Source organism: Cinclus cinclus, chromosome 24, assembly GCF_963662255.1.
Source record: "Cinclus cinclus chromosome 24, bCinCin1.1, whole genome shotgun sequence".
NCBI classification, from domain to species: Eukaryota; Metazoa; Chordata; class Aves; order Passeriformes; family Cinclidae; genus Cinclus; species Cinclus cinclus.
Genome location: NC_085069.1, coordinates 1,827,997 through 1,970,822, shown reverse-complemented (window position 1 = coordinate 1,970,822; position 142,826 = coordinate 1,827,997). Strand labels below are relative to the sequence as shown.

Below are 142,826 nucleotides of genomic sequence, written 5' to 3'. Positions count from 1 at the left end.
GCCTACCTCATTTACCCCCCTGCCATGGGCAGCGACACCTTCCACTGCCCCAGGCTGCTCCAAACCCTGTCCAACCTGGCCTTGGACAGCTCCAGGGATGAAACATCCACATTTTCCAGTAAATTGTGTAGGAATGACTGGGAGAGGGGGTTACTTTTGATAACCCTCTCATTTTTTCACTCACTTCTTGCTACCACAACATTATGCAGAGGATACAAGCCTGGGCATCAAGGAATTCTGGACATCAGCATTTTCTGAGAGCACCTCAGGGAATGCATTTGTACATCTGTGAATATGTTTCAGCCACAGTGCCAAGATGTCCCCAGCCAGATTCTGGGGGCAGCTCAGGAGGAGGGCAGCCCCCTGAGAGTGGAACCACGGGGAGAGCACCATGGTCCCCAGTGTCACATCCTGGCCTTGATGTCTTTGGCAAGGAAGGTCACAGCACAGCCTCTGCAGGTCTGCTGGGACTTGCTCTCCAGATCTGTGTGCTCTGGTGCACCACAGTCCCAATCCTTTGGGTCTAGAGATGCCCAGGCCCCTTTTCTCAGATTCTGGGAGAAGCTGTAACACTCTTAAGCCCCTCCTGGGTGCTCAGCACCTCAGTGTGTCAGGGACCTGCCTGGATGTGTTCAACTGTCCTCCCTGGGGAAGGGAGAACTGCTGGGCAGGGCAGAGCAGAGCCCCCACAACACCTCTTCCAGAGGGAATGGGAGGGGTGGTGGCTCTGGGCAAAGCTGTGGAAAGTGAGGAACTTTCTGTAGTCCTGGAAAATCTTGGAAGTCAAATACTGCTCTGCCCAACACATGTGGATGGATTCCCAGGAGGGCCATGAAGCCTTGTAGAGGAAAGAAAGAGTCCTGGACCCTACAGGACTGTGCAGCTGCACCCAGACCTGCTGAGGATGGGTGGAGGGCCAGGATCCAGGTGATGAAGTACCCACAGAGGACAATCCTGTGCTGATGTTTGAACCCTGCCATCCCAGACAGGGAATTCCAAGGACAGAGCAGCTCACGGGAGGCTGCCAAGGGAGGCAGTTCAGCAGTGCTGGGACAGAGGGTCCAGACACCTCTCTGGTGCCTCCTGGGAAGTCTCTGATGTGAGCAAGGTGCCTTCCCATACAGTTTGGAGGACACATTTTCATGCCTCTGGCAGTTTCTGTTTTTATTGTAGAGTTAGGCTGGCAGGACACATTTTCCCTTCTGGATGGGGTGAGGGAGGGAATTCCAAAGGGTGTGGAAGTGTCTGGGGATAGGTGGGGGCTACAGGGCAGATGGAGGAGCAGCCACTCTCCCTGGTGCCACAGCTGGGGCTGAAGCCATGCCTGCACTGAGGAGCTGCCAGCAGAAAAGGCTGAGCTGCTGAGGCCATGGAGGGGGTCTGGACCTGCCCTTCTTGGTGCTGGTTCCTTCTGCCAGCAAAGGGGAGCCTGGGAGAGCTGTTGGGCCAAGGAAGGACAGCCCTGGCTGTGCCTTCTGCTCTCCACATGGCAGGGCAGCTGGAGACGAGTCTTCAGCAGGAGATGGCCAAGTGACAACGTGTGGGACAATGTGAGTGCTCTTCTTGTGCCTCCTCTTGTCTCTTCCTTCTTGGATTATTGGGCAGCTGCTGTAGCAGGGCCTGTCCCCATAATTCCTGCCTGGAAGGAGCTGAGAGAGAGCCCATTGTGGGAGAGGGGTGTCCAAGCCAGGAGGAAGGAGCACAGTCCTGGAGTTGTTCTTGGGGAAAATCCTATGAACCTCAGGAGTCTGACTGGCCAGGGAAGAGCTGGGTCAGAAGGAGGATGAAGAGGAGTTGGTGTCTGGAGGAAAGAAGATGTCAGGAGAGACAGCAGACAGACCTGGAGGAGGACAAGGTGGTGGAGCTGGGCATGAAGCAAGTCCAAGAGCAGGAATGTGGTGGCTCTGTGTTGCCTCAGGACTTGGTTCCAACAGCAGAAGGGAAAAGGCTTTGCCAGAGGCAGGGCTGAGCTCAGGTGTGCTGAGGGCACTGGAGAACAAAGCGGTAATTCATAAGGGGAGAGGGAAATTGGTGAAAATAGGAAGGCAGCAGGAGTATCTGAGGAGGTCCCCCCACAGGGGTGAGGATGCTCTCACTGTGCTGCACAGTGCAAGGCCAGGACTCAGGTTTTGACAGTAAAACCTATGAAAGCCTGGAGAAATGACAGTTGTCTTCTGTATGGGCAAGTTCCTATATCCCAGTTCCTGGGGTCATGCTCCAGGGTTTGGCATTGCAGATGCCTCTCCAGCTCAGTTGTTTTATTTTGGAGCTGATTTGATCTCTCCTGGTTTGACAGCAGGTTTAGGGGCATTTCCCAAGGCACAATGACCATGTTTTCTCTAAAGCAGACAATTTCTGAGCCAGCTGCTTGTTGCTCTGTTTACTGTGCCGTGGCCATCTGGGCAGGTACCTGTATCAGCAGTGATTTCACACCTACAGGTTACACAGGGGTTTTATCTACGGTGCTTCCAAGGACACTTTAATCCAATTTCAGTTGCCAGCTGACTTCATTTGATTCACCACAAAGAGCCAAATATTGGAGATTTTGGAGAAAGGCATTTTGAAGGATTCATGCAAATCCAAAAAAAAATTCCCACTCAATGTTTCTTTGATGCTGGATTTGACTTCACAGGAATTTCTTATACTCAGGTATTGATTAAATGTATTGGGCATAATACTCACCTTTTCCCAGCCAGGGCTTTGCAAAAGCCACCCCTCTCCTCATCTGAGTGTAAATTGGTCCATACAGCCCTGTCCTGCTCAGAGAGCCTGGCTGCAGGTCCCACACTCCAGAGAGGGTGTCCAGGACCCCATGGAATCACCAGGGTTTGTACAGACCACAAAAACAAAAGCCCCTTCCCTTCTCAGGAGAAGAAGCCTTTGGGATGGGCAGCAAAAAGGTCTCAAACCCCTTTCTCAGGGGCTGAATGAGACCCAGAGAGGGTGACAGGGAGGTGACACCACCATCCAGACCTCCCCTCTAGTTCAGTTTCCTTTTGGCTTCAGTGGAGCACAGAGCTGAAGGGTCCCACCCCCAAGAACTACACAATATTTCACATTTCTGTCATGCTCATAGAAGTTTGTCCATCCCAAGACACAGGTCGTATCTTTTGCAGTAATTTGTAATCTCCTTCCTACACTACAGCTGATGCCAACAGCATTGCCCAGACTTCACACAAAACCTTCAGGGCAACAAAAAGCAAAAATCAGGAGCAAGGCCTGAGGGATTCCCTGATATCCCAACACCCTCAGAGTCCGGGGTGTCACATGGCATTGCCTGCCCCCAAAGATTTCTCCTGAGGCACCTTTGGTCAGCACATGGTCCTCTTGCTTCTGCGGAGTTCACTCCCTCTCCCAGCAGTGGGAGAGACACCTGGGCTGCCCCAGGCTGGGAGAGATCTTTCCCATAGCTGCCAGGAATTACCACCAGCCCAAGGAAGAATTGCATTCATCCTTTTAGAGACCCCAGCCCCTCTTCAGCCATCCCATCACACAGGACCTTTGGTTCCCTTCACTACAGCTCCCAGCACCTGCCCTGGTTCTCCTGGGTCTTCACTGGCAATGAGGAGAACACAGTGGCAGAAATTCCCTCTGTTTTTCCTGTTTTGGTCTTCTGATGTCCTGTTCTGTCTGATGACCACCCAGGAGGTTTGAGATGATGTGTTTATAGAAGTTCTTAACTAAGCACTTGTTGTATATTAGAAACTCATTGTCCATAAGGAGATGAGGAATTAGGTGAGATGTCAACATTCCCATTCCAGACACAAGACAGATCCCTCCTCCCCTGCCCACTGTGCTGCATTATCCTGTGACAGTGGTGCTGAGGAGGGAATCAACCCTCAGCTCATTGCAGGGAAAGTTCTGGATCACTGCTGCTTCTCCACCCAAGCCTTGCTCTGCAGCTTCACCAGCACTCAGTGACCCTGCACCTGGATGCTTTGGGGTTTTCCTCAGCTCATCCCTGGGGGAATGGCAAGGAGCAGCAGCTGTTGCCTATGAGCAGCCTGATTTCATGGTGCTTTAATGGACATCCAAGCACAGGTCCCTTTCCCAGCTCCCACCTCAGCCAGGGGTGCCATGGAACAGGGAAAAGTGTGGGGACCCACGGCAACAGGATCAGAGATCTGGAGAAGGAGCTGTGGGGTTGGGATCCCTCCGTTTGGATGAGAGACAACAGATGCAGGAACAGCAGAGTTTGTCCAGACCTCTCTGATAGAGAATGCACAGGAACTAACAATTATTGTGACTGCAAATTGAGCTGTTAAATGGCATTTTAAATAAGCCCCTCCCACTGGATTCTGTCCGTCACATAGCCAGGACATTGTCACCAGCAGCTCTGGGACTGCTGGTGACACCAAGTCAAATGTTCACATGCAATTTAAGGAGAAACCACATAGATTTATGGAAGGAAAAACCCCCCACTCTTACTAAAGCCATCAACACTACCTTGGGCTGGGGAAGTCCCTAAGCTGCAAATTCTTGCTGTCTGGGAAATTTTTCAGGAGAAATCTTGTTACATGCACATTCTGTTCCTGTGATTTTCCTGAGGAATCTGCTTTTGCACAGTGTTGCTGCTGGGGAGGAGCCGAATTTCAAAATCTAAACAGAAAATTGGGGAAATTGTGAAACAGATCAAAAGAAAAATCAAATTACAAAGGTGGTGAAAATGAAAGCAGGGGACATGTCATAGATCAGAAACATGCAAGCCTCAGGAAGATGAAAGGCAGAAGGGAACATGATGAGATTGCTCGGGAAAAGCCCTGACAGCATCCAAGTACCTGGTGGGGATTTCCTGGTGCAGCTTTGTCTGGAGACACAGCAGGTCAGGGCTGGAGCCACAGTCCCCAGTGGGGGTGGGAAGTGCCCCATGTTCCTGTTTGTGCCAAGGAGAGCAGCTCAGCCAGGGCAGGGGTGTCCCAGGGCCCTCAGGTGAGGTGATGATGACAGAGGTGGAAGGAGAAGCATCAGGAGTGTGCAGGGGAGCTGAAGTCCCAGACTCAGAGCGTACACGTGTTCTCCAGGGTCTGCCTCTCCCCACAGTCAGGCTGAGTGAGGGGTGCCATGACCTGCACTGTGAACACACAACACACCCACGGGGGGTTCCAACCTAAACCTGACAGAAATTGAAATCCTGGGTTTCCAACTTGCTCTGGCAGAGAAATGTCCCTGTGCAGCAAGGCAGGACAGGGAGAATGAGGGATCAGATGTTCCTCGGGATATTTGAAGTGAGCCATGGTGGTGTCACCTGCCCTGATTCAAATGCCTGTGCATTCATTCAATGCCTGTGTAGGGCCAGGAAGGAAGGAAGGCTGGGGATGCTGCAGTCTGACAGTGAGGCCCCTGCCCACAGCACGGGGCTGGAACTTGATCATCCTCAAGGCCCCCTTCAACCCAAACCATTCGCTGGTCCTGTGATGAAGACCCAAAATGAGGAGGAAGCAGAGCTGCATCTCTCAGTAGGACCTTCTGTGATCAGACAAGGGGTGATGGGTTTAAACTACATGAGGGTACATTCAAATTAGATATAAAGAAAAAAATAAGGGTGAGGAGGCCCTGACACAGGGTGCCCAGAGAAGCTGTGGCTGCCCCATCTCTGGAAGTGTCCAGGCCAGGTCAGACAAAGGTTGGAGCCACCTGGTTTTGTTGAAGATGACCCTGCCCATTGCAGGAGGTTGAAAATAAATGGTCTTTAAAGGTTCCTGCCTACCCAAACCACCCTGTGATTGCTCAGGACAGGATTGAGGAGCAGGGCCAGGATAGTCTTTGCATCCTGGAGAAAACAGGAGAACAGAGAGGAGCTCTTCCATCCTGGCCGGTCCTGCTGAGGTCCTAGGAAGAGTCCAACAGCTCAGAGAGGCCTTCATGGAGGTGTCTTGGCTGGATGGAGAAGGATTGTTGATCCCAATTACTGACCAATCAGTCCACGTGGAGCTGCTGGGCTGCTAGAAGGGAATCAATGACAAACCGAGCCAGACTAAGAGCTCTCTGTTGCCTAAAGAGGAATCACTCTCCCCCTCCTTTCTTCACCCCCTCTGCTCCCAGCTGCAGTCCTGAACACTGTTTGACACCATATTCAGCATAATTCTGTATAATCTGTGATCAGAACCAGTCCATGGAGGGCTCTGTGGGCCCCCAGCTGGCTCCAAGGGGGATGCTGGGTGGCTGCCCAGCCCTTGGCAGAGGGGCAGAGGAGAAGTGGGGAGCAGCTGAGCTCCCACCAGCCCAGGAGCTTCCCCTGAGCACACCCTGTCTCACACGTGTCCTGGTGGCCAAGCCCTGAGCCAGAGCAAGGACTGGGCAGGAGAACCCCCTCAGCCTGAGCCCTGCACTGCCAGCCAGGCCCTCAGCTGAGCTGGGCTGAGCTGGGCTTGCCCAAAGTGCCTCCAGTTCAACCCCCATCTCCAGATGGGTCCTTTCCCCAGTGAACCCAGCTCCAGGTGCTGCCCTGGGATGAGCTGGTCGCTTTGCAGGAAGGAACAATTTGTAATTTCCAAAGCAGTGAACACAAATCTCATCAATCAGGTGCATTTTGGTAGATGAGTCAGGCTCAGCAGAACACAATCCAGGGAGTGCAGCCAAGTAGGGTCTGTCTTGCCCCTTACCCATCCTCAACCAGTGGGACCACATTCCAAGAGTGGGACCCAGTCCTGCATCATTTCTGAACCAATGTCACTTAACAAATGCTTTTGGGAGCTGTGTTTTGAATCCTCTGGGTTTGCTGTCTACCACAGTTTCCTGGCCACAGCGTGTGGGGCAGTGGCTACGTGCTCTGAGCTTCCTTTTCAATGAGCTGCACCCTCCAGACACAGCTCTGTGGAACGGCCACGGAGAGGACAAACAGCCACGCACAGGAGCAGGGAAGTGATTAAGAGGAAACAAAGTGGATGTGGATGCCAGACTGGAGGGTTCTGAGAGCAGGAATGAACTACAAACAGCCTCAAATCGATCATCTGCTATTGCTTCAGCAAATAAATGGAAGTGGGGTAGAGCCTGGGAGACTCAGAGGCGAAGCACGATGCTGGGAGGAATAGAAAAGCACAGAACAGGAATTAATTGGGGCTGAGAGGGAAGGCAGGGAGTGCTGATGTAATGCACACACAGCAAAGAAAAGGTGAAGGGCTGAAGAAATTAATACTTAAGCTACAGATTAGTAAGAAACCGAGGGAAAAAATATTATAAACCTTCCACATGAATTTGGTAAAGTGGGCTCTGTCTGGGGATTTTCTTTCCTTCCTTCTGCAGACAGAAAAACATCACAGCCTGAATTTACCACTCCAACTGTCCGAGGGGGACATCGCCACCTCCCAGGGATGCATCGAATTTAAAGTCTAAATTTGCAGCCGAAACGTGTTAAATTGGAGTGAATTAGCAGCAAACTGGAGTCCTGCTGTGATTCTCGGTGAAGCTGAGCTTTACTGCCCTGGGCATCCCCGGCTCCGCTGGCGCTGCGCTGCCAGCAGATGGTACTGTGCCCCAGCAGATAGGGATGGTTCTGTGCCCCAGGAAATAGAGATGGTTCTGTGCCCCAGCAGATAGGGATGGTTCTGTGCCCCAGGAAATAGAGATTGTTCTGTGCCCCAGCAGAGAGGGATGGTTCTGTGCCCCAGGAAATAGAGATGGTTCTGTGCCCCAGCAGATAGGGATGGTTCTGTGCCCCAGGAAATAGAGATGGTTCTGTGCCCCAGCAGATAGGGATGGTTCTGTGCCCCAGGAAATAGAGATGGTTCTGTGCCCCAGCAGATAGGGATGGTTCTGTGCCCCAGGAAATAGAGATGGTTCTGTGCCCCAGCAGAGAGGGATGGTTCTGTGCCCCAGGAAATAGAGATTGTTCTGTGCCCCAGCAGATAGGGATGGTTCTGTGCCCCAGGAAATAGAGATTATTCTGTGCCCCAGCAGAGAGGGATGGTTCTGTGCCCCAGGAAATAGAGATGGTTCTGTGCCCCAGCAGATAGGGATGGTTCTGTGCCCCAGGAAATAGAGATTGTTCTGTGCCCCAGCAGATAGGGATGGTTCTGTGCCCCAGGAAATAGAGATTGTTCTGTGCCCCAGCAGATAGGGATGGTTCTGTGCCCCAGGAAATAGAGATGGTTCTGTGCCCCAGGAAATAGAGATGGTTCTGTGCCCCAGCAGATAGGGATGGTTCTGTGCCCCAGGAAATAGAGATGGTTCTGTGCCCATTCAAGCATCGCCAGCTCCTCCACAGAAATCCTTCCAAACGCTGGGAAAGGTGTTTGCTGCTCTTCCCGGGCTCCCCAGCTCACCCCACACCCCTTTTCTGCCCGAGGTGAGGGGGGCCTGCTCTTGGGGAACCCCTCACTCCGCAGTGCACTGCACTCACACCTGACAGGTGAATCAGATTCTGCTTCTCCCCATCACCTGGAGCACTCCCATCCCTCGCAGCTGGGGGAGGTGGGGTGCAAGGGGCTTGTCCTTCGGGTGTGGTTCTTCCAGACCTATTGTCCTCCTGCACCCTCAGAGCTTGGACACCCCAGTGATGGGCACTGCCAGGAACCCACGGCCTTGGGGAAAGTGATTTTGGGGATAGAATCTGTGCCTGTGCTTTGCTGGACAGCCCAGGCTTGTCTGTGGTGGGGCCAGGGGACAATCAGTGACCCAGGGCTTCAAGCCACACCACAAATGGACACAGAGAAGCTGTGGCTGCCCCTGGATCCCTGGCAGCGTCCAGGGCCAGGTTGGATGGGGCCACCTGGGATAGTGGGAGGTGTCCCTGCCCACGGCATGGGAGGGTCTACAGGGTCCCTTCCCACCCACACCCCTGTGACTCGGTGGTGCCCGGTCAGCTGTCACAGCCCACTGGGTGGCACTTGTGTCCCACTGTCCCGAGCTCTCCTGGAAAGGCCGCGTCCAGTCAGGCTTTGTCCCCAGGACAGGGAGCTCAGGTGGGAGACATCTGCTCTGCAGCTCAGCAGGAGGGACTGCACCGCCCTCAGTGCATTTTAGGAGAGTCTTCCCATCAAATGAAGATGGTCTTCCAGGACCTCAAGGGACTGAGAGTCAGCCACTGGTTGCAAAAGTGTGAACAGGACACGAGATGCTCCCCGTGCCATTTCTGAATCCCAAACACACACTCTCATGATCACAGAGACTGGGATCCTGCTCCAACGCATGAACTCTCCCACTTGAAGACATTTTCCACCAAAAATGTGATAATAAAACAAACGGAGCTGTAGATAAAGGTGGTACGGAGGTAAATAGAGATTTACCCCCAATAAAGGTTATTTTTACAGCTGTGATTCACCACTTAGCCCCATAAACAGGACACCAGGGTAGCTGAGGGGGTAACCCCGGGGGGGAATGTGGCTGTGATGACACAGACAGAAAAATGTAAGCCAGAGCAGTAACCAAGGAGAGTCTGAGGAGTCCCCACCTGAGGAACCCCCAGCTGAGGAGACCTCACCTGAGGAGACCTCACCTGAGGAACCCCCACCACTCTCTCTGCATTGGGAACACTGTGGGATGGGCACAGAGAGGACCACACTGGTGGGCGATGCTCCAGTTGGCTTTTTTGCCTTGTTATGGAACAGAAGTGGATTTACAGGGGTCAGAAGTGAAGCTCTGGTATCTTTTTAGCTCCATGAAGTTCCAACTTCCCCTGCAGTGGGTCCTCCAAGGGTGACACACTTGTCAAGCTCCATGACAGGAAGGATGATGCTCAGACACTCTGAAGAGCGCAAGTTCCTTTTACTTTTGTCTGAAAGCAGCAGGCAAAGCCCTGCAGAAGTGGCAAGCACAGAGCCTGGAAAATAACAGCTGCTCTTCAAAGCAGGGCCATGGCAGGAGCTGGGGAATAAGGGGCAGTTTGGGTGGGAGGAGGGTGGGATGCAGGGTTGTGTGCCCAAGGAGCACAGGGAGATGGAGCTGTCCAGAACACCGAAATCTGTCAAAGGCAGCAAAAACCTGTCTGCAAACATTTGTCCAACTGAGTGTCAATTGATGCAGCTGCTCTTCATTTAAAGATATTAACCTGCCTTCATTAAAGGTCAGTTCTTCCTGAGGAGAGAGGTTTTCCCCTGGGAGAAGAGTGGCTGATGGGCATCGTTCAGCTCCTGCTGAGCTGGCAGGGTCCATGTCTGAACTCCTGCTGGGATCCCACTCCCAGGACAGCTTTTCAGAGGGTGTAATTCTGCTTGCCCATGTACAGTGTGTCACTGCCTTACCCGCTGCATGGAGCCTGGGAGGAGAAGGGAGCAGGATCCTGGCTTTGAATCCTCACTGGGAGGATTCCTGTGAAGGTGTTCTGGACTGTTTCAGTGGTTTGTGTTATTATTACACATGAAAACTGGACTAAACTATTTATAAAGCAATACAGCATCTTCTCTTACAAGTGCTGGTGGGAAGGAGCCTTTGGAGATCTCTAATCCAAGACTATTGCTGGAAGGTTCCCATGGTTTTGTCTGCCCAAGTCTCCAGAACCTCCCAGAATGGAGATCCCACAGACTCTCTGGGTAATTAGATCCCTTCAAACACGGTTTTGATTTTAAAAGAAACTCAAGAAGCTGATGGCAACAAACTGAGATCTGCACAGTCATCCCTACATTGGCACTTGGACCCTCCAGCCCCGATCAGTGCCTGGCTCTGCTCTCAGCAGCTGCAGGGTGAGAGCCAGAACAGGGTCCTGGCCTGGTCTCTGTCCCTCTGTCACATGCAGCTCACAGCATCCAACACAGCTCAGCACCAGAGAGGGAAAGGGGCTCTGGAGCAAAGTCCCAGGAGGAGGGGGAACAGGTCCCAGCCTCGGTCACCACCCGTGACCCAGCTGTGCTCTCTCACAGCTCACCACAACCCTCCCAGCACCAAAGCTCCAGGAAGATCTGAATACCCCCAACAATCCATGAAAAAGCAGAATTGCTGACCCAGCTGAGCCCAGCTGGCCAGGGCTGGGGCGAGCTGTGCTGTGCAGTGCTCCCAGTGCTGTCCTACCCTGCAGGACACTCCTTGCCCTTGCTGGCACCTTGTCCTGCCCTCTGCCTCTTTGTCCCTCTGCCTGTTTGTCCTTGTGTGACACCCACCTGAGCAGGACTTTGTGCAGCACATCCCCTGTGGGCTGGGAGTGCAAGCAAAACTCAGCCCTAACCCCAAGTGAGACCCAAGGGCACAATCTGAGCTCTACAACACAACTTTGGGGCTCGAGTTATGCAACTGTCACTGGAGAAATCAGGGGAGGCAGCACAGAGCTGGATTTATCCCTTTCACTTCAAGTCCTGGCACTTGGTCAGCCAGTTCCCTCTCAAAAACCCAAGAGCTGTGACAAGCAAGAAAACTCCGTCCAGCTTCCCTGGAAGAGGCCTTCAGTCCCCTCCTCATGGAGGCTGTCTGGGAGCTGGGGCTGGTGTGAGGACAGACAGAGTGGGCTGCTGGTCAGCTCTGAGCACAGAAACATTCCCCAAGTGCAGAGGAAGCAGGGGAGGAGGGTTGTGTTGAGGGAATAATGGGCTGGAAGAGGCAGTGATCTGCCCTGTGGGGATGGGTCCCCAGGGCAAAGGATGCACTACTTGTCCTAGATTTCCCCCCCCCCCCCCCCCTTTATTTTTTCCCCTGAGATCCGAAAGTATAATTGCAAGAGGGGACAAGAGATAAAATGAGCTGAAGGCTCGTAACTGCAGAGGCCGGTCCCTGTGAGCAAAGGGCCACATGTCCCCTTTTATCGCCAGCCATAATTCCCTCCTTGGCTCAAAGGCGGCTGTGAAAAGAGCAGGACTGGTTCAAACTTCCTTGGGGTCTCCGTGGAAACCAGCCCTGCAGGAGCCTTTTCTTCTTTTCCCCTCTTTCCTCTTTTGTTGTTGTTGTTGTTGTGTCATTAAAACTTCCCGGATCGAATCCCCACCAGGCTGCTCCGCAGGCACAGCTCCAGACCTCCTGCCTGCCTCCAGCCAGCTGCCCTCGCCTCTTCTCATCCACTGCACCAGCAAAGTTCAGCCCCAGCCTAGCAAAGCCCAGTCCAAACTCAGCCCCAGCTCAGTAAAGCCCAGCCCAGCTTCACATCAGCATATTTCTCCTGTCCCACTTTGTTCCAGCCTGGTATTTTGGGTTCTTCCAGTTCAGCCCAGCATCCTCAGAGTGCTCAGACAAAAATGGGGATTCTCAGGTCCCTGCAGGTGGGGCTGTCTCAGGAGGGGTGTGGGGCAGTCCAGCCCTGGCACCCCAGTTCTGCTGGCCCTAGGCTGAGCAGAGCCCCTCTTGTACCAAGTGCTGGGGCACAGAAGGGCTGCTGGGGACCTGCAGAGCCCCTGCCCTGGCACAGCCAGTCCTTGCCAAGCACAGCAATGCCAGATCCAGCACCTCACACCCTCTGTGAGAGCAGGGGACAACCCAGGATGAAAGATCTGTGATCTGCCACCCATCCCTCCTTGGCAGCACCAATGGCATAAAGAGTGCAGTGACTTGGAGCCAGGGAAAAAAAGCAAACCCCCTGGATTAGAGCTTCTCCTGCTCTGTGCTGCCCGTGCTGGGCTGTGACACCTCCCCAGTGTCATGGCCAGGGCTGGGGTGGGAGCAGATCTGGGCTCTGGGGAGTGAGGCTCCATCTCTGCTCTCTGGGACCAGTGACAGGACCCAGGAAACAGCTGGAGCTGTGCAGGGGAGGTTTAGGATGGGTGTCAGGGAAAGGTTCTTCCCCCAGAGGGTGCTGGGCACTGCCCAGGCTCCCCAGGGAATGGTCCCAGCCCCGAGGCTGCCAGAGCTCCAGGAGTGTTTGGACAGCCCTGCCAGGGATGGACAGGGTGGGATTGTTGGGGTGTCTGTGCAGGGCTGGGGGTGGGACTGGATGATCCTTGGGGGTCCCTTCCAGTTCAGGACATTCTTTGAGTCTCATCCCGTGATTCCAGCTGGAAACATTTTCTGTGGGCACAGCAGCTCAGCGAGGAGGTCTCCAATCCTCACAGTGCTCCAGGACACTCAGCCAGCCACAGCCCAGGGAAAGCACAGCCCTGATGGAAATGCATGAATCTCCTTTTCCTCCAGCAGCACAGGCATTCACCCACATCACAGGGCCCCAGCTACAACATCGTGGAAAATCACAGCCTGAGGCAAGAAATAGCTGGTCTCATTCTTTTACCAATCTCCAGGATACTGCTGGGCTGGAGTCCTGGGGAAGGAGAGAAGCAAGGGCAGGAATGACTGCTCCCTCTGCTCTCCATCCCTCCTCCATCCCTCCCCCATCCCTGGGATGCATTCCTGCAGATGTCAGGGTAGACAGAGCTGCCTTAAACAAGCCCAGGACCTGGGGCATAGTTCCTTCATTGCTCAGCTCGTGCAATTAGTCAGATTTACTGCAGCCCTGAGAGGCAGCTCAGCCTCTCCCGTGGATCCAGGCTGCCCCAAAGATGAGGTGAGAACTTCCCTTCACTTCCAGCTTCAGAGGGACACCACCAACTGGCTTTACAGTGCTTTGTGTAGTGGAGCTGCTCCCAGGAGACCCCTGAGGCTGCTCCCCCACCAGCCAGACCTGTCCCACCTCTGGCCCATCCTCACCCAGCCCTGCTCCCTCCCATTCACCCACAGACCCCTCTCACACACGTTGACAGCAGGGGCTCTGCACAGACTCACCCATCCCACCCATGCCCCTCCTGTATCCCCAGCTACTGCTTCAAACTGGTGAAACAATCCCATCATTGTGCAAGAAAACTTTCTGAGACCTTTCCCCAGGCCTCAGACTGCCCTAAGTGGCTCAGGTGAAGACTGAGCAGAGCCCTAAATGGCATCTGAAAATAATTTTCCCACTAAGAGCTGATGGCTGATGGGAAGTGTCCTACTGGACCAGACTTAGATTTCCCTTTACTTCAGAAGAGAGTAGATGTGACTCAGAGCAGGGATGACACAGACAGAAGAGCAGAAGGTGAACAGAGAACACTTTAAAGCTTCATCCCAAGCTCTGTAAGCCCAGAGCAAAGACCTCACTTGATGCCAACACTATTTCAGGCCAATCTGTGCCAGTCAAACATAATAAATTCCTCATATTTACTGAAGTTTGAGATGGGTTCCATTGCTCACTCTCTGTGCTCCACGTTGCCATAGCCACTAAAACCCATGTGTTCATTCAAAACCCTTCATTAGGGTTTGGGTTTTTTTTTTCTGAACACCTCCTTGGCAAAATAGAAGAAAGATCTGGAAATCTAATGGAGTTTGAAGGGTGAGGTGCAGAAGGAATTGAAGTAGATAATGGTGAAAGAAAGGTGTTTTTTCTCTTTTATTGGCAGCTTGTAACTGCTCCAGTCCATGGGCACCCAGGCACTGTGGTGAAGTGTCCCCAGAGGATTTCTCAGCACTCAGCACTTCCACTTCAGTCCTTCCCTGAGATCCCCCAGCCACAGAGGATATTTGTGACTAGAAGGGAGGAGAACAACTGAACCTGGGGCAGCACCATTTCCCCTTTTTCTGCCCTTCAGATATGAAATCTGGGATTCCAGTTCTGCTCCTCTGCTCAGTGTTTGTCACACCTCTGATTTTCAGCTGTCCCTTGATGTTCCAGCTCAGGGCTGCACAGAGGGGGAGGCAGCTCCTCCCAGGAGCAGCTAATGGGATACACACAGAAAACGTGATTTTCCCAGGTTTACAAGAAAGCCAGGGACAGATGAAGAACCTGGGCCAGCAAAATCGTGTGAAGAGCTCTTGGGAAAGTTGAGAAAACAAGTTTCTTGATTTGGATCTGAGAACAGGTACTACAGTAGGTTACACTGCTGATGTTTGAAAATGCAACCTTTCAGGTTTAATAAAAATACATCTTTGGTTTGTTTTTCTTAATCTATGTTTAAACAAAAATATATGTTTTGTTTTTCCTTTTTTAAAGCAAAACAAAACCAAAACAAAACAAAACCAAAACAAACAAAACAAAACAAAAAATATATCCCACAAGCTTGGGATATTGCAGGAAATTGGCTGAAAAGAGTTTCTACCATCACGGGTAGAAAAAAAAAACAGTCCCAAGTGGAGGAATTCTACATCATCAGCTTAGAATAGTTTGCAAATAAATGCAGTGAGGTAAAAGCTGTTTGCAGGGAAAAAAAAAAAGAAAAAGAGTAATGAAGTTATTGCTAAAAGTAAAAGCAGTGGTGGAGGGTTTTGCTGATCTCAGAGGTGTTATCACAGGATGGCTCTGTCCAGGTAAAACCACCTGGGTGAGCCCAGGTAACATGAATTCACAGCATTCCCACCACAGGTGAAGAGCCAGGAACAGCAGAGGAGCAGAGCCTGCAAGAGCCAGAGGGAACACAAAGATCCAGGAGAGAGGTTTGGCCAAGAAAAAAGAGCAACAAGGAAGTTTGGAGGGAATGCTAATGTTACCTGTCACAGGTTGGCAGCAAACAGAGCCCTCAGAAATATTCAGGATTTCAGTAGTTTAAAATGGAAGGAGTCAGACAGTTCATCAGGCTTTAAGGAAGGATTTCCTCAGCTCTTTACAGATTTTCTGTAATTATTTACTGTAGGACTGATGAGCCATCAGAGTAGTAATGTCCTATTTCACCTCCACTTCAGATTCTAACAACAAAATTTAGGTCTTCAAACCAACAAATCCAGCTTGCTAACCCTTAAAAGACCAGTTGTCCAAGAGATCCACCTCCAGTTCCTGCTCCTGGCCATGCCCAGAAGTGAAATTCAACCTTAGCACCCACTTATGGCACCCTTCCTTCACCTGTGACTGGGGTGGACCTGCAGGTCTGAGCCCTCTCATTGCTTAGGGCTGCACCACAGGCCTTGTACATCCCCAAAACTCTGAGCCAGGGGGTCTAAACCCCCTCTGAGAGCTCATCCCAGTCCTCCATCTCTTGCCCTTGGCTGGGAGGTGTGGGTTGTCCTTGACACATCACCCTGACCCTGGGGTGGCTTCACCAGGAGGGCTCTGAGCTCCTGCAGCCTCACACGTTGAAATCCACGCTGAGCACAAATCCAGGAGACTCCACGCTCCCATCACCTTCCCTTGGTTTCTTCCTGCTGGTAGATTCAGATGGAGGAAGGAAGAGAAGCTAAAAGAAGGCAAAGTTGCACAGTTAGAGCCCAAGGGGAAGGAGAGGCACCTTTCCCATGTGGTCACAACACTCCTTTGCTGGAGTGGTGTTGGAATAAAGCAAAGGATCCCCTCAGCACCTCCAGCAGCCGAGTTTGCAGTGCCACAATGTCCATGACACACAAGCACCTCTGTACTGACATTGTGAAGGCAGCAGGACTTTTCTTGAGCAGCCAAACCTCTGACTTCCTCAATTCCTTTCATTGCTGGGCATATTGAAACTGAGCTATGAGAGTCAATATTGCCAAACTAGACAGAGTGATGTGATTGAAAAGACCCTCAGTTAATAAAACTGTCACTCAGCAGCACAAGGAGGTATCTATGAGTGAAATTTTGAAATTGTACTCTTTTGGGCAACTGTCATTTGCTCTTAGAAATTACATTTATAATTAATGTTTGCTGTAGAACTTATAAATATTTGTTCAGGCTAGCATGAAATATGCTCAGGATAATTTTAGCATGTACGCATCAGATTTTCATTTCACAGCAGAGAAGACTCAAAGTGAGCCTGTTCCCTTCACAGACAATGGAGTTTTCATCCCTGGGAGACAGGTCCTCCTCCCTGGGGAGCCGTGCCTGCTGTCTCAGGGCTTTGGGGACCAAGGCTGACACAGCCAAAGACACAGCTGAGGACTGCCATTGTTTTTCTGCTCATTTCCCTGGGAGAAACTCAGAGCCAAGAGTCTCCTGTAGTCAGGTTAGGGACAGGCAGGACCTCCTGCTGCCAGGATCTCCAGTCCAAAGCAATGACAGACAAACTCCAAACACAGCCTCTTCACAAAAGGAGGGACAACACAAATTTCTTATGATGCTGGGACAAACAGATGTTCAGAGCAGTGGAATTGAGAAGTTAAAGGATTTGGGGGGATGAGCATCTCCAGAAACTTCCTCAGACACCTGTTGGAGCCATGGAGAGCATTCCCATGAATTCAGTGTGCTTTGGATCAGCCCTTTACTGTGCATCTCTGAGAACCTGCCCATGGGCACGCCAGTTTGGTGTGTGGGAGCTTTGTATTTCTGCTCTTGCTGTAACACAGACCTTCCCAAGGCACACTGAGATCTCTGCCTGATCACAGCAGAAAGCCTCTGAAAATGGGTCTGGGGTCACTTTCCCTCCTAATTCCAACAGAGGAAGCACTTTGTAGCTCATTATTGCCTTGGTTTATAAGTACTAGCACCCAGAAATGGATAAGGAGCATTTTGTATTCCCCAATGTTCTGATGGACAGGAAAATTTCAGCCACCACAGAATCACTGAAGTTGGAAAAAACCTAAAAGATTATCAAGCTCAACCATTAACCCAGCACTGTCAGGTCCACCAAGACCTTGATGATGGTCTCCAACCTACCACAACACAATTCACATTTCAAAAGCTTTCCCCAGCTGGATTTCTGCAGTGTCTGAGGCTTTTGTCCTCTCCCATGGGCTCAGCCATACCTGCAGTATCACCTGAACATCTCACTCCAGTCTCTCCATTTGCTGCCTCTCTAGCAGTGACACTTTAATGACAGCAATTCTGTCCCTCAGTACTTTTAATCCTTATTCTGCTTGTGCAGCTTCAAAGCATTCACCAATACAAATCTGGGCAGCACTCGCAGTTCTGCTTTTGCCAGAGCAGCTCACAGGCACTTCAGTGCATTTCACACAGCCCAGGGCTTGCTTTAGGCAGTGAGGGAAGAGTGCCTGGGAACCATTCCCTGGGCCTGGAATGGGACAGACAGGGGCACCTTCATCCATCCTGAAAAACTCCCCTAAGCTCCAGAACAGGTGGGTCACATCTTAAGAGTCTATTTGGAATAGTTCCTGTCCCACACTAACCCTGAGCTGTGACTAAAATCTCTTCAGGGCTGGGTAAGTTGGCCTGGCCAGCTCCACACCAGGGTCCATCTTCATGGTGAAAAACATATAGGCAGTAAATTTCAAGATCTGGAGAAGATTTCCAGGTAGTGTTTAATTTACTGAAGCAGATTAAATCCACGTGTCCCCAAATGTCATTTGGCAATTGCTGCTTTCTTAGACCCAGGCAACTGAGTTCGATAAAACCCATCTGGGCTCCAGGAAGATTTGCCAGGACAGACTACAGCCATCATCCCCTCTGGGATTTGAAGTCCCACAAGAGAACAAGAATATTTAATATCTATTGTGGGTCATAGTCAGATGGAAAACCCATTGGAGTAAGCCTGGACAAATTTGGCCTCCCAGTCCCTGCAGCAGATGCAGGGAGTGATGGAGAAGGGAAGTGTGAGCAGCTGCTGAGTGTCCTCCCTTGGGTGTGCAATGGCCAGGACAGCAACCCCCCCCCCCTTCTGAGAGCAGCACTGCCCCAGCTCAGCATCCAGACACAGCCCAGTCAGGGAGAACTGGCCATCAACAACAGCAGAAGCAAGAGGCAGGTGCATCACATGGAATGTGATCATGGAATGGTTTGGGTTAAAAGGAACCTTAAAGATCATCTCATTCCACCCCCTGCCATGGGCAGGGACACCTTCCACTGTCCCAGGTTGCTCCAAGCCCTGTCCAGCCTGGCCTTGGGCACTTCCAGGGATCCAGAGGCTGCCACAGCTTCCCTGTGCCAGTGTGCAATTAAATGATAACAAGGAATTTGTTAGTGCCCAGAGCCTTAAGATCAGGAGAAGGTCTAGAGCTTTCAAAACCATGAGATGCATTGAGCCACCCAAGACAGGGCTTTGAATGTCCATTACTGCCATGGCTCTGAAATAAACGGATTTGTTGCTCCTAAAGCTCCTGATCTCAGGTAGTTCCACCCCAGGCAGCCCCAGGGCAGCAACAGAGCTGTGGCTGCTGAGATGCTTTAGGAAAAAAAGCAACTTGTTTGGCTTCTCCCATTTCTTTGTCCCATTCTGTTGAGTCATCCCCTCTGACTGCACAATAGCTCCTGTTAAAACAGGCTCTCTATCCAAAACAAGGATTTTTAAGGAAAATCTTTGTTGAGTCTATTTGCAAACGATGAAGCTGATTAGGGTTTGGTTTTCTGGAGGTGTTTTGTTTGTTTTATGTGTGGGGTTTTGATAATATTTCCATCTTCCTGCATCCAGAGATGCACTTCACAAGCAATCCATTCGTGGGACACGTTCCCACCTGCCCGCTCCCCTCTCATCATGACATGGCATTTTTTTCTCAATATAAAGCCAGGCTGCCACTGCTCCCCCTCCATCCATCACCCCTGCACACTGAAAACCTGGGCACTGAAGGTTTCATTCCAACTTTATCACCAGTTTTGTCCACACCATCACATCCAGAGGGTTTTCTGCCCCTCGGTGCCCCCATCCCTAAGAAGTTCTGTCTCATTCCCACTGTGAGATTAAGCTCGATCACAGCCACCCCTCACCACAGCCATCCTTCATCCTTACCTTGCCGAGTCCTGGCATTCAGGGGCCGCACATCCTGGGCTCCAAGTGAAATTGGGGGGGGGGGGGGAAATATAATTTAAAAAAATAATAAAATTCAAAATCCTCCCCCCAAATCGCAGTTCCCCAGTGAAGTGTGGTGCACAGAGGGTTCGTCCGTGGCAGCGAGGGCTCGGAACAAAGTTGTGGGGTGGAGGGGGAGGAGAGGGTGATTGACAGCCCTGGGCTGAGCCTCATCCCTCACCTTGGGCCATGCGGTCTGATTGGCCGCCTGCTGACATCCCCGAGCCCTGCACTTTTTAATAGACGCTTTTGGATGATCTACGGGGGAAAGGCTTGGAGAGGTGTGTTTCTGACAAGCCAGAAAGTCATCCGAGCCACGAGGGACTTGGCTTCACTCTTTTTACCCCCCCTCCCCCCCTTTTTTTTTTCTTTTTTTTTTTTTTTTCCTGGGAGGAGGGGGATTCTTCATTTTGGCACTTCATGTTTTTCTGAAAACTTCGCGGCGATTTTCCCCTTGCACCAGCCTGGACTAATGGATTACCACCTGCTTGGACTAATTCTGTCTTTTCTCTTCAATGGCACAAAGGTCTTAGCCGGTTACCCAATTTGGTGGTAAGATTCCTTCCTCCCCTCGCCCTTCCTCTCCCTATGATTGATTAATGAATTCATTAATTATTAGCCACGGGAGCTGTGTGTTCCTTCCTTTTCACCCCTCGCCCTGCGGAGCTGCCCATGGCTGCATGGTGGAGTCGTAATTTCTTCCTGCATTTGACCTGTAATTAATGAAATCAGTGAAAAGTTTGGGGGTGATTTTGAAAGGGCCATGCCTGGGTTTCCCTTTGCGCAAATGGAGGCTTCCCCACCACTCTTAATTTCTCCATTTGCGGCACTGTAGCGATGGGCTCTTGGTTCAGATGTGAAAGGATGCGGTTTTATTTCCTTGTGCAATGGGAATTTTGTCTCTCGCATGACTCTGCCACAGGGATTTTCTTCCTTTCCACGAAACTGCAATTGACCCTTTAAAAAAAATTAATTCTATTTTCTGTTTGGTTGCTGCGTTTTTTTGGACTTCTTTCCCTTCTTTTGTTGTATTCTGTCATGTGAATTTAGTCCGGCAAATAACGCAAATGGCACCTGTGAAAACATGCATTAGTAAAATTGCTCAAAGGTGGATTTTGTTCGTTTTAATTATGGAAATGTCGCTAATTTCCTCGCACCAATGAGAAAAATAAATTTTAAAATAATTGGTTGTATCTTGTAATGAGGCTGATAAGTAACCTGAGTTACTTATTTTAAAATAAATCTAACACTCTATAAATGAATACAGTAACAAAATGCAATTGGAGGCCCTTTAGAACAAGAAATATAGAATTAGATATTTCAGGTCATTTAAATCCAGCAGACAGCGAGTTGCATAACAGAATATTTCAGTTTATTTCTCTCTTTATGTCGGATTTCTTGCTGGAATATCTCTTGTTAAGTTTCTGTATGTACCAGGTAGGGGCTGTGAGCCTGATGATCCATAGGGAAAAGAGGGAGATGGTGGAATTTGGTGCTACTGAGATTCTTGGGTTATTTTCGCCTTTCCAGAAAAGTCTCTTTTTTATTCCTGAATTAGATCCTTTCAGTGCCAGCATGGAGATGGCCAGAAGTAGGTGGGAGTGAACTTGGGTATGGACTGCCATGTCTGGGAATATTTAGAATTCGGAAGGGCAAAGATTATTTTTTTTTTTTTTTAATAATCCATTTATTACTGTGGACTTTGGGAAGGAGAATGTGCCATTCCAGAGGAGAAAGACTGAGAATACAATGAGAAGTCCCTGCACAGGAAGCATTTCAAAGCTCCGCAGGTTCATGAAATGGCTAAATCACAGCAGGTTTTCCTGGAGAATTAAATTATTTCCTCGCCCTGAGCGTGGCTGCCGAACTTCAGGCCCTCAGCCCGGGGCAGGGGAGGCTCCTGAAATGCAGACAGCAGCACTTTGATTCCTTCCATCCCTTTTCTCCCCCATCTGGGCACCGCTGTGTGGGCACGGGGCACGCGGCAGGCGCTGGAACAGGTCAGGATGCCAGGGCTGGATCTAAGGCAGGAGCTGTGTGGTGCAGGGACACCTTGCCATCAGCTCTCAGCATCCCACCAGCCCCTGACCTGCCTCAGGCTTTGATATAAGTCAGGATTTAATGCCCAAATCAAGGAGGGTTTCAACTCTCAGAGCGAGGAGCTGAAACCTTCTTGACAAAAAGGTCTTGTTTTCCCTGTGAGCAAAAATGTCCCCGTGACCAAAATGTCTCCTGTGCCTGTTTTCAGACAGGTGTCTGTCCCGTTCCCTTCTCCTGAACCCCTCTGAGTTCACCCCAAAGGAACAATACAGAGGATGTAGGACACAGAGACCGGGGGCACGGCAAGCAGCATCCCTGGGAAAGGAGGGATTCAAACACAATCTCCACAGAATTTCATCCACAGATCCAGGTTTTGCATATTTTTGTGGATTCTGGCAACACCAAAGTGCCAGAGAGTCTCTGCTGTTCTGTAGGGACATGAGGAGGTGCCCCATGTAGGGCTGAGGTTGCAAATGCCATGGGGTTTTAGAGCTTTCCTGAAGGCTGAGGGAGCAGGAGGGCAGAAATATCTGGGCCAGGGCTCCCTGGCTGCTCAGGCACAGACAATGCTCCCAGAGCACACACATTAAAGGTCTCCTTTGGTCCCAGTGAAGGCTTTCAGTGTCTGCTCTGCTGAGATGAGGTTTATGTAGTGGGCTCTGGCATGGTGTGATGCATGCTCTTAAAAAACCATCATTTTCCAATTGTCTTCCTGATCCTCTGATCTTTAGGCAGGCACAGAGCAGCCTTTGGGGGATGAGCCCCACTTGCAGGGTTCAGCACACCCCAAAACAGGGCAAGGGAAGCAAAGGTGGGGCTCAGCATCAGCCTGGTCCCCTGTGCTGGTGTCCTGCACCCCTCCAGGCCAGGCTGGGCTGGGGCTCACCTGGGCTTCCCTACCCTCAGCTAAACCCATCTCTGCTAAACTTGAGACCTTCAGGGGGACTGTTCATGTGGCAGGGCCCCAAGGATGCTGACAGCAGTGCCAGGTCCTGCTGCCACAACCTTCCTGGGGATTTTCCTGCTGGACAGGGACATCAAAACAGATCCTTTCTGCTGTGGGACAGAAACAAGAAAAATGTTTATTCCTGTGGTGGGGAGGAAGTGTCTGGGTGTGCCCAAGGAAAAGAAGTGTGGCAAGAATGGGGTCTGATTAGCTTGTAAATGGGTTTGGGGGTGGCTGGAGTAATCCTGCTGCTCCATGGAGCAGCCAGACAATGCCAGCACCCCGGCAGTAGTGACCCTGCAGGGGATAAAGGCAAAGGGATGGAGCTGCTGAGGGTTTGTGTGCTGTGTTTTATTGAGGGGCCAGGGAAGGACGTGGTTCTTCACACTGTCCAGGGAGAGAAGAGCCCAAGTGCAGCCCTGGAGCTCTGCAGGGGGGTCCTGCCCCAGCTCTGGGCACAGGCACAGAGTGCACAGCAAAGGGAAGGTCCCTGTGCTGCAAACCCAGAGCTCGGGGTCCAGGATGGAGAAGCTGAGGGGAGCCCAGCCCAGCTGGGTTGTTGGAAACTCCCCGACATCGCCCTGTCCCTGGCCAGGCAGCTCTGAGTGAGGTCCAAGGGTGGCTCAGACTGTGGATGTAACCTCCAGTGAGCAGGGGAGGTATTTTGACACAGGTCCAACCCTTCTCCACATGCTCCCATCCCATTAGAGCCATGCAAGGGAACAAATGGGGCACAGATGGGAAAAGGTCAGTGAAATGCTGCCTGTGAGTGCTGACAGGAGGAGCTGAGGCCAACAAAGCTCCCTCAGAGACATGTCCAACACTTTGGCTGTCTGGTTACTGCTGAAAGAGAAGGAGGAGATGGGAGCTGTGCCGGGGCCGTGGAGACCAAGCTGCTGCTCCTGACCCATCAGGAGTGGTGTGGGTGGGAGCAGAGTAGGCAGCAAGGCTGTTCCCAGCCCCCTGGCACATGCCAAGGCCTTTTAGGGTCAAGCACAAGAGGTGGTGGTGACACCAAAAACACCTCCATTTGTTTTTCTAATCCCAAATGCCCCGATGGCATGGATAATACCATGGATAGCAGAACATGTCCAAGCCTTTGGGGCTGGGGCATCGCGGGTGACACACAGGTCCATGCAGTGTGCAGAGACTGATGGGTGTGCCCAGAGCTTTGGGGTAACTGTTCTGGGAAAATATAGCTGGAAATCCAGCCCATGGCCAGAGCTGTGTCAGTGCAGGCCAACAGAGATATTGTGTTCTAGGAAACAATTAGAAATCACTCCCAGGATGTAACACATGTCCAGGGGCTGAAGAACTCAATCACGAAGGCATTTCCACCCGTGAACTGTGAGGAAACACTCAAAGCTCTCCTCTTCCATGGGCAGCATTCCCCAAGAAGTCTTGAAAACCTGTGGTGTGTCACCAGCCTGAATAAAGCAGTCTGGTTTGGAGTCATTGGTATAAACAGGCAGCAAAAATATCAGCCTCACTCCTCTCATCATCCCCCAAGAGCTGATAATGAGGGACTAATGAGATTAATGAGCCTATCTATAACTGTGACTGTCATCTATATCTATAACTATCTATATATCTATATCTATATATCTATATCTATAACTATATCTATCACTGTGACTGTCACCAGGTGCCTCTCCCCATTCAGCATTCCCTTGTCTCTAGGCAGATGATTTGGCAACTGCATGAATGGCTTTGTTCATCCTAAGTTATTAATTTTATCTCTATCCCTCAGAAATGTTTTGGGGGAAAACAGGAGATGCTGGCAGCTGGCTGAGGATTCCAGTGGCCTTGGGCCCTTAGGAAGAGACAGGGAGAAACTTCAAAACATGTTCTCACTCATCCACAGCAGCTTCCTCCCAAGGAAAAACCTGTGAGAACCTTTTTATGTAGATGCAGCCAGAGGTGACATTTACCTGCTCCCCTTCAGCTCAGTGCCTCACCTTACTGGGATGAATGGGAGCTTCATTTTCTTGGCAATCAGGAGTTTCTCCTTCTTTGAAGATTCAAAATATTTTCATCCCATTGCCTATGTCCTGTTAGAGGCACGTGGCCCTTGCAGTTTTATTGTAAAGGAGAGAATTGAATGCAGCATCACTCAGTGATCCTTGAGAAGTCCCTGCAGCACAGGATGCTCCAGGCAGTGGCTGAGGGAATGATGGAGGTGCTCAGGGACGGAGCCAGGGGCGCAGCTCTGGCACCCCAAACCTGAGCAGCCCCACAGGGCCCGTCCTGCTGCTGCTTCTGGAAGGATGTGACCACAACTGGGGACACCACTGCCCTCGGTGTCACTGCCCTCGGTGTCACTGTCCTCGGTGTCACTCTCCCTCCTTGTCACTGCTCTCAGTGTCACTGCCCCTCGGTGTCACTGCCCTCAGTGTCACTGTCCTCGGTGGCACTGCCTTCACTGTCACTGCTCTCAGTGTCACTGCCTTCACTGTCACTGCCCTCAGTGTCACTGTCCTCGGTGTCACTGTCCTCGGTGTCACTGCTCTCAGTGTCACTGCCTTCACTGTCACTGCCCCTCGGTGTCACTGCCCCTCGGTGTCACTGCCCCTCGGTGTCACTGTCCTCGATGTCACTGCTCTCAGTGTCACTGCCCCTCGGTGTCACTGCCCCTCGGTGTCACTGCCTTCACTGTCACTGCCCTTCAGTGTCCAGGGATGCAGGAGCAGCTGCTGGCGAGGGCAGGGAAAGCTGGGGTGGTGCTGGGCAGGAATGAAGCTGGGGCAGGGAGGGGCAAAGCTGAGCTGACCTGTGGCTGTTAAGGCCTCAGTACCTGACTGGCCACAAGCGATCAGCATCTTGTGGTTCTAAAGGCTTTTATGGGCTTAAAGGTTTTCTTCAGCATTTTCCCCAGCTAGGGGTAGCCAGAGGGAATCCCTACCCCCACCCTTCCGAGTGGGATGGTCAATCCATGCCATGAAAACCAGAGTTTTGGAACTGGAATTCAGGTCCATCCTGAGTCCTGACCAGCAGGACAGCAGCAGCCCCAGCCATTGCCAGAGCAGGTCTCCAAGGATGCACAGCCCCGTGAGCCTCAGCACTCCCAGGCCTTGGCAGAGCGCTCCAGGTGGCATCTCTTGGTGGTTTTGTCCATCCCCTATGCAGAATCCCAGCGTGGTTTGGGTTGGAAGCAGCCCTGGAGGTCGTTTTGTTCCACCCCTGCCATGGCACAGGACAGTGGAGTCCTGAGCTCAGCAACAGCTTCAAGATGTTCTCGGATCGTGACAGCTCAGAGCAATCAGCAGTGTCACATTCCTGAATATCAGAAAGTCTCATTCCCTCCGAAATTAATCCCTCGTGTTTGCTGCGGTGCCCCAGCCCCAGCCCCAGCCTGTCCTGCAGGGCCAGCACAAGCCTGGAGCCGGAGGAGCCCAGGGAGCAGGGCTCCGACTCACTCAGGAGTCTTTCTGCCCTTAAGACACAAATCTCTGTTACCAGCCTTGTAACTGAATTCAGACGCTAATTTACCTAGTTAGTTAAATTTAAGTGGCCACCAAGAGCTTTGAAGAGGCAGTTTAATTGCAACCAGTTGTTCCTCATTTGACTCCTTCACTAAAAGCAGCATTTGCCAAAGTGAAGGACTTGCTAAAGGGACCCCAAGGAAGAGCACTGGGTATTCAGGGGGCATTTCTGGGCACCTGGCCCTCTTAGCTGGAGGTGCTGGGATGGAGGATGCCGCATAGCAGTGATTCCCGTGCCAGCTGTCCTCCCTGCTGACCCCCTGCCCCAGCTCCCACCCTGAGGGGGGCAGGAGGGAATTCACACCCAGTGACAGCAGCAGGCAGGGGACAGTGCTGGGGTGACAGAACAGGAGCTCCCAGCTGGGCTCACCTCAGTCACAGTGAGCTGAGTGGCACTTGGGGCTCTGGTGCACCAGTGGCACTTCGTGGTGCGGGTGGAAGCACAGCTCAGGAGGGATGGAGAGAAACTGGAGTGTGGCCAGTGGGGGCTGGAGAGGTGGAGAGGGGAGTCCTGGGCTGGTGCAGGTGGCCAGGGGGAGGTGAGGGCTCAGGGCAGGCTGTGCCTGCTTGGAGGGCTCTCACAAACAGGACAGGGCTGACCTTTCCTCTCCAGTGCTAAGCAGTCCAACAAAGGGCAATTGCCAAATAAAGGTTCATTCCTGAGGGGACCCTCCTGGCTGCAGGCAGGTGAGGAGGGACTGTCCTGGGACATTTGCAGGATTAGGCTGCACTGCCCTGGCTGGTGCTGGGAGTGTCCCACTCTGAGCAGGAGCTTGGACCAGAGACCTCCAGGGATCCTGTCAGGCTCCTCTCCCGTGGCTGGGGCACCCTTTGCTGAGGCCAGTGCCACCAAAGGTGAGCTCTGAGAGAGATCACCTCCAGAAAGACAGGTCCTGGGTCACCCCGTTCCCAGGGTACATTTAATGGGGTTGTGCCTTCACCAGGATCCCCAGCAGCTCCAGCCCTCATTCCAGTGGGACCCAGGGCCCCACATCCCCAGGACAAACCTGGAGGTCCCTCTTGTCCCCCCTGCTCTGCACAACATTCCTGTGCCCAGGTAAGGAGCACTGCCACCCAGCTGGCTCAGGACAGGTCTTTAGCTCATGTTCTCACTCGTGTCTCTCAGAGGGTGTGTGAGCCCAGGGGAGGCATCTCCAGCCCTTCCTCCCTCCCTGAGGGCAGCCTGAGCCCCAGGGACAGGGCTCTGAGTCACTAAATCACTCCTGACTTTTGAATTTCACTTTCATCCTTTAGCTGACACTCAGAGGGCATTTGATTTCTGCAGCAGTCCTGGAGGACAAATGGAATTGTCTGCATGAGTACCAGGGCTGTGAGCAGCAGTAGAAGGCTCTCTTCCCCTGACATAGGTGATCTGAGTCTCAGTGATGCTCATCAGACCCTTCCACTGCCAGGTCAAACAGTTCAATGTGGCTGGATTTTACATGGAAAAGCAGGAAAATGTCCAAGCAGCCAGTTCTAAAGAAAAAAGCCCCACACATTACCCAGGAAATAATAAAGACTAAAGAATTGACCTGTCTATTGAAACATGCAGGTGTAATGCACAGCACTTTCCATTATCTCTGTCATGTTTTAACTGAGTTTTAACATTTTCATCTGACCTGTGCTTCTGATCTCAGTGTCCAAGGCTCAGCATCAGCTGGGGCAGCCTCTGTAAATCCCCCTGGTGTGCTGGCCAGGCCCAGGGGCTGCTGGGGACAGAGCCCTGGTGTGAGTAGAGTTCAGCATCCCCAGCACATCTGGCAGTGCTGCTGAGCTGGGCCAGGGCTGTTTGCAGCTGTGCCTCACTGCTGACCAAAGCTGTGTCTGTGGAACCTGGCTCAGCCTGAGCCTGTCCTCTAGTTCGTGCCAGGCCTGAGTGAAGCATCCTTGGCTTGTCTAGATGGAGTTTTAAGCAGCTGCCTAAACAAACTGTTCTCGCTGACTGGTGTCTGGCTTGTTCAACATGTTTTATATCAAATATGGAACATCTTTGAGCATTAAGACAGAAAGAACTCTGGATTCAGAGTCCAACTATTCACCAATGTGGACACATCACAGTCCTTGATTAAAGTCAATGCTCGTTCCATAAATACTGAGTAGCCATTGTCATTTTTACAACATTATGAAGCTCACACCTAAGTCCTCTTGAAGAGGGATTAATGGATTTTCTTTGTGTCCACATGGTTATGATCCTGTCCTAGCACACAGAACCTGCAAACTGAACTCCAGTGGTCTGAATTCTCTGTTTCAACCCACTCTTCCTCTCAGTTTACCAAGGGCAGCAGCTCTAAAAGGAGCTTGGGATGGAATTGGAATCTCAAGAGCTCTGAGCTGCACTTTGAGGTGTTGATTTACAGCACGGGGGTTGTGATGGGATGTCTGAGCCAGGGTTCTGCTCTGTGAAGTCACCAGGCACACTCTGCTGCTGCTGCCCTCTGTAAGGCCCAGAAATTCTGTCTCAGCCCTGATCTTGGAAGGGCTGGAGCCTCCTGGTCTCTCCTTTGTTGGTAGATGGAGCAGCCCAGTGGGACAAGACAAGTTTGATGTTCACCTGCTCCTGCTCATGCCACAGCCTCATTCAGTTCCCAACCCCACTCAGAGGATCTGTCAGGGGTTTTCCTAGAGGACTGGAAATGGAGAGGATTTGTCAGGAGTACAGACAGCCACAGCTCATGTTCCTTCCCTTACCTGAAGCTGAATTTCAGCTTTCTGTTGGCTTTGAAATCTTATTTTTTTGCTGACCTGGCCTGAGGTCCCTTTTGTGTGAATCACACATGGAAGTGGTTTCCTGAAGTTTGTAGTAAAGTGACAGCAATGCTGGATGTGGTGAGAGGTTTTCAGTAGCAGGCTGTATTATTTAAGGTTGTTTGGGTGAAGTTTTCAGGATAAAGGCAATGTCTGGGTGGGACATAGGCTGATATTTTTGTGTTTGTTGTGCTGTGATTAACACTTGGAGCCCTTTAACACCCCCTGTGCCCAGTGTTGATTTGCAGCTTTTCCTGAGATAAGCTTTTCCTTGGGACAGAGGGATCTTGAGAACCCCCAGCTCTCCCACTCCAGGAGCCCTCTCTTTCCTTGACTGGGACCATATCCAGGACTCCTCAGAAACCCCAAACTGACCCCAAAAACAGGTGCTTGCAAATCATGGGGTCCTTTACAAACATTCCTCATCTGCCCTGTCTGACCCTGCCCTGGTTGGGGATTCCTCTCTCCAGACACACCTCCAGCACCAAAAGGCAACAAAACACCCAACAACAAAACCTCCTGAGCAAGGAGCTGGGAGCCTTGGCTGGAAAGGTTCCTGTGCCCAGCCTGGAAAATGCCTCTTGATCACCTGGGCTGCCACTGGAGGTACTTTTCCAGCCCTGGAACATGAAAGAACCACACTTTGGAAATTAAATTTTCCCTGATAAAGGAGCCAAAGTCTCTAATTCCTTTTGTGAAGATAGGTTTCCTGATTTTGCTAATTTGCTAATTTGTCTTTTTCACAATTCACTGAACCTGTCTGCTTTTAATTAATCTTACAAATCAAATCAAGTCTAACTGGCACCTTTCCCAGTCCCTGCACTTTTGAATGAGAAACATTTTCCCTGCTGCCCTCCAGCACCACCCTGCCTCAGGCTCCAGATCTTCCACCACCTTTTCAACAAAGAGTCCCTCACTGGGGCAGGAAGGGTTAGTGCTGGGTGATAAAATCTCCAGGGTTTTTTTATTCCAATCCCATTTCTATGACACAGAGTCACCCAAGTTTCCTGCAGTTACTTTCTAGAAATTGTGGACATTTATAATTAAGAAATTTGCAGTGGTCCTTGAAAAATGTCACAGGAGCTTTTCACAGTCCTAACAAGTGTCACTCAGCTCTTTACTCCTCACTCCTTCCTCCCATGGACTTTGGGAATTTCTTGCTGCCAGGGGCCCATTTGCAAGGCAGGTTTTACCTTCAGAGGTCTCTTAGATGTTTTAAGGGGTGGTTCTTTTTGGGTTTTTTTGGGTTTTTTAATTACTTTGAAATATTTCAATTGCCTTTTTAAATTCTGATTATTGCATGTTATCTGCTCCAGCCTGATTAGGTTTGGTAACAACCAACTCCCCTTTAAGAAGTTTTTAATGAAATCCACCTGTTGTCTGTTTGACAGGGAATTTATGCAGAACACTGAGCCATGGTTGTCTCTATATTTTTGCTTTTCCTTTCAATTTGCTCATTTCCCCCCTATAAATCTAAAAAATAAGATTTCCAGAAACAAAGTCCTTGTTTGTGGGTTCAGTGGGGCATAGGCTGCTCCTTCTGTTGGTTAAGTGAGAACTCAAAAAGACTTGGGAGTTGATAAAAAAGAGACTCTTTGCCTCAAGCAGTGCTGCAATGCTCAGGATCACAGTTTTGAAGGCAAAACCCCCAAAGGAGTTCCTTCCCTCATGTGCTGGGGCTGGGGCTGTGATTTTCACATCCTTTTGGGAACAGTGACACCTTTGTGACATCCCTGACCCCAGCTGAGGAGGACTGGGAAGAGACAAGAGGGACACGCTGGTGAAGCACCACCAGGGACGTGCTCAGAGGCTTTGAAAGTGTTGAAAATCAGCCTCTGATGGCCAGGGGACAGAGAGGAGCCCTCCCAGCTGCTCAGAAATGCTGTGCAGGTGTTCCCAGGCTGAAGTGCCTCCCAGCACACCCTGCCCTGCAGGAGCTGCCTTTGTGCAGCCCAGCCCAAGCGTCCTGGCTCAAGGGGTTGCAGTTTCAGTCCCGACAGTGTCCACGGTCCTCGTGGGACAGGATTTGGTCTGTGGTGTCCAGCCCAGGCTGAGGTTTAGTTGTGCTTCCCCCTCGATCCCCCGAGCCTTGCAGCCCCGTGATCCAGCCCCCAGACCCTGCTCCGAGGATCGGGGTTTGGAGGAGGAAACTCTTGGGTTCCACCTCCAACCTTGAGACCTCGGCTCAAGGTGTGCATTGACTTCTCTCCTTGGGTGGAAACCACACATAAACTGGAAAATCAGATCTCTGCTGTGGTTCTGAAGGCTGTGAATTCAAGGCTTGCTGGTAGCACATGAGGAAATGAACCACTGAGTGCTGGAATTAATTACATTAAAGTGTCCTGTGGGAAAGGATGGAGATGCTCAAAGAACATTTGCCTTGAGGTTGGACTTTCAGTTCCTTGAGTCAGATCAGGCACCAGTAACTCTCCAGTCCCCTTGGCTTTAAATAAAATATCACCTAAGGAGGCTCCCCACCCCTTCACTCACCTCCCCAGCTTTAAACTTTACTGTAGCTGGTATGGGGCTGGAAAAAAACAAACAATGATTGAAAAGAAGAAATTTCTCAGCAATAATAAACCTGTAAGAAAAGACTGAATTTTTCAGATTGATTCATCTCTGGTCCTGACCAAAAACTCTGGGAGTAAAGAATATTTCCCATAACTCCAGATCAGATTATTTGTTACAAAATATGGAAAAGGTGATTTTTTTTTTTACACTGATGAGGAATCAACATCAGAATTTTGCAAGGACAGAGTGTGCAGCACTGAGAAGGGTTGGGGTGGGGGAACAGAGCTCAGAGATGTGAACAAAGCTGGGCTGGGGGAAGCTGTCCCTGCCCATGGCAGGGGGTTGGAATGAGATCGTTAAGGTCCCTTCAACCCAAATCATTCCATGATTTTGTGAGGATTCTGTGATGAATTTTGGTCATGATCACACTGCTCAGGGTGGTAAAGCACAAAGGAAACCTCAGAAGGCAGGAGTGGATGGCACTCAGTGGATAATAAAATTAATTGCAAATGGCCATGAAATAATGCAAACTGGGGAAAGGGTCCCAAATTTGCACAACATATAGGTCAGATTTTCTGTTAGGGTCTCTTTGACAGATTATTATGGGATGGTCTCTCCAGCTGGTGCTTCAGTGCTCACTAACCAAGAAGTGAAGCTGCGCAAAATTTATGAGAATTCACTTTGGCCCCAGATTTTTGGGGCCAGGTTGGTTGATAAGAGATAGGAAAGGTCTCCTTGGAGCTGTTGTTGGATTCACTCTCAGGACAGAAAATAGCAGCACGGTGTTCTTTCAGCCATTATTTATCTTGTTGTTGCACCCCAAGGTCTGTTTGCAGATCTTTGCATTTCCTATAGAATGAGGAAAGCACACCAAAAACCCAGCATGGGACTGGAAGGGCTGAATTTCTTCAGGTGAGGAGACAACATTTAGATTTGCTGCTTGGACAGAGACAATTCCAAGTGAATAACAAAAAAAGACCCTGCAGATCACAAACGTTGTCAGGAGTGTGGTGAGGAGCAGAAGTTTCTTGTTTATTGTTGTGGGTTGGGTCAGGTGGGCAGCCAAGCCCCCACACTGCTGCTTTTCCAGTGGGATGGGGAAAAGAATCAGCAGGGTAGAAGTATAAAGGGCTCATGGCTTGAACTGGAGGCATTTTAATGGGGAAAGAAAAGCTGCTGTACACACAAGCAAGGCCAAGTGAGGAGTTCTTTCAATGCTGCCCATCCCAGGCAGGTTTCAGCCTCCTGCAGGGCTCCGTCACCCTGGTGGTGACCTGGAGAGGCAAATGCCATAATTCCAAACATCTCCCCCTCCTCCTTCTTCTCCAGATTTTTGGTTAATTGGAAATTTTTCATCTGGGGGCCTTTTCAGCACAGGTCACCTCTCATGGTAATGCTCCCAAATACTTCCCTTTCTTCCAACAGCCAGCCCAGCACATCAGTCGAGGTACCCAGAGGAGCTGTGCTCCAAGGACCAACCTCTTCTGAAGTGCCTCACACCCAGGGATGCTGCTGGTATCCCTTTTCCATTTGGAGGGTGTAAAAGCACATTTCTCACATCTTGTCCTGTCTGGAGTGGCCCAAAAGTCACCATTTCATCTATTCAAAGGCTTAGTGTTGCTTCCTGGCAAAATTATCGGACTTCTGGGATTCAAATTAACTGAGACGTGTGGGGCTGAGGGCTGAGAAAAGTCCTGAGCATCAATTCATTCACAACCCTCAGCTCAGCCACCCCACATCCCATCCCTGCTGGGACCTGAAGGAACTGGGCTGAGCCCTCTCGTAGCCCTGCCTTGCTCCTCATGCTGCTTCCCAACAGAGCTGAGGTTCCCTGGGAAGGAGGCAGAGCACCCGCAGTGTGGCACATGGTTCAGTCTCCCCTGCAATATTCAGAGCAGTTTGTGTCTCACACCTTTCCAGAGCCCAGAGCCCTCCACTCCGAGTGCATTGCTCTCCATGGAAAGAGAACAGCAGCACCCAGTAGTAAGGCAGCCTGATTTTTCACCACAAGAAACCACCAGGACTGATTCCAAATCTGGTTTCCACAAGATTCCATTTGATTTTTCCATTCTGGAGCTGACACAAAACACTTTAAGATCCAGTTCCTCCAGCTGAGAGAGAACCAGTGCCTCAGGCTCAGGCACCGTGCTCAGGATGGGCAGCCCAGCTGACCACTGCCCCTACTGCCCCTACTGCCCCTACTGCCCCTACTGACCACTGCCCCTACTGCCCCTACTGCCCCTACTGACCACTGCCCCTACTGACCACTGCCCCTACTGCCCCTACTGCCCCTACTGCCCCTACTGCCCCTACTGACCACTGAGCACTGCCCCACTGCCCCTACTGCCCCTACTGACCACTGAGCACTGCCCCACTGCCCCTACTGCCCCTACTGCCCCTACTGACCACTGAGCACTGCCCCACTGCCCCTACTGCCCCTACTGCCCCTACTGACCACTGAGCACTGCCCCACTGCCCCTACTGCCCCTACTGACCACTGAGCACTGCCCCACTGCCCCTACTGCCCCTACTGCCCCACTGCCCCACTGCCCCTACTGACCACTGAGCACTGCCCCACTGCCCCCACTGCCCCTACTGCCCCACTGCCCCTACTGCCCCACTGCCCCTACTGCCCCTACTGCCCCACTGCCCCACTGCCCCTACTGCCCCACTGCCCCACTGCCCCTACTGCCCCTACTGCCCCACTGCCCCACTGCCCCTACTGCCCCTACTGACCACTGCCCCTACTGCCCCTACTGCCCCTACTGCCCCACTGCCCCTACTGCCCCTACTGACCACTGCCCCTACTGCCCCTACTGACCCCACTGCCCCTACTGCCCCTACTGACCACTGAGCACTGCCCCACTGCCCCTACTGCCCCTACTGCCCCACTGCCCCACTGCCCCTACTGACCACTGAGCACTGCCCCACTGCCCCCACTGCCCCTACTGCCCCTACTGCCCCTACTGCCCCTACTGCCCCACTGCCCCTACTGACCACTGAGCACTGCCCCTACTGCCCCTACTGCCCCTACTGCCCCTACTGCCCCACTGCCCCTACTGACCACTGAGCACTGCCCCACTGCCCCTACTGCCCCTACTGACCACTGCCCCTACTGCCCCCACTGCCCCATTGACCAATGACCACTGCCCCCATTGCCCACTGCTCCCACTGCCCCCTCCTTTCCCTGGGCTCCTCCTCTCTGGGGTAACCCCAGGTTGTTCATAGCAGCAGAACCAGCCTGGGGACTTCAGTCCTTTTCTCAAGGCTGGGAAGGACTCTCCAAAGAGAGGCAGCCCCAAAAAGAGAGATCACACCCCAAACTGTGGGATTTGGAGTGGATCTGGTAATTCCCATCCACGGGGTGTCTAAGCATTGGGAAGTCGCTTTCCGGTGCCAAAGTCTGTGATTCACCCTGGGGGATTTTGGGGCAGTTGGCACCAACCACTTCTTGAGGCCACTCACTCCCACAGCCTCCCCAAAGGGACCCCCAAACTGGAGAGGGCTTGGCTGACCAGTGGGAGCTGACAGCACCCTCACCTGAGTGGAAAGGTGTCTCTTCCCTCCCGGGATTTCTGAGAAGCTCCTTCTGGCCCGAGTGTGCTGTCCCCCCGTCCCTGACAGGACACATTTCCCTGTCCCTGCCAGCTTTGGGAAGGAGGCAGGGAAGGAAGGTGAATGCAGGGTGCAGAGCTGGCAGGGGCCGGCGAGGGGACAGCAGCCCTGGGAGGTGGCGTGGCCTCGGTCACAGCCGTGCCAGGACCGAACAAACCCCAGCGTCTCTCTTTGGAGGAAAGGTTTTACCGTGCTGAAAATCTCGCTGTGTTTATTGCGGTCACAGGCTGGAAGCCTGTATTTGCATATGCAAATCATATGCATTTATGTAAATTCAGGGTCCAATAATATTATCACAGTCCCCGCAGAACAGATCCTCTCCCATGGCAAATCAGTTGATTGTGTTTTCCAAACCGAGAGTGGCACCGCTTTGAGCAGGCATTGCTGAACATAAATAACATTTCTATCTGGTGAGGGAACAATGCAGGACCAGTTCTGGGCACACCCAGCCCCTGGTCAGCAACTTCATTCAGGCTGCGCTGCTTCCTGCAGAGGAGAAGCGCCCCAGCTCATCCCCATCCCTATCCCCATTCCCATCTCCAATCCCACCCCATCCCCAACCCCAACCTCTCCCCAGCCCTATTCCATCCCCATCCCCAGCTCATCCCCAGCCCCATCCCTATCTCCATCCCCAGCCCTGCCCCATCCCCAGCCCTGCCTCCCCCTTTGCTCTCAGCCAAGCCCAGTGCTGTGCCAAGACAAAGCGCTGGCAGCAGATCCCAAATCCCTTCCAAGCCCGTGACAGAGCCCTGAGTCACCCCAAGTGCAGCAGCTCCCCCAGAGCGGGCTCATCTCACAAACGCTGTTGCTGCAGCAACACTAATCCCCAGCCGCTGGGCAGAGGGATGCTGTGAGGGATGCAGCCCTCACCCTGCTCAGACAGGGTGCTGTTCTCCCTGCAGGGATCTGCGCGCTCCTCAGGCAAAGGGATTCGCTGTTAGAACCTGGGATGGGTCTGACTGACCCCAAACTTCACCGCAAACCCAGCAGGAGGAGGATTTGACAGAGCTCCTGTTGCTGTCTGAGCCAACTTCTGACTTCTCCACGAGGCTACTTGAGGCCTCAAAATCTCAGCTGGGCTGTTCTTCACACCTAGTCTCATCTGAGGAGCATTTGGGCCCCAGTTCCTCCCCAACAATCACCCAGGTCACCCCCAGGCTCCAATGGCATCAGCACTGCAGCAGTGACCCCTCTCTGTGCATCTCCTGTCCTGCCCCACTCCAGGGCATCACAGAATGTCCTGAGCTAGAAGGGACCCCAAGGATCATCCAGTCCAACTCCTGGCCCTGCACAGACACCCCAACAATCCCTGGGCATCCCTCCTGGTGCTCTGTCTCTCCTGGGCTGGTTGGTAACAGAAGAGCAGAGGTGGGGGTGACACAAGGAGGAGAGGTTGAGATTACAGCATGAGGCACGAGGGTTGCAACGAGCAACAGAACAAAGTGGAGCAGAAAAATCCAGGGGTGGGAGATTTACGGAGAAAGAAATTTGTGACTGAGCAAAGGGACTGTGAATGGGTGACATTTTTGGGATGAGACTTTCTCCCATCAGAAAGATGATGGCTTTTAGGGTGGGATTTTTCACAAGAGATGTTTGGTGTTCCAGTTTCCCAAACTGGAAACAAGAGGCTTTCAGCGTCAGGTGTTAAAAAAGCAGGAGGTTGGGAAGTTTGAGATTTGGGATCATTCCCATCTCAGTATTGACCAAGGAGGACACAGGAGGGAAAGAGGAGAAAGGAGGGACAGGGAGGTGAGGAGGAGGAGCTGCCTGAGCAGTGGCACTGGCTCTGGACAGAGTCATGGCAATTCCAGCCCCCAGCTGTCCCAGAAAGCTCAGCCAGGCAGACAAGTTGGAGTGTTTTCAACAATCATCGTCTTTGTGACAATGGCACTGAACTCACCTACAACATCCTTTTTCTCTTTCCACTCTTCCCCATCACCATCCTGCCACGTGTCTCCCCATCCTGCCCTCATAATGTGATGATGAATGGTGTCAGGCAGATCTGTCCTAAATGCTCCACAGAAATGCTTTGGGTCCTTCAGCATCAAATCCACGGAGTGTTGCCAGAGAACTGAATTTTAATCACAGAATCAAGGGATAGTTGGGGTAGGAAGTGACCCCTGGAGATCACAGAGCTCAACCCTGCTTAAAGCAGGGACAGAGAGAGCAGGGTGGCCCCAGCTGTTGGGTTGTATTTCCAAGGATGAAATCTCTACAGGCTCTCCAGGTCACCTGTTCTGTCACACTTACTGTGAACAAGAGTTTTCCCATGCTCAGAGAGAATTCCATGGGTTTTTAGTTTTTGCTCATTGTCCCTTGTCCTGTCAGAGGAGTTTCTCCACCCTCCCCACCCCAGTTATTTTCACACACTGACAAGGTCTCTCCACAGGCTTTTCTCCTGGCTGCACAGTCCCAGCTCTCCCAGCCTCTTGTACATCAGATGCTCCAACCCAAATCCACCTTTGCTGCTCCAGCAGCTGTTCCAAGGTTCCACAGAGGTTTCACAGCCCCACAGCCATTGCAGAGATCATTTTGGTGCTTTTAGTGCTCTTACCTGCCCCCACAATACCCAGGACTGCAAGGCAGAGTGAATTGCTCACCTGATGCTCTCCTTCAGCTCTATTCTTTCCATTCTCATCCTTTGAATCTGCTCCTGTCCAAGCAGAAAAACCCCCAGAAAGACAAACCCCACCTCATTTACCTGCACAGTTCCCCTGCACAAGGGTTGGAGTGTGCAGAGAAGGAGGTGCTGGGGGTACTGAGGGTGCTACCACCAGCCCAGCCCACGCCGGGGACTGTTCCCTGAGCATCCTCACTCCTGTTGGAGTCACACCCAGCTGAGCACAAGTCACAACACCCAAGGCCTCCAAAACAGCTCCTCTGAAATGTTCTGGGAATGCCAGGCTGGTTCCAGGCTCTCATAGGCACTGCTGTGTTCCTGTGCTAGCTTTTGGGAGAAAAATCCCCTTGGCTTTTCCAACAGCCTGGTGACTTTGCTGCTCACCTGTTGTGAAGGTTTCCTGTTCTATAGAGGATACACCTGCGTTGTTGGTGCTTGCAGCCTCATCCTGCTCCGGTGGGGATGGAAAGTCAGAAGTGCCATTTGGGATAAGTAAACACCCAGTGCCCAACCCAGGTGTCCAGAGTGCAGTGCAAGAACCTCATCAGAGGGGAACAGGTGAACCAGAACACTGGATCATTCCTAAAAGTGCAAATTTTCTCCATTTGTTACAAGGGCAGCCTGAGAGAGGAGCCAGGGGGAGCTGACCTGAACCAGGACACCCAAAGGGGAATTCCCTGAGCCACCTTTCAAGTCAGTGGATGGATGAGGCACTGAGGTGGGAGGGTTTCTCTGGGTTCAAGTACTTCCCATGGAAAAATAGGCAGTGACCTCCCAAATGTACCCGTTCTGTGCTGGAGGAGGAGCCAGCACAACCAGAATTTGCAGTGAAGACCCCATCTCTAAACACAGCCACACTCTGGGCCACTGCTCACTGAGCTATGGGGTCATAGTACAATCATTTAGGTTCATCTGATCTCCAGGATCATCTGCTGGTGTGTCACCATGAGGGCAGCCCCCTGACCACTGTGCTGGTCTCCACTGGGCTCCCACCTCCGTGCCCATGGTTTGTCCATCCCAGGGTACCCCAGACTGGACAAGGGAATCTACCTGTGGTCTCACAAGAGCTGAGTAGAGGGGGAAGATCACATTCCTCGATTTTCCAGTCCTGCTAATGCAGCTGACCTTTTTTTCCTGCATGGACACAACAGATTCCTGTTCCAGGTGTTGCCCACCATCAAGTCCTTTTCTGCAAACTGAGTCAGCCCCCAGCCTGTCCCGCTGCATGGGGCTGTCCCAGCCCTGGCTCAAGGCCTTGCATTTGCTTTTCTGGAGGTTATGAGGTTCATGGAGGTGTGTGAGGCCAGGTTGGATGTGGCTTGGAGCCCCCTGGTCTAGTGGAAGGTGTCCCTGCCCATGTCAGGGGATGGAACAAGATGATCTTGAGAGTCCTTCCCAACCCAAACCAGTCTGTGGTTCCACGATCCTCACTGTGCCTCCAAAGAGAACTGCTGGCAGGGAGGGGAGGGGATTATCTCCTAATTATGCTGTGATTGAAATTCCTGTGCTCAACTCATTTAACAGCCAGCCAATATCTTGATCTTCCTTCTGTGCTCGACACAAGCCTCTGAATTTCATTATTTCTTTAACTGTCAGGACTTTGAGACCCAACTTAGTTTTCCAGCCACAATCAGACCTCTTGTGCTTCTTGGTGTCAGATCCTTGCAAGAGCAAGCACATTTCTGAAGAGCTGCTGTTGGCCACTGAGTCACACTGTGTGACTAGAGAGTTTTATTTGTGCAACAAGGAACATTCCTGAGGATCAGGCATTTATTTTCTTTTAGTTAGGACCCTCCTCACTCCAAAAAAAAAAAAAAAAGCCACAGGGATTTAGCTCAGGTTGCCCCCATTCCCTGCCAAGGGTGTAATTTTGCCACAGTCCTTTGTCAATTGTTGTGCCCAGGGATCTCCATCTGCCTGTTAAAAATGAATGTGAGCTTCTCTGAAAAAAATACAGGAAAAAAAATACAAAAAGTCCATGGATCTTTCTCAGATCTACAGCACAGCTGGGCTGTGCTGAGTTCCAGCACAGACAGATGCCTGGACAGCTCTTAGAGGAGCCAAGGCCCTTCTCAGGCAGCACTCCTGGCTCCTCACAGGCTGTGTGAAACCAGAGGAGACAACCAAGGTCCTGATCTGAGACACTGAATCTCCTCAAAGTGCTTTGCCCAGCTGGGAAAAATCTGAAAGCAGGAGGGTGAGCAGAGTGTGCAGGGCAAGCTCCAGCTGGTACGGAGTGACAGGACATGGGGAATGGCTCAACTGGATATTAGGAAGGAATTTCCCCCTGTGAGGATGGGCAGGCCCTGGCACAGGTTGCCCAGAGAAGCTGTGGCTGCCCCTGGATCCCTGGAAGTGCCCAAGGCCAGGTTGGACACTGGGGTTGGAGCCACCTGGGACAGTGGAAGGTGTCCTGCCTGTGACAGGGGATGGAATGAAATGGGCTTTAGGGTCCCTTCCCATCCAAACCATCCTGTGATTCTATGATTCTCCAATGCAGCTCTGAAAATGCCAAACCAGGGCTGTGTCTGCACAGCAAATCACCTTTGGTAGGGATGGGGAACCAAGGGAGGCAAAGGGTAGGCAGGAAGCTATGAAAGATCAATAAAATGACCCAGGTTTGGCCCGGGGATACTGAACTTGGAATTCTGAGGATGCCACTGGCTCAGCCTGAGGTACACGAGGGCTCTGGGCCCTGGAGCAGAATTTGTTTCTGTTCTGTCTCAAAACCCAGGAGAGACTGTGAAAACGGTGCCAAGAAGATGGACATGGCAGAGCCTGGGAGGGGAGCAGCTCCCAGGGTTCTGGTCTTTACAGACTGTGGAAGTTTCTGCAATGTGAGCAGACAGAGCACTTGCGAAAGGTTTAAAGCCGTTTTCATTACAAAACCTGTTTGGGTCACAAAGGAATAAAGCAGTAGGGGACAGAGGAATTTTCCTCAGTGCCTGTGGGTTCAAGGAATATTGCAGCACTGGGAGCCACTGCACTGGAGGGGTCAGCACAGCCCATCTAGGGAACCTCTGTCCTTCCTCCATCACTGCACAAGGGACCCTGGGATCCATGTGGGCTTTGCAGTTACCACAATTTTATTTGAAATTACTGACTTGCCTGAGACTCACGGTGTGCAGAACTCCTGTTCCTGCCATGTGCCCCTCCTGAAGACCTCAAGTGTTTTACCAAAGGCTGCTGGAGGACTTTAGCTTTAGTTAGAGAATATTGATATATTCAGGAATGTTGATAATATTGATCCTCACCCTACACAACAGCTGGATTCCAGCTCCTGTGCCATCCTCCTCTGCTGCCTCTGCCAGTGCAGCACAACACCCACTGAGTGGGCTCTCGCTCCTTGTGGGCACGAGGGACAGGAAAAAATCCTCCTTGCAAAGCCAGGCAGGGCTGTGTGGCCACTGAGTGTGATGCCTTCACCCCAAGGGCGAGCAATTCATCTGTCCTGGCTCCAGCAGCTCTTTTCAGAAAAGCACAGGCTGGATTTGAAGACACTCAGTGTAAGAGAATCCGCAACAAGTGTTGGGCATTGGTCTTTTGCTTTGAGATTTGTGCTTTTGCACTCCCCTGGTCTGAATTCCCACTCACCAGCTATTGTCCTGCCCTCTTCTGCTGGACAGAAAGTCTTAATCTTCCCCTTCTTCTCACTGTAACTAAATAATCTCTCAGAAGCCTTTCCAATAGACTGATCAAACTGTCAGCATAAGCCACTGCCTCAGCTCACTGCTATTGCTCCTTTGTCCCCTTCCCATGTTTAACATCCCATTTACAACAAGGAGGAGGCTTAAACCACTCCAGTTCCTGCAGCAGTGGCTGCAGCATCTGAGCTCCTGCCTGGCTGAGACAGCACAGCCCAGCCAGAGCTCCACGAAGGAAAGAGAAGGACAAAACCATCCTGAGCATGTCCAGGAGGGAAGCTGTAGGCAAATCCCAGCACTGAGGAATCCAATTTCATAAACATCAAATTTCATAAACACATCCTGTCCTCCTGCCCCCTGGGTGTCTCATTTACCTTTGCTGAATGTGGAGGGTGGCTGCATTCTCCTGGAGATGCCATTGCAGGTGGCAGAGCCTGAGCCTGCACCAGCTCCAGGGCTGGGACATGTCCTGCCTGCTCTCAGAGAGGTGGCATCTGTGCCCAGGCTGTGGCTCACACCCCCAGACCCCTCCCCAGGGCCCTCTGTCAGCATTTCCTGGGCTTTGCTCAGTGCCAGGGGTCACAATGGCTTTTTCTGGCTGGCAGCTCAACTTGGAGCTGGTCACTTCTCCCTCAGCTCATCCTGCCCTGGTGCTGGGGGAGAAGAGAGGTTCCTGCTTCCCCCAGAGCACACGCACACCACCAGGAGAGCACTCCTGAACGACTTGATCCTTTGGCATCCTCCATTCCCCCTGCCCTTTCTAAAGGAATTTCTGAGCTTCCCATGTCCCAAAAACAATTCCATACCAAGAGATGGACTCTGCAGTCCAGGTGTTCTCTGGGGGTTTTACATTTCTTCAGCCAAGCTCAGCTGATTTCCACCCAGAGGAGATTTGATGCAGCAAGGTCGGGGTGACAATTCACCCTCTCAGAAGGACTCAGACCTGCAGCTCCATCTCTCCTCCCTTTGGACCCTCCTGCCAAGCATTCCCCACCCAACCAATGGGGTCAGGAATGGCACCTGGGCGCTCCATCCCTGGCAGTGTTCAAGGACAGCCTGGATGGGGCCCTGAGTGACCACGTCTTGTGGGTGACATCGTTTCCCATGGCACAGGGGTGGAATGAGATGATCTTTAAGGTACCTTCCAAGCCAAACCATCCTGTGGTTCTGTGATCTCCTTGGATCAAAGCAAAAACCCCTTTGACTTCCCAAATCATCAGAACTCTGACTCAACAACCCCAAACCCCAGAGTCAGTGTCAGGGGAGCACCTGGGTCCTGTGAAACACCCTCTTTTCATTTATTGCAGCCCAGCTGCCACCTGCACCTTCATTATTTTGTAAAACTACAAAATAATGGCAGCACAGGTGTGGGTGATGGTTGGTGGTTGCTGGGTGCTGGGTGCACACACAGGAGAACAGCTCATGCCACGTCTACAGGGAAAAAGGAGGCAAGGGGAAAAATGGAATAAAACAAGATTTGTTTCAGTTCATGGGGCAAAAATCTCACCACAAACCTTCTGGGGGTCAGTCTTTGGTCATCCTTCACCCAGTTAAAGCCCACATGCACTGCACTGTCCAAGACCCAGGGGCAGGTTCAGCTGACCTAATCTGAGAAGTCCTTCCCTAATTCTCTGTGGGGTCAGAGGAGCTTTCCTGGAGTGTGTCATCTCCTCTCTGCAATAACTCCACATGGAGCAGAGCACCTGAGCCTCCTCGGTGCCTCCTTCTCTCCGCCAGCTCCTTGGGAACTTTCTCTGGGTTGCAGCACCTGGAATTTAAAGGGGAGAAGTGAACCCTGCCCAGTGACAGAGGGGACAGGAGGTGCCTTCAGCTCAGGGTTAGCTTAGGAGGAAAGCTACAGAAATCTGTGTTCTCTGAAACCCTGATGCACCCAACACATCCTAGCACCCATTTCATCCCCTCAACAAACTTCACCTCACTGAGACTCTTCTGTCCTTGGTCTGCACCTGTTTGCATTGGCAATATCTGCATTTCTCTAAAATCTTCCACATCGAAGAACTTCGACTTCTCTGGTAGCACTGATCCCTCCCAGGGCCCACAGACCTCACAGTCCCTGCCAGGCAGGAGCAGCACTCAAATGGTGTCACTGGCATTCAGCCACACTTAACTCAAGCGTTTGGCCATTTCAGAGCTGCATGTGGATTTTCCATGGTCCTGTCTGAAGGAAGATGCTTCTCTCAGGTGTCAGGAGCCAACTACAGCCTCTCAGAGCACACAAGATGTGCGGGACTGTTTTTTCCCTCCTGAAATGCAGTTCTTGGCAGAGAACACGGGGCACAGGCAGGTGTGACCCACAGGAGGATTGTGCTGGGATTATTTCTGAGTTACCCATCAGCTCCTGTCTGTGTCTGCTGAGGGACAGGGGCTGCAGCCTCCACTCTTCTCCCAGGAGCTGTGTCCCCCATCCTGCTCCTCCTCAGTGCCAGGCTGCCTGAGGTGATGCTCCTGCTACCAAGGGCCGGCTGCTGCCCCTTCTTCCCCAAAATCCCTTTACACCAGGTCACAGCAGTGCTGCTGGAAAAGGACCCTTAGGGTCTGTAGTCCAACCTCCCCTGAGGCAGAGACATCCCCAGCACCACCCCAGGGCAGCAGGGGCTGTGTCCAACCCAAACCCCCATGGATGAGATCCCCCTTCTTTGCTGAGCATCTGGAAAGGGAATTTTTCTGAATGCCCAACCTAAATTTCCAGGCTGCTGTTCCAGTTGTTTCCCATCATCTGGGAGCCCCAGAAAGAGTTTGGCTCTGCAACATCAGGAACTGTCCCACAGGTGGTTATGGGCTGTTGTTGGACCCCTTCAGCCTCCTTTCCTGCCCACTGACCCTGCCCAGCTCTTCCTCCTCTCCTTGGACCCCTCAGCCACTCAACCCTGAGCACATGGTCACATCTCCTGGACTATGTCCCTTTACTAGACAACCTTCTGGATGCAGCATTCCCAGAATGGTGCCACCAACACCAGTGACTTCCCTGCATGTGCTGAGCCCACACTGACCCAGCCTGGAGTTGATGATGAGAGAGTTCAAATTGATTTGGGCTCAAACTCAGCCCATTCACTCATAGAGCTCTGAGTGAAGATTGTGAGAGGAAACAAATGTCCCCCCAAAAATTTACATAATTTAATCAAAGCTTTAGAAAACCTGTGAGTGGGGCAAGGCTGGGGCTGTGTGGTGCAGGGTAGGTCTGCCTGGGGAAGCTGCAGTGGGCCTTGCTCAGCACAGCCACATGGAGGGGACACTTCTTGGGCATGGAGAGCTGGTGGGTTTGGATTTTTGTGGATCAGAAATGGCTGTGGGACCAGAAACAGCAGCAAATTTGAGGGGGTTTAACCCTGGGAGAGATGAATCACATTCACCATAGTGATGAACACACCCCTTGCAGCTCCACACCTTCACATCCTTTTCTGCATTTGCTCTTCTTCTAAACCCCAAAACTCCCCAAGCCTTTGAGAGAGAGCTCAGCCTCCCTCTGTCCTGATGGATTTTAGGCACTGCCTGCTCCAGGACCTGGCAGAGTGGGATTCCAGGGTGCTGAGCTCCAAGAATTCCAGGGTCTCCCTTCCTGCCTCTTTCAGAGCACAGGGATTCCCAGAGCACTTTTTGCTTTGCCCAGACCCCGGGAATGGTTCACCTAGTCCAGGAGCCACACAACCCAGTGCTTGCCAAGGGCCAGTCCCAAATTTGGGGGTGATCTCGATGGAGATTTTGGAGGAGCAGAAAATCAGTTCTCCTTACAGAAGATGGGTCCTGAACCCAAGAGAGAGAACATGAGTATGAACAAGAACCCTCACCCCACAGGCAGAGCAGAGCAGCCTTCAGTGGGGAGAACCCGTGGTTCCCAAAGGCTCCGTGCTTGGCAGCAGCTTTAGGAGATAGCCCTGCCCCAGAATTACTGTCCCACCCCTGGGCATCTCCTTTCTTTGCATGTCCTTGGCACAGGTGGGATTCAGCCAGGCTGAATTCATCTCATCGTGCCCTGTGTTCATCCCCACCCAAATGTGCTCAGTGCAGGAGGATCCTGGGGCTGCTCAACATGTGAGACTCAGCCCAGCAGTTGGATTTTGGGGTTTTTTGCACCTTCCTGCTACGTGAGCAGCAGTGATTGTCAGCAGCACTCAGTACTTGGAGATGGCAAAAGTGACACCAATTATTGGGTGGGTCACTGGGAGATTGAAGAAAACACATTTGGGGTTTAGATGCAAAAATCTATCCCAGCCACATGTGAACTCCTACTTTCAATTGAGAAACCACCTGATGATACAAGCCCTGAACAAATGCTTGGGGTTTGAGTGGTGTTCTCCCCGTGTCCCTCTTTGCCACTAAGTTCCATTAAATCTGAAGGATCTGAGTGCATTTTTAAAGGGAAACAGGGAAACCCCATCCCACAGACAACAGTGACTTTTTTTAGAGTGCAGGAAGAAGATAAAGCACAACCAGATGCTCCTCTTTGGGAGGATGATCTGTCATTACTCAGTGTCCTTTGGCAATTTTTTAAAATGATTGATAGAGCAGAATAAGAAATACATGAAATGCTGGTTATTATTCCTTGAGTGCAAACACTCACATTGAGCAGGGCAGCCTCCTCCTAACACCCTCCTTGATGATTCCATGAGCCTCACCCTGGAACTTCTTTTTCTGCTCTCTGGCTTTCCCTTTCTGCTGCATCACTGCACCCCTGAACCTCCTTCCCATTCAGTCTCCTTGGGATTCAACACTCAGGGTGAAAATAATCCATCCTCTGCCAGTCTGTCCAGTGTGTCCACAGGGAGAGCTTCTTCCTGCCTCCCTCCATCCCTCCATCCCTCCATCCCTCCATCCCTCCATTCCTCCATCTCTCCATCTCTCCATCCCTCCATCCCTCCATTCCTCCATCTCTCCATCTCTCCATCTCTCCATCTCTCCATCCCTCCATCCCTCCATTCCTCCATCTCTCCATCTCTCCATCTCTCCATCCCTCCATCCCTCCATCCCTCCATTCCTCCATCCCCCCACCCCTCCATCTCTCCCCTCGTTGTCCCTTCAGCTCCCTGGGGCAGTGTCTCTGCAGGACTCAGTATCCTGTGCCAGTGGGCAGCAGGGCTCGTTGATCCCCCAGGGGACAGGAGGGGGATCCTCACCCAGGGGACATCAGGGGAGGTTGGTCTCTGCTCCCCGAGGTTGGCCTGGACATTCCTGGCCTCAGCCCCAGGGATGGACCTCTGGGGCCATCATCACTGCTCAGCTCAGGGCCTCTGGGCTGGCCTCACTCCTTGATTTTTCCAGCAGATCTGAGCAGACAGTTTAGTGGGAGCTTTCCAGAAAGCCCCAAACCACCTCTGGCAGCTGCAAATGCCCAGCTGAGGGTGGCAGAGCAAGCTGCCTGCCCCGACTCTGCAGTGAGCCTGGCACCCAGCCCTGCAGCCAGGCACACCCAGGAGCTGATCCCACAGATCCCACACTCCAGCTCCCCTTGCTGCTTGCCCACTCCTGATCTCTTCTTATCTGCTTGCCCTGCCAGTCTCAGGCAACCTTGAGGCAATTTTTGTGACACCAGCGTTGCTCACAAACCCCTTTTCCTCCCCGAGGTGCAGTGGTCACTCCCAGCACCCAGACCTGACTGCACAGTGAGCTTGTCCTGCTCTGTCCCTACCAGCAGGTCCCAGGGCTGGGCTGGTTCCTGCAGCCCAGGCTCTCCCAGCTCCAGTTTCCCACTGAACATCAGAAGGTGACAAGTCACTCTCTGGGACCTGACAGTTCTTCAACCCCTCCACTTCTTGCAGAAGATATTTCATTATTTGCCACCATTCCCAGGGCACACAGGGGATGGAGAGGATGGGAAGCACTCACAGCAAGCCCAGGAGAGCCCAGAGTGAATCATCTGCAGCATCAACTCCTGCAGGACACACAGAGAGCTCCTAAAAATTCCTTCCTGAGTGACACAGTGCTGCACTGCCCCACCTGGAGAGCCCCTGAACTAGGGCACCTCACCAGGGGCTCCCTCGGTCATGCTCTATCCCCTGTAAACCTGGCTTTGCTGAGCTTTGCTGCCCCTGTACCTGCAGTGCTGGGGGGACAGGTCACAGGGACAGAGATGCTCCCTGCAGAGCAGGCAGACAACAAGAAAAGAATCTTTTTCTTAACAACAAGAAAAGAATCTTTTTCTTAACAACAAGAAAACAATCTCGTTTTTACTAAACAATTTTCTCTGTGCAGATTTAGCCTGGGATATGTTTCAGCAGCTGCTTCAACATTGGTGTTGATTAGAGGCTAAAACAAAACAGCAGCAGCCTCTTCCTCTACTTCCTCTTCCTGGAGCTGCCTCTCTGCTGCATTTCTTTGTAACATTCATTTTTTAGCCACACCTGGGCCATCATCCCTCTTCTCCCTCACAACAAAACCACGGGAGGTGCATCAGTAGCTCCTGTCCCTCACCCTGGGACCACAGCTGGGCACAGTGTCCAACCCTTGTGTTGTGAACAGGATCACCTCACCGTGTGCTTCCTCCTGCTCTCCTGTTGCAAACAACCAATAATTCTCTGCAAATGAAGCAGGTTGCCAAATTTCTGACCAGGTGGTGCTGTGTGCCCCTGAACAACATGGGGCAACCATCCCTGGTCTTGGCAGCATCCCGGGAATGTCTCCCTGCAGCACTGGAGAGCATTGTGTGCACGGACAATAAAAAAAAATCATCCAGGACCCGGAGGAATTTAAATACCCTGAGCTGAGGAGAGCTCTCAGAGTGATGATTAAATTGTTTCCAAGCAGCCACAGGTCAAGGAGTGATTTCTAGATGGACTTTTTCCTTTTCAAAGGATTATGGCCCTTAGTGACTACATTATGGGAGAAGTTTCATGGGACAGAATCTGGCGCTGTGGGTGCTGAATGCTCAGATCATACAATTCCTGCACACTCTTTAATGAGGTTATTTTCAAACACACCAACTGGAAAAAGAGCTCCCTGGTTCAAGGGGTCACACTGGGATGTAAAATCTATGGAGACTTCCCAGGACAATTAAACATTAAAACCCCACCTCCGATTCCTGCCCTGGCACTCACCCTTGGCTGGGCCATCAGCCTCTAATGCTCAGGCAGCTGAACATCCTTTTGAAAAATGAAATTTTGATCTGTTTTATTGACCCCAAGGACTGCAGAGTTGGGTGGGAAGTCTGTGGTGACACAAGTGCCCCCTCTGTGGAAAAGCTCAAACCTCCAGACCTGCTCAGAGGGCAATTCCTAAGTGAAAAACTGATATCCAGTCCCTCTCCTCATTGGAATTCTGTCGGTTTTTGTCTGTTCTCCACATTCTGTCAAGACCTGACATTTCCATGCTCAGATGTGAACATCCATTTCATGCTTTGACTTGCAAAACTTTTCCTGCTGCTGCTCTTGATCTTCAGGCAAACCCAAGGTTTTATGTGTTCCCCTGCTCACAAAGGGCTGCAGTCAGCACAGTACCAGAATTAAAGTAGGTGAATGTTACAGCAGGTGTGAGACAGAGAAAGAGCCAGGATGGAAACTGCTGCTCCCAACACTCTGTCTGTCCCCAGGCCAGCACTGCCAGGATGCATCACTGCCACTGCTTGAAGCAGAAACATGGACCAGAATGGGAAAAATACAAAAAAAAAAAACAACAAAAAAACAACATCTCAAAACTGTACAATAAATCCCCCTCCAGGCAGAGGCAAGCTTTCCCAAAGGCAGCAGGTGGCAAAAAAAGTCCCAGCTGTGAGCTGGTTTTTCCTGCTGGTTCCCAGCTTTCCCAGTGCTTTGTAAGAACCTCAGGGATCAATCTGAAGAACTGATGGATGTCAGAGAGCCAAGCAGGACAATGTTTGCCTTGTAACTCTGTGCTGCAGGGACCTGAGCTGCTGTGGGAGGAAACAGCTCCTGTCCAGGGAAGCTGTGGCTGCCCCTGGATCCCTGGAAGTGTCCCAGGCCAGGCTGGACAGGGCTTGGAGCAACCTGGGACAGTGGAAGGTGTCCCTGCCCATGGCAGGGGGTGGGACTGGATGGGCTTTAAGGTTCATTTCAACCCAAACCACTCTGGGATTCTGTGGTCGTGGTTTCAAAGAGCTTCATTGGAGCTACCCACACTGGAGCTCACTGGAGGCTGGGGCACATGCCTCACACAAATGTCAGTATTACCCAGGACTGAGCAAATTCCTGTCCATCTCCAGGACTCCAAGAGCTCCCTGTACTCATTACAGACAGCAACACATTATGGGATTGCAGAATAAAGAGAAAGGGGTGACCCCAGCAGATGGCTCCCCAGGATGCAGCATCCCCTCCTGGCCCTTTGCTTATATTTTATCATGAAACTGTAAAACTCACTTTGGGTGAGCACACCCCAAGGGCCAGTCCAGACCTCACCCTGCACACGCAACAGAGGACAGACAAACACCTTCCCAAGGAGCTGCTTTCCTGGAGGGCAGCAGCCAAGCAGGGCATCACCTCCAGAGGGTTTTGGAGCCCTGTTCCATGGAGGAGCAGCTCGCCAGGGTTTGCTTTGGCTGGTAAATCCCAGCTGGTTTGAGCAGCCTGTGGCACACAGTGAGTCCAGTCCTGAGTGCTCCAAGCACTGCAGCCTCCAGGGAGGAAGAAATGTCCCAGAACCTTTTGAACTCCCTGGCAGGAAACCTGCCCAAAATGCTGCTTTTCACGTGTCCAGGAACAGTTCTGACCTGGCCAAATCCTGCTATTTCCAAACACTACTGGGTCTTATCTCTCTGGGTACCAGGTGCCTTTCCAACCAAATGGAAGATGAATTTCTGACCAGCTCTGCAGGGAGGATGAAGATGGGTGTGGGCACAGCACTTTCCACAGGTGCTGGAGGAGTGGGAAGACAGAGTCACCTCTCCATGGATGGAAGGATTCACCCACGAGCAGCAACAGAAGGAGGAGCTGCACAAAACCATTCACTGCCAGGGCTTCAGGAGCTCATCCCAGAGCATGGGGAGCACAGAGTCAGCTCATGGCTGCTGGATCCACAGCCCTGCTGTGCCTGGCATCATCGGGGGAACAAAGGGAGCCCTGGCCTGACAGAGTGCCAGGAATCCTGAGAGACTGGAGGGATGAAGCAGAGGAAGAGTAAAGGGATTCTCGTGCTCCTCGTGCCAAGCCCTACTCTCCCGCAGACACAAAGCCAACTCTTCTGTGCACATCCTTCACACCATGGCAGCCAGAGCAGTGTGGCCTCAGGCAGCCAGGAGGGACACTGAGAGCAAGAAAGGGAATTGGGGTCTGTCAGTCCTGCAGGTGCCAGCCTTGGAGTTGTGTTTGTACCTTAAAAATTGTGCTTGTCCTCCATCTCTCAAATTCACCCTGTAGCACTTCCTCTCCTTATGTTCTTCCTTCATCCCCATGAGCTCTTGTGATTTAGATTTAACTCCTGTGATTGAGATTTTAATGTCTTGTGTAAGACACAAGATTTACACCTGGGATCCCAGATCTGGATTTCAAAGAGGTTTTGTTTCATCTTCACATCTCAGCCACTCTATAGGGAAACCATTGGTCCATGGGGCCCCTCAGCCACAGCTCCTGATTTCTGTGTCTTCCCAGCACTCCTGGGGAGGTCTGGGTGATGGGACAAGAAGAATGAAGTTTTTTATAACTAAGTTTTTATCACTAAGTTGCAGTGGGGAAAACACAGGTTCATTGACACGAGAAGAAAAATGAAAATTGAGAGAAAGTGCTGCCTGTTCACTGCATCTCTGGGGCAGAGTCTGTTCCTTGGAGCTCAGGACTCATCCCAGCAGTGCTGAGCCTCCATCCCATGGGATGGGAGGGAGCTGGAAGCACAGAGCAGCTCTGGGAGCCAGCCCCAGTACACTGCCCGTTGTGCTGCTGCCTCCCAGCCACATCTGGCTGCCTCCGGGTGTCCCATCCAAGGGTGGGAGATGTGAAGCTTCAGGCAGGTGCCTCAGGGGGCAGAGAGGGGCAGGAGAAACAGGAAGCAGGAACTGTGACAGAAGACAGCACTGGGGCAGGAGTGGGAGACAGGTCCTCTCATTCAGTGTCTCCAGCAGATATGTTTCTCCTGAGCAGGTACCCTGGGGTTCCCTTTACATCCTTAAAATCATTCATGTGTAATTAAATCAACCAACTGATGCCAGCTCAGCATCCAGCCTGAGACTCCAGCCTGGAAGAGCAGCTCTGGGTAAGGACAGTCACCCAGATGTCCCATAAAGCAGTGGCACCTCTTGGAGATCTTGGCATCTCTTGGCATCATGTCCTTGGAGGAGATCAAATTATGGAAGGACAAAGCCCTGAGAAAGCAAATGTAACATGGAAACTGGCCCTGCTCTCCCAGCCCAGATTAACCAAGGACTACAAATGATTGTTTTATTCCCACCCAGTCTCCAGGTGCTCGAGGGAGAAACAGGAATGCAGTGGGAGAAAAGGTTGGTACCAGAGGTGGTTGGAATGTGCTTCAGAGGACAGACAGGAACGGGATGAACTCCAGCCAAGGGACATGTGGAAAAACTACCTGGAAAGAAACAACCCTGTGCACCTTCAAAGGCTGGGCCCAGACAGCAAAGAGTGCAGAGCAAGACCTGGGTGTGCTGCTGGACCAAAACCTGACTGTGGAGCAGCCCTGGGACATCGCAGCACAGTCACCAGGGCTGCCCGAGGGACAGCAGGAGAGGGAGGGACGAGATCCTTCCCTGCTGCTCAGCACTGCTGGGGCCTCAGCTCAGCCCTTGCACCTGGACTCCCAGCACAAGAGAAATGGAATCAAAGGAGCAGAGAATCTCCTGAGCTGGAAATCTGGCACGGATCAGGCACTAGAACGTTGATGAGGCACCATAAAATTGGGATTCCCTGTAAGATCATGGGGCAAGGGCCCCAAAACACCCTGGAAGGAGGTGCTGGAGGGGCAAACCATGAGATCACAACATTCCCTGGGTTGGAAGGGACTCAACAAGGTTCATCCAGGCCAACTCCTGGCCCTGCTCAGGATGCCCCAACAATCCCTCCATGGGCTGAGAACACACTGAGTCAAAACTCCTTATTTACCCACATTGGTACCTGCACAGTGAGGTCTCTACTCTGAGTTCATGGTGGTCACTCTGGCACAGAATTGCTGCTCACACACTTCTGAACTCACCTTCTGCAGGGACACCTCAGGCTGCGCTGGAGCCTGGGCCAGGTTGTCCCTGTTGCATGCAATACCAGGTGTCTCAGTGCTTCTTTAGGAATATGTTTTCACCCTTCAGTGCCAATTTCTGGCCAAATAAGCATTTTGACCAACTGTTCCCACAGTTTTGATGCTGGGGCCACTGGCAGTTCCTTGGAGCAGTAGAAAGGATCCTCTCAAATCTGCCTCGCACCTTCCCCAGCTCACAGCTGCTCCTTAAGCCTGGTGTCCATCCAGGTGGAGCTGTGGTGGTTCAGTCTCTGCCAGGGCCACCTGCCCAGCTGTCCAGCCAGCCTGGAGCAGTGGCACTGACACATCTGACCCCAGAGTAGCCCCTGTCCAGGAATGCTGATCCCTCTGCTGGTGAACTTGCCACTGGACAGGGCCCTTTCCACCTTGGCCACAGCTGAGAAGCTCTCATGTCAGTTCTCCTGACAGATGAGAGACCCCAGGTAATTCCCCAGGCTCCAGGTATATGGGAAATGGATTGGTAGAGAGTTCTCAGGGCCTGACAGAAGGCTCACACAGTTTGCATCTGTATGCAAACCTGGAGATAAGAAATGCTGACTTAGAAATACCATGGAATAGGACAGATGTTGTTGAGAGAGAAATGGAGCTAGAAAAAAGTTTCAAAGGATGGCCTTGCAAATAAGACTAGATACTTTGGAGAAATAGAATTGTGAAAGATGCATTGCAATAGAACCTGTGAGGAGTGATTTTAGATGACTGGCTTTAAGGCACTTTACAGCATGATGTGACAAAAGCTGATAGGCCAAGAGATGCTTATAACGTATTGCGATTAGGAAATAGTTGGCTTCTGATTGTGATGGTGTGAATTATAACATCTGTATTGTCTCACACCTCTCAGTTGCCCCATCTCATGGTCAGAAAAGGGCAAAGCCCAACACAGGTGTTGCTGCTCTGGGTCCAGTCCCTGGCAGGTCCTGGCAGATCCTCCAGCCCCTTGGGGAGCTCTCAGGTGCTGTGGAGTACCTGGGATGGCTCCACGCAGAGCTGAGTCCCTGTGTGCCACAAAGGCCCGGGGTGTCCCCAGCTGTGACAGCCCTCCTCACAGCAGTGCCAGCAGCAGCAGTTCTGTTCTCTCTGGACATCCCTGGGTTTCACAACTTCGTCCCCCTGAAGTCTTGGCTCACCTAACTGCCCTGGGGATGGTGGGGGCAGGGCTGGGGTTATTAGTGGCACCAGGACAGGGCGTGACCAGGCATGGGGCTGTTCCCCAGCCCTGACGCTGTCCCCTGTCCCCTGTCCCTGCAGGTCCCTCGCCCTGGGCCAGCAGTACAGCTCCCTGGGGTCCCAGCCCATCCTGTGCGGCTCCATCCCCGGCCTGGTCCCGAAGCAGCTCCGCTTCTGCCGCAACTACATCGAGATCATGCCCAGCGTGGCCGAGGGGGTGAAGCTGGGCATCCAGGAGTGCCAGCACCAGTTCCGGGGTCGCCGCTGGAACTGCACCACCATCGATGACAGCCTGGCCATCTTCGGGCCCGTCCTGGACAAAGGTAACCCCTGGGGACAGCCGGGCTGGGGCAGAGCTGGCACAGCTCCAACGGGCTCTGGGATACACCAGGATTGTCCTGCTGGGAACACATCAGGAAAAGGGTCTGACGTGCCGGCTTTTAACCCTGATTTGTCCGATTTCATTTTTTTCCAAGTTTTTGCTGTTTTCCATCACAAGGGGTAATGAGGGAAAGGTCTGTTCCCATCCCAGGAGCTCAGAAGGGCCAGGGAGGATATAAAGTACAGGAAGGTTTAGACCCAAGCACTCTCACATGTTCTGGAATCATGGCTCCACCTCCCTGTCCAGGTCATGCAACATTTCCAAACTGGGTCCAGCAGACCCGTGGGAAGAGCCAAGCAGAGGGGATGTGGTTGAGCTCTCTGGGATCAAGCAGAGCCACTGAAGCACAAACTGCCCACCCCAGAAGGTCCACGGGCTCAGGTTTCCCCACCAGCGAGGAACCATGGCTGAAATCCATGGTCTTGATCAGGCTTAGTTCAATGAATCTTTTCACAAATGAGCCCAAAAAGAAGGGAACAAGGAGAGCTTATAAATTCGTTTTCCCTCTCTTCTCTCCAAACTCCTCTTCATCTCCTACTCCTGAAATGCAACTTTTCTAGACCCACTGGCACAGATCAGGCCCTCTGGAGCATTGATGAGGCATCATAAAACTGGGATTCCCAGTGAAACCATGAGGCATTACACTGGAAAAAGTGAGAAAGAGCCCCAAAACAGCCTGGAAGGAGGTGCTGGAGTGGAATAGCATAGAATCACAAAATTCCCTGAGTTTGAAGGGATCCACAAGAATCTTCCAGTGCAGCTCCTGTCACCCCAACAATCCCACCCTGTGCATCCCTGGCAGGGCTGTCCAAACACTCCTGGAGCTCTGGCAGCCTCGGGTCTGGGACCATTCCCTGGGGAGCCTGGGCAGTGCCCAGCACCCTCTGGGGGAAGAACCTTTCCCTGAGATCCAGCCTGACCCTCCCCTGGCACAGCTCCATGATAAGATGTCCCACATCTCAGATGTCCCAGACCCCAGATTAAAAGGCATTGGACCAAGTCGTGGATTCAAAACTCCCAGAGGATAAAAATCTCCAGTTTCTCTGCCCTGTCCTGTGGGATTATGTTCATTCTGTGCCACATTCAGTACAAGGGACATCCACAGGTAATATCTTAATTTCACAGCTTCATAAACACAACCAAAACCATTTCCCCCTCATCTTCCTGGGTGTTGACATCACTGGGTCCCTGCAGCCCAAAATCTCTTTATTAAACATAAATTATTGTTTCCAGTGATGCTTTGGAAATGGGAATTTTATGGTGGTACAGACTTCAAGAAACTGGAGAAATTGGGGTGAGAGCAGGACTTTGGACCATTTCCCAACAGTCCCCTGGAGAATGCAGGACTTCTGGTGAATCTTTCTTACAAAGCCCCAATATTCTCCAAAGAAACAGTTCATGATATCATTTTTTAAAGTTTCAGCCTCCCAGTAAGGGTAGATATCATTTCAGATCCCTGAAATGTCAGTCGAGTATTTCAGTGAAAATCATTCCTTTGTGTTAATGTGGGATTCTTTGCAGGAGCCAGGACTGTAAAGTCTTATTAGAGCACTAATAGGCACCATGACATTCATTTCCCCTCTGTTGTGCCAGGGTATATTTTGGGGTAACTGCTGTATTTACTACTAAATAACTTGTCAGCAGGGCTCAACACACTCCAATTTGCTGCCTAATAAAAGCCTTTCCTAAATTTCAGCACTTAAAAGATCAGAAAGTTTTAATTTTCTTTAAAAATGGTCATTAGAAAACTGTCATAAAAATTCTAAACACGTTATGAAAGAACTGTTCAAGCATTGAGACACTGAAAATCTCTCAGCACCATTTCTGTCAGCGGGAAAGCACTTCAAGATTAGATTTGAACCATCCTCCCCGTAATGAGCAAACTGAACTTTGAATATATGGAGAATATTTTAAGATATTTTTGGCTGCAGGGACTCAAGCAAAGCCTCATGTGTGGACTTGCCTCAGCATCTCCACACACCCCGAGCTGACAAGGTAAAATATCACCCAGAGCTCTGAAACTTCTGACAGATGGAGAAAAATGAGTGAGCATGTTGGAAATTCAGCTTTCCCAATCCCACCGTGACACATCTCCAGACAGCACTGCCAGGCTCCCAGAGTGTATTTATCCTGGTGTCTCACTAACCTGAAAGTGGAGCAGTTAAAAATAAACAGCATCATCTGCAAAGAAGGACACATCAAAGCCCAGCCCATCTGATCATGGGTATTATTCACATTTTTGAACTGTGCTCATGTCTTTTCCCTGCTGCCTTCAAAATTAATGAGTGGACTGAGGATGGGACTGGTGTCATTGTATGGCAGTGAGTAACACAGGGAACCTTTGAGATTCCCAGAGTCTGCAGCAGATAAGTCACAGAGAAAACCAGAGCCTTTCCAGCCACGGCTTCCTCAGCTGAGGGAAGAGAGAAGGTTGGTGACAGAACTGTGAGAAGTGTGGGACCAGCCCTGCTCATCACTGACAAGGGCTGCTGGACACTCCTGGGCCTTCAGAGAATCATGGAATAGTCTGAGTTGGAAGGGACCTTTTAAAGATCATCTCATCCAACTCAGCATCTTCTTCAGATGCAGCAACGAGAGTCCCAGACCGGTTTGGGTTGGACAAAGCCCACCCAGTGCCACCCCTGCCATGGGCAGGGACACCTTCCACTGTCCCTGGTGGCTCCAAGCCTCATCCAGCCTGGCCTTGGACATTTCCAGGGATACAGGGGCAGCCACAGATTCTCTGGAAAACCTGAGCCAGGGTCTCACCAACCTCACAGGGAACAATTCCTTCCCAATATCCCACCTAACCCTGTTCTCTGGCCATGGGAAGCCATTCCCTGTGTCCTGTTCCTCCAGGCCCTTGTTCCAAGTCCCTCTCCAGCTGTCTTGGAGCCGTTTAGATGCTCAAAAAAACCACCAAGAGTTTTGAGCCCATTATCTGGATCCTGTGGCCACCATGGCAGCCCTTGCCATGTTCCCTTTTTCCTGACTTCCAGCACACCCAAGGGTGCAGCCCCACAAACCAAAACCAAAACCCAGACCAAGGCAATCCCTGTCACAGCTCACACACTGCATTTGGCCAACAAAGGGTCAGGGTTTCACCTCTGACAAACACCTGGATGAAATCCACCCCCTCAATATTTATTGGTTAACCTCAGCTGCTGCTCCCTCAGGTAGGTTGAGGCTATTTTGATAAAACATTCAAAGGTGCAGTTCTCACTACAACAGCATCGAAAATAATTTCTAATAGAGCCTGCAAAGAAACTGAGAATAATTTCATTTTAAAGGAGCTGCAAACATGTTAACCACGGTCCTTTCCACTGAAGGAGAGCTCAGTCTGCAGAGCAGAACCGTGTGGGAGGGCTCAGCTGAGCAGACCCTGCCATGGCCCATGTGTCTGAGCCTTCCTGGGCTGCTCCTTTCGGGCACATCCTCCAGGCTTTGAGCACCTGTGCCAGTGTGGGAGCACAGGGCTGCCCTCCCTGAAATACCCAAGGGATTCCTGCCTCCAGGTCTTCCCACAGCTTCCCCTCTCATCTCCACATCACTTCTACCCCCAGTGTCACCCACAGTTCCAACCTCTCCTCCTGCAGCCCCTGGCAGGGCAAAGAACACCAAAGGCAGCTCAGGGAAACCCCAGGGCACTGAACCCACTTGGGAGCTGCTGAACAACAGCCTTGGCGAGGCTCTGTCCTCACCCACCCGGGTTTCTCCACATTTCCCACCCCAGATTCAGCCTCCCAAGGTTTTGGCTGCTGTAGCTGCCCTAAGGCCACTGATGAACTTCCTGCAAGGAAGGACAGGCTGGGAGAGCTGGGGGTGTTCGCCTGGGGAGGAGAAAGCTTCAGGGAGACCTTAGAGCCCTTTCCAGTGCCTGAAAGGGATCCAGGAGAGCTGGAGAGAGACTTGGAACAAGAATCTACCAGTGAAAGGACAAGGGGGAATGGCTTCCCACTGCCAGAGGGCAGGGATGGATGGGATATTGGGAAGGAATTGTTCCCTGTGAGGGTGGGGAGGCCCTGGCACAGGGTGCCCAGAGAATCAGTGGCTGCCCCTGGATCCCTGGAAGTGTCCAAGGCCAGGCTGGACAGGGCCTGGGGCAACCTGGGACAGTGGAAGATGTCCCTGCCATGGCACTGGGTGGGCTTTAAGGTCCCTCCCAACTCAAACTGTTCTGTAGTTCTATGATTCTATGTTTTCTTTTGCCATGTCTTATTTTCTAAACCAGGCCATGAAAAAAACCTTAAAAAACCCCAAAAACCCAATCCCTGAATGTGGTGTAAGATCATGTTTTAACAAGCAGATTCCCCAAGATGATTTATACTGCAGGTGTGCAGTCTGGGATAAGGAGGGAAGAAAAACCTGCTTTCCCCCTCCCTCCTTTCCCTTTTCTTTGTAAAATAAGGTCAGTTCTTATCTAAAGCCAATGGCTCTTCCAGCCAAGTCCTGCCCAGAGCCAGGGCTGAGCCAGCAACCACACGTTGCTCTGGGGGGAAGCAATCGCCCTTCTCTGGGCTAGAGATGAAATCCATGATTTCTGTGCAAGTTGGCACCAGACAGAGCTGAGTGTGAGTTCCCGAGGCAGGAAGGTCCCACAGGAATCTGGAGAGCGATTCCTGGCATGGGGAAGGGGTCTCGGAGCCGCAGCCAGGGCTGGATCTGCCGGAGCTTGGCAGGAGCCTTTGCAAGGTCACACCTTTCCCCCCCAGTCCTTGCGCTCCTGTCACCTCAGCCCGGGCTGTCCTTGCTCCTCTCCTGCTCCAGGGAGACGCCGCCCATTCTCCGGGAATTTGCTCCCGAGCATCCCCAAGCCCGGCGGGGCTGAGCGCTCCGGGCCGGGCAGCGCATCCCGTGCCGGGGCAGGTGCAGGGGAGCAGCTGGGCCCGCGCTGCCTTCGGGGTCCCCGAGAGCTCGGCTAAGCCCCTGACACGAGCTGTGAAAAGGCACCACGATAACCCACGGCTTTTCTCAGCCACGACACCCGCAGTCATTTGCATCTAAACAGGGGTGTGTGGGATCAGGGGCCGGCTTGATATAAACTCAGCAGCTTAAAGGGAGGGGGAGGGAAGGGAGAGAGGGAGAGAGAAAAATAAGCTTATACCGATGAGAAAGAGCTAAGCTTCCTCCCCTACTGTGAGGCAGGGCGAGCGATACCATCGCAGCGCCGCAGTCGTTTCAAATCGCTGCCGCATTCACACGCCCTTTAGCCATTCTGGGGGGCTGGGGAGCGCCATCAATAGGGATTTCCCAGCCGGGCTGGCGGGATTGGAGGGTGACGGCAGGACAGGGGAACATTGCCCCGTTGCTACGAGGTGCTCCTGGGGAATGCCAGTGCTCTGTGCCGTGGGTACGCTGGCCGGCGGAAACATTCCGCATTATGCTGGTAATACAGTGTGACACCGCGGGAACAATGGCAAATTGAGTGTCCCAGCAGGTAACGGGCCCGGCTGGGAGACAGTCGCAGTGGTGCACTGTCAAGGCGGCTCTAATCCTCCCTCGCCAGCCCCTCCCCTGGTTCTGGGAACGCTGCTCCCGCATTTCATCTCTGGGAAATTCTCCCAGCTCCTCGCCCAGACCCAGGCGAGAATTTCAAGGCGAGGGGTTTGCTCGCAGCTCGCTCCCCCCTACCCCGGCACCGTGCGGGGGACACGGGGACAGGGGGGACACGGGGAACATGAGGGTACGGGGAGATGGAGGACATGGGGGACATGAGGGACATGGGGGGCACGGAGTACACGGGGCAGCTGTGGGAGCCGTGTCCATCATGTCCAGCCGTGTCCGTCGTGTCCAGCTGTGTCCATCATGTCCAGCCGTGTCCATCGTGTCCAGCCGTGTCCATCGTGTCCAGCCATGTCCCTCATGTCCAGCCGTGTCTGTCATGTCCAGCCGTGTCCATCATGTCCAGCCGTGTCCGTCATGTCCAGCCGTGTCCATCGTGTCCAGCCGTGTCCATCGTGTCCAGCCGTGTCCATCACGGCCCTGCCTGGCAGGCACTGGCAGCCCCAGCTCGGTGCCAGCCCCACGGTGACCCTGCTCCCCAGGCCATCCACACCCACCAGGGAAAGCGCAGCCACATCGCGCCCGAGAGCCACTCGTGCCCTGTCCTGGGCTGGACCAGGCGGGCTCGCTGGCTCCTCTAATCTGTTCTGCTTTGGATCACGGGCCACCCAAAGAGCCTTTGTCAGGCTGAAACACCTCACTTGGAGCAGGGACCTGCAACCGGTGCCCACAGCTCCCAGTGGTCCCAATACAGGCAGCTGGTGAAAAGACTCCCGAGGAAAACCCTGCTAGGTAGAGGTTGGATCCCTGCCGGCTCATCGCAGATGGGAAGGGCAAGGAGGGAAGAGTTTGAACTAAAAGGAGATGAAAAGCTCTGCGGGGTGCTGCTGGCACAGCCAGGACTGAGCAGCCCGGGTTGGAGATCCTATTTGGGAGTTCCCCGGGCAGGGCTGCACATTCCCACAGCTGGCACCCACCCACAGCCACCTCCCCAGAGAGCCTGCTCCGGCTGGCATCAGATCAGCTTGGGAAACCTGGCTTTTGGGAGCCAGACCCACCTCTGCAGAGAGACTGAGGCTGGGGAGAGGGACCTGCAGACCCCTGGCAGGAGCAGGGCAGGGATGCAGGGGACAGCTGAGATGGTTCATGGCTCCTGTTCTGGAAGGAGGGGACTGGCTCCAAGGTGATGTTCTCAGCAGAAATTTCTGGCTTCATCCCACATCTGCTGATGACTGTTCCAATGATCTGATCACACTAGACCCACGAGGCAGTCAGAGCCCTCCAGCCCAAGCACCACAGCCCCTGAGCTCAGGCCTCCAGTCCCTCCCAGCCTCCTTCACATCAGCACAAGGTTGGATTGACCCCAACATCTGTTCTGCATTTGGAGACCTAAAGTCTCCATCCTTATAGATGGGCTGAAGCACCCCAGTGTCACTGCCCGGGAAGCTGCACTTGTGCAGAGCTATGAGCCAAAAGGTGTCCCCAGGGAGAAAGTTGTTTCTGAGACTGTACTTGGGACAGCCTGAGCCAGTGCAGTAACTCAGACCAAGGGTCAAACGCCTGGTGTCCCACAGGGTGTCCTGCATCATCTGAAACCTTTCCCCAGGTCAATGAGCTTCTCCATTTCTAACCCCTAGCATGAAGCCCCTCTCTGATTTCCACACCAAGAATTACTCCAGTAACTCTCTCCTGAGGCCCCTCAAGCTGCTACTGATGCCTTGTTCACCCCCGAGCACCCATGCTGGATCAAATCCTGGATCCTGTATTTGGGAACTCCGGCAAGTGTGACCCCCAGAGTTGGAGTCACACCCCTGTCCCACCTCCTTCTGCCCAAGGGCAATGCTGGCAGCTCCTGCTGCAGGAAACTTTCATTAACAAATTAACAAAATAACTTCTTGCTTTTCCATGAGGTTAAGGTGCTGCTGGGGAAGGTTGGGAAGGAAAATGCCAGAGTCGAACTGACCGGGCTCTTGTCTCCACAGCCACACGAGAATCTGCCTTCGTCCACGCCATCGCCTCGGCCGGGGTGGCCTTTGCTGTCACCCGCTCCTGCGCCGAGGGCACCTCCACCATCTGTGGCTGTGATTCCCACCACAAGGGACCCCCGGGGGACGGCTGGAAATGGGGGGGGTGCAGCGAGGACGCCGATTTCGGGGTGCTGGTGTCCCGGGAATTCGCAGACGCGCGGGAGAACCGGCCGGACGCGCGCTCTGCCATGAACAGGCACAACAACGAGGCTGGCCGGACGGTGAGTGCCCAGCAGGGACAGGCTGAGTGTCCAGTCCTGCATGGATGGCCCAGTGCAGCTCCTCCTGATGGAGTGGGACCACAGGAATTCCCAGGCAGCAACTTTCTAGGATTATTTTCCAGGGCACCACGTTTCCTTTCCCTCCAAACAGATATATGAGGTTAAAAGCTAAAATATTCCTTGATTCCAATGCAAACAGAATTCAAGAGTGCTTTGGGTTGATGGGACCTTAAAGCCCATTTTGTTCCACACCCCTGGCATGGGCAGGGACACCTTCCACTATCCCAGGTTGCTCCAAGGCCCATCCAACCTGGCCTTGCATACTGCCAGGGGTGGGGCTGCCACAACTTCTCTGGGTATCCTGAGCACCTTCCAAGGCCATGTGTAGAAACCCAACCCCAGGTCAGCACTGGATGAAGAGGATTTTCTTCCCAGTGCCTCCTTCCTCCCTGTTCCCCGTTATAACATTATCCCACCCAATGATTCCTTGACAGTCACAGCCTCATCTAACTGGAATATTCCATTCCATTCCATTCCATTCCATTCCATTCCATTCCATTCCATTCCATTCCATTCCATTCATTTCCATTCCATTCCATTCCATTCCATTCCATTCCATTCCATTCCATTCCATTCCATTCCATTCCATTCCATTCCATTCCTGCAGTCAGCAAGTACCTGGGCCTCTGTTTGCCTGGGTGATTTGCAAACCCAGTGGGACTTTTCCAACAGTGCTTGAAACTAACACTGATAAGGGTTTTGCACACCACAGGAGGTAGAGGTGGAAGGACAGAAGCCTGACAGCCTCCAGTACAAAAATCCCCCACCAAACTCCAGTAATTTTATTCAAAATCAGTGATTATTCTTTTCCCCACAAAAGAGATTTTGGTGAAGAGTCCTGTCTGTAGACTCCAAATTTCACACACTTTTTAGTACAAACTGTTGAAGTTGGGACCTAAATTGGAGTCATTAGCAAGGGTCATTAGCAAGGAAAGGACAGGGATCAGTCTCCATCCACAAGGCTCAGAAACATCTCCAGTCCTCAGCTTCTCTGGTGTCTGACTGTCCACACACATAGGACAGGAAGGACCCCCACAGAAGGATCAAACATTTGGATCAGGTTAGACTGGTTTGGAATAAATTAGACTGGATTGGATTGGATTGGATTGGATTGGATTGGATTGGATTGGATTGGATTGGATTGGATTGGATTGGATGGGGTGGATGATCAGAGCAGCTGCCCACCTCAGATGTGCTTCTGTTGTGTGACATCTCTGGAGATCTTTAAAGCACCCCAGCATCTCCAACCAGCCCATGCTTACAAAATCATAGAACCAGAGAATATTCTGGGCTGGAAGGGACCCACAAGGATCGTCAAATCCAGCTCCTGGCCCTGCACAGATACCCCAGCAATCCCACCCTGGGCATCCCTGGCAGTGCTGTTTAAACACTCCTGGAGCTCTGGCAGCCTCAGGGCTGGGACCATTTGCTGGGGAGCCTGGGCAGTGCCCAGCACCCTCTGGGGGAAGAACCTTTCCCTGATACCCAACCTAAATCTCCCCTGCACAGCTCCAGCCATTCCCTCAGGTCCTGTCACTGGTCACGAGAGTGAAGAGATCAATTCTGTCCACTGCTCCTCATGAGGATGCTGAAGACCTCAATGAGGTCCAACCTCAGTCTCCTCCAGCTGAGCGAACCAAGTGCCCTCATAAGGCCCCTCCAGACCCCTGTGGCCTCCTCTGGACACTCTCTAGTGGCTTAATGCCTTTTTTATATTGTGGTGCCCAAAACTGCTCCTAAAACTCAAGGCGAGGCTTCCCAGAGCAAGCTTAGATCAGACATTTAATCCCAGGTGGCTCGGGCGGGTGATGGGAAGCAAACCCTGCGTTCCACCTGCTGCTGCTGACTCTGTTTTCCCCCGGACAGACCATCCTGGACCACATGCACCTCAAGTGCAAGTGCCACGGGCTCTCGGGGAGCTGCGAGGTCAAGACCTGCTGGTGGGCCCAGCCCGATTTCCGGGCCATCGGGGACTACCTGAAGGATAAATACGACAGCGCCTCGGAGATGGTGGTGGAAAAGCACCGGGAGTCCCGGGGCTGGGTAGAAACTCTCAGGGCCAAGTACGCGCTTTTCAAACCGCCGACAGAGCGGGACCTGGTCTACTACGAGAACTCCCCCAATTTCTGTGAGCCCAACCCGGAGACGGGCTCCTTTGGGACCAGGGACAGAACGTGCAACGTCACCTCCCACGGCATCGATGGCTGCGACCTCCTGTGCTGCGGGCGGGGCCACAACACCCGGACTGAGAAACGCAAGGAGAAATGTCACTGCATCTTCCACTGGTGCTGCTACGTGAGCTGCCAGGAGTGCACACGGGTCTACGATGTCCACACCTGCAAGTAAGCGCAGGTGGGTCTCCGGCGGTGGAGGGTGCTGCAGAGCAGGGCCCAGGGGTCCGTCAGCCCCGTGGGCAGCCCCACACTGCAGAGGATGGCACAGAACTCCTGATGGCCCCGGCCAGGGCACACAGCCGCGCCCGGGGCACGGAGAAGGCTCTGGGCACCTCACCCACAAGAGGTGTGACTGCTGATCCCTCGGGCAGGGCAGGATGCCTGGAGAGGGCAGGGACAGGACAGGATGCCCTGGAGAGCGGGGACAGGACAGGGAGGGCAGGGACAGGACAGGATGCCTGGGGACCCCAGGGACAGCTGAGTCCCAGCGAGGCACAGCCACACCAGGCAGAGCTGCTGCCACAGCAGCTCCCAAGCTCCCAACTCTGTCCTGCACCACAGGTCCAGCCCCTGCAGACACCAACACGGGGGCTCAGGTGGAAATGGATTTTTCACAGTGAAAGCTCCCCCAGCTGCTGTGTCCTGGTCTCAGCAGATGTGATGGGGAGAGAAAGGAGCCCCCACACCGGCCCAGCTCGAGGTGATGCTGGAGAACCAAACCCGTCTGGGGACACAAACAGAGCACACGGGTGGTCTCTCCTTCCCCCTCCTCTCTGCCCTCTCTGCTCCCCACAGCCCCACATCTCCCATGATCTCTCAAGGAGGATGTCAGGAAGGCACAGCCCAGAGCTGACCCTCTGGCACCTGGCCCAGGGCAAGAGCAGGACACAGGGCACTGCTGCCACCTCGTACAGGGGACAGCATCATCCCAGCCACCTCCTCACCATGCAGCTGCCCAGGAGAGGAATGTAAGGATCAGGGCAGTACCTATTGACTAAGCATTCCCTAACATGACTTTACATCCCAGAGGGAGCTCAGGGATCTCTCTGGGGACGGGTTACCTGCCAGATGAGCTGCTGCACCAGCTCTGAACATGAGAGATTGCAGGGAGAGAGGAAATTTCTGTCCCAGCCTCCTTGTCAGCGTTCCCACCAGACAGCTGTGGTCCCACAGCACAATGCCAGGCGGACCCTTCCCCTCCTATGGGATTTATTGAGCTGTCAGCAATCATCCAGGAGGGCCCCCAAGCATGGAGGCTCTGTGCCACGAGCAGGGATTTGGGCCCCTCCACATCCCATGGCCCATGCCAGTGCAGCAGAACCAGTGTTTGTCCCCCACCTGCTCCCCAAGCCATCCCACATCCCTGAGCACATCCCCTCTCCCTGGGTTTACCTTCTCCAGGAGTACTGACCCGTGAAATTAAAAAATAATCACTCCCTCTGTCCTGGTGGGCTCCAGGACCAACAGCCACGTTCAAACACACCCCAGTCAGTGAATTCCAGGGAATTGTGGCCACTCTGGCTGTGGCAGCTGCTCCCCTCTCCCTTTTCCTGGGAATGAGCAGCCTCTAGAGCTGCACAGAGCAATAAAGGGGTGAGAGAGACCTGGCAGAGAGCACGGGAGGGCCCTCAGGCAGAGCAGAACCCCAGGTCCCTCCCATGCACTGTCAGGATGAGCTCCAGACCCTCCAGAGGAGCCTTTGCTCCCGAAAATTAAAATCCTAGAGAGTTCCAAAAGCCTCCCCCAGCTGGAGCTATGCCGTGCTCTGATCTGCATCTATTTAAAGTATATATTAAATCCCATGTCTGGAAAGACTCCCAGTACCCGACTTTAAACAAAATCCCTTTGTTTGTTTGTTTTTTAATCAAGAAAAGGTATTTAATATTAAATAGAACATTTATTGCCTTGTAATTATTTTACTGTAGCCAGGTATTCTAGCACTGAATGGAAGATCTTTTTCCATCAATCTGCTGTATCCAAAGTTTTGTATAAAGTTGTAGAGGTCGATTTTTTTTTATTTTATATTCAGAAAATTTCTCTTTTTATAAGCATTATTTATTATACAATGTACATACTTGAGTTAACTAAGATTATATATTATATAAATATATATATTTGGAGAAAAATATATTTCAACTTCCATTTTTTTGTGGTACATCATTAAAGAAAAGGTAAAAATTCAAAAATATGCACTTACCAGCTTGTGTGGTTTGGCTGTGAGGGTCCTGCTGAACAGCTGAAGAGCAGTGGGTCATGACCCAGCTGCTTATGGATAGGGACAGCGACGGAATCATGGAATCCCAGAATGGTTTGGGTTGGAAGGGACTTTAAGGGTCACATAGTTCCAATTCCCTGGCATGGGCAGGGGTGTCTGCTAAAGGAGTCAAGACAGTGATGGCAAAAAGAAGAGATTTTACAGCTGAATGCTGAGATTTTGATTCACGGAGTGCCAGGGTACAGTGTGCACAACTGAGATTTTTCAACCTTTGGGGTTGGAAAAGACCTTTAAGATCACCGAGTCCAACCATTCGCAGCACTCCGAGGTCACCACTGACCCCTGTCCCCGGGTGCCACATCCACACTTTTAAATCCCTCCAGGGATGGGAACTCCACCCCTGCCCTGGGCAGCTGTGCCAGGGCTGGACAACCTTCCCTGAATACATTTTCCCTAATATCCCATCTAAACCTCCCCAGGCCCAGCCTGAGGCCGTTCCCTCTCCTCCTGTCCCTGTTCCCTGGGAGCAGAGCCCGACCCCCCTGGCTGTCCCCTCCTGCCAGGGAGTTGTGCAGAGCCACAAGATTAAATTAAGCAATGGATCAAAACAGGCTTCAGACTTTGTCCGCTCCCCACATGTTCTCACAGGCTGTCTCTGAATCACCTTCCAATGCTTTGGACAGACCAAAGTCCCAATTTTCTCATATAAAAACTTCTTCTGTCCATTAATAATTCTGTGGATGTTTCTGCAGCATGCCCCTCACATAAGCAATGCTTTTAAGCACACATGGTTTTCCACTGCACTGGCCTCAAATGTACCTGTCTGAATGGCAAAATAAATATAGAATCACTCAGTATTCTTGCCCTGATCCCCAAATTCCACACAAAGCCATCTAATGGATCCATGTGTGTGGGCGAGATGTCTCTGTTGGTGCCACCACTACGGACATGTGGGAGAGAACCTGGCCCATCCATGGAGGGTTCTGGACTTCACAGCTCTGGGGGTGAAGTTCTCCCTGTCTGCCCACCTGCCCCAAACCTTCCTCCACCCTACACCATGCCCCCAAAACTCATCCCAGCACTTTCAAATCTGCCTCTGGTCAATACCTCCATTTCAGGGACACATTTCTGGAAAGTTCAAGATGAAACAGGGTAAGGATGGGGGCGAAGAATTTTGCCCTTACATTGAAAGTAATATTCTGTGTTTATTATACATCTAAAGCCACTCTGCCAAGAGCCATGGAGAGCACACAGGTGGTGGGAAGGTGCTGCCCTTTCCTTGTGCCACCTCCAGGAAACATCTCAGATGGAGATCTTGGAATAGAGGTTGGAATGGGTCACCCCCTGCAGCCCACCCTGGTTTTCCAGCCTTTCAGGTGTGGGATACCCCCACCCCCCCCACACACACACACAGACACACCTGGGGCCTCCTCAGCGCTGCAGGGCCCACACAGCTCCAGCATGGGCTGGATCAGAGTCCTCTCACTAACTTCTGTAAGGGGGGCCAACTATTCAGGCTGGGGTAAATTCAATCCAGGCACACACTGAGCACCCCTCTGGCAGCAACAGCCCAGGAGCAGCTCTGCTCTTCACACACACCAGCAGCAGACACAGATGGCACCCAGGTCATCACAAGGAGTTGTGCTTTTTTATTGAATCCATTGAATGTGCAATTAAACCAGATATTTATTCATCAATATAGTTCTGGACACAGACACGATAAAGTTTACATCATTTACTCTGAAATATAAGTTACTGTGTGCTGCTGTCACTCGGACTGGCAGAGGGAAGGGAGGAACAAATAAATTCACAAGATCATACACAAAATGAGAGGGAACCACCACTGGGACTCACAACAGCATCACAACACAACAGCACTGCCAGAGGAGCAGAGTGGAGTGGCTGAAACTCCACCTGCTGTGAGCACACTGAGGACACCAGTACCTCCACCTGGGCCTGGAAGGACGTGGGGCACCCTCCTTCCCTGGGAACACCTCTGGATACCACTGCTAGCCCTTACAGTGGGTCTGCCCAAGTTTAGGAAGCTACACTGACTAAGATCTGCAAAATGGCTTTGATTTCATGCCCCACCACACTGAGGTATGTTCCAGGAACCTTCCGGAAGGAGTGGAGCCCAGGGGGAGCAGCTTCAGCATCTCCCTGAGGCCACGGGATGACAGGAAGGAGCACGGGGCAAGGTTTGATACATTCCTTTATTTCAGTGCAAAAACATGGCAATACACATCCCGTGCACCTGCAGAGCTTGGCTTCCTCTGTCTCTAAGGAGGAATTTTAACCTTTGGTAACATGGCAGGAAAAGGGGATAAAATGAGGCTGGAGGATACCAAAGCTGCCAACTACAGGAACTCAGGAAGAGCTGGAGCTGGAACTAGCATCTCTAAAACTGTTGTTGAATTAACAACAAGATTTGATGCCTTAAATACTGGATTTGAAAATCTCCTCTACTCTGATCAACACTTCCCTGACCTCTTCCAGTCCCCAGTGTCCCCAGCCACCAGCAGTGTCCCATCAGGTCTCAAAACACCTGGATATAAACAGAGTTGGTGCAGCATGCAGGCACCCCTGGAGCTGCACTGCTGTGGTCACTGTATGTGGGGTGTGGGTCTGGCTCAGAGTTCAGTGAGGGGTGGGGTGACACCACAAGGAAGCCTTCACCTGATCAGGAAAAGACAGAGCAGGGCTTCAACATCCCTCCACCAGACTGACAGGTTTCTTGGAAGCCAGGATCTCTTTCCTACTTCAGGAATGCTGGACACAAGTGAGGGTCAGCCCCAAACCTCACAGGACATTCCCCCCTGCTCACCCCAAAATGCAGCCTGGCTGCAGAGACAGAAGCACAGTGTTCTAGAAGACACTTCCACATGACATCAGAATATCAAAGACAAAGAATAAAGATACTCTATTGCACTACACATGCAGGTTCCACATGGGGCTCTGGGGATCAGGGGAGCATTTCACTTTGTCCAGTGTGTTGAGCACAGAAGAGTAAAGATCCCAGTGTTTGTTCTCCAGGTTGGTCACTTTTCCAGCTGTTGATCTTGCACTTGGTCCACCTTCAGTCTAGGGTAGGGACTCTTGCAAAAGAAGCCAAATCCATCAGGAAAGCATCATGCACATGTATAAAGCATCAAGCACACACTGGAACCCACTCACATGTAGCCAGGATAGATAGTGGTGTGAGTTTCCCCAGCACAGGTACTGCCCTACATGTATTAGAAAGTCATTCTCTAGGAGATGCCACTGTCCCACTGGGCTCAACTACTCCCTGTGGCACCTATGGGGAAAGAGTAGGACATCCTTCTCTCAGACAGGAGACACAAGAAACCAAAATTCCAGATCTCAGATAAACAGCTGGATTTTAACTCAAGCAGAATCTCTTTTGATTTACTCTAGTTAAAGAAAGGTAAATTTTGGCCCAGTATCTCATGGACACTTTAAAAGTCAAGGGTAAATTCAGAAAAGCAGAGAATTCAGGCATGCACATTCCCAAACCTTCAGGACCACCCCCTCCCAAACTGCTCTAAGAACTGATCTGATACAGCTCTGACAATACAGAGGGGCCAACAATGACAGCAGATACACCCCACTGCAGCTTCCCCTCACAGCAGCTCAGTTCTGAACAGAAAAGAGAATTTAAACACTGCTTTAAAATAAAAGTACTTACGTTCCTTCTTCTCTCAAAAGAGCCAAGAACTTTTTCACCCGATACTCAGGATCCATCTGAACACCAAACAAAACAGATCCTCATTAGTGCCAGGCAATACTTCAAGCAGCCAAAAAAAGCACAGACTCATGGAATGAATGCCCTGAGTTAGACAGGATCCACCAGGATCATGGAGTCCTACACAGTGACCTCAACAATCCCACCCTGGGCATCCCTGAGAGTTCCTGGAGTCTGGCAGCCTCAGGGCTGTGCCCATTCCCTGGGGAGCCTGGGCAGTGCCCAGCATTTCCCTGATCTCCAGCCTGACCCTCCCTGGCTCAGCTCCAGCCCTTCCCTGGATCCTGTTGCTGGTCACAGAGAGCAGAACTGGGGCCACAGAGGCTGCTGGAGTCGTGTTTGCTCTGCCTGAGCAGGGACCAGCCTGGCTGTGCAGGAATTCTGGAACTGCCAGGGCAGACACAGCCCTGCACCACAAGAAAACGTGACTGGCACAAAGCTGTGTGTGCTCCCAGGGCAGGAGATGGGAGCACACACAGGCTCTGTTTCCATGGCACCTCACACCCACACTCTGCTGCCAATTCCAGCCAGGCCCACACCAAGTCTGCTTCCATCAACCCCTTCCCAGAACTGGGGGAACAAGTTAAACAGGAGAAAAGGGACTGAGGATATTCTGAGTGCTCCTTTCCCCCCAGAGGTAGCAGCACAAACCTGAGCCAGCACACGGCTCCAGAACAGACAGCACCAATGTGGATCCATCACCCAGGAACAGCCCCCAGGACACAGACAGGGATAACATGGATGAGGACAGGGATAGAAGGCAAGGACTGCTCAGGAGATCTCAAGCTGTTGCTGCAGGACACCAGCTGTAGCTGGATCTGTCCCATGTGCTGGCGCACAGGATTGCTGATCCTCTCATGGAATCACTCCAGGGAAATCTTGCTGAGATTTGCACCAAAATACAGTGGGAGAGGACTATAAACATTTGGAAATCAGAGGCTGTTGGTTCTCAGAATCTTGTCTTGTATTCCAAAAGTTCTTGTGTCCTGTAAATTCCAATCTGTATTCCCTCTGCAAATTCCATCACCAACCCATCTTCACCATGCTGTGACAATCCAGGGGATTCACTCTGGGAACACCCAGGACATGGATCTGTGAAGTCACCTGGTGTGAGATCCCCACTTGGCAATACACAGGCAAGCCTCTACTTAAAACAAAAAATTGGGATTCATCCTTGGCATGGGGAGGCAAGGTGTCAGCCTGTGCCCTGGCCTCCCACCAGTGAGGCCAAATGTGGGTCTGGAACTCCTCCATCACATCACATCACATCACATCACATCACATCACAATCACATTATATCACATCACATCCATTTAACATCCCTAAAGGAAAATTTCTTCCCATTCCAGATGTGAAGAAGCCATCTATTTAAAATTCTGGCTGCTGCAACAGAGGGCAACACAAATGCCTTCAAAAACAGTTCAGAATAAAATCCTAAACCAACAACAGTGTCCCCAGCAATGCGGGGGAGAAAGAGCCAGCAAGAATTTTTCCTTTGTGCTAAAAAAAGCCTAAAAATGTAAAACTTCTCACATGGCTGTGAGATAGGAGAGCAAGGCCAGTTCCTAAGTACCAACTGCTGAGCTACTTTTAGATCAGAAAAATAAATTCACTGGAACAAGAAGATTTAGAGGAACGTACTGAGGCTTGCTGAGCATTCCATCTGAGGCTTAAGAAGCAAAGAACACTGGCAATAGTCAGGGTCCAGGAAGAGAAGAAAGGTGAACCTCCCCAAGAGAGTGTCTGGAATGTGAAATACCCAGGGACTGAGAGGGACTTGCTACCACCAAACAGGAGACCAGAGAGAGGCTGTCTGCAGGGTCCCTCCAGACTAAATCTTCTTCACAACCTCTCCCAGCTGACACCTGGCTACAAGGAAAGGTTCAGCTGTCACTGTGCCAGTGTCCCATTTCTGTGGGGGATGTGGCACTTGGGGACAGGGTCAGCAGTGCTCTGCTCTTGGCAGTGCTGAGGGAACACTCAGAGGACTCTTCCCACCTCAATGACTACTGTGGTTCTGTCAGAAAGGCTGAAGGCAGCTGGCACAGGAGCATGTCAGCCCTGAACTCTGATTACCTGGACATCCACTTCCTCTGGGGGCATCCAGAGGTTCAATCCACACCACCAGACCCAGCATGGCAAAGGGTCCAGAGTTCCCCACCCAAGGGCTCTGCTCTGCCCCCGTGGCTGATCCTGCTGAAGCAGGAGGTTGGACTGATCAGGGAACACCCTGGGTGGGAGGGGACCCACGGGGAAGAATCATCCATCTACCTCTGGCCATGCACAGACACCCCAACAATTCCACCCTGTGCTTGGGTGGCCTCGGGGCTGTGCCCATTCCCTGGGGAGCCTGGGCAGTGCCTGGCACCCTCCTTTCCCAAGAGCCAATAGATGAGACTCTCAGGTGCATTCTGACCTTGCTTATCCTACAGTCCATGACAACTCCACCACCTCCCTTCCTGTATTTCTGAATGTTTCTGGAATGGCAAGTGCTGGATAAAGCCTGACCCCAGCTCCAGGTGGGGCCACAAACAAGGTGTCATTTACAGACCAAACCCAAGGGACTGATCACTGGTCAAAGAGCTGGGCCCAAGGAGCTGGGCTCGGGGACAGAAGTCCTCGTGTGCCCATGTGTCACACATCCACCTGGGAGCCACCATTCCTGAACCTCCTTAGTAACCAGTGGCAGGCACACCCTGAGCCTGCAGGTGGCAGGGGATCAGGAGAGGAGAGTCCTGCACCTGCTGCTGGTGCTGCCACTTAGGCAGCCTCAGCTGGAAGGAGATGCAGCCCCACACACCCCTCCTGAGTTCAGTGAAGGGAAATGCCAGCTGCTCCACCTGGGCAGGGACATTCCCACACACCAGGGCAGGCTGGGGACAACCGCCTGGAAAGAGGCTTCTCAGGCACAGAGTGTGTTTGTAGATACCACACTGAATGTGTCCCCTTCTGAAAGGGCTTCTTCAGAGCAGATGCTGAGGTGAAACCTTAGGAAACCACAGGAAGTCATCACCACCAGGAAATAATAAAGGTCCAACCAGAGAGTTCTGCTAAAAACCCAACATGACCTGACACACTTTGACAAATCTCTTCATCCTTAGAAAATCTGTTCTAAAGCCACCAGCCGGAATTCAAACTTGCCAAGGCCAGTGCTCTGTTCCCCAAATGGAAGATGTTGCCTCCCACCCCTCTCCACCTGGACACTAAGGGTGTCCATGGACACTGTGTCCATAACCTGCACTGGCCCCTAGGGAGAAACAGCATTTACCTGCACACACAGCACCTTGTCCAAAGACTACAGCTGGCAGCTGAAAGGCCACAAAGACTCAAACTTGATCAAATTGCTTATTAAAAAATGCAGGCACAAATCCCAGAGGCTGATCTGCCTGGGAAGGAGCAGAAGCTGGAGTCAGTGGAGCACAGAGCAAGCACAGAAGGTTCAGGATTCCTGGACACATCCTCTGGTGCTCTGTGTAACAGGAAATGCTGCTGCCAAACTGGGGGGAAGATTTTCTGGAACAGCAGCATGGGGACTGACCCTGTGACAGAGCTCAAAGAGGTGACAAGAACATAGATGTTCCTTACAGGGTAGTGCAGCATCCCCAGGACATCCAGGATCCCTCAAGAAACAAAGAAACTAAGGTGAGGTTATTAATCTCCAGTCCAGGGAAGAAGATCCTCCACCAAGATGTGATGAGCCCACAGTGCTCCTGAAAACCTGCAATTAACTCCAAACCCTGAGCATGTCCAGGTACAGTGTTTGATTTAAAATAAAGCAGGCAATATTATACGGTGATCTTTCAAAGTAAGTTCCCATGAAAGTTAAGATACCTTAAAGACAAGCATCTTAGATTTATTTATGCTGATTAAACTTTATTTAAGCTAAACAGGAGTTATCAAATCAGGAAAGCCTGGAGGTTCCAGAAGGGGCTTTCTGGAACACTGACTCATCCAGGCTCAGGAGAGAGACTTTGGCTTTGGGAGTGCTGCCAGCAAGGTCCAAGAGCAGCAACACAGGCAGGGAGAGGAAGCAGGAGGAACCAGCCCCCAGTCATGGAGAGAGTATCCAGCAGTACCCAGGGCAGGGTGAAGGCAGTGTGCGACCCAAGAGCACTGGAGGTGGCCCTATACTGCAGCCAAGGCCACTACAAACACTTGTGGATTCACATGGCTAACCCTGAGTGTATCCAGGGACCAAAGGCTTCATTTGAACAAGAACAGAATCATTCCAGGATGCTCAGTGCACACAAATGTACCAAAGTATGTAACACAAAACACAAGAAGCTAGAGATTAAAGAAAGCCAAGAACAGCAATAACAGAGTTTGAGGGAAATTAGGCTGCCAGAAAGTGTGGGGTTATACAGCTCACAAAGAAGGTGACAATTCACCCAGGGCACCAGAGCAGTTCAGGTAACCCAAGAAAGGATTTTGATATCGAGGGTTTGGTTCAGTGTGACTTTAGTCTGAAACACACTGGAAGTCATTTGACCTGCAGACAGCTGAGAGTGGGGTCGCTGCTTTAACAAAACAAAGCCCACCATCAGATTCAGATGTGCACATTTTTTACTGGGCATCTAATTAGTTGAGTTCTGAGAAATTTCATCCATCACTTGGAATTCTGAAGATTTCAGACTGGAATCTCCTTCTAAAAAGCTGTGGTACAACTCAGTGAAAACAAGATCCAGTGCTGGACTTCTTATCTGGTGCAACTGTGCTTCCCTGTAAGAGCCTGGCAGATCCCAGCTCACTGTGGGTTCCAGTGCCCTCAGATCCCAGCTCTGTTCACTGAGAGCCTGCACTGCTCTTCTGTATTTATAGCAGTTCAGCAGATGGAGTCATGGAAACACCTCAGACCTTCTGGAACAGAGCTGGTTCATATTTAGATGCCATATGCTGTTACCTCTGCTGTTACACAACCACCTGAACCCAGCGCCAGAGCAGGAACCACCCTGCTGCCAACCCTCCCTGGGCAGCAAAGGGACACCTCAGTGGCTCTAGAGATAGTGGCAGCAGCTCATGCTTGATGTTCAGGCTGTGAGAAAGGGCACAGCCCCAGCTCTGCCTGTCTCCTCCCAGCCTGGCTGCTGCTGGACTCACCTACACAACAATGGTCTGCTGAAAAAAAATAACACCCAGGAGCAGTTTTCCTGCACAGCCTCGGGCAGAGTGAGGACTGTCAACAGTGTCACTGGTCACAGAATCATGAACATCCTCAGTGGGAAGGGACCCCTAAGACTCATCAAATCCAGCTCCTGGCCCTGCACAGACACCCCAACAATCCCACCCTGTGCATCCCTGGCAGCGCTGTCCAAACACTCCTGGAGCTCTGGCAGCCTCAGGGCTGGAACCATTCCCTGGGGAGCCTGGGCAGTGCCCAGCACCCTCTGGGGGAAGAACCTTTTCCTGATATCCAACCTAACCCTTCCCTGGCTCAACTCCAGCCGTTCCCTGGCTTCTGTCCCTGTCACAGAGCAGAGATCAGAGCTGCCCCTTAGGAGGAGCTGCAGCCCCACTGAGCTCTGCCCTCAGTCTCCTCTGCTCCAGCTGAACAAGTGACCTCAGCTGCTCCTCCTATGGCTTCACCTCCACACCCTTCACCATCTTCAGGTCCCTCCTTTGGACACCCTCTAATTCCTTTCTATCCCTGTGATATTGTGGTGCCCAGAACTGCCCCCCAGGAATGGAACAGGCCCAAGGGCCAGGCTGAGACCAGGGCTGGGGTCAGCATTCCCACTCATCTCCCAACTCAGAACTGCCCATGATTTTCAGAACTTCCACCTTCAGCTTTGAAAACAACCAGCACTTCAGGAGAAAGCAGCACAAGAACACGTCCTGTGTCAGAAGAAGGGACCCATTGTCAGGGCTCAGAGGGAACACGGCAGTCCCTGAAGGCCAGCACCCCTCAAATACATTTAATACATGTGAGCAATGACTTACTGACTTGCCTGTAGGTATGGAATTAAAAGCCAAGGAAGAAGAGGAAAAAGTAATCTAGATAAATGACTTTATTCCCTGAGGTGACATCCAGTCAGAGCATATCCTTAGCACTGAGCAAGTTTTAACAGAATTGTGAAGAGTGAACAGAGGGGTACATGACTCGTCTGCTCTGAGCTACAAGTCTCTTCACTTCTGCCCTGCCTCTGCGAGGAAGATCTGAGGACAGTTCACTCAGCTGCACTAAATCCATTTGATGTGAGCAGGGGGGCTGGGGGAGCACAGGGATGTCAGGGGAGGATTAGGGCTGCACCCTCAGCCCGTGTCAGCATGAGCACGAGCTTGCTGGCTGGCTCCAGGCATGGGTGCTGCTGCGGGGGAGGGCTCTGAGCTGCATAGTTCTACCCTCTGCAATTATTTTCTTTAAAGTGCTGAAAGTGGAAAATAAAGAGTAGAGCAGCTGAACAGCCTGACAGATTTATCTTCTTCAGGGAAAGAGCACATACACCTGGACAGGCACCTTCTTCTTTAAAAAAAACCAAAAAAAACCTGGGGTGATTGCTATCTGCAATCTTAACATGCTGGGTGGAGAGAAGAAATTCCATGAAAGGTGAGTTAATCCAACCCCTCCCATAGCCAGATGCTCTGAAGTACAGATCTGAACAGCCCATGGGCACAGGGGGATTTAAAGATCTCTGTGGACCAAGATGTGGTGATTTCTTTGTTCTGAAAATTTTCCCTCACTGCAAATTAAACCAATGCAAAGGCTCCCACCGACAGCACGGGTCTGCAGAGAAGGGAACCTCCAGGACTGCTCCAGGAGCCCAGTCCTTGCTCCCCAAAACCATTCCTACCTGTAAGGACATTTCTATCAGCATCAGCAGCTTCTTGATCCCAATCCAGACAGGTTTCCCTTTGACGTTCTGTGCAATCGTGCTGCGCTCCTTGTCTTTGAAGTTACCCAGGAGCTGGGAGGAGAAATAATTTTAAAAAATCAACAACAGGAGACTGAGAGTAGGAATAATGGTACCTACCTCGGGAGAAAGGGAACGGGAAGCTAGAAGCATTTACTAGCTGTGAAGGAAAATTTGTTGTAACGTATCTTAGACAAGGCAAAACAGAAACAAAAAATTCTTTCATTCCCTAATGGTTTTTTCCATAGCCTCCTTTATCCAACAGTTAGTGCTGTGCTCTTATGCTGTACTCCAAGTCTTCTCCAGATCAGGGTCTACAAAGAAACAATGGGTCAAGCCACCTGGAGTTTCCACACCTGCTGCAGGAGTGTCTGTGTCTCTCAGGCTTCAGTGACACCACCACTGGGATAAGTTTGCCAATGGCATCAAAGATTTGCCTGTTCAGTTTATTTTAACAGCTTTCAGTACTCACTACAACTCCCACTAAGGCACAGAATAAGGAGACACTGAAGGCAGGAATTTATATGGAACTTTTAATTCCTCAGCACCAAACCCCTTCAGTTGATGCTGTTGCAATTCACCAGAGCTCAGCACCCTCCAGGCACATTCAGTTTAAGTGTCCCAATTATATTCATTACCCACTTCCATGCACTTGGAATGTTTCAACCCAGACCACAAACCTTTCCCCATACCTATCGTTCTCTAATTTTGCCTTAATTTAATTCATGAAAAAGCAAACTGCAAAGCCCCAGAACCGCTATGTTATGACATGATGTCAAGTGGGATGGTGTTACCAGACACAGCTACTGCAAAATCCCTCATTTCCAGCAAATTTTGAGTATTTGTCATCCTTGAACTTTTCCTCACCTCTAAAGCCTCCATGAGCTGCTCCCCCGTGGCAATGTTGGGAACATGGATGGTGGTGCTGAAGGCATTCAGCATCTCCATCTCCTGCAGGACGTCCTTGCGGCTCGTGGTGCCGATGATCAGGAGCTTGCGGCCCTGCCCAGGCAAGGGAGCAACAGTCAGGAAAGGAAAAACAGGAGAGAACCAGCCTGGGGAATGTTCAGCTAACTACAAATGATAAATGGGAAATGGCCATTGAAAAACCCACTTCAAACAAAATTAATAGGATTAAATCTGGCAGTAACTGAAGTCGCCAACAGCAGCCACAGGAGACCAGGATCAGCTCTTGCAGCCATGCCACCAACAGGGCCCAAGAATTGTGGTGCACAAAGCCCCACCACACTCACAGCTCCTTCTGAACCCATCATTATAAATAGCTGGATCCTCATTAAATTTAAAAGCCTGAGCAAACTCCCACTCCCAAAGCTGAATTACAAATGACTTCTCGGGGGAACAGCCCGTCTTTAGGAATCTGAGGGTACAATGAATTCCCTGCTCCTGCACAGGCAGTTCCAGTGGATTTCCAGCTCTTTTGAGCAGAGGTTGCTGTGAATCCTTGAGTTCCCCCTGCAGCTGTACAGGGCAGTCCCACTCCAGCAGCCTCCAATTCCCAATCCAGAGTGCACAGAGCAACCCCGAGGCAGCCCAGGCAATTAACAGGGCTTTTGAATAACAGAGCAAGTTGTGGAAAATATCAGCTGCAAATGCAAATCCACTGCTGTTTGTTCACCTTGCAGAGCCCTTTCCACTGTTATTCGAATTTCCCTGTGCAGTGTTTGGACACTGCTCAATATTGGCTGATGGAAGGAGCTGCTGCGATTGTCAGGCAGGATCATCAGTCCCTCTCCTGTCCCAGTATACACAGAGCCATGGGCTGGGAGGGGCCTGGCTGGCCAAGAACCCCCCTCTTTTGCTGTACAAGAAGTTTGGCTGAGGCTCCAAGAGTGAAGTGAATGTCCAGTGCCCACCCAGAGGGTGCTGGGCACTGCCCAGGCTCCCCAGGGAATGGGCACGGCCCCGAGGCTGCCAGAGCTCCAGAAGCCTTTGGAAAATGCTCCCAGGCATGCTCAGGGTGGGATTGTTGGGGTATCTGTGCAGGGCCAGGAGCTGGATTTGATGAGTCTTCGGGGTCCCTACCCACTCAGGTTACTCTCTGATTCTGTGCAAGTTCTATTTTTTAATTCCATGACGCAGAACTTCATCATTATAAAAATAAAACAAAACTCTAAAAATTATTCCCAGAATGAATCCTGTAACTGCTTTGCATTCCCTTGACAGAGGATGAAAAGCTATTTAAACACATCTTTGATGCACATCAAGTGCATCTTCCCAGGGTCTGTTCTTCCCCTGCACTTACTGAACACATTCTGCTCCTGCTCCAGGTGTTGGACACTGAGCAAGATCCTGGACTGGGAATAAGCTCAAGAGCTCGCTCCAAGCTTGGTTTTAGTCCAAGAGAGCAAAAGGAAGGAACATGTGGCAGGTGGAACCAGAGCATGTTCCAGGTCACCAGTGCCACACAGGGCTCTGCTGGAGAAACTGGGCTGCCCCTCCTGTGTGAATCCCCATCTGCAGCTCAGGAGGCACCACAGCACCACTCAGCCATCTCTTTGGAAAAGAGAACATGGGGGAAAACAGCCAATTTCTGAACTGAAAATGCTGGGTTAGAACTGCAGTGGAAGCAGTCAATGTGCTGTTTCAGGGATGAGGGTCCAACACTGCCTGCAGGTCACCTGGGGAAGGGTACAGTATCCTCAGGAAGCAGCAACACATTTCATGGTATTTCTGCCCCATTCCACAGGTGCTGCTCCCACCACGTCCTGCACAGCCACAGCTTTGCAACTACACAGGATTCATTTCCTTTTTGATGGTCCAGCAAGGCAAGGAAAATATTACAGCATTTTACAAGTTTGAGCCAAATCAGGAAGATGTGGCTGGCAAAGATGAAAACCCAACATACTCAGTGGAGAGAAAGGGAATGGAGTTTTATCCTCACTCCCACAGGAACTCAGGAAGCCCCATCGGGTGCCCTTTTCATGGAACCGTGGAATCCTGGAATGGTTTGGGTTGGAAGGGACCCTAAAACCATTTTGTTCCACGCCCTGCCATGGACAGGGACACCTCACATGAGAGATTTCCAGCTAAAGCACTGCAGAGACCAAGAGGATTAAGTGATGCTCAGCAGCAGAAAAGCTTTTTGCCTGCACGAAGGCAAAATTCCAGCAGCTTTCCACTATGGAAAGGGTTGGTAAAACAGGTGGAAGCACTGGTGTGGCAGCTGTGTGAGGTGAGTCCCCAGAACATACCTGAATCACACCCTGCTCCTGAGCCCACAGGGGTGGCACAGAGACATCTGCTCCCCAGAACAGGGCTCAGAGGTGCCTTCAGCCTGCTGAGATTCCCCTGGCAGGGCAGCAGAACTGCTCCAGGAGCACTCAGGGGTTATCAGCAGAGCTGACTGGGAACATTTCATCCCAGCTCTGACTGCCTTTGCTTTCATTTGCTCTGTATTTCCTCACCACCCTGTCCTCAGGGAGCTCTTGCTCCTCCCGTGGTGCTGCTGTGGCTGATGTTGCAGATCCTGTAACTCAGCAAAGGGCACAGCCCTGCAAGGAGAATTCCTGCTCACTTAGCCAAGGAATCTTAACCAGCCATACACATGCCAGGCACCTCAAACAGCTTCACTGTTACATGGCTGAGGTACCAGGGCACAGAGGAAGCCAAGGACAGACTCCTGAACAGAACTGAGCCCTCCAAAACATAGAACAACCCCTCCTGCAAGTGCTGTACCACCCAGACCCATCTGCTTCACAAGTGGTTCTCCTAAAAACTTATTTATTACTGTATGGAACTCTCAAAATACTGAACAGCTTGGGCAAGGGGCTGTGTTAATAACAGTTTCCCATGAACTATGAGCATTTTAGAGGGGAAAAACTGCTCAGCAGCACCCAGGCAGTGTCTGTTCCCCAAATATAGCTCCCAGCATGTGTGCAGTGGCTGGCACACTGATCAGGCATCAATCAAGGGGATAACTACCTCACAGTGGCTGCCTGAGGGATGCTTCCCTCATACATTAATGAAGTCTGTGCCTGATTACAATAAAAATGGAATTTAGCTTGGAGTTTCATCAGGAAAGGACACAGGCAGCACAGGAATGTCACAGTGAGGGGAGCTTTACCTCCTGGCACTTCAGGTGTCCACAAGTGATCCTGCTCCCAGCCTTTCCCTCTTAGCTACTGGAGCCCAGATGACACATCCCTCCTCCCAGCAAAGTTGCCCACACTCTGGACTCTTGCAGCAAACATTCCCTAAAGGACCAGTTCAGTGGTGGCAAACCCAGCCAGTGGCACACTGAGGCAGCTGGCCCAAATCCATAGGGGCAGTGGGTGACTGCTGCACACACAGAAAGGGCTCTGAGACCTGTGACCACTGAGGAAAACCACTGGCATGAGTCCCTGTAGGAATTCTGTGGGAACACCAGCTCAATCTCACTCTGTGTGCAACCAATGGGACAGATTTAGAAGGGGAAAAGAGCAAAATAGGATCATCATTCTGCCATGTGAATCCAGGAGTTCCTCCCTGTTTCAAATATAACTTCAAATCCATTATTTCTGAGCTGGGGGTGTTCACCTGGAGAAGGGACGGGTCTGGGGACACCTTAGAGCCCCTTCCAGTGCCTAAAGGGACTCCAGAAGAGCTGGGGAGGGACTGGGGACAGGGAATGGATGCCCACTGCCAAAGGGCAGGGTTAGATGGGATACTGGGATGGAATTCCTCCCTGTGACGGTGGGGAGGCCCTGGCACAGGATGCCCAGAAAAGCTGTGGCTGCCCCTGGATCCCTGGAAGTGTCCCAGGCCAGCCTGGACAGGGCTTGGAGCAACCTTGGACAGTGGAAGGTGTCCCTGCCCACGGCAGGGGGTGGGACTGGATGGGATTTAAGGTCCCTTCCAACCCAAACCATTCCATGTTTCTAAGATTGTGCTTAGTTAGAGAAGTCAGAGAAAGCACTGGAGATGGTCAGGGTTTAGGAAATAACTTCCCTAAAGAGATCCTTGGTAAAAACAGAGATGGTTTATAAAATCATAGGTGGTGTAGAGGACAAGAGGTAGAGACTGCTGCTTGTCATTACAGAAACCGGGGAGCACAAGAAAGAATTATCAAACATCAGATAAACTGCACTAAAGAATGTTTGCTCTTACCAACAGCTCAGCTGGACTCAGGCAAGCACAGTGCTAAGAATGGAAAGGCTTAACAAGGTTGAAAAGCGCCAGGATGAGTTCCCAGAGGGCAGATCCATCAGCAATTTTTAGATATCTCTGTTAAAATCTATTCCCAGGTCCCTGAACCAATGATGTGGTTGGGAGCTCCTCAGAACAGATGGCTACTCCACAAAAGTGCTTCTAATTTTTAACAGCTCCACCCAAAAGATCCTGATTTCTCCCTGCTTTCCTCAGAAGATGCCATGCCTTCAACTCCCTGCCTTTAAACCCGACCCCTGGAAAGCAGCCACAGTGACCCCAGCACTGACAGGGCAGGAGTCCCTTGAGCTCCTCAAACTTTCAGGCAACTCAACAAACAAGTGAGAACCCTCAGGGCAGCACTGTTTGCCCCAGGAATTATGGAGGCAGCAGGAAAAGCCATCAGACTGGAAAAGCTGCCCTCAGCCAGCTCCTCTGCCCTCCAGCCAGCTCCACTGACACACACCAGGGCAGATCCCAGGTTCTGTTCTTGTTACAGGATCCCAGAATGGTCCTGAAAGGGGCCATGGTGCCACTCCCTGCTCCAGCAGGGTCATCCCAGAGCACACAGCACAGGCTTCCATGTACTGCTGAAGGGGTCACATTTGCAGAAAAATTCACTTTTTTCATCCTTAATTTCTACAGCAGCCATGGTGAAGGCAATGTGCCACATGTTCGGCCCACAGAAATTCAGGATTCAAGCCAAATTTCCAAAAATCAGGCATAACATGTGAGTAAATTACCAAGGAAGGAGGAACAGCTTAAGATGATTTGGTGTCAGATGCACAACCAGGGCAGTTCCAGCCCAGTTCTTCCATCAGCAGAGATCAGACACAGGCACAGTCTTAGACCTGGATTCATCCTGTCCATTTTTAGGCAAAGTGCCCCAATTTGGAGCCCAAGACCCCCTGTGCTGACAGGGGGACAGTACAGAGGTGTGTGTCCTGCCCTTCTGCCTTCTAGAAGAGGGGTGATCCCAGAGTTGATCCCTCTGCTGCAGGGATTTTACATGACTGAAGGATGCTCTCATGCACAGAACTGTGGGACTTAAAGAAGCTGCTGGAACCAAGTGAATTTTCCAGGACGGATTCCTCTCCCACAGCTGCCACTTCCCAACAGGCAGCACGGCTCATCTCTGCCCAAGGGGAGCTAGAACATGACACAGTGACAGACTGCTGTGAGCAACTGGAGCCTCAACAGTGAGGGGAGTCTCCAACTACAGAACTTCAGCAAATCCAGCCAGCCCCAGGCAAGGGGAGCCTGAACTCTGCTGGAACCAGGCACTGGTGGCACTGAGGTGCCTCTGTCACCCACCAGCTGCTCTCTGTGCTCAGGACCCTTGTACACATCTTTGTGTTTGGGTCTTGGGAATTCCTCACATGCAAAGGGAGAAACACAATTCTCCAGGTTTGTGCATATAAAGGTAACGTCACCAGTGACTGGAATTGGTCCCAATTCACACCAAGTGACATGGAATCAGGAATGCATCTGGGATTATACCAAACATGGAGATGATTAATCCCCCATAGCTTCCATCAACTGGCAAAAGCCTCCAGTGTCTCAGGGAGAAAAGGGGCTGGGGGCTTTGGGAGCAATGGAAGGGCAGCTCCAGAAGAGGGTGTGCCCTGGAGGGAAGGGGCTGGGGGCTCTGGGAACAGTGAAGGGGCATCCCCAGGAGTGGATGTCCCTTCAAGAAAAAGGGTTGGGGGCTGTGTTTGCAGGAGTGGGTGTCCCTTGGAGGGCACCTTGCTCAGGCAGACATTCCCTGACCTGCCCAGCCCGTGCCCCTCTGGCTCTGCTGGGGACACTGAGGCTCCCTCCCAGCCGATTGTGGGAAGCAGCAGGGAGGCACATGTGAACCTCGGTGGGGCTGGGGAGAGCCTCCAGGCCCAGTGTGACTCTGCATGTAGATGAAGCAGCCCCGGCTCTGGGAGCTGCTGCTGCTCAGTTCTCAGGGAAGTCCTTTTCTCTGCTCGGCTCCCTGCTGAGACAGCCCTTTTCAGCCTTTCCATCCCCCAGTCCCTGCTCCTGCACAACACAGGCAAACTTGATTGAATTAAAGACCCAAGAGAACATGGTTTATTTTCTTCTCTTCAAGGCATTTCAGAAAAGATTTTTAATTGGTTTAAAAAAAAGATGCTGAACAAAATGCAATGGCTTTCAGCCTTCTTGAAGCAGCAGTAACAGATAGCACTATTTAACACTGCTGAGTGGAACCACAAACAGAAGCTGTGACTGGCAATTTAAAGCAAGCTCAGAGAGGTTATTTAAAGTCTAAAGTGTTTACTCTCAAAAGAAAACCAGAACCTTCAAGTGTTTGCCCTTCCCACACCATGTTCCAATAATCCAGCCTCCCTCAGAAGAGCAGAGCCTGGGAGGCAGCTTTTTCTGCACCAATTTAACAGAGACATGCACCTCGATGCATAATTAATAACATTTCATCCCTGAAATGCTTCTCTTCCACACGGAGCCTCCAGTGATTGCAGGGAGCTGCTTGCACATCAAGAATATCCCTGCAAGTGATGTGACACCCCAGTGAATTCCTAATCTGGGCCACAGCAGTGGGAGCGGCCACACTGCATCCACAGGGACAGGACACAGGGAATGGCTTCCACTGCCAGAGGGCAGGAATAGATGGATATTGGAAGGAAATCCTTCCCTGTGAGGGTGGGGAGGCCCTGGAATGGAATTCCCAGAGCAGCAGTGGCTGCCCCTGGATCCCTGGAAGTGTCCCAGGCCAGGCTGGACAGGGACTGGAGCAGCCTGGGACAGTGGAAGGGGTCCCTGACCATGGCAGGGGGTGGGATGAGATGGGCTGTAAGATCCCTCCCAACCCAATCCATTCCATGAAATCAGATCAGTATTTCAGGACTCCCTCATGAGCGAAACACTGAAGCAAAGGGGAACAGGTATTGCCTCCCCAGCATCCTGCCAAGAATTTCTCTCAGCATAGGGATGTCCCAGAACATACCATTTTTACAAGGAATGATGCTAAACCATGATCCCAGTCCCACAAAAATCCATGGTGCTTTGACCCCATGCAGGTCAGTACCACTGATGCTGCTCATGCACTCAGAGCCTGTATCTGCACCTCAAATTACAGCAACCCCCCGAGATCAGCCACTCCTTGCAAAGAAACTGCTCCTCAAGGGAACTTGGAATCTCAGAAGGAACTTGGAAGGTATTGATTAACCCTCAGGATTATCCCTGTAATGGGTTCCTCACTTGAGTTCAAAATCCCCGAAGAGTCTCTGTGCCCAAATCCAACCCTTTTCACAGTAAACTGCCACAGCAGAAAAGGCCTTTTCCTGCACAACTCTATTTCTTACACACAGCTTTGGGTTTTTAAACCCAAGATCCCCATGCCCAAGATCCCCATGATGCATAAGGCATCACCCACATGCCATGGCTATCCCAAGGAGCTCACTACAAACACACCAGGAAGAGCCCTATCCCCAAAACTATCACAGCAGGGCAGCCCAAAGGGCCCAGCTCACCCCCTGTCCAACACTAGACACTTAGAAAAACAAGAGAAAAAGCCCCACATGATCAATCAACCAGTGACATTTCCTCAGCAAACTCACTCTCTACCCTCCAACAATTTATGGCTTAAGTCACCATAATATTGGCTGTCAAGGCAGAGTCTCCCAGCCCCCAGGGCATTTCAAACCCTGCTAAGCACAAATCTCTGCAACAAGCACGAACTTGGCAAATATCTGTGAGCTCCAGCCCATGTCCTGCTCTTGGGAGCCCCAGGTGCCACCCAAAGGGCAGCCCAGCAGCAGCACACATTCAGGATGCAATTGGCAAATGGACAATTTAATACCTGAAGTTCCTTTGAAAACTGAACCAAATCAAGTTCTGTTTTCCCTAGTGATTTATGGAACAACCATGTCCTGGCACTGTGCAGCAGCCTGCAATAGGCCAGTAACTGCAGGAGTGATGTGACCAGGAATAGCTGTGCTGCTCCACACAGGCAGCTGCTCTGTTCCAAGCATGTGATAAAACTTGGATGCTGTTGTGTTACAGACTTCACGTGGCCTAGAAAGCTCACTGGGAAAATCTTTGTTCTCCCAAGCTGACAGTCACACAGGGAACTCAGGGCCTGTGGCATTACAATTTAGTTCAAAGTCCTGGATTTGAAAGGTCTTTTCACCAAACTCTCTAATGAAAACAACACTCACACACACAGTCCTGTGCCAGGATATTAGACATGACAAAAAAACTGACTTCACCCAGACTGTGCTTCTCTGCTTTTTCCTGACACCAACTTTCAAGGTGTTCCTGTTATGATGTTATTTATTCATGCAGATACTCTCACACACAGAGCAGAAATGCAGTGAAGGACAGGAAAATGGCAAACAAGAAAGGAATCCCTGCCTGCCTGTCTCACCCAGCACGAGCTGCAGAACCCTCGGCACTTGTAATGTTCTTAAATCTCATCGAGCCACAAAGAGCAAACAGACAGGATCAGCACAAGAGACAAGATCTTAAGCTTCCCTCAGTCATTGTAATTAACACCTGATCATTTTGAGTTCCAAAAAAATTAAACCCTTGACAACCACAATCACAGTTTACACAGAAATTAATTTATAAACAGGGAGGGAGCACGTGGCTGAGCCAGGGGTGGATCTGGCATGAACAGCTCCTCAGAGGACAGGCAGCTGCCACAATTCAGCTTTACATGGTGAAGGTTAAACTGGTTTCCTCAGTCAGTATTTTTAGGAGTAACTGCAGAAGATTCAGCTCCCAGTAATTAGATATTTCAAGCTGAATCCCTTGTGGTTATCCTAGACATGTCCAAGAGCAGCAGGCTGGGATTACTGTGGCTGACTCAGACAAAAGCATTTAACACCACTGGCAGCTCTCAGGCAGACACACAGCTCCCACTGTCCCAATTCCTGCAGGAACAGGCATCCCTGCCTTACCTGAGGGGGGGCTTTCTTCAGCAGCACCAGAAGGGCTTGCAAGACCAGATTGGAGAACCGAGGTCCAATTGGGACATAGTCTGAAAGGGAAAATGCATTTTGATGGCCATGGAGCAGATACAAATTAAAGTCAATTCATTGTATCAAAACCAGTTGAATGCTCCTGAAGTAAATGGTTCCAGATAATTTCCAGTTTGCCACGATTCATTGCAAATACATCAATATTTCTGCAGCAGCCAGCACAGCTCTCCTTCCTCCTGACTCACCTAAAAGTCGCTCAATGTCATCCACAACAACACAGCTGAGCTGGGACTTGTAGGCATCATCAAAGATCTGAAAAACAGTGAAATATCTCAGGGTTAAACCTCAGCCACAGGACTATGACAGCCACAGCTGCTATGTGGATTCAGCTGAACACAGCAGCACTGAGAGGAATAATCTGAGAATGAAACACATAGGTAATGAGAGATCAGCCTCCCTGCAGGCAATAAAACACTGCCATCTCCACAAATTCAGTTTATTTGTTATTTACCTCCCACCCTTGGCAACAAGCAGCTGCCCTGAGGTTCACTGTAAGACAGGGAGTAACCAGCACCATTCCTCTGCTTTTGGAGCTGGGGCAACACTGATAATATAACACACACACAGAGAACTTCCCCAAGTGTAACACATCTGTGAAGCTTTTCTCCTCAAGCTGGATATTGGGTACCCTGCAGGGAGAAGGGACTGACTGAGATGTGGATCTCGGCCCCAGCCACCCTTCCTGGAGCAGCACAGAGTGTCCTGCACAGCTCTGGGTGTGAGCAGGAGGCAGCACTAAGGACAGCAGTGCTGCTACTGCCCTGCCTCCAGCAAACCCCGATTCCAGCGAGTCCAAAAGGCTCCTTTTGGAATCTAAGACACAAACTGGACCCCCAGTTACAAGCACATTGCTTCTCCCAGGCACCTTCCTTCCCTTAGAAACTCTACAACCCTGCACCAATGTGATCAAGTAATATTCACCTCACATGCTCCATCCAGTACCATTCATCTGAGGGGTAAGTGCTGGGCTGCTCCAGGAAATGAAAATGTCCAACTTGCTCACATTCCCCAGCTCCCCAGGTTGTTAAGGCTCTTGTTTAACTAAAGACCCCACCTCAGAACAGGTCCTATGCAGGATCTGCAAGGATCTTCTCCCCAAGTGCAACCCTAAGTCCTTCCTGCCTCCTCCTTCACTCAGCAGAGCTCCAGAGCTCAGGCAGAGCTCCAGACCTGCTCATCCCAGATGTGTTGATGCATTCTGCTGCACTGTTTGCCAGGATTACAAACCAGAACACAGCCTTGAAACCTTCCCTGAGTCACTCAGTGCCACAAAAACACTCTGACAAGAGTCTGGAATGACAGCACAGGAGGGAATGACTTCCCACTGCCAGACAACAGGGTTAGATGGGATATTGGGAAGGAATTGCTCCCTGGGAGGGTGGGGAGGCCCTGGCACAGGGTGGCCAGAGCAGCAGTGGCTGCCCCTGGATCCCTGGAAGTGTCCAAGGCCAGGCTGGACAGGGACTGGAGCAACCTGGGATGGTGGAAGGTGTCCCTGCCATGGCAGGGGTGGCACTGGATGGGCTTCAAGGTCCCTCCCAAACCAATCCATTCTACAATTCTGTGATACATTCAACTTTATAAATAAATACATAGAGGATTTCCAGACATAGAGAGAGCAGAACACCATCCCAAAGGTAATTCACCTTTCCCTCCATGACAGAACCTATAACAGGGCTGTCACCAGACACAGGGGAGGACATACACATACCTTCTTCATGGCCTGGCACTTGGCTGTTTCAGAAAACCCAATCATCTTATCAGGAGAACAGATCTTAATAAAGGGGAAGTTGGATTCTTCTGCTATTTTTGCTGCTAAAGCAGTCTTCCCACTGTGTGGGGGGCCTGAAGCAAAGGAATAAACAAGGAATAAACATGGGAGAAAACAGCTCTGACAGTGCTCAGTGTGGATGATACTTAGGGTATGTTTAGAATTCCATCCAGAGACATCTGCAATGTGAAATGAGCATTTTTTCCAGCTTGCAGAAGGAGCACACTAACTCCTGGTGCAACCCAATCCTCCACATGAAGGCAATTCATGGAACTACTTGAGCATATGCAGAATGATTTGCCATGACACAGAGGAGGACATTACACTTTCTGCAGGAGCAGCCATGGCACCAAAATGTGTGAGTTTGTGTTTTGGATCAATTTCTTGAGCTTATGTTCTGTCTCAGCATGATCTCTGCTGGCATTTTAGCAAACAAGTCAGCAGGAACACCAGGGAAACATTGGCAAAGACAATTTGTTATTTGTCTGAATTCACATCAGGATAATTCATAGACCAAAGACACACCTGAATTCATGCACCCAACATGAATCAGTTTGTAGGGACAGAAGAAATTGTTGAGCACTAACACAAAGAATTACTCAGGGTTAACTCCAAAGCTACAGACCACAAACAACAGTGGTAACCCATCTGTTAAGACTTTGGGAAAGAAAAAAGGGAAGAGATAAATAAGAAATTTTACCCCCGTATAATAAATTCTCCTCCAAAACCTGCAACACAGATACTGGAACCAGTTTCCAATATCTGGAAATTGTCCTTAGTAACAGTCTGGATAGAAGGAAATCCACCTTTAACTGACAGAGACACTTAAATGTGGCTGTTTGAAGTCAGCTAATTGCACTGATGAGCTCTCCAGTGACTTCAAAGAGAATTTAGACAACTGACTCAGCTAGAGACATCTCCACTGTATACCAGCCAAATTCAGGTTATTAGTTGAGTAAATTTTGGTTACACTGGGTACGTTCCCTTCTCCCCAGCACAGGATTTCCTCTGGCTGAGGAGACAGTTTTAATATCCAAAACAATTTCACCCAATCAAACTGAAAGAGCCCAATTCCATTTCTCCCCCCAAGGTGCTTGCTGCAGTGCAGGATGTCAGAGGTGAGCAGGTGGGCAGCTGGCAGGAGCAGTTTGCAGAGGGCATTCCCCAGGTGTTTTCCCTCAGCTGTACCTTCCAGCAGGACGCTGACCAGGGGAGTGCGGTCACTGTTCTTGGTCTGCTGGACCAGCAGCTCCCCATCATCCAACACCCTCGTTACTGGGTCCCCCCACTTAATGATCCCATTCATGATGTAGCTGGCATAGTCTTCCTGGTTGGTTCCAAATGCCTGTAGAAGAGAGGGAACATTTCTTTTAGCAAAAAAAAATTCATCCCATCAGAAAAACCATGAAACAATTAAAACAAAAATGACCAGGAGCAAGTCTCAGGAAGATGCTGAAGTGAGACAGTCTCAGCCCCTGGTGACTCACAGCATTCCAGCTCAGAGGGCTGAACATAGGTGGGGACCAGGCACGTCCAGAAACATCTTTTCATACGCCCTCACAACCAATTCTAGTCAGTGCAAGTTGCCACTGGGTTCTGACTCCACACTGTGTGGAGACAATTCTCAGAAATGAGGTTTAAAACTCCTCCTACAGCCCAGGGTAAAGCTATCACCCATGAATTGAAATGGCCTAAAAGGGTAATCTGTGACAAGGAGAAAAAAACCTTCAGCTGTTCTTTATCTGTTGTAGTTCTCTTTACAACTCTCTGGGCAGCAACAGGCACAGAGAGAGCTCAGAGCTCCCCAATTCCAGAGCACAGGACATGTCAGCCCATGGGGCACCACTGCTGTGTGACCCCAAAGGAAGCTGCTCCCTCCCATCACTGACTGTCCCTGCAGTCCCACAGTGCCCACGTACTGGTTTGATATCATTCTCCAAGGACGCAAAGAAGTCTCCTCTGGTCACACGCAGGCTCTCTGCCTTCTCCATGTCCACCTCCACTTTGTTGCTGGCCTAGAAAGGCAATAAAGGACATTGAGGTCCAGCAGCACCACCCAGCTCCCCTCCACAGCCCCAGCCCCATGGCTGGTCTGGGTCAGCAAGAAAAATGGTTCTGTCAGGGATTTGCTGGGTAGCCCTGGAGCCATCCCCACCTCCAAGAGCCATGGCCACACCCCAGCCCCACAGAGCCATTCAGGGCAGCTGTCCCACCCCACTGGGTGATGCTGAAGTGCAGAGGATGTCTGTGACCCCCATTTCAGAGAAGCCACCCCAGCTAAGAACAGGACTGAAGCTCTGGTCCATCCTTGCTGCTGGAGTCAGCGAGGCTCAGACTGGTGCCAGTGTGGGACTGACCTCAGCCCAGTTCAAACTTCCAGAACTTACTGGGATTGCAGAGGTACCCTTTGGAGCTGGGAACTAAGACAAATAAACTATGTTTAACTCCCAGAGAAGTGTCCCAGACATTCTCCTCCACTAGGGACCTGCAAGAACAGAGTGCACCTGAGCATGGGAAGGAAAAATAGCAATAAAAATGACATGGGGCTTGTCTTGAAGAGCAGAAAATGCAGCCCCTGAACAGCAGCCACAGGACCCCAGCCTGGCCAACCCTCCTGTGCCAGACACACAGCCAGAGGATGGCTGAAATAAGAGAGTCCCTTCTCCCAAAAACACCACCAAGCACAAACACAGGGTGCCAAATAAACAGCCGAGGAGTTCTTCAGTACAGGTGATCACTTTTCTGCTTTGCAGAGGGAGGTGAAGGTACCTGAAATACTGACTGAAGTTGTGTGTACACTTAAAACCATGGGGGGCTCTTACCTCCCCAGCCTTTAATGAGTTCATGTTTTAATTTTTCTCACACACACTTTGAGAGACAATCACAAAAGTTTAAATGATTCAGGAGACAATGCCCCTTCATTTTCCATTTATGTTCTTGCTTCTTACAGGTGCTTCTGAAAACTAGGTCAGGCCTATGATGTATATTTTAAATTTTCAGTACTTGTAGGAAAGAATAAAGTACTTTACTGCATCATTTAACTAAAAGCAACTTCAGAATAAAGAATATTACCCAAAATTACTGTGTCAAAGTGTTTGAAAAGCAAAACAACACGTGGCCACTTCCCATGTGGAAAACACGTCCATATATTACTGAGATGTGGATCACAAACCACCTCAGAGGAGGGGACTGTTCTTTCACATTTGCACATTCCATCTCCCCTTTTCCCACGTGATTTCTTGGCACTACAGAGAATAGATCAAAACACCAACGCTCCCCAAACTCACCCAAAACTCAAGCACTGAAAAAATGTCAACTATAAGCAAAATTAATTATTTAAGGAAAAGGTTTTGCCTGCAAAAGGAAGAATCCAGAAGTGCTGATTTTTTTTTTTTTTTTTTGGAGACAGAGCACAAGAAAATGAGAAAGTGATGATGTTTGTGGGATTTTTGCTATATGAAACAACTTGTCAAGTATTATGGTTATACAAGAACTAATTAGCAGGAAAAGTAATTTTTCCTTTAGAAAGAGCACTCCCAGGAGATAAAAATGTCTAAGCAGCAAATGATTCCTCACTTAAATGAAAGTGTGATTTGTTCTCCTCTATCTTAGAGACTGAGCAGATTTTTACTGAACAACAGCCCTGTGCTGTGGGATTGATGTCCAGGGCTTTTCCCTGCAGGAGCTGCCCCCAGTCCTGGCCAGGGGAGCAGGGGCTGTGCCTCAGGCTCCTTCCTCACCACCTCATCATCTCATATTTCAACACCACTGAATACTGAGCTTTGCATCTGCCTTCACACCCCTGATATTTCATGGCCCTGAACTCTCTCCTGAAGACACACTGACCTCCCCCCCCCCCCCAAACAGTGGGAGTGGGGAGACAGGGAAGTGTTCCCAGAGAACAGAGGGAGCTGGGAAGGTTGCATGAGTCAGGGGATGTGGGGTGATCACCATGTCAGCACTTATTTGCAATGGAAGACTTTGTACAAAGCCCTCTGAATCCAACCAAGACTTGGAGCAAAGGATGCCCTCCAAGGCTGAACACTTCTCCACACAAAGCACATCTCTGCTATTCTGGTTCTGGCATTAGGAAATAGTGAACAGCCATCCCCATTCCCTGATCCCAGCGCTCTCACACTCTCCATAACTCTTCACCATGCTTTCTTCAGGCTGAGGAATCCTAGTTTAATCATTTTTCCACAGAAAACCCTCCTGAACCTCTGACTCCCTGCTGCCATTCCATACTCTGGTTCTAGCACGATCCAAGTCCACCAGGGATTTTATCCATGATGAAATCACAGCCCCACTTTTGCTGTTCACCTCTCCTGGGAAATTCTAACCTTGTTATTTTGCTATTTTCACTGACAGTGACTGAGCTTTCCAGAGCTTCTGGGATTTCCAGACCATTTCAGCTCCAAGAACTTGACCCCAGGTGATGGCCAGGTCAGTCCCCATCCCTGCCTCCACCTGTTGAAGTCTCTCTCTCAGTGGACTCCTAAAATTCACTGGCATCTTGTGCAGTGACATTTCAAATACCCCCAGGAGATCTCCACTGGTGACCTTTGTCTTTATGCCCCTAAGCCAGCTCTGAGATTGTAACCTCCCCCTCCTTACAGAACATTTAGGAACACACTGAGCTGCACAGGCACCAGCAGAGCCTCCCCATAAATGGCTGTTCAGCTCCCAACTTGTCTCCTGGGTCCAATGCATGAACTGTGCTGAAGACTTTCAGTTTTTAGCAAAACATCCTCAAAAACCACCCCTTCCACCCCACCAAGCTGGGCAAGAGGCACTTGGAGGGCAGGAGAGGGAACAGGGAATTCAGAATGAAGGAAATGCACAGAGTAAAGGTGATGCCCACATGAATTTCATCTCCTAAGCATGCTGATAGGTCACTTTCCATTTGGAAGCAAACATTCAATATTCCAATTGTAATTATTTTCCCTTTTTTTCCCCAGTAGATGATAGGACTGACCTTAATGTGTCTGTTCATGGCAGTGGACTGAGCAGCTCGAACCAAACCTTCCAGCTCAGCACCACTGAAGTTTTTGGTCTCTACTGCCAGCTCTGCAATGTCCACATCCTCAGCCAGCAGCTGGTGCTCCCTCATCCTCACCGTGTGGATGTGGAGGATCTGGAATCTGCCCTTCTCATCTGGCAGGCCTGGGATGGGGAACAGAACACATCCAAAGACCTGAGCACAGCACAGCAAATCCGTGTCCCTCTCCTCAGCATCCCTCCCTTCCAAGGCCCCTTCTCACCACAAGCATCTTGCACTTACAACGTGGAGATTTGATGATGTTTCTCACTGAGAACATTCAATTACTTTAACTGGCAAACTGAGCAGTGGCACCACCAAACCAGACAAAAAAGCACAAGGTTGAGTTTCTTTCCTCAGGGTTCCTCCAATCTGCTCTCAGATTTCCACACCAGGAATTTGGTCAGTCCCCTGGCATCCCTCCCACTAATCCAGCTCTCACCTTGCAATTATCATGGAATGGTTTGGGTTGAAGGGACTTTAAAGCCCATCCAGTGCCACCCCTGCCATGGGCAGGGACACCTTCCACCGTCCCAGGTGGCTCCAAGGCCTGCCCAGCCTGGCCTTGGACACTGCCAGGGATCCAGGGGCAGCCACTGCTGCTCTGGGCATCCTGTACCAGGGCCTGCCCACTCTTTCTGTAATAGATTTCTTCCTCATAGCCCATCTGACCCTGTCCTCTGTCCATTAAAAGTCTCTGCTCCTTGCCCTGTCACTACAGGACCTGGTAAAATCCGTTCTGCTCCTCTACCCCTGAGTGCCTTTTCCCAGGAGGTCACAGCCACTAATTACTGAATCAATTGAAAGTTTACTCTCCCAAAATCCAGAGTCTTGACTTCCCTCTTCATAAGGCCCATGTCATTCCTATAAAATGCTCCTTTTCATCAGCTGAGGTGATAATTTCCCAGCCTGCACCATAGCAAGTCCCTCCTGCAGCACACAATGAGGGATATAGAAGATGCTTCTCTTAGAAATGTAACCTGTCAGTCTGGCATATCACTCTGAGCCCCACCATGCTCAGTCCCTCCCAGCCTGCCTCCCCAGCCTCTGTTCCAAGGATCTGGTATTTGCACTGACTAGTGTTTGTGCTGAGGAGATGTGAAAAGACATTTTACAACGTGCACAATTCCCAGGAGCATTCAGTCCTTGTCACCTGATTGTTTATTCCAGGATCACTGAGCTTTTCACCAGTCCCAGGCTGTTCTCCACCCCATGTTTCTTCAGTGAATTGTTACCTCAGCACTGAACCCCCAGGCCAGTCAGCCCTTTAGGCTCCACCATCATCATCACTGACCAAATTCTGATCTCAAATACTAAGTCAGTGACCACTTCTCATATATGTAAGATGATCTGGGCTTATTTTCTTAATAAAGCCTACATGATCAGATATTCCCTAATTTACCCCACACCAGGGTGACATGTGCACAGTTACAAAAGTCCCTTTCCAGTTACTGACTGACAGCTGCTTTTCCAGTTGCCAGATGAAATGGAAAACCAAGTTCTTGGCCCACTTTTAGTTCATCCACAGCTCTTGTCTGGCCTTCCTGAAATTTCCACCCAGGGATGACTTAGTACCATTCCTTTCCTTCACACAAGAGATTCAGGGTCTTGCCTGCCCATCCCTGCCTACTCTGCTAGGCAGAAGCTGAGATCAGGTTTATCAGTAGGGATAAAGTAGTATTTTATTGGTCTGATTTAATTTATATTCTGGAGGGAGCTGCAGGGAGCTCAGCACCCGAGCCATCCTGGGGATTGTTCACATTATGATCTGTATTTGCTTTGCTGCTGTAGGTTCATGGAGTTGAGGAACTGGGATCTGCAGTGTGCTTACCAATCTCCATCTTCACCTCCAGCCTCCCAGGCCTCAGCAGGGCCTCATCAATCAGGTCAGGTCTGTTGGTCATTCCTAAAGTCAAAGTTAAAAACAAAACTGTTATCTGAGTTTCCTGAGTGGGTTTCCAGCTCCTGGTACAGCCCACAGAGCTAGGGAGATACCCAGAGAGTCCCAAGAAAACAGACAGAAGGCACTCATCTTCTGGAATGCTGGGAAATGCCCTGAGGGACAGTCAGGGCAACAGGGATCAAACCTGAGCTTGTGGCAGTATCTACCTGTCCTTGTGGAGCACCTGCAGGGCTCCTGCAGCAGGACAAGCACAGCTGGAGCAGCCCCACACCCCCACAGGCTGATCCATCAATTCTATCAGTCCTTGCAGGTTTCCCTAAACTGTGAAACCCTCCTTATCAAAAACTAAAGAAGGGAATTGCTGAAAGCAGCAATATCTGCCAAGCACAGCAGCACCTCCCTTTAAACCTGCTGCTGATGCTGCTCCAGCAGCAGCCATGGTACCTCATCTGACCTGCAGTGAGCAAACACCAGCAGTTCACCCAGCCCTCAGGACAGAGTAAGGCACCCCACGTACCAATGACCAGGATGTTGTTGAGCTGCTCCACACCATCGATTTTGGAGAGCAGCTGGTTCACCACGGTGTCATGCACACCAGTGCTGCCAGCCATGCTGCCCCTCTGCTTGCAGATGGCATCAATCTCATCAAAAATGATGATGTGCACCCCACTGTTGGCTCCAAGCTGTGGGAAAGAGGACGTGTCAGGAATGTCACCAGTCTGATTGCTGAGAGCAATCCAAAATCAACAGCGACCTTGCACCAAGCTCAGCCACACAGACACAGCACTGAAACTCCCTGTGTGCTCAGTATCACACACACACATTGTGTCTGTGTCTGTCTGTGTGTGTCACCCCTGGATGGGGAACATCCTGCCCATCTCCAGACCAAGGGGCTCAGGGGGCTCTCCCCAACTTACAACTTTGCAAGGAAGAGCACAAGGCTGAGCAAACCAAGCAAAGGCCAAAGCTGGAACACACAGCTCAAAGGCTCCCAGCACTCAGTACTGGGGAAGGGACAGGTACCAGGGACAGGGAACAAGGCTTGTCTGTGGAGGGAGGGAGGGATGCACCAGGGTGGGAACACCCAGGCTGGACTGAAGTTAGTAAATACACAGCTTGCCAGAGAATCTTTATTGATAACATTTTGAAGGAGCCCAGGTTCTCCGTGCCAGTCAGACCCAGAACTGCCATTTCCAGGTTCACTCAGGGGTGAGGCAGTTGCAGCTGGTTAAGAGAACAGGATACTTTTTGTGACTGCATTATGAAGCTTTTCCCTTCAAATTCCACCTCTTAAACATCTTTTGTAGCCAGTGCAGACCATGTTATCACTGGGTGAATGTGCTGGCCCTGGCAATCTGCCCCAGACACAGGCAACACAATGCCAACCTTTTGGAGACCTTTTTAATCTCTCAGCTGTCATCAGGCCCAGCCCCTGCAGCCAATATCTAGTGGTATTTTAACAGGTGTGTTATTGCCAAGGGAAAGCAGCTCCCAGAGATACTGCAACCACCAGAGAGCAGGAGATTGCTCACGTGGGTCTGTATTACCACACAGAGCTGATTGACTGACTAATAAACCTCTTGCTGAAGAAATGAAATTATTTCAAGTCACCACCAAAATCTGCGTCTTGTGAGCTGAATAAAATTAAGGGATCATTTGCTAATGACTTCTGAAAAGACTTCCCTGTATTTAACTGTGACTAGCCTGACATTTGATTTTCTTTACCAGAAAATTTATCAAGATCAAGTGATCCACAGCAAAGAAAAATTACCATAGCACACATGAAAGGATTACTTACACCCTGAAACTAAAGACTGGGGTTTTGAAAGCCAGCTAAAGCAATGGATTAAAAAACATCACTAGAAAAAACAGAATCTTTATCTCCACTTCTAGTTTCAAGACATTATTCTCATCTATTAGTTTTCTGCTGAGAAAAATTAACCGTGTATTGATTATAACACTTCAAGTGCTGTAACACACCAATATGACTGCAACCTAAAAACTCGAAACTCCAAAAGCTTATGTGCCAGCTTAATTTAGTAAGAAAAACCCGAACAGATTCAATTATGTCTCTCCCACAAAAAAACCCCAATCAAACAAACAAACAAAGAAAAACTAAAAACAGACAAACATTTATACAGTGTGAGTTCTGAGTTGTAAGGACTTCTGGAGCAGGTGACAGCACATGAAAGCAAGCAGGATGGGCACTGCTGTATTACTCCCAAATAACTGTGCATGGAATCTCAACACACTGTCCCTGTCTGCAGAGCTGGCTGGAGCCCAGCTGCCTTTCCAGTTTCCAAGACTGTTTTCACAACTGATAGTGTGTGAGCCTGCACAGCACCAATACTCACCAGGAATAACCATAACCCCAAGCCAAGCAGTGACTCTGCCTTTAAGAGAAGCAGTAATTTGCAGATTCCAGACCCCTCCTGGTCTCTCGCGGGCACATTCCCACCACTCCCATTGCTGTGTGTCCTCACCCTCCTCTGCTCCTCCTCTGCATCAGCAAACAGCTTCCGGATGTTGGCCTCGGACTCCCCCACGTATTTGTTGAGGATTTCAGGCCCGTTGACCACCTTTGGCTCCCTGGCATTGAGCATCTTCCCGATCTGCCGCGCCATCAGCGTCTTCCCACAGCCCGGGGGCCCGTACAGGAGGATGCCCTTCACGTGCTTGCAGCCTGCAAGGACAGGGAACAGGATGAGAGAGGATGGGGACAGAGCACTGAGGGAGGCACTTCTCCAGGGAGCTAGCAGAGGTGGGCCTGAGCTCTGCTCAGTGCCTCTGTCCCAGAAATTCAAACACAGGTTGGATCAGCGTCATCCCAAGGATGTGCCAAGGAACGACCTCCAGAACAACTCAAGTGTTCTCCATCCACCAGCCACACCGAGCTGTAACTCCTGGTCAGGAACACGCAGCACCAGAGATCCCTTGGGAAAGGTGGGAATAACAATTCTCACCAAGAGGAGGTCCTAGGGATGCTGCTCATTCCCAGGCAGAGAGGGGCTGCAGATACTTTATTTTACATCCTGCACAGCAAGCAAGGCAGACACAGGTCAGACACACTCATCTGATTCTTGAAAGAGAAAATGAGAAATTTTGTGTGATAACACCAGACTTTTTACTCCTGTACTGGGCTTTGGTGAGTCTCATATCACATATCCAGTTCTGGCTGCAAGTTTATAGAATAAGTATTGAGAAAACTGAAAGAAACTTCCAAGAACCACCAGCACCATCAGCCCAAAAACCTGTAATTAGAAAGACCTGAAATACTCTAATTTGTTCAAGTAACAGGACTTTGGGCACTGTGTAAGAGAATTTAAATTCTCTCCTGTAGGGAAAGAGAGGATGCAATTGCTGCAAGCTGAGGCTGGACACATCCCAGTCAGAGACAAGCACACATGTCCCAGGTGTGCTCACAGCTCCTGGGAGAGGCTGCAAGTGTGAACAAGAAGAGTTTCCCTGAAGGATTTGGGGAATTGTGGATATACATCCTGTGATCCCCACACGTTTTAACAATATGCTGAATATCCTTATGCCCAAATTTCACCGTGTGTGTGCCCTGCCTCACCCTGTGCCAGGAGAGGTTGTGGGACCAGCCCCTGCCCACAGCCAGGTTTTCTCTGTTCCTGTAACTCTCTGTTCTGGGACTCTCAGCACTCAGACCAGATCTGGCCAGGAGGAAAAGTAACTGCACAAGACTGAACCTCTGGCCTGGAAGCTGCTGTTGGAAAACCCTGCAGTAGGAGAGCAGAGATTGTGTTCTAAACACTGAGCAGCAGACTCAGGGAAAGCCTCAGAGGAGAGAGGGGACATGGGTTAGTGGTGGCCTCAAGAGTGCTGGGGGAATGGTGGGACTCAGAAGGTTTTTTAAATTTTTTAATGAATATATGAAAATCTATTTTTTACTCCATTCTTGCAGATTGACTTCTTTAAGAATGTGATCCATCCAACAAGAGCTCTGCTGTGCTCAGGATGCACATTAAAAGCAAAACCAAAAAAAGGCAGCAAACTGATGGCCCCAAGCTCAGACTGAGGGACCTGAGCTCAGTTTCTGCCAGGCTTAAGGAGCCTGAGCACATGGAGTTGCCTGTCACCCACAGGATGATTTCCCTCCTGGCTTCTGCCTTGTCTCAGCTCCATGGTAACCTCACTCCATCCCACAGAGCCCTCAGGGCTGCTCAGACTCAGGGCAATTCAGCCTGCAAAGGACAAACACTTACCCCTTATCACCTTCCCAACACTCTTGCTGTGATTTCATTTACTCCTGAAGGTTATGGCAATAAAGAATTGATTTCAGTCTGAATAACTGCTCAATAGAATGTAATTCCTGTGACCCCACACACTCTCTTCCCTCTCTGTCTGGCTGTTCATTCACTGCAGTGAAGTTCCAGGAGGACACTGCCATGAGGAGCAGCTGAATCCTCCCAAACCCCAGAGAGCAGCAGTGCTGCATTGGGTAAGCCCAGCAATAAAGCTGAGAGATCCTGCTGGGCTTCTCTGCAGATAAAAAATTTACTACAGAGATCAAGAGCTGTGGCTAAGAACTCATGAGTCAGCACTGAGGCATCTGCGAGTCAAAAGCATAAACAATGTAAACCGGCAGTGAAGACAAATTTCACAGGGGAGAGAGTGAGGCACAGATAAATTAAAAGCTCTTCCTGTCAAGTCCCTGTCATGAGGGCATTGCTACCATGGGGGAACACGATCTCCTCTGTAACCAGCACCACGCAGGATGGTGCTGACAAGTGATCTCTGCAGGGAAATCCCAGTACAGTGATGCTCCAACAGCTCCTGGGCCCCACCAAGAGGCCACCAAAGGGCTCTGGCAGGTCAGGGCTCTGTTCCCAGTCCGGCAAGGCAGGGCTGTGGTACCACAGGGAGTGACTGTGCCAGGGTGTTCACAACACAAACACCAACAGTCTGGACCTGGTCTGTTCTTCTGTTTTTCTTCTAAGTCCTATGGGAAATGTCTGAGGCAGCTGGGAGGGCTTAGTCTGGAGCAAAGGAGGCTCAGGAGGGACCTTGTAGCTCTGCACAACTCCCTGACAGGAGGGGACAGCTGGGGGGGGTTGGGCTCTACTCCAGGGAAAGGACAAGGAGACATGGCCTCAAGCTGTACCAGGGGAGGCTCAGGTTGGACATCAGCAGGAATTTCTCCATGGAAGAGTGGTCAGGCCTTGGCAGGGTCTGCCCAGGAGGCTTGCAGTGCCCATCCCTGGAGTTGTCCAAGGAATGCCCAGACATGGCACTCCATGCTCTGGGCTGGTTACAAGGTGGGGATCAGGCAGAGGTTGGACTCGATGGTCTTGGAAGTCTTTTCCAATCTGAATGATTCTGGGATTCCTGCAACTCCCAGCCTCTCTCCTAGAAGGAGTACAACTGAGTTATATTCCCCAGAAGCTTCTCTTCCACAGCCCAAAAAATTTGAACTTCTTGAAAAGCACAAACATTCCCCTCTCTGCATGAGCTGCCTCAACCCCAACAGAGGGCTCAGCCTGGAACACCCCACACCCTGAATCTCATCTCCCATGGCGAGAGTGGAACACCAAACACAAACTGGCTTGGACAAATCTGGTTAGAAACATCCTAGAATCTTCATCTTCCTCCTGTTCAAGGGGAAGGGAAAAGGGAAGGGAAAAGGGAAGGGAAAAGAAGGAAAGGGAAAAGAAGGAAAGGGAAAAGAAGGAAAGGGAAAAGAAGGAAAGGGAAAAGAAGGAAAGGGAAAAGAAGGAAAGGGAAAAGAAGGAAAGGGAAAAGGGAAAAGGAAAGGCAAAAGGAAAGGCAAAAGGAAAGGCAAAAGGAAAAGCAAAAGGAATCCTGGAATACTATGAGTGGAAAGGGACCCCAAGGATCATCCAGTCCCACCCCCAGCCCTGCACAGACACCCCAACAATCCCACCCTGTCCATCCCTGGCAGTGCTGTCCAAACACTCCTGGAGCTTTGGCAGCCTCGGGGCTGGAACCATTCCCTGGGGAGCCTGGGCAGTGCCCAGCACCCTCTGGGGGAAGAACCTTTCCCTGGTACCCAACCTAAACCTCCCCTGCACAGCTCCTGCTGTTCCCTCAGGTCCTGAGTCTTTCTCAGAGAGATCCCAGCTCTGAGCCCAGCAGGTTCCCTGAGACAACTCCAGCCTTGCCCAGATGAGCTCAGCCCATGCTGGACAATCCATGCTCCCCCTCCCTGAACTCTGAGGACATCACTGACCACCTGCTGCAAGACTTGGTTGCCATTGAATGAGCAAAATTGAGAACAGGATCTGAGTCAGGTGGCAGAACATTCCTGGACCCAAAGCAATTAGTTCTTCTTCAAAAAAAAGCTGCCACAAGCAACTCCAGCAGACATTCCCCTTTACAGTCATGTTCACCTGGCTAAAATCAAAGTTTTAAGGACAAGCAGGACTTTATTAAAATAGACAGGTGATGACAAATCACAAATGTTACCTCTCAAATCACAGTGGGATCCTCTACACCACATAGGAATTTTGATTAAGTTTATCTCCCCTCTGCTGATTTCACCAATGTGTCCCAAATGTCAATACTATTATGAGAATCTTTCTAAACACAAATTACAGCTGTGCAGACATCTCCAACCAGTTCAGCTCATCATTTGATGAGCTCTAAAAAAAGGTCATTGTTGTAACCTGACCCTTAAATTATGCCATTCAATGACAGTCAAGAGGCTGAATAGGGACATTAACAGGAACTCAAACATACAAATATGGGAAACAAAATATGAGTGAAAACTCACAAAAACTGCTGAGAATGGGAGAGTTACTGGTGCTACCAATGGAAGTCAAACTCTGTTCTGACCCAGAACATCACCTGCCCAAAGACAAGATAAAGTTTATTTGTTCAATTCTCCCGCTTCAATTTACTGGAGAGATGAGAAGGACTGATTTAGTAAAACAGGGATTTTCTACTTGGGAGTGTAATTCCCCTTTTAATTAAAATCAAAGCATTCTGGTGTGATTGGATCACTCAGATGCACCACCAGGAACCTGCATGGATGGTAAAGCCCCAGCCCAGCAGGGAGATGTTTATCTCTGCACATTCATCTTGGGGCAGGTTACAGGAAGTTCAGGGCTCACAGACTTCACCTGCTACACAAGAAAAATCTCCCTGAAAGTAGAGCTGGGTGGAATTTCCCTCTCCTCTCTGCTGTAAGCCCAGAGTTACTCCAAGCTCCTGTTAATCTTCCCGTGGGACTGACAATCCAACACAGAGTGAGACTGAAGGAACTGGTGTCTGTTTGGAATTCAAAGGGAAAGGGCCACACCTGAACCAGAATTTTTCTCAATGGTCAGAGTTTTGATTTATGAAATTCTTTGCCACTGGAAAGAGAAAACAAAGTAAAGTTCTCCATGAACCTTCGGAAACAGATTCCTCCCCACATCCCACTGGCTCTGAGGAGCTCAGTACACACATCTATCAGGAGGCAATAATGAAATTTATGACAAGGGCATTTGTCCATTTCTGAGGGAATGTACTAGAAATGAAAATAAATCAGCTTGAGAGACACTTCCAACAGAATGCCTTTGGCTACAAAAACAGAATCAGGATGGTCAGGAAAAGGGATTTTGGTAAGAGCATAAACAAAGAAAACCAAGCACAGTAGCAAAGAGTAAATGTCTCTTAACAGAGCTGCAGAAACATCCTTAATTCTAGAGGCAGGTTCTGTGGGAAGCTGAGCACAGGCAGGATGTTCACAGCCCCATCCCACCTGGATGCCAGTAACACAAATCCCACCAGCATTCCCTGGTAAAGCTGGACCATTCCCACCTGCTTAGACAGCCAGCACGCTGGGATCTGGGAATGCCTGGTGAACACTTCCTGCCTTGTGAACATGTACAGACACCCTGGGGGCACAGGGACAGCTCAGGGCTCCCAGCTGGGGACAAAATGAGGATGCCAGACCATGGTGATGCCACCAACCAACACCTCTGCAGCCACCTGGAGCAGGAGCAAAGCCCTCCAATGGCTCTGGCCATCCATGCAGAAATTCCTTGCTGCAAGTTTGGTGTAAAGCCCCTTCCCCTCCCTCCAAACCTCCTGCTACATTCCCATTTCCACACCCCTGTTAAAAGGGAATCATTTTCTTTGATGACTGTGCAGAATTTGGAAGCCCCCTCTCTCAGAGCCCTCCCAGGACTGAAGTCCTTCAAGTCAGTTCATTCTGTGTCCTGAAGCTTTCCTGTTCCCCCTCCCTCATGCCCTGCTCCAAAGTTTTTCCAGTTGTACTGCATCCCTTCTGATACAAAGGCTGCATCCAGCAATCCAACACATGAACAAATTACATCAGCTCCTTCAACAATTACACACCAGCTCCTTCATTTTCTTCCCCATGCCTGAGGGATACCTGAGTCAATCTCTGCTTTTAAGAAGGGGAGGTAAGTGACAGATGTCAGAGACTTCTTCACTGTTCTCTCCAAAGCAAGAGTTCAGTGCCCAGATCAGTGTGGCTGGCCCTGGATCCAGGTGCCTCGGGGTGAGCAGAGCACTTCATCTTAAATCCCGTTAGGAGGAGAACAAGAAAGCACTGGTCCATTCTCAGCAAGGAATAAGAGTTAACAACAGCAAATGATGAGTTCAAGCTGTTAAGTACTTTTTTACACCAGTAAAGACTTGACATTTTATGTGACAGCTGATATTAATAAAAGTGACAAACAGGCAGGAACAGGAAGCAGAAGCAGAAAAAGAGCAAGGGACACAAGAGCCCACAACTGTTGGATACTGGCAGATCACTTGGACATGAACTTCACCCTAGGGAACTCAGAGTGGGTGAAATCATCTCAAAGTCAGTGAGAACCTGAACGGGGTGGGTGAGTAACCGGGGGAAGATGGTGACTGTCATCCCTGATGTTGTAAAGGGAAAAGGGAGGGAACCGTGGGGCTGGACTAAACTGAGAGGTCCCTTCCAACCTCAGCTGTGTTCTGACTGTGTGATACAGACCTAGCACTAACCTGATGACTGGAAAATTCTAAGATAATGTCTTGTTAAGTAGGTTGAAGAAAACAAGAATTAGCCAGAACAACTTTATTTGGCCAGTCTGAGACAACTTCCCTCCAGGAAAACATGGGGGTCCTACACAGAGGGTTTGAGGAAACAAAGAAAATGAGAGAGGGACATGTAGACTTCCCTAAAGATATAAATAGGTCTTAGACATCCTCCTAGACATGCAGGAAAAGCACAGACTGAATGAAGATAGAGGTGGATGAAAAGTAGATTAAAACCCAGAAACTTTAAAGCACAGTGAGAAATGATCCATCCTGAATTCAGTGGCATGTGGTGCCTGGGAGATGGAACAGAACAGAGTGCTCCAATTAAATCTGCATCCTGCATAGCCAAGAGCCACAAACACACTGGCAGGCAGGATTAAATTCATCTGAAATCTATGTAACCTGATGCATGAGTTTCCAAGCTGGGGAAGAATAATGAACTGCATGTTGCAAAAAAAAAAAAAAAAAAAAAAAAACCCAGTGAGGATTCTACCCAGGCCCAGCCCGCGAGGCACAGACAGAACCTGCTGATCCACAATGGATCCCTGTTCTGGGTTGGGTACCACAGTCCTGATCAGGGAAGGGAGGCCAAGGGAGGAGAAATAATGATGGGTGATGCAGAGGTCATGAGAAATGGCCTCAGAATCCCAGAGCTGGCCTGGAGAATGCTGGAGAGACAGGACCAGGCTGGATGCAAAGGCTGAGAGCAGCACCCAGCACTGGGACACACTGCCCAACAGGGCCTGGCATTCCCAGCACCCCAGCTAAGGTTAGACATGCCTGACACTGATTTACAATTAAAATTACCCTATTTTCAGAATAGCTGGGTGAAAACCTTTCCGTCATTATTCTTCTTGTACAGTATTATCTGAGTACTTTGAGAACATTAATGCATTAATGTTTAAGGCAGCTTAACAGACAAGCTTCCACTTCAGACAGAATCTGAGGAAGAAAATAATCCGAGTGTCTGCTCATTTCAGTGTTCCCCTTGTGCTCTGTTCATACTTCAATTCCCCATCATGAGCTGGAACTTCAAAATTACAGAGCTCTGAGACCAACTGATCCCAAGAGGGCAGGTCAGAAGCACAGGTTAAGATGGTTCCCAGGAAACAGAAACCACCCTCAAAAAGTCTGATTTAGCTTATTTGTGGTAGCAAGAGAGGATGGGGAATTTGGGTTCTGTTTCAGTCTCTTAGAAGGAACGTGACCTGTAACACCAAACATATCTATATCTGTTATTAAAACCATAACAACATGTCCATACAGAATTTGCTCTTTGAGGCCTCTACAACAATTAATGTGCCACAGGAGTCTGAGAAATCCCTTCCCTGCTGCAAGTCAAGACTCTGTTTCAAAGCCTGGGGACACCAGAGTGTTCTTAAATAAGGAAAAGATGGCCAGCACAAATGTTTTGTTTTCGAGTCTGAGAAGGGACTATACAGTTTTGTTGCAAGTTACAGCTCCAGGCACCAAATATCAAAAATGTTGTTCCAAGTGGCTAAATATCTGTTGGAGTCAGGGTGAAAGAAAAAACAACAAAAAGAGAGAACAATGTTCTAGGCAAAAGCACAAGCAGGTGAATGAGCTGGATTTAAATTCTCAGCAGAAAAAAACAGCATTTACCATGGATGGGAAGAAAACACAACATTTGTTAAATAAACAGAGGAGCTGTAGCTGAAGCAGGAGGATGCTCTGAACTGCAGCAGACAGTAACCAAAGCCAGACTCCCTTCACCACAGAATGACACAGCTTTACTATGAGCTGGATGCCACAGACACCCTGAAAGGGTTTGAAAAGGAGAAGGATTCCCTGGAAGCAGGGATGTGTTGGGCTGTCCCTCAGGGAGAACCTGACTGGCATCTCCCTCCACCAGTGCCCTCAGGTGTCAAGTTCCTTCCTCAGAAGTCATTCCTATGAGTGAGGCACCAAAATGTTTCCAGACATCTTCCTTACACCTCATCCAGGTAAGGATTTAATTCCATTTGGCAGCCACAAGATATCAGGAGTCAAGCATAAGTCAGCCTTTCCTGAGGGTGAAAAGCCCTGGCACAGGATGCCCAGAGCAGCAGTGGCTGCCCCTGGATCCCTGGAAGTGTCCCAGACCAGGCTGGACAGGGCTTGGAGCAACCTGGGATGGTGGAAGGTGTCCCTGCCATGGCAGGAGTGGCACTGGATGGGCTTTATGGTCCCTCCCCACCCAAACCACTCCAGGATTCTGTCATATCACACCAACCAGGGATTTGATTTAGCTGAATACTGACCCTATAAATTGTCTTTATTTTTGCTTCCAATTGTATTAGCTCCCTACAGAGTCCTGCAAGCCCAAAGCCACCAGAGCAGGGCTGAAACACCCACAGGTGGAAAAGGCAAACTGCCCCTCCCAGGCCAGGAGGAAGCTCAGTCAGGGTTAGTGCCCAGCTGGGGTTGATCTAACATTTCTGCTCTTGGATAAACCAAGGCTTGTACCACCAGAGCAGTATTTCCCCCCCTTGGATGATATGGTTAACTAACATTGATTTATGTGCTCCAAACCCAGAACATTCCTTGGAAGTTAGATAAACCACACACAAATTGCAAGTAATGCTGGAAGGGTCTATAGAGCCTCTATGTAGTTCTGAACAGAAATATTTATTGCATTTGGCATGGAAGCCACAGTCTGGGAGCACTGGGCAAAGAACACAACTGGGTGAGCACTACAGCACCAGGGAGCAAGCAAATTCCTTCTTTTCCTTTCCCAATAAATTATTCACAAAGGTGAACAGCTGTCACACTGACATTTCAGATCTGAAATATAGTTAAGAGCAAGTTATAACTAAGGCAAAGAAAATGAATGTCAGAAAGTTTTTGTTTTTTCAAATTTCAGATAAGCTCTTTAGCCCTGGGGTTAATCAGAGCTCAGGAGTTCTGCTCCCAGTCCAACTTCTTCCCTGAAAAATGTCTCTTTGTGCAGCCTGGGTGTAAACATACACAGTAAGGGTATTTGTATTTCACGTAATTTAATGGGGCACACCTTTAATTCATTGCCCAGGGTAATCCAAATACCAGTGGTCCTACACAGAATCTTTCACTTCCTTCATTAAACAACAGCAATTATCTTTTACCCTTACCTGTGGTCCCACCAAGGACTGTGTACTGCAGGCACAGAATCAGAGAATCACAGAATGCTTTGGGTTGGAAGGAATCTCAAAGCCCATCCAGTGTCACCCCTGCCATGGCAGGGACACCTTCCACTGTCCCAGGTTGCTCCAGGCCCTGTCCAGCCTGGCCTGGGACACTTCCAGGGATCCAGGGGCAGCCACTGCTGCTCTGGGCACCCTGTGCCAGGGCCTTTCACCCTCACAGGGAACAATTCCTTCCCAATATCTAACCTAAATCTCTCCTCTTCTGTTAGTTTAAAACCATTCCCATTCTAATTATTACCTGTCCATGTAAAAAAAATCACTCTCCTCTGTTTTATAAGCCCCCCTTTAGGCATTGGAAGGGGCTCTAAGATCTTCCCGGAGCCTTCTCTTCTCCAGGCTGAACAGTCCCAGCTCTCTCAGCCTGGCTCCATGGGAAGACTTCATGAATGCACAAAATAGTTGCTTCAGAAGGTAAAAATATTTCAAGTAAAGGAGGCTGGCTGTCAGCGACAGTGCTGAGCTGGACACCAGTGCCTCTGGGTAAAAGCTGTTCTTCCCACAGCCAGCAGCATTTCTCTTATTTCTTCTCTCTGCAGAGCAGTTAAATATTTAACAAATTTAAGCATTTTATGTTCTCAAGCAGAGCAGAGAAGTTGTGTCTCGCTCACAGCCACAAAACCCATGAGATCCAAGAGCATCCCCCCAAAGGCCTCAGCTCTCAGACTGACAGGAATTAAAAGGCAGCAGAGAGAGAATCAGGCACTGGCTGGACCCAGCCTTGGGGCTTCTCCATAGTTCCTCCATACGTGTACAAACCCCCAGGAAGAGACTGAAGGCACATCCCAGGGAAGTTTACTTTGCATCAATTCCACAGGCACTGGAAGCTCCACACAACCCCGCACAAAACAGGATGTATCTCCTGATGGAAATCTGTTTTGTAATCAAAATCTTGATTGCTTCATTTGTGGGAAGAGGGAAGGTGGATCAGAAACATAAATATACACAGAAATTATACAGCTATGGATTCCAAGTTCAAATATGAACCCACAGAGATTATATTCCGAGAACAAGGAGCAGCCAGAACATCCCCAGCCACGTTCTGTGACAGAAGCAGACACCTGCAGCTGCACACTGCTTACTAAAAATTAAACCTTGCACCATTTATCTGCCTGCCAGCACATGTTTACCAAGTACTGGGACTTACCTTCCTTCCTTTGACTCAAAAAGAGAAGTTATATTTAGAATCTGTGCTTTTATTTCACAGACTCCAGGACGTGCCATGGCCTGTGCATCCTCCCCAGCACTTCAAACCTGACCAGAAGAACTGACACCCCATGCTGGGGTTACTGGGCTCAGGCTGAGGGAGGACAGGCTCCTAGTACAGCTGCCAGGAGAACTGGGATGTAAAAGAGATTATGGCAGGAGCATTAAGACAAAATGTCCTCTGAGCTATATGGACAGATCATGGCCAGGCAGTCAGGAGCAGGAGCAGTGTCACTGCTATGGATAAATGAAGCATCCAAGGAGGGAGGGTTTCACAGAACCATGGAATGGTTTGGCTTGGAAGAGACCTGAAAGCCCATCTCATTCCAACCCACTGCTATGGGCAGGGACACCTTCCACCAGACCAGGTTGTTCAGAGCCCCAGTTTCAATTCTACCAGAAAAGTATCCAGTTAAACCACGTATCTCACTCCTTCAGACATTCCATAGGCAGGGATGAGTGTTTGTGGTGGGACTGTCTCCCTTCCCCAGCCAAGCAACAGGAGTCCAAAATACATTTGGGAGCATCAGGTGAAGAAGAGGCTCTGTTGGTCTGCTGGATCCCTCAGAAACTGCTGTTACAGCACCACAAGGTGTCACCTGTGTCCAGACCCACACAACAGGGACAAGCCTGCACCCTGTGCCCCAGCCACACTTCTCCATATTATACTCACCCATTTGCTCCACAATTTCAGGTGGGAAAACTCGCGAAGCAAAAGCTCTTCGGAAAATATCTGAGAATTCTTTATCCAGGCCTCCAATGCCCATTTTCTCAAAATTCCAGTCGGGGTTGATTATTGACTGCCGGTTCTCCTTGGTCTTTGATTTACCTGCAAAAGCCAAGCAATGGTTTCAAACACACAGCCCAGCAGAACTGCAGCACACACAGGCACAGACACCAGAACAGCTCTGCAGGTCAGACCCCATCCCATGAACTCTGCGCTCAATTCCAGACGTTGGCCAAGAGGACACACTGTGACAAGGACACAAGGACAGGCCACCAGAGACCCAGCTTGGCAAATGATTCCCAGCCTTCCAACTGCCCAGTTCAGGGGTTTCTCCAGCCAGGTGTTGTTCCTGTGTATTGAAGAATCCACAGTAGATTTCTCTGCCACAAATTCATCCAGGTGCCCCTGGACCCATATAACCTGGCTCACATGGATGCTGCCAGGACCAGTATACACCCTTTTCCAGGCCACCTGGGAAGAAAAAAGGTTTGTCCTGCATCCTCCTCAGTCCTGCCTTTCCCAGTCCCCACCTGTTCTTCCTTGTGCAGCAGCAGCTCCACACTGAACCCTTGTTCCTCTCTGTCTTCCATCTTCCTCCCACAGCCTCTGATGGGCCTGCAGGTGCTGCAGTTTGGTTGTACCTTCAACACAGGTACAGAATGATGGACACCCTGCTTTGTTCATATCCCTCTACAACAATATGTGATCATTCTTAGCAGCCACGTTTAACAGCTCCTAACAACAGGGCCCCCACTGCAAGAGATGGGTGCAGTATTCCCTTGATCCTGCCTGGGATCTGGACCCACCACAGCCATCAGAGGGCAGGAGAGCTCTTCCTCCTTCCTCCCTACACATCGTTTACAGCTCTTTGTACTGAATCTCCTCTTCCATTTCGTGCCTCAGTCACTGAGTTCAGTCAGAGCCAGCCTGGGCACCTCATTGCTCCAGCTTTTTCCCAGCTTATTCAATAATTACAATGATTAGCAAAGGCCCAGCAGAGACTCCCACTGAACTCCACTGACATCAGCTATTTCCTCCTTCCCTTTCATCACTCACCGACTCATGCAAGGACCTTCTCTTCCACAAATCTCTGTTTTGATTCTTTCTTAAGAAACTTTGACAAAGAACTTTGCTGGAGGAGCTTTGACAATTAGCCCATGTCAGCTCATCCCTGCTGCCAGTGCTTTCTGATTCCTGTAATGAACTCCAGTAGGATCATGAGGCAGGACTGCCCTTAGACAAGACAGGCTGGCCCTTCCCAGTGTATTATCCTTATAAAGGTATCCTCTAATTTAATGTTTTATTACAGTTTCTGTTGAATTTTTCTGTACAGACCTCAGGTTCAAAGATCTGCACCTCTGCAGACCTTCTCCTGAATTCCTTGGAAAGGAACAGCACATTCACTACTCTTAGTCCCCAGATACTGGAGCGAAGTTACTGCAGCAAAGTTACACAAAACAATTCCTTTACAAGTCAGAAGAACAAAGGCAGTCCTGGCAAACCACCACGGTTCACTCTCTGCTCCACAACCTCTTCCAAAGGCACTTCAGGTGCAGCCAGACCCCTGAGCACAAGTTTGCAGCCCTTTAACCACCTCCTTTCCCTGCTGCTGACAAGCCACTGGCACCACAGCCTCACAGAGCTCCTCACTCCCTCTGCAGAGGAGCTTGGGAGTATTCAGAGTGCTCAGGAAGCAGAAAACAAGCACAAATACTCCTGGAAGGATGCTGGCAAATCCATGCAGTCTCCCCTTAGGTTTATTCAAGGGAGCCCATAAACAAGCACTGACACTTGTATCAGTCAGATCAACTTTCCACATGGCTTTCAGCATCCTCAGCTACCAGGGAAACAGAGATCTGACAACCCAGAGAAAAAGCCAAGACACTGCCAATTATCCTTAACTACTGCAGAAATGGGATGTTTCCTTAGACTTACAGAGTGCTTTAAGGGTTGGCCCTTAATGGTTTTCCCAGCGGGGGCACTCCCACCTTAGAACATCACAGAATCACAGAGTCACAGGTGGCTTTGGGTTGGAAGGGACCTTAAAGCCCATCCAGTGCCACCCCTGCCATGGCAGGGACACCTTCCACTGTCCCAGGCTGCTCCAGTCCCTGTCCAGCCTGGCCTGAGACACTTCCAGGGATCCAGGGGCAGCCACTGCTGCTCTGGGCACCCTGTGCCAGGGCCTTTCACCCTCCCAGGGAACAATTCCTTCCCAATATCCAATCCCAGCAAACAACTAGTATGAATTTTGCTGCTCTGTTCCACAAGCTCTTCTAAGAGGTACTTCAAGTTCAGCCAGATAATGAATGAGCATCAAGAGTCCAGGAAGCACAGCAAATAGGAGCTCTGTGTGAGCTCAACCAGACTCTTGAATCCTGGTCTAAACACATCTGGAATCAATGTTTCAATTCCAAGGGCAGCAAAACAAACAAACAGGAACATGCCTCTGGGTAACCTGCCAGGGACAGCCCAGCAGCACTTGGGACACAGAGCACCTACAGCCCTGCAGGGAGCACCAACCCACAATTCCCCTGTGTTTATTATCCCAGTGCTGCACTCCAGCTTTTAGGTCAGACCCCTCAGCCAGGGCTGCTCCTGCTCCCAGAGAGCTTGGCCTACACTCCCCCCTTCTGGCTGCACCTCAGCATGGTAAAATTCTTGCAGATCGGATTAAAACCTCTCCCATTGGTTTCATAACACAACTTTATGCTAAACAGAACAAACAGAATTGGCTTTTAGAAAAATTATTACAATTCTTCTCTGTTGAAATAATGCAGGCCCTTCACTGAAGGCAGAGCTCAGTGACACTCACTTCACTTTCATCTCCTCTCTCACAATTTAATTATTCAGAACTTTACAATTCCCCAGAGACCAACAAAGCACATTAAGCATCTCTGCCTCAGATCAATGAGGAGATTAAATGAAGTACCAATTTGACAGAAGTAAATTGAGGCACAAGAAGCTCTTTTGTCTTGTCTACATACAATGAAACAGAATCCTGGGGAAGGGTCCCTATTCCCAATCCAGCAGCCCTCCCACAGGACCACTCCCCACAGCCCCATGTGCCAAGAGGGAGATTCCAGGTTATTATATGGCTCTGAATATTTATCAGGTACAATCCCCCTGCTTGCTGGGACTCAGAGAACAGGGTTATTTCACACTCCCCACAGCTGTCCTGGCATCAGAGTGAAAACTGAATAGCTGTAATCCCACAGCCAAGGATAGGAACTCACTGCCCTGCCCCTGCAAGTTTCATTTGCTTCTATTAACAGCTGTACCCTCGTTAGGATGCTGAATTACAGCCTTCTGCAACCCAGCCTACAGAGGTGTGGTAGGGTTTCAGCACAGCTGAGTGCTCAGACCAAAACTCTGATGGGGTGCAAGGCGTGGTTACACAACAGCCTCACATCTTCCCACTGTCTGGGAAGCATAAAGTCCCAGCACCAAATGTGGCCCTTCAGGGCAGCATCAAACCTCAGCTCCTGCAGCGCTGGAAAAGCTGAATTCTCCTTTCCTAAGTGGCTGCTACCCTCAGATGGTTTATTCCTGTAACAAGTACTCACAGCACTGAGCACTTCCAGCCAAGCAGAGCTGTGGTTTGAAGCCTACTGCAGAAATAAACCTCATGGCTCCCTGAGCCCCCTCCAGCAGACTGTCCCTGCCACTCCTGATCTGTGGAACAGCAGCAACAGGACGCATGTCCTTAGCTCACACACTCTGAGAGGAAGGAACAAAACAGGGAAGAAAAACAAGAAAAAATGAAAATAAAAGTGTCTGGCTTTGAATCATAGCCAGAACCACACCACCAGCAAGGGCGGGATCTGCAGCTGGAGCTTGGAAAGAGTCACCCACCTCATACCACTGGTAAGCAAAGGAACAGCCAAAGGAACAGTAGGTGTCCCCAGGAAGCCCCCACAGTGCCAGGGCACACAGAGCCACTGCAGGGAAGGGCCCCACTGCCCACTCCAGGGCCCAGGTCCCACCACTCAAACTGGTGACTCCATGGGAACACACCAGCTCCAGCCCAAACCCAGCACTGGGTTCTTTCTAAAGGAATGTGTGGAAAACACACCAATTATTCACCAACTATTCCCCAGTTTCTTTGATAGCAAAGTCTGATATTGTACACAGGGATTTGTTTTGTTGGGGTTTTAAAAGCTGTCTCTTTAAATCACAGTTCCCAGTGGTGTGAATAAACTCATGGAAGCAGTTACACACACAGTGCCCTGTGCAGCTCCCACGGCCCTCTAACAAGCAGGACTTTGACATTTTGACTACACATTTAAAAAACTCTCAATTTCCTAATCCCTTCTCTTTTAATTAAATTTAATGGGAGAGCTGTTGACTTGTTACTATCCCTGAAAACATTATTCTCTGATGTTTGAAGAGTTAAAGTATTTCAAACAGCTGCTGTCTGCTGGATCTACTGGTCCGTTTGGCCTTGCTAAACTAAGCCTAGGAGTGAAGACAAAAAACAGCCTTGAGGCAATGAAGTCTCCTAGGCCTGAAAAGCAGAAATCTCAAGTATTATTTCTCTGTTTGGGTGCAGGAACTCACCGATCAGATTGAGAGAGGAGTTCTCAGCTTTCTCAAAGGCAACTTGACTGTTTCCAAGAACCAAACCAACCTCAATCTACAAAGGGAAGGTAAAGAAACAATTACATTAATTACCATTAGTTTCAGCTTCAGATTGATTCTTTGTTAGCTCCAACCACATCTCAGAAGGTAGGAAAAAGCAGCAAAAGCTCCACTTCAAAAGTCACTGGGAAGAATTAAAAATACCAACCCCCCCTCTAAAACAAACACCTCTGAATGGAGAAGCTCACCAGGTACAACAACCTGGCTTTTAATTCAAACCCAACTATTTTATATTTTATTTACTTGCAAGATCTAGCAAGTAAAAGAGAAAATGAAATCATGTCCTTTCTACAGAAGGAAAAATCAAAACTGGACATAAGACAAATAAACTCAAGAGAGGCTGTTTCCATGAATTAGTACTTAAAGATCAAAAGGCTATTCCTTGTATCCTCCCCAGCTCTGTAGTTTAGTGGAGACTGACACAGCCAGATGAGCCAGATGTGTGACTTCTCCAAAGGCAGGTCACCTAAACTGCTCCTGGTAGCATGACATGGTCAGGACCTGCAGCTCTGCAGTGCCCAAGGAATGGACAGGAGTTCTTGGGAGCTCACCTTCTGCTTTTTGCTTGTTCCAGACTCCCCTTTGAGAATGCTGGGATCCATGGCTTCCATATCCTTCACCAACAGCCCAAAAAGCTTGTCGTTAAAGCTGAACACCAGCTGTGGAAAGACAAAACAATTCTCATTTAAAAAAGCTAAAAAGGATTCTGACAAGACTAATAGGATTTGAAGGGAAAGAGGCCTGAAGATTAAGTTAAGCACCCAGCAACTTCCCTGGAGTTTTTTCCCTGTAAAGCTCTGGAGTGCTGACCATGTGCTTTCCCTGCCCCAATAGAAGAGTAAAACACCTAAAGCTGCAGAAGTCAGCTGGAGAAACTCAAAGAAAAATTCTCCTTCCAAGAAAATTATCTATTCAACCCCGCTTCTCCCCAGCTCAATGTTCAGTATCATCTGATGACATTTTCCTCTCACTTCAATAATTGGTGCTAGTCATGGAGAACAATTTAACTCAAAACTTTCAGATCTTTTGAGTTTCAGCTTGACAAGGACATTGCAGGAATAGTGCTAATGACAGACAGAATGAATGTAACGAGAAGTAGAGTCCATCCCACAGAAAACCAGGCTGAGTCTGCATAATTCCTTTCCTTGAGTCTATATTTCCAACTGGCTTAAGAGTCAGACCCTGCAAGGTGTAAATACTATGGGAGATAAACCTTGACCTGTTTTAAGAACTAGGCAAAGCAGAGGTTATCACACAGAGCTTTGCAGGGGCTGAAGCCCATCTGCTACAGACCTCTGCAGGCTCAATTACAGGGACATCAGCTTTCCAAGGTCCCCAAGAAAAATACTTCATCCCTGTTTCACTGCTTAAATCCACAGAGCAGCAATAAATCATGGAATTCCAGAATAGTTCAAGCTGGAAAGGACCCTAAAGCTCACCCAGTTCCACCCCTGCCATGGCAGGGACACCTTCCACCACAACAGGCTGTTCCAAGTCCTGTCCAACCTGGCCTTGGACACCGCCAGAACAACAAAATACACTGCACTTGGGAGGTGCAACTGAGAATGAACTAAACCTCGTGTTTGTCTTGACCTTCTAGAGAAGGAGGCAAATGTGACTTCCCAAAAGATTCCAGGAGTTGAGGATTCCATACTCACATCCAACCAGGCCACAACACAGAAACACCCAAGCTTTCTCAAGCCCAAGACCTGGAATTTTCCTCACAGATTTAGGATAGGGCAGATTCTGAATCCCTCTGCCCAGGTTCTCGGTGAAAGTCACAATGGTTTTACTTTTCATCCTTCACACATGGAACAATTCCTGCCCCACCCAGCCTTTGTAGAGCTCTTGGCACCCTCACAAGCCTGCACGTGGTGTTTCAGCCCAGTGCAGCCTCAAAGGCCCAGAGCACCCAGAGCCCACCTGCTGGCCCACGGAGAAGGCCTGGCTGTTGAACTGCTGGATGAACTCTGCAGCCATCTTGTCTGTGTCGTAGGGGTTGGAGTCAATGTTCTTCTTCTGCAGGAAGTCGATCTCGATGGTCATGGTGCCAATGCACTGCTTGGTCTTGTCAAAAGTGTATAAGGAAACTGTGAAAAAACCCAAGAAACAGCACATTTAAGGACAGCAAGGTCCCCCCAGTGTATTAAACACGTTTGGAAATACACATCCTTCCCCTGAGAATGTCACTTGGTAAAACTGAATATATTCATAAAACTGAATATATTATTTCTGATAGATTCCCTTATTTCTCTTAATCCATGTTCAACTACAAGGTCAAAAATACAGTAGAATTTTCACTGAAAATCCCTGCATTGCTCTAAAAACTCTTAATAAACCTTTAAAACGGCTCAAGCACCACACAGACTTTGGGGGATGAGGACAATGAAAGCAAATCCAGACATGCTATGGTCCCATATGGCTGTATCTCCACCCAAGGGTTTGGACACTTCTCCAGGAAGCCCAAAAGCAGCTTTAAGGGCAGTCTTGCCCAAAGGCAGTGACAAGAGGCCATCACTGGTTTTCTGTGGCAACAGTTTGCCAATCTTTTCTCCAGATGAGGCAGCAGAAAATTAATTACTGCACGTTCAAATGCAACAATGCATCCCTGCAATTCATCCCTGACACTGAGGAAACCCCTACCCCAGAGGTGCCCTTGGGTGCACCCTGACATTTCCAGGTTTCCTTCAGTGATGCAGAATCACCTGAACAGAAAGCTGGGGGTGCACTGAGGGAACCCCCAGCATGGGGCTACAGCCACTCAGCAGAATACAACACCAGCTCCAAGAGCCTGGAATGTCCCAGAGAGAGGCTGGGAAGGCAGCAGGGACCTCCTGGCTCTGGGAAGGCAGCAGGAATCTCTCTGGGGTGGGAAGGCCCTGGCTCCAGCTGGGCATCTCTGCTGGGAACATGGGAGCTGGTGCAGCTGGAGTGCAGGGAAGGCAGGACAGACACACCACTCAGGGCACTCTGCCTTCCCAACCAGGAAAACCACTCACCTGGAAAACCTCTCCTGTATCATCAGGGGCTCAGCAGGACTCCCATCACTGCTCCACAGAGCTGTGGGCTGCATTTACACTGACATTTAAAACACAGCTTCCACATTGTCAGGGGACCAGGAAAAAGCACGAGCCCAGGGAAATCACCGGGTTTGTGAACACTTCTCTCTACCTGCAGAATGCTTTTACAAATCCCTTCCACCCAGCACGGAGTCAGGTGACATTTAGTCACTGTGCACAGAATCACTGCATTATTTTTGTTAACACAGACTCCCACGTAGCTGGAAGGTTTAGAGCAAAGACCAAGACAAGGACAGTCACAAACTGCTCTAAGAGCTGATCACACAGAATATCAGTGCTTCTTTCCCCAAAAGACCCGAGTACTGAAAAGCATTGATTTGTGAGTTGGCACATGATCAGCAGCCAAACATAGGTGAGAAACAAATTAATTTATGAGTATTCCCCTGTTAGAGGTCATTCTTCAGTTAAAACAAGACCAGCTAGCAAAAAAATCACAGATTAACAGAATCATCAAGGTTGGAAAAGGCCTCCAAGATCACCAAGTCCAACCATCAAGCCAGCACCAGCACCATGGTCGCCACTAAATCATGTCCTCAGGTGTCACATCCACCAGTTCTTCAAACATTTCCAAGGATGGTGACTCCACCACTGTCCTGAGCAGCCTGTTCCAAGCCTTTACAACCCATTCTGTGAAGAATTTTTTTCCTAATATCCAACCTATACCTCCTCTGGCACAATTTGAGATTGTTTCCTTTCATCCTGTCCCTTTTTCCCTGGGAAAAGAGACCCAAGCCCCTTCCAGGTCACTGTATGGAGCAGGAAGGTCTCCCCCAGCCTCTTTTTCCAGGTTTAAATCCTGGCTTTCAAGCCAGGTCTGTGAGACACCAGAGAGGCAGACACCAACTCCAGCCTGTCCCTACAAACACATCAGACTTCACACCTGAGGACTGATCTGTGCTCAGACCTGCTGAGACCACAGGAGACAGGAAAACAAACAGCCAGGAGGGATCTTCCCCAGGAGCACCTCACACTCACAGCCACCCCACTTCTCAGGCTCAGCTCTCCTCATCCTGACACAGGACGCAGCCATCAGCTCTGCCACAGTCCCAAAGGAGGGAATTCCCCAGAACCACTGTGAGATACTTCAGAGACAAAGCAGTGAACAGTGTGCTCCAGGGCAGAGAGCAAAATCCCAGCAAGGGAGAGATGAAGTGCCCTCTCCAAGAGCACAGAGGTGACTCCTGATGGTCCAAAGAAGAAATGTGATCCATTACCTGGACCCGCTGTAGCAAAGAACACAGGCTGTAACAAGCTGCTGCCAGGAGTCTGGTCAGAATTCCAGCAGCTACAGATAGCTTCAACTGGACCCGACAGTGACCCAAAGCAGAGGGAATAGTGACATACAGCACAACATGGCAAAAGGTCTCCTCCAAACATTCAGCAAGGCTTGGAAGGCTCCAGGAAGACTTGAAATAGGAACAGAAATTCAGCTTGGCCCTTCACCTTGCTGCAGAATATTTTGGTCAGTTACTGGTGCAAACATCAGTGCTGCTCCTAAAACTCAGCACTGCAGGGCACACTGCTGCTCCTGCCACTACAACATCCCCATTCATTCCAATGCTGGTGCCAAGAAATTCCCCAAGGACAAGAGCTGTCATCTGCCAGTGGGAATGCTCCCCAGAGACACAGAACAGGCTACCCAGGATATGTACAATGCTCATATCTGCTAGTGGTCACTGATGTCCCACACAGAGCCAGGCTGAGATAGCAGCAGGTATCTGGAGAAACTGCCAAAACAGTCTTCCAAGCCTAGAAAACATTAAATGCACAAAAGCTGCAGAGAGGAGAGCACCTCCTTCACTAACAAGGGCCTCACATCACCTGGAGAAGGACTGGAGCTCCCAGAGTTCCCATTTCATCCCTTCAGGATGGAAACATGAATTCAGCTTTATAAACACATCCCAACTGCTCTGCTGACTGACTCACCATCAATCTCCTGTCCGATGGAAAGGCCAGCCCATTTTCTCTGTAAAACAAGAAAAAAAACATCAGAACCCCTGTCCTGCAGAACAAACCCCTGTCCTACAGAACAATCCCCTGTCCCTCAGAACAAACCCCTGACCCTCAGAACAAACTCCTGTCCTACAGAACAATCCCCTGTCCCTCAGAACAAACCCCTGACCCTCAGAACAAACCCCTGTCCTACAGAACAAACCCCTGACCCTCAGAACAAACCCCTGTCCCTCAGAACAAACCCCTGTCCCACAGAACAATCCCCTGTCCTTCAGAAAAAAACCCCTGTCCTTCAGAACAATCCCCTGTCCTTCAGAAAAAAACCCCTGTCCTTCAGAACAATCCCCTGTCCCACAGAACAAACTCCTGTCCTACAGAACAAACCCATCCTGCAGAACACCTGCCCTCTCAAAGGCAGCCTCCTCCCCCAGAGGAACAGGATCCACAGGAGAATTTTCAGCAGCAGAAAAAAAGGGGCAGAATGGACTATCCCAAAGACCCCCATATTAACAGGTAACAAGTCAAAAACATTGAATAATCTCTCCAAATAATTTTATCTTTTGCCTTCAGATGGTTGTTCTGTTCAACCTCCTTCAGGTTCCTGGTCTCCCCACCATCCTGGAGGCAGAAGTTGTGGTGCTGGACAGGGCTTTTTGTCCTTCTATTAATTTCTTACCAAAGCCCAGGTTCTGAGCACTCCACAGGTGCCAGAATGGCTGTTACACACCCCATGAGCATTTAAAAAGCTCATTTTAATGTGCTCCAAGGTACAATATTACCTGAACCAAGAGAACCAGTAAGAATGAAACTGTTCAAACCCTTTAGGTCCCTCGGAAATTCCTTTAGAGAGATTTGTGCTGCATGGAACTGCAGAAGTGGGAAATGGTTCAGGAATTACATGACACAAAAAAATCCACAACCTTTACAATTCCAGCCGTTCTGGTGGGACAATTGCAAAAATGGGCTTTTCCCAGTGGCTGTTGATGTGTTACAGATTGGCTGCAGTGTGCTCACAGCCCCTCAGATATCCAATAGAGGCACCAGTCACAGACACATGTAGGTGTCATTACAAACAGCTCTGGGGAGATCACATTTGAAAAGCTTTAGTGTATGGTCATCTGTATTTGCCTTTTTGTCTAGAAGGAACACAATGACTTGGCTTAGAAACTGAACGTTTCCCCCTTTACATCCTATCCAATATGCACAGAATATCCTGAGTTGGAAGGGACAAAGGATCAGCCAGTGCAGCCCCTGGCCCTGCCTGGACACCCCAACAATCCCACCCTGTGCATCCCTGGGAGCATTGTCCAACTGCTCCTGGAGCTCTGGCAGCCTCAGGGCTGGGACCATTCCCTGGGGAGCCTGGGCAGTGCCCAGCACCCTCTGGGGGAAGATTTGTCAGGATCTTCTCTGTGGCAAGAGATACAGCTCAACCCAACCATGCTCACTTGGCTGGTTTCTGCTGAAGGTTGGTCCTCACTGTGCAGAAATTCATGTCTTGGGCTCTCAGGGTACAAAATTTGTCACAGCTTTCAGTGTTAAGAGTTAGGATTACCACAGAATAAAGGTGGTCAAGAACTCCATGTGAATGTACAACAAACAGATGTCCTGGAGGCCTCAGAGCACAGACAGCCCTGAACAGGAACAGTAAACACACAGCTGGTGTGACACTGACTGCAACCATCCAAGGCTCTGGGAAATACTGGGAATTAAAACCCAATATCAGGAATGCCCCAATGCTTAAGAGGGCTGAAACAGTTTAGCTGTGGAGACAGGCTGAGGGAATGGAGGTTATTAAACCTGGGGGATCTCCCTGTGGTCTTTTGATACTTAAAATGGGCTTAAATCTTCTTCAGGGGACAGACTTTTTAGTAGGGACTGTAGCAAAAGAAAAAGGGGAAGTCTCTTTAAACTTAAAGAGGGTGAATCCACACATTTCATATGGTGAAAATGGTAAAACCTTGGCCCAGGCTGCCCAGAGAAGCTCCAGGGAACACTCAAGGTCATATAGGACAAGGGCTGTAAACCAACTGGTCTAGGGGGAAATGTCCCTGTTCAGCCAGCTTTTAAAGGCCCTTCCAACCCAAAGAGCTCTATAATCCTGTCACTCAAGCATTCCCCTCCCAGAAGCTGCAACCCTCCCTGCACAGCCCCTTCTCCAAGGGGAGCACCAGGTCTCACCCCTCAGCAGATGGGCTCTCCTGGCTCCACAACAACTGCAACATAAAAATCAAACACAGACTTGAGTGCACTGAGTTGAACAACACAAACATCTCCTGCTGGCCACTGCTGGGCACTGCTGGGCAATTTGGGCATCACAAACCACAGCCAGACACTGAACGTAACATCCCTCACCCACACATCTGGGCAGACCCAGTTCCAGCAGCACATCAAAAGGTAAAATGTCATCTGGGGGCTTGTGCCAAGATGTGCTGAGGAAAAAAATCTCCTGTGTTTGCAGCACAGAGACTGGGCTTTGGAGCAGTCAGTGGCAGGGAGATATAAAAGCACAGAGACAACAATTGCTGCAGGTTCATGGGTTGAGACTCAGAATGAGCAGCAAAAAGCTACAAGCCTCATGTTTCCATTTAGAAGTTAATTATATTCATTATTTATTCTAAGCATCATTTAACATCTGATGATGGCTTAATTAAGAAAGAGGAGATAAAGGGGTTTGGAGTTTTTTTATGCATTTCATTGCACTTTTCATCTAAAAATACTAACAATGACTGAATGTAGTCAGTAAAACTTCTGGCATGTCTTAAAAATGAAAAACACAGTGAAGAAACCCTTTAAAGTCAAGGGAAAACAGGGAACAATAAAGATTCAAAAGGAAGGGCAAATATTGTTTAGACTTCTCTTTTGCAAAAAGTTTATTTCTGGTGGATTTTTAAAAGGTTGAATTACACCTTTTCCAGTATCTTTATCCCACCATGCACTAAAAATACATCAAAGCAACATAAACAGTCACTTCAGCTGCAGTAAAAGTCTCCTTGAACTTTTGCTGGCAGAAACCAAATTTGCAGCATGCATTTATTCAAATTAGAGAACTTGTATTCAGCCCTGATCCCAAAAGAGACTTTGCTTATTCCATAGCAGAGTAGGAAGTCCAACCATCCCATACCTGGGGCAAGCTGAAGGCGATGCTGCCAGGGACAACTGAGGGGTGGGTTCTCAGCGTGAAGATGTATTTGTGGTTGGGAGAGGTCTTCACCACAACATGTCTGGAAAAGAGATCAGTATTTTACTTTGATGTGTACCAGGAGTGTGTCACAGTGCTGTTGAGAGCCCAAAACAAACACCCAGCTTATCTCTGGGTGATGTGCAGCAGGGTGACGAGCCACCATCCTCACTGGTACAATGTGATCTCAAAGCCAACTGCAAGACTTTGCACCAAAAATTAATATTTCTATCCCCCCAGCAGCCCTTTACTTCAGGATTGCACTGTACAAATGAGAGAGAACCAAAGCACAACCAAACACCAAGACTGCTACGGCTAAAATTCAACACTGGTTTCACATCTCAAGCATCAACACCAAATTAACATCAATATTTTAACCCCAAACAAACACTATCCCCAGCTGTGATGCCAACAAGAAGATGCAAAGCCCATGCAAGGATCTGAATGTATTGTTTAGAAGTTTGATAGTAGAAAAAAATGGGAGGCATTTCTGTACAAAAAGTAAAAAAACACTAACGCTGGGGTTGGTCTTTCTGGTGCAAGTGACAACTGATCTTGAATTCAGACAGCATCTGTGTGCCTGGAAAAACAGCATCAGTGCTGGAAAGTGGCCCTGTAGGAAAGGACCAGAGGTGATGATCAACAGCAGCTGAACAGCAGCTGATGTGTGCCCAGGTGAGCAAAGAGGCCAAGGGCACCTGGCCTGTGTCAGAAATCGTGTGGCCAGCAGGCCCAGGGCAGGGACTGGGGACTGTGCCCTGTACTGGTGAGGCCACACCTCGAGTACTCGGGTCAGCTCTGAAAACATTGAGGGGCTGGAACGTGCCCAGGGAAGGGAACGGAGGTGGGGAAGGGTCTGGAGCATCAGGAGTGGCTGAGGGAGCTGGGGGGACTCAGCCTGGACCCTCTCACTCTCCACAACTCCCTAACAGGAGGGGGCAGCCAGGATGGGGGAGCTTGGCCTCTACTCCCAGGGAACAAGGGACAGGATGAGAGGAAATGGCCTCAAGATGTGCCGGGGAGGTTTGGAGTGAGCATCAGGAAGAACATCACGGCAGGGGTTGCCCGGGGCCTTTGGAGTGCCCATCCCTGGAGGTGTCCAAGGAAGGCCTGGATGTGGCACTCAGTGCTCTGGGCTGGGGACAAGGTGGGCATCAGGCACAGATCAGACTCCATGATCTGGGAAGCCTTTAGGCCTTTTTCTCAATGACTCTATGATTCCACCATAGAACAGCTGTAAAACCAGAGCAATACAAGCAGTCAGGAGCAGACAGAGCAGCAGCCATGGCGTGTGTCTGTCTGTCACACTCAGAATTGAAGCTGTCAGCAACAAAGATACTCAAAAGCTGCTTTTAGCTTTCCTCAGACTATGCCTGATAGCTCTTATCATGTGATAAGCAGACAGCTTGCTGGCATGAGAAAGTAAAACCAAGGGAGGCTGGGATTTGTGTGCTCTGGCAGCAGGGTGATGGTGGAATCAGGATTCACCTCATCTTCCTCTCACAGCTGCCGGCACTGTAGGGACCCTTGGGGTACACAAGGCACCAGCTCCATGGGATTTTCCCCCTCACCGACCACACGGTCAGGAAGGGCAGGATGAGCTGTCCACACTCCTGGCCCTGCTCCCTCCCTACAGCCCATGTTTTCCATGCACATATGCTCCCTATACTTCCATTTGCACATGCCCAGCCAATGCAGCACCGTCCAAGTGAGGATCTGCACTGGCTCCATCCTGTGTGAGGAACAGCTCCAGACACACAACAGGAAGGAACATACAGCCCTGAGAGACAAGAGGAAATGGAGCCCAAACTGGGAGCCATGGCAGCCCAAACCAGGAGCCATGGCCAGCTGTCACCTGCAAACCCTCCCAGGTACTGCTGGCACTTGGTGGCCTGGCAGGGTCAGAAGCATTTTCAACACACCAAAGTGACAACAGAGCTCCTAGCTCAAGCAGACACTGAGCTGAGTCCTCACTGGTTCTGACCCAAAATCATTCATCAGCTGCCAGGACACCCTTCCCTTGCCTCCTCCTCCTGTCCCAGGCATAAACCCAGGAGCCTGGTGTAGGTGGTGAAGTTCCATAAAAACAACACACAGGAGAACAAGGCATTTATTGGTGCTGCATGGTAGCCAGGGAAGATTTATGAAGATTGGAAGCCAGCAGATGTCACTCCTGCCTTCAGGTAGGAGGATCCAAGGAATTACAGGCTGGTCAGCCTCTTCTTAATCCCTAGGGAAGTGATGGAGCAACTAATCCAGGAAGCCAAACATATTAAAGCCCAAGAAAGTGACTGGGAGTCACTCTGAAAATCCATCCTGACCAGCACAACAGCCGTCTCCAGTGAAACGGTGAGCTCTGGGGCTGAAGGGAGAGCTGAACTTATCCCATCATGAGCAAATTTTCCACACTGCCTGGCACAACCACCCTCAGACATTGCTACAACACAGACTGGCCAGGGAGGGGCTGGAGGCTGAACTACTGCACTTGGGGCTGCAGCCAACAGCATCAAATCCCACTGCAGGTCACTGGGATCTGCAAATCCCACTGCAGGTCACTGGGATCTGCAAATCCCACTGCAGGTCACTGAGATCTGCAAATCCTACTGCAGGTCACTGAGATCTGCAAACCCAGCTGCAGGTCACTGGGATCTGCAAATCCCACTGCAGGTCACTGAGATCTGCAAATCCCACTGCAGGTCACTGTGATCTGCAAACCCAGCTGCAGGTCACTGGGATCTGCAAATCCCACTGCAGGTCACTGGAATCTGCAAACCCAGCTGCAGGTCACTGTGATCTGCAAATCCCACTGCAGGTCACTGGGATCTGCAAATCCTGCTGCAGGTCACTGGAATCTGCAAACCCAGCTGCAGGTCACTGTGATCTGCAAATCCCACTGCAGGTCACTGGAATCTGCAAACCCAGCTGCAGGCCACTGGGATCTGCAAATCCCACTGCAGGTCACTGGAATCTGCAAACCCAGCTGCAGGTCACTGGGATCTGCAAATCCCACTGCAGGTCACTGGAATCTGCAAACCCAGCTGCAGGAGGTCAGCCCAGGAGTCCACATGGGGCCAAAACTATTTAACCCCTTCATTCCTGAGCAGCTGAAGGGACAGAGCTCCTCAGCCTGCCCACAGGGGTACACACGGCTGTGCTGCTGCTCAGGGGGACCTTGACAGATCCCAGTCAAGCTCAATAAGAGTAAATGCAAAGTCTTTCACCCAGGGGGAACAACCCCATGCACCAATGCAAGCTGGGGGCCAACTAAGGCCCAAGAAGCCCTGGGAACCAGGTGAACAATGAGCTCAACAGGAGCCAGCAACACATCCCTGCAGCAAATGTGGGTAAGATCCCCTCAGAGTGCATTAGCCAGGAACTGGCTGCACTGGCACAGGTTGCAGCAGTGACTCTCCCTGGATCCCTGGAAGTGTCCCAGACCAGGCTGGACAGGGCTTGGAGCAACCTGGGACAGTGGAAGGTGTCCCTGCCCACAGCAGGGGCTGGAAGTGGATGATCTTCAAGGCCCCCATGCAGCCCGAAGCATTGGGTGATTCCATGATCAGGGAGAGCAGCAGCAGCAGGGACGGGCAGAAATCTTCCCTGGATGGAACAGTGCTCCAAGGACAGTTCCCTTCAAACTGAGCAGTGGGTAAAGCACAGAAATGTCCAGGAGGCCAGGACTGAAAGTGGGAGTTTTCCAGCACGGTATCACCCTGAGCAGTCCAAATTTGTATTGACACCCAACCAACTGGAAAGGAAGCTGTGACACTGCAGAGTAGGAGAGAAACATGCCTGGAAGCAACAAACAAGTTCCAGCTACAATTCTGAAATACTTCACCACAAAATGCACCTTATGACAACTAACATCAGACTGGAAGCAGCTCGTGACACAGGAAAATACCCCAAATTAAAGCTTTTTAAAGCCCCAAATGGGTCCTGAGCAGTGCACACAACAGTGACTTCAACATTCAGCATCTCTGCAAGAAGAAACAAACTCCATCACTGCTGGGCTTCACCTCAAAAACCCAAAATGCAAGAAAATGACAATACCTGGTAAAAATATCGGGGAGGAGTATCCACAAAGATTTGATACCAATTACTATGCTAGATCATTCCATTCACCAAAAATATCTCTAGCAAAGCAGAAAGACAGCAGAGCTCGACAACAAATAGATGCCAGGAAGAAAAAACAAAGAGGAAAAACGAAAAAAAAATCAGCTTTCTGAAAGAAAATACTAGGAAAGGTCAAATCCTAACAGGTTCTGTGAGAAAAATCTCACTAAGACACAGGAAAAAACATGTTTTGTCTCAAAGACAGCAGGAGCAGGCAGCTTCCAACAAGCTATAAGCAACCTAAGTATTACAAATGTTCAAAATAAGGCAACAGCAGAAAAACTAAATGCATTTTCCTACACTGATATTCACAAGGAAGGAGCTCAGAGAGCTCATGGAGACACAGGGGGGAAATCTCAACCTCATTAAAAGCTTCTGCCTACACACAAACAAAAGGAAAAACAAATCACCAGGTCCAGACAGCTCCCAGAGCTCTCCCAGGTGGAATTACTGCTCTATTCTATGTGTAAATCCTCATCTGAAACTGTCAGATCCAACCTATGTGATGCCAGCACTTAGGAAGGGCTCCAGGAAACTGGGCCCAGGAAACTGCTGGTAAGTTTGCTGGCCAGGCCGAGCAAAACAAGAGGAAACTCCACCAGACATGAATTAACTTGTGAGTGCATCAGTTTTCCTGTTGCTGAAGCACGAGCAGGGCTCCTGTGAGGGAGGGGATGACCCAGGTACCCAGGTGGAAGTGCCAGCAGGGATCTCATCCCATGCAGTGCATGTTGGAAACCCACAGCAATCATTCAGCAAGGGCTCCTCAGAAAACTAAACTGGCCTAGGAGGGACGGGCTTCCCACATGAAAGGGAACGACCAGTCCTTAATATGAACAAAAAGCTGCCACTGAGACAGGCTGCCCTGACTGCTGTCCCCTCACAGCCTGGCTGTGCTCAGGACTGGTTTCCCTCTCCAAACTGCACCATGAGTCCTCAGGGTAGAAGCAGGACACAGGGTTTGAGAATGGTGCCACTCCCAAAACTTTACACACCACACTCTGGGATCATACAGTGCATGGCCTTGTGTGAACCCCTGCAGCACTGAGCACTTGACTCATCCCTCCCCAGCTCAGGGGTGCAGAAAGCCAAGCGTGAGAAGATGATCAGCAGCACCCCGGGGTTAAACCATCTCCTGGCTCCAAGGGCAAACTCCAGCTCTACACTCCCAGCAGCAGCTAGAGCAGAGCCCTCTGTGCAGGTATCACCAAGAGCCCCCCTGAGCAGGCAGTCATGCTGAAGGAACTGAGCTGGGGAGCTGCAGCAGGGGCTGGCTCCAAGGATCTGCAATGCAGCACCAGCTGCAGCCCCAGCACTGCAGCAGCACTGCAGCCCAGCCCTGCCCAGCACCAAGAGCTCCCCGTGCTCCTTCTGACACTGCTCCATCTGCAGCACCTGCTCCCAACCAAGCACACACTGCTGGTGTCTGAGCACCAGAAATAAACAGCTCCCAGGGGAACGGGACCAGCCAGAACCACGTCCAGCCTGCTCAGCCAGCACATCCCAGGGCACTGCTTCCTGCATGCCGCCACAAACGCCAGGTGAGAGGGTTCTGGAAGAGAAAGGAACACAGCAGGCTGCAGGTCTGACAGCTGGGTCCCTCCAGGACATCTATATTGGAGGAAATTAAAGTTTTTATAATGCATGAGGCACAATGCTCAGTTCAGGTATTTTTGTAACTCAATTACTTTGGAAAAAAATCAACCTGGCGAAAACCATACTCTGAAAAGTCCAGGACACTTTTCTGCCCAATCAGACACTTTTGCCTCCTTCTGACTCTAAAAGTTCTGCTTGTTTTGGGATGTTTCTGTTTTGACATTTTATACTCCAGTTGGGTCATGAAAACACAGTTCAGTTCACCACTGCAAGCCAGGACAGGTCCCAGGGCAGCAGAGCAGACTGACAGCACAGACAGAAAAGTTCTAAACACATCCCTGCAGGTCAGCATCAATGTGTCCTCCACCCTCATCAGAGTACACCTGGGGTGGGTATTTTATGTAAGGCCTGGGCATATCATTCAGCATCTCCTTTGATACTTTTCCCTTTTTTCAAGCTCAAGCCATTCTGCCTTGTGCTGCATGTGATATTCCCTTTCAGCTGAAATTAATGACTTCTGTCTACAACCTACATACTAAAATCTGTCAGAGCTTCCCTCAAGCTGCAGCAAAGCAAAGAATCTGAGCACGTGAATTGGTTTCCTGTAATACAAAACCCTTCTGTGTGGGCTGAGCTGAAAAATTCATGTGTTTTCCACCTAACAGAAGTAAACCCCAGAGTCAGGTTCCATCAGCCACCCCAGAACTGCAATTAAAGAATCCAGCTTGTTGTGCCCACACTCTGGCTGCTTCTCCCTTTTGTTCTTGAGCATGAAAACCCTGAGAAAAAGAGAGAGCTCTTCTGGCTTTGCTCAGCATTCCCATATGATGTGAAAGTGAGAAGATGCCCCAAGGAAAACAATAAAATGATAAAAACATTTTTTAAGTAGTTCCAATATTCTCACTGTGTGAGAACAGGAACAACAGCAAAACCAAAACAAACAAAATTATTACAAAAAGTACTTTGTTAAAATAATTATTCTATTCGTTAAGCAGATACAGTTCCCAAGAAAGAAATGCTTCAGTGAAACAGACACCCTTCTTCCAGCATCTCCCATTGCCAGAAAGAGCCCCATTGAAAGTTTTGATCTCTAAAGGCAAAGAAGCTTTGTTAATCAAACTGCTGTGTTCACCTTTCCAAACCTGAAATGTCATTCCCCCTCCATCCAAATTTGAAAACAATTCCTTTTTAGTTAAAAGCTGAAAGAGCAACAGTGCACACTTACTGCCCAGACTGGAAGTCCTTCTCATTCACCACAGCACAGTTGGTTAAGGACAGCTCATCAGTGGGACACCTCGCTGCTTGCATAGGCTACAAGAGAGGGGTGGAAAAAATGTCAAATTAAAGTCTATTTTTCCTTTATCCAGCCAAGCCTCAAGACTTCTGCAAAACCACAAAGCACCAAACAGGTCTCCTGAGTCCTGGCACACTCTGAGAGCCCACTGGTACCAATAAGCTCCTCTTCCAGGTTCCTCCAAACATTTCCACACATCACAGGTACTTGTATCCAAAGCTCTGAATTTTGGGACTATGATGTACTTTGTAATTTCTACCCTACCTACATAAATACTTTAATATTACCTGGGAGAAAGCCTGCAAGGCAAACACTGTTAACTTGCAAGTGAACCCTGGCACTCTGAAGCTTCCCCAAATGCTGCTACAGGGCAGCAGGTAGTCATCATTCCCTGGAAGGTGTTTCTTGCCCAGTGACAGGACACTGGGATATTCTGAAAGCTGCTAAGGGAAAGCAGCCTGGAGCCAGAGCAGTTCCCCTATAACCCTGCCTCATACTGCTGGGTTGGGTCACAGAGCCCATGTGGAGAGAAAAGGAGGGATAAAGGTGTGACCTTCCCTCTTCCCTGAACATAACTCAGAAAACTGGAATTTCAGCATATCCATTCTGCATAAAACCCTCCACCCAGTGCAGTACAGGGCAGCACTGAGAGTCCACAGGAAGATTTAACCTCAGCCAGCTGCTATCCAGCCCCACAATCTGGTTGCATCACTTCTTAAAAGAAATATCACATGTGAATATGTTCCACTCTATAGGAAACATCCCAGATTCACAACACACAGAAGAAAAGTTGGTAAAATAGTTAATTCCAGCCTATCACTATGAAAAAAACTACTGCAACAAATTTTGTGGGGGAGACCTCCCCCTCCTTTTATTCCCTAATGTCAGAGGACCAATCCTTTTTCAAGATTATCTGTTCATTTTTGTCCCTTCCACTGTTACTCATCAATCAGCAATTAAAAACCAAAATAGCAGCACTCCCAGCCCAAGCTGCCTGTTTCCATCATGAGGCAGGATGGAGCATGGGGAGGAGCACAGCAGAGGGACCTCAGCCACATCCTCAACCCACCTGCTCCTGCAGAATTATACCACAAAACAATGGCTCAACGATGAAAACTGGGATCAAAATGCCTCCAGAAGTGGAGAAAGGGGTGGAAAAGGCAGGATGTTTCTATCATTAGCTATGGACTGAAGAAATTTCATTTGGGGAAAAAGCTAAACTTGCCCCCAAGGTGGCATTTTGAGAAACACAGCACAGCTACCGCTGTCAGATACAAATTTTCAGGCAGCGCAACAGAAACCATTTGACAGTGTCAACCCATTGCTAAAAGTAATTCAGGATGGATTTCCTCTTAAGACACCCTTAAATCCCAGCAGCAAGCACAGGAAACATGCTGATCCCAATACACACATCTAAATCATTTCCCAGGAGTTACTGCCCTGCTCAGCCTTCCTCCCCCAGTCCCTCTGGGACAAGAATCAGAGAAATTTCCCCCCAGGCTGGCCCACAGCCAGTCTGCTCTAAAGTTCAGATCAACTTTCATGGCACAACATGATTTGTCTCAAGTACTTGCTATTTAGAAAAGGATCAACTCATTACTTTTACTGAATAATGCTCAATTGCCCTTGACATATGTGACAACCAAAAAAAGATTCCATTTTCAGGCCTGAAGCAGATTTATCTACCTGAATGTTGAGTGTAATAAAATACTCAAATGTTCAATGCTGAGTGTAATAAAATACTCAAATATCCTCGTAATAAAATATATTGCGTCAGTGGATTTATGAGATACACGACCTGCCTGCTGAGGCTCCTTGGCTTGGGGCACTTCACAGCAAACATTCACCATTTTATCACTTCTCCTCCATCTGCAGGCCACCAGTTTGTGAAGGACATGCCCTGATAAAACGCATTATAGGGGATATTTCTGGAGAAAAGTGGACACAGAGCTCCTGGATTAAACCTTTTTACAGCACTAGTCCTCAAGTGCATTTTTAATCCTCGGTGACAAACTGCTTCCTACACGCAGCGAGTGCCCAGCCAAGCTGCACAGGGAACACACGCTCTAGGAAATGCAGGAATAGCAAGGAATACATTCCAAACCCAGCAACAACTGCAAGCTCTGCAGCAGAGGAGAGATGATGGCAGAACACCCTTGGGTGTCTGACACAGGAAATAATGTGGCTGCAGCAACAGCAGCCGTGCCAAGCATGCCAGAGCTCAGCTCATCCTCCTCCCGGGGTGTCTGGCAGGAGCCCATCTCTCCCTGGCAATGACCAACATTCCAGGCAGCATCTCTGCTCCTAGCCCTCCACTACACACCCTCTTCAAGCTTCAAGATTTTGCAGATCCGCAGAACATTATATTCTGAAAAGTTTTTAACATCATACATCTGCAAGACTGGAGGGTCACTTCTGGGCATGGAGTTCCACAAGGGTGCAAGGGACAGCTTGAGGAAATCTGATCATGGAAGAGGGGACCATTAATCTGGAAATCAGCCAGGCAGGAAGGAGGAACAGGCTGTTGGGGGAGCTGCAGGGGCTTCCCCTTACCAGCCCTCCCCACAGAGCTCATTCCCCAGAGCTGCTGCTCCCAGGATTGCATCCTTGTCTCTGTCAAACAGCTGAGCTGTCACAGTCAGGACACGGGTACAGGCTGCTCCTGAGGAAGCTTTCCGGGCATAAATGCAGCAGTCCAGGGCTGGAACACATGGCTGGCATATGCCACTGGTGCTGCTGTCAGGAACACTTTAAGCTCTCGCATTTTGGGTTCCAGCTTCCCAGGACAGCAGCACAAGGACTCCCAGAACCTGCCCCTCTCCCCTCTCTGCCATCCCACACCCACTGCCAGCACTAACACAGGATATAGGGGCAGAAAAATCCTTGTGAGTATTCCCAGGAATCTCAAAGTAGATTTACACAAACTAATTTTAAGCAAACTGGCAGGTTACTGCTGGCAACCACCAGAGACAGCTCTAACAAACCAGAGAGCAAACTCCTGCAGGTGACAGCAGATGCCACCTGCTGCAGTCACCCCCTAGCACTGCCAGCCTGGAGGTGACAGCACACCTTCACATGCTGCTGTTACATCCACATCCACAACATAGACAGGTTGGGCTTAAAGAAGGAAAATTAGTGTTAAATTAGGCAAAAGAATCTTCCCTGCCTCCAGGTATTGTTCTGGTTTATGCAAAAAAGGGGATTCCAAGGACAGCACAGTCCTAAGGAGGTGACGGCACACTGCTAAAGCATTCCCAGCATCCATCATCCAGCACCCAACATCAGCCAGGCAGCACCTGCTATCAAACCTGGCCTGTCCAGAGCCTGTTCTGGCATTCCCTCTGTTTGCCAAGAGGAAAACAAGACCATACAATGCACTGATAAATCTTACTCTGAGAGACAAACGTGAAGGACCTTGCCCCTGGGTTTGTGACAAAGCAGAAACATTGCCTCAAAACCCAGGAGGCTTAATGATGCTGACATATTTTATTTTTACAAAGAAAAGTTACCCTGAAGAACAAACAGCTACATAATAGAAATGATCACCGTAATATCTCTGATCTTTCAGAGATTTTTTTTTTTTCCAAAGCTGCAAGGACTCGTTTTCCTCCACAGAAAATAAGAAGCTCACATGTTCAGTTCCAACAGTTGAGGTTGGAAGGGCCCCATGGGGATCATCCAGCCCAAACACCTGCCAAAGCCCAGAAAGTGGTGCTGCTATTTGGGTACTTTCACACATACATAAACCACACCTTCTGTGTTTTGTCAATTCACCTCTTGTGACTCATTAAGGCTGATGGTAGAGGAAGCCAAGGAGAAACATGTTTCTCACAGATATAAGGTGGTTATAATGACTGAAGTGAACAGCTGACAGCTGGTACTGAGAAGAGCTGAAACATTAAGTGCTAAGGCAGAGATGCTCCTCATCCAAGACATCTGAACTCACTTCATTGCCTAATGCTGAGCAAGAGATTATGAAACAGCCTCTAAGGCCAAGGCAGGTTTGGTCCTGTGACCTGCTCTCACATGGTTTGTACAAGACAAATATTGTTCAATATTGTATGTTTAAATTCTCCTTTGTGTAAGTCAGACAAAGATACACATCCCATGTATATGCAGGTGCACAGAGACAGAACTTCTGGCACATAGGTGTTGGCAGAGGAGTGTTAGGAAACGTGACAACTCTGGGTACCAGACATTTCCGTTTCCCCAGCAGAGCCCACTGCCAGCTGCACTGAGATGGGGAGCCCTGCTCCAAAAAGCACCCAAGCTTTCCTGTAACAGCTGTTGGGGACCAAAGTCTCTCAGAGCCCAGAGCCTCACCACCCAAAGAGGGCAGAGAACCATGTGTGCAGCTGTAATTCCTGGGAAGCAAAGGTGCCTCTGTGGGTTGTGTGGAAGCATGGCTGACTCCAAATCAAACACTACCTCACCACCACAAGTCTGCCATAAAATGAAGTTTGAATATTTACAAGAAGAATTATGATGTCAAAGGAGCTCTGAAGATAAACAGGGAACTGATATGATGTATCATAGATGCTACACATTATCCTGGAGTAAGCTCCTGACAAAACACACCCACAAAGCTCTACCTTTATCTCTAGATCCAAGGGACACCAGGACAGAGGTGGACAGTGCACCTCTGGCTGCACACAGGGGACAACCAGCAGCTCCAGCAGGAGGATGAGCTGCAGAGCTGGATCAGCACCAAGCAAGCTCCCAGCACGGGGAAGCCCAAGGACTGTGCCTGCTCTCCACACCCATAACACACCACGGAGCTGAGCAACAACTCAAGGACACAAGAAATGGGCATAAAACAGCACCACCAGCAGAGTTCCTGGCTGGCAGGTAAGAGTGCATTCCTGACCTGGAGGGGAAGCCAGCTCTGTGACAGGGGGAAACAATAAAGACAAAACCAAGGCTCCTCTAAATATTACAGATCTGTACTATTCATAAAAGGAATGACAACATGCTGTCACCATCAGGGACCAGACTCAGGAACACAAGTTGTCCTAAATGCTGTGGTTCTAAATAATTTTTAAAATTAACTAAGTTTAGTAGCATGCAGAGGGGTTTTTCTGGACATGACAAAAAATACCAAGTAAAGCTTCCATATTTCTGCAGCCACAAGAGGAGATCAACTTACAAGGAACTTTTTGGACCAGCAGACCTGGCAGACAGGCCTTTCCAGACCTGCAAGGGCTGTGCTGGCAGGATAAGGTGCGGTCCCTGGAACACACAGCCCTGACTCCCTGCTCATGCCTGGCCATTCCACCTGCTCCATGTGACCTCTATTTGTTTGCTGGAAGCTTTTATTCTCTTCAGGAAGGAGATGCATTCTCTCTAGACAAGATACTCAGAAATACCAATTTTCTTCTCCTAATAAAGAGGAATGCATTGGGAAGCTAAAATCTCAGAACTAATATTGATATTTTTGACAAAGCCAGGGAACACAGAATCATTCAGTGCCACCAAGGCAGCCCCAGAGAAGCCTGGATGAGATGGATCCTCCTTCCCAGCCACTCCCACGCTGGCAATCACCTCCCAGCTCTCCCCCAGCACAGAGGGCAGCAGGAGACAGCAGACACTCTTCACTGGGTGCTCTTTATCAAACACTCAACACATTTCCCAGTTTCTGTGTGAGAGCAGCCCTGAATCCAGGAATTACTGCCTGTCCTGGCACTCCAGAGCCACTTTATCAGGGCTTCTTCACAATTAAAGGATACTGGGTTTTACTGCTGCTTCCCTTTGTTTGCAAAGCTCAAATGAACTCAGATCTGCAGGGGGCGGTTCTGTCACTCCAAGGCTGTTTACAGCAGTTAACGAGGTGCTCACAGCTTTGGGACTCCCGTTCTGCTATTGCCAGTATTTGCCAACTTCACAGAAAGACAATTTACAGTCCCAAGAACAAAGAGTTCCAAGGGTTTGCCTGATCCAACAGAGCAGAAGAAACAAGAGTGCTAAAGGAGAGCTTCTCCAAGCAGAGCATCTACAGTCAAATTACAGAGGTTGCTCTGCCCAAAGTTGTCCTTCTCCAGATCAGCTGTTCACAATGTGATCAGTAAGTGATTTTAGGAAATACACCTGTACCTGAGCTCCTGTGCCACAGAGCCAGGGAGCTGCTCTGACAGCTCAGCAGGATCAGCAGCTCCACCTTCCTATTAAGCAATAATGACCCAGGATATGTGCATTTTAATTAACTCATCCATTATTTTTAGTGGATGTTGCCTCACATTCCTTTCTCAGGCCAGAATGATCAACAATTTAATTACAGGGAACTGTTGCTTGCTGTGTTGCATCTAAATATCTCTTAAAAATGCCAAGGGAATGAAGCACCACCCCACCAGAAGAAGTTGTGGGCTTGGGATGCAGGTCACAGGATTTTGCCACGTGAGCAGTAAGGACAGCTCATGGATGCAAATTTCATCCCATTTATTTAGAAAAGTTACCTAGTGGCAACAGGGACAATGTGAACATATATTAGTGTTAAAAATATCCCCCTTGGAATTTGCCCTGTGAAAGCCCAGGATGCTGTCCCTGAGGACTTAGAGCTCAGCCCAGCACTGGCACAGGGTAGCACCTGGCACTGAACTTCCCATGACTCTGATGTTCCAGACTCCATCCAGTCACCAGCAGTTTCAGATGCAGCAGCTTGCAAGTATTGCTCTATTTTTTACAGAAAAAGCACATGACACAACTCCAGGGCATCAATTACTCCAGATTTTTTGATAGAAGGTCATTGCTTTATTGCGTCCCAGGAGAACGGAGAAACGTGTTAAATCTTTCCATACTTCAAACCTTTACCCTCCCTGAGGGCAGGATGTGCCTGCACAGGAAGGAGCAGGGCAGGAGTGCCTGAGGAGCTGCACACGCAGCCTTGGTTTATGAGCAGCAGCACAAGCAGCTGGCTCAGACACAGTTCCAGGGCACTGCGCCGCAAGCTCTTCCATTCATTTTAGCAACTGGGTTTTTGTTTGGCTTTTTCTATTCACACACCTTCTCCAACACAGCTCTTCAACTCCTGGGGGTCTGAAAGCCTTCTGGAGATGGTCAATATGGGTGTTTCACCATAAAACTCTGGTCTCTGCCAGAGACAGCATCCTGAACACATCGTGCAGAGCCCCACACTGAACCTCATCCTCTGAAGTCCACTGCAGTTCCCAAGATCTCTGTCCCAGACCTCTCCTCAGGGGTGTCACTGCACCAGCTCTCCCTAAAGCTCGAGCCCACAAGGTGCACTTGTGAGGGCACCTGAATATGTCCTGGATCAAGAAAACATCACTCCATGACATGGGGACTTACATTTTAGTTGTTTTAATGTAAAATAAAAGGTATTAATAGTAATTTCATTGCACTGAAACTACGTCCTGCCTGGTGGATAATTCAGCAAAATAGAAGCACCACTACTTTCTAGGAACTGCTTTTCTGTGGACTCAAGCAGATCTGATTTTATGCCAGAATTTCTTCCAAATTCAGTCAGGGTTTATCCTGAGCCTCAGGGTGTTCTCCTGAATGACCTCTGTGGTCTGAGGCACAGAACCCAGAACAGGAGAGGAAAAGAGAAGATCTTTGCTAAGTGGAAAAAAAAATATTAAAAGTATTACTTAAGAAATTCACACTTTAAATGATCCTCAATAAGATTCTCTGACTTTTTTAAAATACTTTTTCCAATTAAAAAAATTATTAGCTAAGTTTAATTATTCTGGAAGGTCCACATAATAGAAGAGGTATGATACACCAGCACCCCAAAATCTGGAGATGGAGAGGCAGCACTGATATTGATATCTCCCTTTGGCAGTGACCTTTTAAGCACAAGCTAAGGACACCCTGCTTCTCCAACACTGATACAAGGAACAAAGTACTCAAAGATGACAGGGCCAGATATCCCATACCCATGAACATTCACATGGTCATCAGAATGTTATTCTAAATAATTTCAGAGTTTTTAACAAATTATGTGACCTTACTTTAAGTAATTCAGCAAGGCAGAAGTCCCAAAAGCAGGCCACAATTTCATTTGTGATGATTTCTCAAGACAGCTAAGAGGTTGCAGAAGTGATCACAGAAACTGAGATTCAAATAGAGTTTTCTCCCATTTCCCTGAAACATTGCTAAAAACCCATTTCTTCATATTACAAACTAGGAAATACTAAAAAAACCCCTAAGTGACGATAGCAGGAACAGTACCAGGCTGCAAGAAGGAACTAAGTTGATTCATAAACTTTTTTTTAGATGCCTGACAACGCCTGCATCTCTGAAGGCTGGTTCCATATGTTATCAGAAATCACCTTACAGCTTTAACCCATAAACATAAAGCCCAGCTCCCATTATTTCAAAGTCCCTACCAAATCATCCACCCTAAACACACACTGTCTACATTTTAAGTATTTTTAAATAATTCAAGCAAATAATAAGCCAAACGTTATTAATTGGCTAATGCTGTTTCAGGTATATCATATGGATTAAATGTTAGGAAGGAATTCTTCCCTGGGAGGGTGGGCAGGCCCTGGCACAGGGTGCCCAGAGCAGCAGTGGCCGCCCGTTGATCCCTGGAAGTGTCCCAGGCCAGGCTGGACAGGGCTTGGAGCAGGCTGGGACAGTGGAAGGTGTCCCTGCCCATGGCAGAGGTGGCACTGGGTGGGTTTAAAGTCCCTTCCAACCCAAACCATTCTGGGATTCTGTGCTGGCTGTTGGAAGCACAAGAGAGCAGGGTTAGGCCAGCAATGCCTTTGGCAGCACAGAACACCAAGGGATTCAGTCTGCCCTTCACCACCTTCCCACTCCTGCTCCACCTCTGCATTGGATGTCACCAGATGCCAGCAGGACCCTGTGCTCAGTCTCAGGCTCTCGAGAGGAATGACAGCACCACTCTGCAGGGTCAGACACCACCCAGTACCTGAGTGAATCCAAAACCCTTTCCAACCCAGCACAAAGGGAATCTTTTCTGAGGAGCCAACAAGGCAGAGTCTGCTCTCGCTGGGCTAAAGGCAGCACTGCCCCAAATGAGCCCCAAACAGCAGAGCAACAAAAATGGGTGTGTTACACCAGGGACATCCCCCAAACACCATGATTTCTAACTATGAACTGTTACACAAGTTCAGCTATCACACAGCTCAGATTCCTTAAAGAAAACCACACCAGTGTCTCTGCTGAGGGATCCTCACCAACACTCACACATGAGCACCCCAAATACAGGGCGTGTGTGCAGCCCTGCTGCCAGAGGGGTCAGCAGCGCTGACCTGCTCCCTGCCCCACCCCAGTCCCATGGAGCTCTCCAGCCTGTGCAGACACAGGCAGAAATGCAGCTTGTGCTGGATCCACAGCTTGACACTCACTGGAATGAGGCACAGAAATCATCTAGCCTTTCTAGATCCCTCTGGCAACTAATACCTGATGTAGTTCAAACCAATCAGTTACAGACAGAGCCAGGGAACTTCCAGGGGTCCACTTGGTACAGGAGGTGCATAACCAGCTAGACACAGCAGCTTCCCACCATTCCCTCTCCTGCAGATGCCTCACTGCTCTGCCTGTGTGCCTAATGATCCCCATGCAGAGATACAGAATAAATTATTACAGAAACAGCCATTATTTCTAATCATCATAAACTGTTTTTCCTGTAAACTTCAATCACTGCTAATCACCATCTCTTCCTTGCCATGGAAAGACCCAGTGCAATTAGAGGAGCCAAGTCACAGACCTGAAACAGCATCACACAATTAATCAGACCTGGCTTATCATTCACCTGAATTATTCAAAATGTTACTAGAAGTTTAAATATTTTGTCTGTCTCTTACATCAGGACAGCCATTCATTTCTCCCTGTGAGAATGTACATGCACAAATTGAATCACACAAGTCCAGTAATGGAGATTGAGCTCCAAATGGCATTGCAGAACAGATTTGCAGGGCAGGAAGAGTCACTGAAGCTCCTCTTCCCATCTTGCAGGTTGAAGCACCTGTTAAAAATGCTGACAACAGAACAGCACCTGTGTTCCAGCATCAGCCTCACCTGTTGTGCCTGGAAATATCACACACCTCCATCCTCCCACCAAGTGTTCCGTGTTTACTCTGACACAGCTCCGGTGTCACAGCCCGAGCAGGAGCTGCTGCTGCTCCCCATCCTCCCCAGCACTGCTGCTGGCCCACGGGCCAGCTGGAAGGAGCAGGCAGCTCCCTTGTTAGCTCACATGGGAAGCGTTCAAAGCATCAGATCCAGCTTGGAGAGTGAGACAGAACACTCAACTTAAGGACCCTCTTCGCAGCATTAAATAACCTGATAATTCTGCAACAACTGCATTTGCAAGCAAATCATGAAAACACTGAATACTAAGAAGCTTCCTGATAACCCAAGGAGGGCATGACCCATCCAACTGCAGATTAGGAGGCAGTCTTGCCTTTAAATTCTCATAAATCCCCCTCTCCTTCGCCAAGCTGGTCAAATAAAGGCACATTTTCTCTTGTTTTAGTAGCAGAAAAGCTCAAAGCAGAAGAATAAAGTTGAAGTTGATCCTTCTCCTTCCTCCCCAGATCCCCAATCCCAGCACTCAGAGCATGCACCAGCATGTTCCCTGAGGACACAGCTGGGAGGGCTCAGAGGAGCAGCAGCAGCAAGGCAGGACCACTGCAGCAGGGCTGGTTTAGGCCCAGGGAGTCTCAGAAACACATCTAGTGTGGTAAAATGATCTTACCACTGACCAGAGCACTGGGCTCCTGTTCTGGACAACAGAAAACTGAAAAAAGCCAGTCAAGGCTCACAGATTTCCCCTGGGTTAGTGCAATGGGTGAGATGAAAAAAAATTAGGTGCAAGGAAGAAGGTGAGACCAGGAATCTGGAGTAAGGACAGAGGAAAAGCTCTTAACAAGAGACAGACCACAAAACGTGGGGTTTTTCTCAATTACTCAGCACATTTCAGGGGTGGCAGTGGAGCACCTGAGACGCACAGCACGTCGATGGACCAGTTCCTCAGCCCTGCTCTGCACCACAGCACTGCACCAGCTGCCCTCCATCCACCAGCCCAGCACAATGCAAAAAACACTTAGAAAACAAATTCCCCAGCATTTCAACCACTGAATTATTTGGCCTAGAGACAAGATTCCAGCCAGAGGCAAGCACTAATGAAAAATGTGACTTTCCCAGGCTAATACCCAGCAAAGCATGACTGAGCTCCTGGCAAAGAGCAGAGCAATCCAAACACATCCTGCAGTACCTAGACACCTCAAAAAAAAGGGGATGTGCAGGCACCACAAGAAGAGATTCCACAGACAAGGCTGTTCTTTCACATTTTAAAGCCCTTCTGGCCACTTGCTGATGTGATCTACCACTAATAAGGGAATTTTTATTTTTTAAATTAGTACAGAATAAAACCACTGCACAACCCTTAAGGTGTTTCCATACAACAAAAGGTGGACCCACATTATAAAACAGCGCCTGGCTGGTTCCCACAGGAAAAAATCCCCATATCCCACTGCACCAAGGGGTCACCAGAGCCTCACAGCACCTTTAGGGGACCCTAAAATCTTGCTGCACACCCCATGGAGACAGGTGCTCCCTAGACTCACACAGACCCCTCAAGGAATCCCAAAATTCTGCCCCACATCCCAGAGCACCAAGGAATCGCCCCCTATCACAGCGTCCCCAAAGGTCCCGGCCCACAGCCCACACGGAGACGGGTCAGCCGTGCCCCGGCTCCTACAGGAACCCCGGTCCTGTCCCACATGCCACATCACCAAGAAGCCACCTCAGCCTCTCGAAACCCCCGGGGAACACCGGGACAGGGGTCACCCCTCAGCCCCCCACACCACTGGGGGGTGTCCACAGCCTCACAGGACCGTCAGGGACCCCCACACCGCCGGGGTGAGGGGGTCACCACAGCCTCACAGCACTGTCGGGGGACCCCCCAGGGCTGAACGGCCTCCTGGCAGCGGAGCTGCGAGAAGCTCCCAGAGCCGCGGTGGCGCAGGGAGGAGCAGGAGGGGAGGAGGGAGCAGGAGATGGGCGATAGCGGCCGGTCCGTGTCCCCCCCACTTACCCGCCCCGCCATGTTGCCGCAGCGCCGACCGACAGGCCCTCCCCGCGGCCGCCAGGGGGCGGCGCAGCGCAGGCGCCGCGGCGCGCCGGGGCGGGGCCCCGGGGATGTAATGGCCACGCCCACTGAGAGACTAGTATTTTCCATTGGTCGGCCTGCCCGTCGCTCAAGACACTGACGGCAACGTCACGGAACCACCCGCCCATCGGCCCGGCGGTGAGGGGCGAGGCGTATTGCTGTCAGTCATAGGGAGAGCTGCGGGGATTGGTCAATGGGGCGGGGTGGGCGGGACCGAGGTTCCCAACGGTCCCGGTATTCCCGGGGATCCGCGGGGGGGGGGGGGGGGGGAAGGGGAAGTGTGTTATGGACGGGGCCTGGCTGCTTAAACCTGGTCCTTAAACTGCGGTGCAGCAGGATAGGCCGAGCGCCGTGGTGTGGGGACAAGCGGGGCCTGGCTGCTAGGCAATCCCTGCTTTAATTATTTATTTCTATTTTAATGTAGTTTTGATTAAATATTAATATTTTTTGCAATAACTGTTCATCGTTTTGTAGTAAGATTAATATATTAAAGATAATATTTATGTTATATATTATACAGGATATTGTATGTTATAATATTAATATAGGATGCTATACATTTTATATGTAATAAAACAATACTAATTTGAATTTTTTAATTGTACAATTCTTTTAAATTTAATTCTGTTTAAGTTTAATTTTTAATCGGGCTTTACTTCTGTTCCTGCTCAAAAGAGGCTGCACAGCAGCAGTTGTAAGCCAGACATCGTGGTGGCATTCGATGACATCTAATGGCTTAACTGTTTCCCTGATGGGACTTCCCTTTTGGCAGCACCTGGCTGACACTGATGGTCCTTTTTATTTGTGGTAACACAGGTGTGTGTGAGCCTGAGAGGCGGCGATGGGGGCTCAGAGCCGCCACCGAGCCCCTCGCAGGTGTCACACGAGGTCGTGGCTCGTTCCTGGGGGAGGGGGCTCAGGGCTCCTCCAGCCCATCGCTCACCACACGGTGTCTGCTCCTGCACGGCCGGGTCCTGTCTGAGCACTGAGAGCTTCCAGCCAGGCTTTGGGATGTGGATACCTATGGGATTTGCTTGAAATAGTGCTTTGCTCCGGAGAAGCAGATCACCCTGGAGAAGTGGTGCTGAGAGGTGACGATGGCTTCTTCACAGAGCTCATCCCCCCGTGTGATGTTCAGCCAGAGACGAAATCTCTGCTGTTCTCTAAGGTTTGTGTTCTGAGGGAGATGATGGCAAACACTCCAACCCCAAAGCTTGGTGGTGTCTGCAAAGCCAACCCAAACATCCTGAGAGCTTTAATGCATTAGCAACCTGTCCCAGCAGCTTCCTGCGTGGGCTTTGACAGCATAATAAAATATTAATGCTGATTGTAAC

The 142,826-nt window shown here is 50.2% G+C and overlaps 2 protein-coding genes across 4 annotated transcripts; one reads left to right on the top strand and one right to left on the bottom strand.

Moving 5' to 3' along the window:
- The first annotated feature begins 19,540 nt into the window (after positions 1-19,540).
- Positions 19,541-63,916, top strand: LOC134053109 (proto-oncogene Wnt-3). Its single transcript, XM_062507946.1, has 4 exons — positions 19,541-20,003; positions 53,460-53,701; positions 61,245-61,510; positions 63,437-63,916. Exons 1-4 carry the CDS (start codon positions 19,705-19,707, stop codon positions 63,914-63,916), a joined length of 1,287 nt encoding a protein of 428 aa, XP_062363930.1. The 5' UTR covers positions 19,541-19,704.
- Positions 63,917-67,585: 3,669 nt separating this feature from the next.
- NSF (N-ethylmaleimide sensitive factor, vesicle fusing ATPase) lies at positions 67,586-141,440 on the bottom strand. Of its 3 annotated transcripts, none has more exons than XM_062508005.1 (21): positions 141,418-141,440; positions 129,321-129,406; positions 122,330-122,429; positions 119,179-119,218; positions 116,096-116,262; positions 114,724-114,831; positions 114,092-114,167; positions 109,478-109,633; positions 97,900-98,099; positions 95,934-96,099; positions 95,345-95,419; positions 93,451-93,638; positions 90,395-90,490; positions 89,664-89,820; positions 88,416-88,549; positions 86,890-86,956; positions 86,624-86,703; positions 77,418-77,552; positions 76,491-76,604; positions 69,645-69,700; positions 67,586-69,254 (listed from the first exon to the last, which is right to left on the bottom strand). In XM_062508005.1, exons 1-21 carry the CDS (start codon positions 141,427-141,429, stop codon positions 69,239-69,241), a joined length of 2,229 nt encoding a protein of 742 aa, XP_062363989.1. In that variant the 5' UTR covers positions 141,430-141,440; the 3' UTR covers positions 67,586-69,238. The 3 variants fall into 3 exon arrangements, with proteins under 3 accessions (XP_062363989.1, XP_062363988.1, XP_062363987.1); XM_062508004.1 differs by having other exon boundaries at positions 67,586-69,054; XM_062508003.1 differs by lacking the exons at positions 67,586-69,254; positions 69,645-69,700 and having other exon boundaries at positions 75,741-76,604.
- Positions 141,441-142,826: the final 1,386 nt, after the last annotated feature.

What these genes read in the sequence shown, in the direction of transcription:
- LOC134053109 (XM_062507946.1), top strand. Translation starts at nt 19,705, where the DNA reads ATGATCTACGGGGGAAAGGCTTGGAGAGGTGTGTTTCTGACAAGCCAG. An exon ending in GCCGGTTACCCAATTTGGTG is followed by an intron (nt 20,004 to 53,459) that starts GTAAGATTCCTT and finishes CTGTCCCTGCAG; the next exon opens with GTCCCTCGCCCTGGGCCAGC. An exon ending in CGGGCCCGTCCTGGACAAAG is followed by an intron (nt 53,702 to 61,244) that starts GTAACCCCTGGG and finishes TTGTCTCCACAG; the next exon opens with CCACACGAGAATCTGCCTTC.
- NSF (XM_062508003.1), bottom strand. An exon ending in GAACAAGCAAAAAGCAGAAG is followed by an intron (nt 114,168 to 114,723) that starts GTGAGCTCCCAA and finishes TTCCCTTTGTAG; the next exon opens with ATTGAGGTTGGTTTGGTTCT. An exon ending in CTCCTCTCTCAATCTGATCG is followed by an intron (nt 109,634 to 114,091) that starts GTGAGTTCCTGC and finishes TGGCTTTTGCAG; the next exon opens with GTAAATCAAAGACCAAGGAG.